The 134,809-nt window shown below is 37.9% G+C and overlaps 1 protein-coding gene across 5 annotated transcripts; it reads right to left on the minus strand.

The window, feature by feature from the left end:
- Window positions 1-20,298: 20,298 nt before the first annotated feature.
- LOC131032364 (uncharacterized) lies at window positions 20,299-109,202 on the minus strand. Of its 5 annotated transcripts, none has more exons than XM_057963308.2 (6): window positions 109,048-109,202; window positions 108,850-108,940; window positions 103,082-104,987; window positions 102,452-102,976; window positions 76,342-76,815; window positions 20,299-20,720 (listed from the first exon to the last, which is right to left on the minus strand). In XM_057963308.2, exons 3-6 carry the CDS (start codon window positions 104,828-104,830, stop codon window positions 20,679-20,681), a joined length of 2,790 nt encoding a protein of 929 aa, XP_057819291.2. In that variant the 5' UTR covers window positions 104,831-104,987; window positions 108,850-108,940; window positions 109,048-109,202; the 3' UTR covers window positions 20,299-20,678. The 5 variants fall into 5 exon arrangements, with proteins under 5 accessions (XP_057819291.2, XP_059066023.1, XP_057819292.2 ...); XM_059210040.1 differs by having other exon boundaries at window positions 103,082-105,003; XM_059210041.1 differs by lacking the exon at window positions 20,299-20,720 and adding an exon at window positions 42,532-42,608 and having other exon boundaries at window positions 103,082-105,003.
- Between the last annotated feature and the right edge of the window lie 25,607 nt (window positions 109,203-134,809).

Below are 134,809 nucleotides of genomic sequence, written 5' to 3' on the forward strand. Positions count from 1 at the left end.
CGTCCTAAAATTTCGACACTTGCAATTTCGACTGCATTTCGGTCTTCACAATGGCGACGCAACACGGAACCTGAATGGAGACCCTGAAACCTGATTATGACACCAAAAACTGCATTTTCTTGCACCCTGGCCTGAACCTCCTTTGCACCGTGTTGTCCCGGGAGGTGGGACCAGAGCGCCCAGCGCCCTGGTCCTTCAGGACCAGGGCGTCCAGCGCCCTGGTCCCCCAGGACCATGGCGCCCAGCGCCCTGGTCCCTGGGTCCTATTTTGGGCCCGATCTCTTTTGGACTTCGGGTCTTTATGTTTGCAAATTGGAAAATTATCTTTCCTGGTCGGCCTAAGGTCGGGAAAATCAGTCTATTAACCCTAATTGGCAAGTATATAAACTACATTTTCCTCTTTCATTCGATGATGGAAAAAAAGGCGTGGAAACTATACTCAAGCATTCAAGCATTCAAGCATTCTTTCAAGCAATTGATCATTCTAAGTCTCCATTCAAGGCTAGGTGTTGCATTCAAGACAAGGATTCAACCATTGAAGAGGAGATCACTTACTACATGCTACATACAACATACAACAATACAACAAACAACAACATCTATACCTTCGCACATAAGGATACAAACATCCTTACAACAAGGTATTAGTACTTGTTTTACATTACATACATTACATTTACAGCAATTTCTCATTTCTTGGTTAATTCCAAAACCGGGGTTTGACCTAAGGGCAAACCCCTAATCCCTAACCCCCCAATCGTCTTCGCTTTTCTGTGTGTAGGTTGCAGGTACGCGGCTGAAATTGAAGATCTGGAATCCTTGTGCAGAGACGAACAGATCCCCCTTCGTTTCGCGGATTTTTCGGAGGACCGTGGCGCCGGGCGCCATCGTCCTGACAACTTTTGCTCAAATTTGCAGGACAGCGCCGTATCGACATTTTACTGCTAATTCCAGGTCCGCAGCTTCATCCTATATCCCTATCTCAGTTTATAAGCGAATCTTTGTCACTTTCTATGCATTCCTAGCTTAATTCTTCTATCAACATTCTTTACAAAAGAGGGTAGCCTTGCTTTCTTAACCCTTGAAACACATATAGAATCCAATCTTACATTACGTGGGATTGGATCTTGTGGGTTTCAACCCCTCTTTTGAATGTAAAGTCTCTCCCTTAAGTGAAAACCATCAACCCTAGTGAATCTCCCTTCTCTCTCCTTGGAGTTGGAAGAGGGGAGAGCAACTAGGGTTCGATCGCGATTTTCCGCTTTACAGATGCTAACAAATATTTATAAATTGTGATTTCTATTTTAAACTTGTTACAAATATTAGATAAATATCTTGAAATCATTATCTATTAGTACTTTTTTATCCCCAATTTTATCGTTTAGTAAATTGGGGTGACCCCGCAAATTTTTAGTCTATTTGTGGTTTTATAGCTCTATGTATGCTTTTCGAGATGACTTTGTCATCTCGTGCATGGTCGTCGCTTGATTTTTTCCCATTTTCGCACCAACTTTGAATTCTGGTATCAATTTGGCCTATAAACCTGGTTTACACCAACAATGAATTCTAGGTGCAAATTGGGTTCATAGCCTCGATGTGCACCTCTTTTACATCACCTAATGTTAGCTTAATTAAATAATTATATGCACCTAATGTTAGCTTAAGTGTAAAAAGATAATTGGGAACTTAAAGAATTAAACAAATATTGTTTAATTAATCAAGTAAAGACCCAATTACTCTAACACCCCCCCTTAAGCTAGACTTAGGGAGAATCTAAAACCTAGAACAACTACTGAAAGCATGAAAGATGGGTCCTGACAACAAGGCCTGATCAGGTACCCAAATACAATGAAATCTCTATGAAACGGAGACAAAGGAGAAAACCCAGTGGGAAAAAACTCCTCTCCAAAAAGAGATAAAAGAACATGCTGAAAGAAGACGAAGGAAGGAAGGCCTCATAAAGACCCCCCAAGGACAACTTCCTTCACCCCAAGCATAGAGCGCAACTGAAGATAGCGCAGCGATGCAAAAGGTTTTGTGAAGATGTCTGCAACTTGCTCAGAAATGGGAATGTACTCCAGAATGAGAACACCATCCTAAATCAACTAACGGATGAAACGCATGTGAAGCTCAATGTGCTTCGTCCGCTGATGCTCTACCGGGTTGCGGGAAATATGAATAGCACTCTGATTGTCACACCAAAGAACAATGGGACTATCAGGAGGAAAACCAAACTCAGTCATCAACTGTCGAAGCCATAAGATCTCCTGACTAGCGAGCACAACAGCTCGGTACTCAGCCTCTGTAGATGATAATGCATGAGCAGTCTGCTTCTTGCAAGACCATGTGATAGGACCAGAGCCAAGACAGAAAACAAAGCCAGAAGTAGACTTCCGATCAGTGACATCACCAGCCCAATCTGAGTCAGTGTGGCCAACAATGTGAGGTTCCCCTGATGTGTAATGAATGCCATGAGAACTAGTGCCTTGAATGTACCTCAAAATGCGTTTGGTAGCTTGCCAATGACTCTCATGAGGATCATGGGAGAATCGAGAGACAAGACCAATCGCAAAGGAAATATCAAGACGGGTGTGAGTCAGGTACAACAAACTGCCAACCAACTGCCTGTAAAGTGTAGAATTGACTGAAGGAGTGGGACAAGCTGTAGTCAAAACAACCCCTGACTGAAATGGAGTGGGAGTGGGCTTGCAATCAAGCATGCCGAAGCGCTGAAGCATGTCAAGAGCATACTTCTGCTGGTAGAGAGAGATCCCATCAGAAGACTGAATCACCTGAAGACCAAGGAAATAGTGCAACAGACTGAGATCTGTCATCTCAAACTGATCCATCAAGTCACGTTGAATATGTTGAATCATAGATGATGAGCTACCCGTGATGAGAAGATCATCAACATATAGCACAATAATTAAGATGTCACCCTCAAGAAGATGAATGTAGACGGTGTGATCAGAATGACTACGGGAGAACCCAATGGAGAGCAAGAAAGAGTCCATCTTCTCATACCAAGCCCGAGGGACCTGTTTGAGACCATACAATGAACGTCGAAGTCTGCAAACCAAAGAACTATCCTGCACAAATCCCTGAGGTTGTTCCATGTAGATTTCCTCCTGTAGATCCCCGTGCAAGAAGGCACTCTTCACATCCATCTGAAAAATAGGCCAACGTCGAGAAGCTGCAAGAGATAGTACAAAGCGAATGGAATTCATCTTGGCAAGAGGGGTAAATGTCTCGGAGTAATCAATACCCTCAACCTATGAAAAACCCTTCACAACAAGACGTGCTTTGTACTTATCAATGGAACCATCAGCAGCATATTTAATGCGATACAACCAGCGACACCTAACCATCTTTCTGCCCTTAGGAAGAGGATAGAGATCCCGAGTATGATTCCTCATCAAAGAAGAATACTCCTCCTCCATAGCACAATCCCACTCAGGGTGACCTGTCGCCTCTGAAAACTTCTGAGGATCATCTGAAATAGCATTACTCAAAAGACTAGAACCCACAGTATGAGAACGAGTGTGACGAGTATCTGAAGGATCACCAGCCATAGGACCTGTCGTTGCAACAGTAAGGCGAGCCCACTTGGGCATTTAAGGTGGAGTAGGTGGAGGTGGGGATGGTGGGGGTGGGGATGGTGGATCATCAGCACCATCATCAGAATCATCCTCAAAAAGATCCTGAAGAGGTGCAGTGGTCGGAGTAGGCAGAGGAGTAGACACTAGAGTCAGGGTATCCACTGTGGGAAGACGCTCATCAAACTGAACATCCCGTCAAAATAGGACCTCTCTGGAATCAGGATCAAACAACCTGTACGCCTTAACATCCTCACAGTAGCCAACAAAAATGAGTGGTCGACTCTTCCGCTCCATGGCTTTCCTCTGAGCATCAGGAATAAAGGCCCATGCCTCACTGCCAAATACTCGAAAAAAGGAAACATCAGGCTTGTCATGAGACCAAGCCTCCTTAGGAGTCATATGTTGAATAGCCTTGTGAGGCATCTGATTCTGAATATAGTTGGCACAATTGATTGCCTCAGCCCAAAAAGATGAATCCATGGACCTAGACTGAATCATACAATTCGCCATCTCCCGTAAAGTTATGTTCTTGCGTTCAGCGACACCATTCTATTGAGGGGTGTAGGGAACAGTAAACTGATGCTGCAAACCATGCTCAGTGCAAAAATCTCTGAAAGTCTGATTCACATACTCCCCCCCATTATCTATACGTATCCGCCGAATAGAACAACCAGACTGCTTCTCTACATATGTCTTGAAGATTCAAAAGGAATCAAAGACATCAGACTTGTACTTAAGAAAGTACACCCATGTGCGTCTGGAGAAGTCATCAATAAAAGTGAGTACATACTTGGCCCTTGAAAAAGAAGGAGTGGGAAATGACATGAGGTCACTGTGAATCAACTCCAAGGGTGCCAAAGCACGAGAGGCTCTCCCCTTCAGAAAGGGATCTCTGTGATGCTTGCCAAGCACACAACCATGACAAACACCATCAGTGCAGGAAATCTGTGGGAGCCCAAAAACAAGTGCCTGTGTACTGATCTGCTGAAGATATCTGTAATTGACATGGCCCAATCACTCATGCCAAAGCTTACTCACTGAATCTGCATGTGCTATGAAAGATGAACCTATACCTGAAGAGGGCTCAAATTCGTCAAATCTGTAGAGACGAGATGCAGAATCCACACTACCAGAAGCCACAACCAAATCAGAGTCATGGAGGTCTCGAATAACCACATCATGTGGTGAGAACTCAACTGTCTTACCAGAGCCAGAGTGGCAAATCTAATAAATGGACAGGAGGTTCGTCAAGATGTCAGGGACAACCAGAACATCCTGTAGAGTACCCCCATCCAAAGAGACAGAACCTGAACCCAAAACGGAAAGCTAAACTGAGTCACCCGCTACAATCTGTGAAATACCACAAGAGGCAAGAAAAGTAACCACCTGTTGAGTGTGTGTCATATGGTGAGAAGCACCAGAATCTAGAATCCATGTGGACCCATAGGTCGAAGCTCTAGCAGTGAGAGCATGACCTTTCCCTGTGGAAGGAGAAGACGCCTGAGGTGAGGAAATGTGATGTTGTTGCATGGCTTCCTCTAAAGCCACTAATCGTTTCCAACACCTGGAAACTGGATGTCCGTCCTTGCCACAAAAACTGCAAGTTTTTGATGATTTCTTCTTAGTCTTGGAGGAAGACTCACGGGACTATGAAGATTTCCCTTGTTTGGGAGGAAATGGTTTTGAATCAGACTTAGGAGCAGGCTTGGAGGAATTCTCACTACCTGCAGAAGGCTTTTTCGGCTTCGATTTCTGCTTCTATTTCTCCTTCTCTTTAGAGGACTGAGCAACCAATGCTTTGTTCTTGGAGCCTGAGAGCGTATCTAGCTAAGAAAGATGAGACTTCTCACGAGACAATCGCTCACAAAAGACATCAAAGGTAGGCATGGTGAAATTAGTACCCAAGCCATCCATGGTAGAGTAGAAAGTAGAGGCAAAAAACTAAAAGTGACCCCGAAGCTTCAAAAGAATCAAATGAATGCAATTTGTATCAGTCTTTTTCTTTCCACATCCCTGAAGAATAGATCTAATAGTCTTGAATTTGTTCAAAAAATCCTCAATAGTGGGAAAGGAATCAGGTAACAAAGAAGTCAACTCTGCCTCAATCCGTAATGCCTGAATCTCATTGACCCTCCCGAAAAGAGAATCAAACTTCAACCACATATCCCGAGGAGTAAGCAACTCATCAAGGTGAAACAGAAGACTATCGGAGACATGCAAAGAGATCAAACCCATGGCCTCATCCAGCTTGTTCTGATACATAAGAATCTCATAAGGACGTTGTAGGTCTGGCTGAACCTCATCCAAAGAAGTCCACAATCCTTGTGACCTGAGAAGCCTCGTGATGCGGGGCTTCCAGGTGTGATAGTTGTGTGAAGTCAACAACTCAACTGAAGGATCTGCCATGAGAACAAAGAAAAACTCTACACCTGCACCTGCTTGTTGGTTGTTTTTATTATGTGATCTTTCATAATAGACAGAAGATGCAGAAGGGTTTGTTTGTTTTGAGAGTTTAGGTGTTCTTGATTTCTGATATAAATGACAAAAAGCAAGAAAAAAACACCCCCCCATAATAGAGAAACCCAAACCCTAGTACATAGTAATGAGAAGGAAGTAGTGCATAAGCAAAAAAACTTCAAACTGATATCTCATGTACCTGGTGAAAATTCTGAGAAAAAAGATCACAAATCTGAATAAAGCATGCTGAGAGCTTTCCAACGCCTATTCGTTTTCGAAAAACGGATTCCGTTTGCCCATTCTACGGCCCCGGAAGTGCAAAAAAGAAGCTTGACTTTGACTGGTAAAAAACATAGTCAAATAGCAGATTCAGGAAAAAAGGCCACCACCACGAGGTCCGTCTCGAAAGCACCTTTCCAACGCCTATTCGTTCGCCAAAATCCAACTCTGGATGCACAATCTAGGCTAAAAAAACCAACCCCCTCTCAAAAAGACTAGAGAGGAGGAGCTGGTGGGGGTCCGAGCGGAGGAGGGGCTCGAGCCGGGCGGAGGTGGTGAGGCCCGAGCTGAGAAGAGCGCTTGCCAAGCGGAGCGGAGCTCGGGCGAAGCAGGGACGGAGCAGAGCAGGGGCCGGGCGGAGGTGGCGCGGCCCGGCTGAGCGGAGCAGGGGCTGCCGGTGGGTGGAGGCCGGAGCGGCGGCTGCCTGAGCGGGGGGTTGCCGGAGCTGGTGGGGGGCCGGAGCCGGCGGGAGCTTCCATCGCCGAAGTTTGCAGCAACAAGGACAATCGGCAGGGCTGGGTGGGGCCGGCCTGACAGGTCCGCAGGGCCGTATGGCGCCGGACTGTCAGGTCCGATGCCCAACACAAACAAAAAAAAAAAAAAAAATTACAACTTTATTTCGCCCGGCTTGACCTTGCAAAAAAAAAAAAAATTAATAAAAATTTAAAAAATCCGGCCTGCATGTCGTAAAAAGGCAAAAAAAAAAAAATTGAAATTTTTTTCTCGATTTGTGTGCCAAGGCCGTATAGCCTGGCTAGGAGAAAAAAATATCACCCAAATGCTCAGGGGTCAAAAAAAAGACAAATTTTATATGACTATAGGGGTTTTTGGGCCTTCTGAGTACGATGGTGAGATCCGTTTAGGCCCAAAGTGCCAAGAAAAAAAAAAACCTTAACCCTAAGCACACAAAAAAATCCCTGAAACCCTAGATCTGCTTCAAATGCAAAATTCTCAAAAACAGGAACAGGTAGCTGCAGATCTGAGCTCTGATACCATATAGGAGTTGAGAAATACAACCTCACAGTAGCATGAAGATCTTCTGCAAGCCGAATAACCTGTTACAAGGAGAAGCAATGAAGCAAAATCTGAAGAACATACAAAACACAGGAAAAATATTCTCAAAATATGAGAGCTCCAATTCACCAAAAATGTATTGTGAAAGATAATACAATGAAAAGAAAAAATAACCTCTAATAGGTCAAGAAACCCTAAAAAGGGAAAACCCTAGGCTTGCACATAATAATTAATTAAAATAATTAATTATATGCACCTAATGTTAGCTTAAGTGTAAAAAGATAATTGGGAACTTAAAGAATTAAACAAATATTGTTTAATTAATCAAGTAAAGACCCAATTACTCTAACAGTTAGAGAATTTTTGCCTAACTCAACCTTCATCTAACCCAAGGGTCTCATCAAGCATTCATGGCTTTACCCTTGGTTATCCCTTTAACCCTTGCACAAGAGTTTACCCCTTGGGTAAAAGCTTTGTCCAATGGATAACCCTGACCTAACCTTAACCCTTACCTCCTAGGGTAACCATCATGTCTTCTCAAGCATTTAATGTTTCTTGCATCTTCTCTCTAGCAATCTCTTGTTGACAATTGTCACCATTTCATTGGTGAGAATTGTAAACATGGATTGATAACTTTCAATCCTGACCCTTGTTAAGATTATCCAATCTTGACCATCCATTGCCCTATTTTTCCTATAAATAGATCTCTCATTCCCTCATTTTCATATCCAAGTCTTTAGTATCAAACTTATAGACATTTTGCTAAGTATCTAAGTTTCATGCATCTAATATAAACATTTTTAAATCAAGCATTTAGCCTATCTTTGAATAGAAATCATCTTAATAAGCATTTTAAGAAGCATTTTCATTATCATAGCACTCTCATATTAGACTAGTATATCATGTTAGGATAGGTTTTACTAATCTTTTATCTTATCATCATTTCCATGCTAGTTTAATTCATACTAGATTTAATATCATGTATAACTAGGAATGCATTCATATTAAGTTGATCAATATCTCTCGTTCTCATAGTTGTCATTCCTAAGTCACTTTGATCAGTGATCTGAGAGCAAAGGCATTGACTTGAGGGATCCTATGAGATAGAGAACAATGGAACATCCCTTGGGAAGTTGAGCTATTCAACATAGCTCCATAACTTGCACCAAGAGTACCATTGGTGTGTGGACTTGTCAAGAAACCAGATTTTACGTTTCATCGCACCACTTTTCCCACACACAAATACAATGGTAAGATTTAGATCTCAAAAATCCCAAACACAACACAGGTGCTAAACTTTTGATATCGCGTTCTAGGAGACTGATTCAAACCATATAGAGATTTATTCAACTTACAAACAAGGTTCTCTTCACCTTTTCCAACAAAAAAGCTCTTCCTGTGACATAAACTTCCTCCTCCAAATCACCTTGAAGGAATGCAATCTTCACATACATCTACTTGACTTCCAAGTCATAAGTTGTTGCAAGTGATAATAGGTATCAAAAGGATGTCATCTTAGCTACAAGAGAGAATATTTCAACATAATCAATTCCCTCCAGTGAAAGGTACAAAATCCCATCTAACATTTTTCCTAAATGCAACTATCTCTTCATTTGTGGCTTCCACATGCATACCCATATCCTCTCTAATAGTCCTAGGCTTATTAATGCTAGCAAACAAAGAAAATATGCATTTGGAATCCAACAAGGAATATCCAAACCATTCTGGTGAATAACCAAATTTCGCAAGTTGGCACCTATCACGAGTAGACTTCCTCAACTGTCGAGGTTGAGGTTCTTTCTCTCCTTAAGAACTTTAAGAGTTGCTTGAGTTCTCCTCATTATCAGGTCCAATGGGAGAGCGTGATTCATTTTTCATCAAAGTAGGTGGTACATGAGCTACCCATTTTTATTTTTTTTTCTTCCTTTACTACTTGCAAATAAGCAATGGAAGGTTTCAACTCATAGAAGATCACACTTCTGCTATAGTGAACCTAATCTACAATTGGAACCCAAAGATTGTAACCTTTCACACCAACACCATAGCTAATGAAGATACACTTACCCATCTTATACTCCAATTTAGATGGTTTTCCACTCAGCACATGTTCATATGCATCACAACCAAAGACTCTGAGATGTCTCGTCAAGGGCTTCTTACCAGACCACACCTCCAAGGGTATCTTTTCAACTAATGTTGAAGAGATATGTTAATCAGATTACATGTAGTGACTACAACTTCAACTCTGAACTTTTGTTCAAAGCCAACCCCAATTAGCATACTCCTAGCCCTCTCCATCAACATTCTTTTCATCTGCTCTGCAACTCCATTTTGTTGTGGGGTCTATGGAGTTGTCTTCTTTCTCTCAATCCCATGGTCCTTATAGAACCTATCGAATTATGTCAAACAAAACTCACTGCCATCGCCAATCCTTAAACATTTAAACACTTAATTTTTCTGCCAAGCTTGTTTTCAACCAAGGATTTGAATTCCCTAAACCAACTAAAAACTTTAGATTTACTCTTGAGGAAATATACAAATGTCCTACTATAGTCATCTATGTTAGAGAGAAAATATATAAAACTAGATACCTAAGGAACATTAGCAGGACCAAACGCATCTGAATGAATATAATAAAAACCCCAAACGACTTATGAAAATTGGAATATAAAGAACCACATTGTTGTTTACTATAAACACAATGTTCACAAAAGTTGAACTCAAGATTACAATCATCAAGGCCTTCAACAAGGCACTTAATTTTAGGGATCTTAAGACATTTCTCACCAAATAGTTGATTCTCTTGTGCCATAACATTGTCTTCTCCGCTAGAAGCTTCATCTCGAAACAATTAGCACCCTTAGGTACCCAAAAATCATGACAATCAAATGTAGATACATCAATCTTCTTCTTTGCTTGATGTGATGGTGAGGATGAAGAATCCAAATCCCTTTTCTTGGACTTCATAGAAGCACTATTGCACTGAATTGTGCAGGCATCTATCTTATACAAGGTGCCAATCTAAACACCCTTAGCGAGCACCATGCATTCTCTTGTCATCTTGCATCCACCACTCGAGATAACAACCTACACACCCACATCACTCAGCTTGCTAACTGAAAGTAGGTTCCATGCCAATCTAGGGATATGTAGGACACCATCAATCCCCTTCACTCTACCATCAAGGAATCAAATCTTGATTCTTTAACGGCCAAAAAGCTTTAGTGAGATTCATCACCTAGATACACCTTCACACCATCAAAATATTTGTACTTTGAAAACCAACATCTATGAGAGGTCATGTGGAAAGAGGCACCTGAATGTATCAACCATACATCTTATGATGCATGTGTTGCCAAGGCTATGACAAAAGCATCTACTTCATCATGAGAGGATTTTTCAAAGTCAGAATCGAAGAAATTCTTTTTACCTTTCTTTTTTTTCTCCTCCTTGCACTCTTGACGAAAAATGAGTGGATTTGTCACAATTCCAACATTTTGCCTTCGACTTTTTACCAAGAGACTTAGATCTCCCCGAAGATTTTGATTTACCCTTGTCCTTTTTTCCTTTTTCCATCATTCTACCAGGGGCAACCAAGGCCTCCTTAGCCATCTCAAAAGATTTCCTTCGCATCTCTTCAGATAACAATGAAGTGACCACATCCTCCATCTTGAAAGTGGTTGTTGTGCTTCCAATTGCCAGCACAAGTTGATCCCATGAGTTCGACAAAGAACGTAATAGAAGCATGCATTTCTCTTATTCAATACTAACAAAACTCAATTGGGCAACAAGCATGTTAAATCCATTCATGTCATCTGCAACGGATCCTCCTTCCTCTATCCTCAGAGAATACAATTTTTTTCATAGGAATAATTTATTTACCAAGGATTTCAACTAATAGATATTGTCAAAGCTTCTTCCAAAGCTCAACTGCAATCTTCACTTCAAGGATATTTAGGAGCACAAAATCAGCCAAACAGAGTCTTATCAAACCCTTGGCTTTCCAATCCATTTTATTCCATACAACCTGCATTGTAATTTGGGGTTTTTATCGAAGAAACCACAACCCATAGATCTCTAACTACAAGCATATCCTCTATTTTGAGTTTCCACAACCGAAAATTGTTGCCATTAAACTTATCCATATCTATTTTGGTTGATGTGCTTGACATCTCTATTATGCTCGATGTGCTTGCAATGTCAAAACTGTGACAAGGTTATGAAATCTTTCTCTACAAAACTCCCACTAAAAACCCTTCTACCCAACAACAATATTAAAGTTGGTCAGGTTTTAATACAATTGAAATGAAGCACAGTGTGGAATAACGCTTCCAAATGCTAAATCTAATAAGAGAGTAAATGTAAAAATTTCTTACAAACCCTCTAACTGTTACAAATTAGATGCACATATAAAATTCAAATTTAAATAAATAAAAAACATAATTGTAGTGTCGTAAATTGTATCCTCATACAATCTCATACTCATTTAAGGTCAGTATGGTGTTTCTCCTTTGATGCACCTGATTCTAACTTATTGTGCTCATTTTAGTGCAAACATCTGGAGATTTGGCACATTTTCAGGCTCTCTTACCAAATTTCAGCCCAAGAGGTCTAGACTAAGTGCCTATTGCCCTGGTCCAACCAAAAGGGGCCCAAATTTGAACCCTTGAATATTTGGAAAATGTTGAGTAGAAAAGTGCTCCTTGATGTCAGTCTTTTTTAATTTTTCAACATGTTTTGTGAGGTTGAGTAAAAAAGCAAGTCTTACCCAATCATTTGAAACATCTCTTCATATGCAACTCAATTCCAATTGAGCAAGCAATTAGAAAATTCAAGGAAGTGAAGGAGAGATAAAACACTCAAGATGGCATCCATGATCGATTTTATGTGAAGGCATGCACGAACTCCCACCGAGCAATATCAACATGTCATGAGACTTCAAGGCAAGGACATTCATAGAAAAGGTATAACATTTCAATTTTGCATTTTCTTAAAGTTTTTAGCCTCTAACCTACAAGCTCCCTTTTTCACCATCATAATTCTATGAAGTGTAGATTGAGCAAAGAAATCCAAACTTTGAAGAAGGAAAAAACTCTAGGCGTTGTAACTTAGCTACAATGTCTAACACTTTTTCGACAAAATTTTAGGAAGATTATCTATAGGGCATCCTGATCTAGAATTTGATCACATAATTTGCATCAACAATGCCCATTTACACCATTTTACAATAACACCATATTTGCATGGGACAAACCCTTTCGAGGAAAATCCCACATTCCAACAACAAAAGTTACAATACAATGCACAGAGCCAATGCTCCTCACGTGTAATTACAATAACAGAGAACTCTGGAGAAATTCCCACATATAGCAACTTCTCAAAAAATATTCAACCTTATCATACAAAATACACTAAGAAGCTACATATGTATAAGAGATCAAAACATGAGTGGAAAGCACCCATAGTTTCTAAAACCAACTCATATGCTCAAGAGGTAACTGGTGTAGAAAACAACAAGTTGACATTTCCATGACACGTTGCACATAACAACTTTCCAAAGAACTAACTCATGACTCACTCATAACGATCATCTTGCCTCATGACTCACTCATAACTCATAGAAAGTGCCAAATCCATTTTAGGCATATTCCTTACCTCACACTACTTGTCAAAAGTGAACTCCACCATAAATACTAGCTGCCAAAAGATAACTCTTCATGACTCTTCCATCGAACTAGTAATGGTCATAGTAAATAAAAGAAACTATCATAGTCCCAACATAGCAACCTATGACACTAGTCCCTCAAATTTTAGGACTTCCAAAGTGGGTGCAACGAATAATAAAATAATCAACATGTTAGTACTCTAAGGTTGAGACACCTTAATCCCAAGAAGAGTTACTTCTATATTCATTAACATTGAAGGATCCTTAGGGGTAGCAGTGGAAACAGATCCTTAAAGATTGCCTAATGATAAATCAACTATTCTTTGGGCTTTAAACTTTTGGTAGGATAGGAATAGGACATCTTCATGAGCTTTCATTGGTTGAGGTTTTAGAGGCAAAAATTAATCAAGTGTTAAGTATCCACGATTAGCTAAGGGTTGAAAACAACTATAATATATGGTTCTAACTTGTCCTTCAAAAGGAAACTTCAAACAGTTGCAGAATGTGGAAGGAATTGCTTTCATGGATGTGAGCCAAGGATGACCCAACTTTACATGAAATTGTTTCGATGTAGGGATAATGGTAAAAGGAACATCTAAGGATTTAGAACCAACCCCAACAAAAAGAGTGATGGAACCTATGGCAAGACAAGTGAAGCCATCATGCACCTTAATCAAGATGTCAGATTTATCATAAGTATCCTGATATAATTCATGTGTTTAGAGATTTTCTTTTGTAATCACATTCACCATACAAACTGGATCAATAAGCACCCCATGTGAGAGTTTTTTATTGATTCTAGCACTAATGTATAATGGACCATCAAGTGCATCTTTCGAATATCACTTGAGGTAAAGGTGATATTTAGTTCACATTTACCCTTAAGTTTCTCTTTGTTCTTTCAAATTCACAACATTGAGAGCTTCATTGAATATGTTATGACTATCATCATTATGTTCAACGACACTGGTTGAATGGGAAGTCAAAGGATTGGTTAAGATGTGTAGGTTTTGATTAGGTGGTGATACAGATTTATTCCCTTTATCATTCACACCATCAACTACAATTAAATTAGAGTCAATGAGGTCTTAAATTTTATTTTTTATATGCATACATCGCTATGCGTCATGTCTGTGTTGATGATAATATTGACAAAAGGCCTTCAAGTTAAAAGGAGACAAAGGCTTTGAAGGATTTACAATGCAATTAATCAGTCTATGTACCATTGGCCCAATGTTGTTTTGAAAATGTTGCAAGAATTTATCGACCAATTATTGAGAAGTATCGACCGAATTACTAGGCAAGGAGCAAAACCATTCCAAAGTAGTTTCTTTTAAGGATATAGGAAAGAGTTTTGCAAGAAGTTTTTGTTCAAAGAAGTCATTGCATGAAGCAATAAATGTTTTCACATGACTATGTGGGTCACCTTTTCTATTGTATTTCTCAAAACGAGGTACCTCAATGTTTTGTGGGAGTTGGGTTTGAAGAATGGCAACAAAAAGTGGGCTACTTGCAATGCAATGAAGAGATAGTGGATTGGGATGGGGTTATGTGGCCAATTGTTATTGTAAGGATGAGACATTTTATAACAAATGGTTTATAGCATTGTCAATAGGTTAAATTGGTTGGTGAATAGTTAGGTTGTGATGGAGTGTTTGAAGAGATATTATTGTAGGTAGGTGGAACATTGTAGTAAGTAGGTAGAGGAGATGGTTGATGGATGTCTTGAGAAACAAAAAGAACATTGGTTGAAGATGGAACATAAGTATATTGATTGATATGATTAACCCGATTACTAACATGGATGGCATTACCATTTTGTTTAGTGGTAGTCATGATAGAAGATGTATATGTAGGAACATTGGGTATTGTTATAGGCGTAGGCATTGGTATCTCAACTTGGGTTTTAGGAGCAAAATATCCAAGAACTTTTGTGCAACTAGATTTCTTCGTATTGTTTTCATCCATTGTGTGAGTTATGTTATGTAGAACATCCACGCCATGTTCATCATCACCTCATATCAACTTCCTTAGATTCTCAATCAAAGGGATTGCCTCTTCGACCAAGTGTTTGACTTACAAGTTGTTGAAGACCTAATTCCTTGTCAATCCTCATCAATTGTTCGTTAGACACTTGTATTTAAAAGTCATCTTCATTTATGAGAAGCATGAGGGGAATGAGTTTTAGTAGTGTTAGATCAAGAGAAGATAATTCTCCCAAGCTCTTAGGTAGGTATAAGTTAACATTCAACTCAAGCTCAACACCATTAGCATTCAAACCACAAGAAGCCATAAGTGTATAACTTCTTCTCACATGAATATCAGATTCAAAACAACACTTTATGAAACTCATAAACATGTACAAGCTCCAACAACACACAATTGCTCCTAGGAAACAAAGAAGGAAAGTTAGAGGCAAAGGTACAGGAATTGGTTTATGCTTGCAATGCCTTTAATTAATTGACCCAATGCATTGCAAATGTAGAAAATGATAATGCAATTAGTTAAGCAATGATATGAAATGATAGCAATAACACAATTGATTAAGCAAGTGATTAAACTCTGTGATGTAGCAATGATATGATCAATTAACCACCTATTTAAGCAATATGAGCTAATAAAGTGATGATTAATGTCTCCAAAACTGAAAATTTATGTCTCCAAAACTGAAAATTTTATGAAATTAAAGTCAAATCTGAATAACCAAATCAGAAATAATGCCAAATATGTCAAGTTCACCAAAATGAAATGGATGGAAATGGATCCTTAGTCTAGAATTGCAAACTAGGTACTTCTTCATTCATTATTTCCAATTTGTGATATCATTTCATTAGGGAAACAATCAATTAGGTTCAGATTCAGTCCTCTAGAGAGTTGGGACACTGATGAATTGTTCCCTTTTCTTTGATTTGATACGATTGGATACGATTTTGATGATGAAGATGACAGAACTAGATAAAATGATGCAAAATTTACAAGAATCAGCATAAACAGATAGATACAAAACAAAAAACAAACACAAAAGAGCAGATCTAGAATTGAGATGCAAAAAAGAACCTGATACTAAAATCTAGAGTAGAAAGTGTCGAACAAGTGAGCTAAGCGTGCTTAGACCTAAAGGTGTCTCTATCAGTTGAGGCTTCGGATTTTGGATCAAGATGTTCTATAAATCTTTCCCTCCAAACTTCATCCTAAAAGTGTCAATCAAGTGCAAACTGACATACTCTTAGGGTATTCACCTATAAAAAAGTTAAGACCATCTTGGTCTACTCTGCACAATTTTGCAACTTTTGGATGTTGGATCTATAATTTGAACACATAAAAGGGAGGAAAATGTTGTGTTGTATAGGGGCTTGCCTAGATCAAACCCCATGTTGGTGTTTCCACCTTCACTACAACAATGTTGGATGAAAGGGAGCTTACCCTTGGTAGGGCAAAGGCTGAAAACCTTAAAGGAAATTGCTTGAACTGACAAATAATACATTGATGTAAAACTCCTTGTCTTGAAGCCTCACACAAATCTTGTTTCTTGATAAGTGTTAATGCATGCCTTCATTATGGAGGAACATATAACTTGATCATGATTACTAAACTTGAATGTGTGAATGCTTGTTTGCAAACTTCTTCTCAATTGCCTTGAAGATGTTTGATAGAATGCTCAATTGGAAGTGATAGGAATAATAATTTGAGAGCTGGGAGTTTAAAGGAGAGGTGTTGTATTTATAGACAAATTACACATTTTCGGGTTTAATTTCTAAAGGTCAACAATGGAGAGCATTTTCCTGCTACTTGCAAAGCCAATCATTTAAATTTCAAATTTGGAGCCAAAATGGCTGGACTAGGGCACTAGGAGAGGTCTATGGTGCTAGGCACCAAAAACTTGGCATTTTGGGCTGAAATAAATATCATTGAGCAGAGGATTGCACTTAGCTTCCAGAAATGGCCATGAGCTTAGCACAATTAGGCATGAATTAGGGGCATGAGGCACAACCACCAAAGTGAGCCCAAAATGAGAGTGAAATTATAGAAGAATACAATTTGTGACACTACAAAACCCATCATAGGACCCCCATTGGAAAGGCTTTGAAGAACTACCTCCTTCCCATTAGATTTGAAATTTAGCTCCAAGGTTTGGTTATTTTGTGTGTTCACCAAGTGAATGCAACCATTGCACTCCTAATACCAACTTCATCTCTCCAATGTCAATCACATAGAATTCATCTCATCTCTTGTGTCCTAGAGTCAACTCCAACTATCAAATCATTTGATTGCATGGAATAATATACCTGATCACATTAAACCCTTCAAAATCTTTTGTCCTCAAACCCATCTTAGGCACCAACCCTTTATTATTAAAGTTGAGGGTGGCCCCACTATTGATCAAAATTGTCATCCTTTGCCCCTGTAAGTCTCCTCTAACACAAAAAGTGATATCTAGGTGCTCCTAAGAGTGTTGCAAGTGTGTCACATAAATGTTCTCCTCCTTGGTCATCATGCTCAATCCCATCCACAATAATTTCAGGCTCAGGCTCATCTACCTTGGATTCCTCATCAAAAACCAATTGTAATGTACTTACCCCTTTCCCAAACACCTATGACCTGGTTGCCATGGTTGTCTACAAGTGAAGCATAATTTTTTTCCTTTGTATTTCGTTCTTGGACTCCTCAACCTCATTAGGTTTCCAAGGCAATTCCTTAGGTTGAGGAAAACTCTAAGGAGACTTCCTATACTAACGGCCTTATGCAAGCCTCTAGGATCAAATTGCCTTACCAAACCCTTGAATGGTTCAAATAGACCCTCTACAAAAAGAACTATGAGCCTCCTCTTTGTCACATCTAGAACCATCACTAATAGCCTCTAAAATTCTGCCACATAGTGCTCCATTGTGTCCTCTTACCTTAGCTATGCTAGCTCTCAAAAGTAAATCTCTAGATCCTTCCTATCAAATCTCTCCATCAATCTTTGGTTGAACTCTTCTAAGGTGGTGATCAAGTCATGTCATTGGGTCACCATGCCATGGTACCACCTCGTGGGCTACACCTTCGAGATGCAAGGTGGCAAAATTGATGGTTTCAACTTCAAACAAGGGGTTCAAAGATAAGTATGTATCCAATTTTTGAATCGATGCTCTAGCTGAGCAACTTCCCAATCCATCAAAAGTAGGCATTGTAATCTTCCCCAAACATTATCGTATGTCACTGTGGAGCTGCTCTTCATACCTTCTCCTCCTATGTCCATTTCTTGTCTTCATGTCATAATACTCTATGAATGCCATGTCCCAATGGATGGATGGACTTAGAGCACTATAATCAACATGATATGTTTTCATCTCCTTGTCGTTGTTAGGTGGTACATGTTGCTCTTCTTCAAGTGGGTCTTCTCCTTTTTGCCAGAATGTGGCTCTAAATCTCTTGGTTGGAGGGTTGACTGAAACTCTATTATTGGCACAGTGACTTCCTTCACCACAATTGGAATTAAATCTCCCAACACTCCGTTGTTGATTCATTCCTCTCAAGGTCCTCACAATATCAGCCATAGACTTCCTCGTGGACTGGAATTCTTTGGTCAGCTCTCTGCTTTCATTTCTAATGACCTCTCGGAGGTTGATTTCCTCATTCCTCTCACCGATGACTTCTTCCTTTCTCCTTTCCCCTACACTGGTACCTGATTTCACCATCATTGTTCTGCATAAATCTGCATCACACACCCACAAGTTGGAAAAAACAAAGGTTCTGATACCAATACAATGGCCCAATACAGTTGTTTGTTCCTATTCACTGACAAAAAACATAAAACATACTATAATATTTTTCCACTTTTGGCTTAAATATTTATACTCAAATATGGCCATGAATAACAGCAAATTTTATAGACAATATTATTGAAATAATAACAATCTTCAGCTTTAAACAATTGCTCAAATCATTCTAATAGAAGTTTATAGAGTTTATGGCAGGCAAATACAGAGTGATTGCAGATACAGATTATCTTACAAGTAAGGCGACTTAATCAGATACATATGATGAAACGCAGGTCTGATACTATTGTGACTGTTACTGATAATTGCCTTTCACCCTAAGATTGTTGATGATGTGATAGCTCCGGGAACTCCAATTGTCACGATTGAAAAAATTGGTGAATTTGTGCCTTGTGAGTGGGTAGTCCTTGCATAGCATTCTCTAGAACCCACTGACTACTATAAATCATGATCTCATCTGTAGTCGCTATCCTTTAAGGTATGCCTGGTCGAATGACAACAAAATTCTAGACCTGGTAACTCTGTTGCCTTCAATGTTCACTACTCCTTCCTATCTACCACTTCAGTGATCTTCGAAGAAGGCTCCCAAATAGTGTGGTCACAACTCGGTAGGTACTAGAATGCTGCTCTCAATAATTTTGTAGACTTGAAAGAGGAATCACTTGTAATTGGTGGCACTCACACACCTGAAATAGTATTCGCTCAAAATTACAGCAATAAGCAATATATACCTGTTTGAGTTTGAAACTAAGGTGGCCAACCACATGAAAAAGAGGTCTATTATTAGCACCGACCCAAATAAAGTTGCTATTATTATTTATTTATTTAATAAATTTAATACTATATTATTATTAATTACTGTTTATAAACACATTTATCAAATTAAATAATATCAACATGCTCATTGAATCAAGGGGACATGATATAATGCCAAAACCTGTCTATGTTGGTCATCCAAAAGAGACCAATCGAGTTTAAAATTTACAATGCAAAGGGGTAGTGTATTATAGGTTATACACCTTGGAGAAAAGGTGAGAGGGCAAAAGAAATCAAAGATGGAATCAGAAGATGATTGGGGAAGAAATAGTAATAATTAATTTGCAAGGGTTATCTGGTTTGGATAATTTACAGAACAAGATACCATATAGAGCAAGATTTGGTTGACCCTTACCAATCGGAGTACAATAGTATTCATATTGAAATTATAGGTAGGGTTGTTATCATACTAGTAACTAGACCACATGAAAATGTGACATTATATAATAATGAAAAAAAAATATATCATTTTTAGAATCTCAAGAGCAAGGCCCACAAAATTCAAGTAAAGCAGCACAATTATATGACACGGCTTATGATGTACAATTGGTCTACTGATTTCATTAGCTCTTCTCATGGTATTGTACAGTGAACCGATACATGTATGTATAATACACAGATCCCCTATGCATGGTGCAGACTTGTCACTTGTGCAACAATTGTTGAACCAGATATAAGACACCATTAAGGATTAGGCTCACAACATTGGTTTGTGATCCACTTATAAGTCATCATTAAGACATAAATTACAAAGTACATTGAGGAAGTCCAGCATTCTAGCAAGTTCCTAATAGCCCCTTGAATGTCTAGACATGTAATCTACAAAGTCACATTACAAATAAAAAGAATTTCTAAATAATAAATTAAAAGAAGCAATATGGTACCTAATGTATACAATAGTGCAGCTAAAATTTTTACAACTTTTCTGCTCAATGTTGAGAAGTCACAAGTAGTACTGTAAGAAAATTCATTGATGCTACGGAAATGTCTGTTGCTTGGACGGCAAGATCTACTCTTCTTCAATGCACATCAAGTGTTTCTTGACATTCAAATGGCTGAGTCAAATTTAATTCCTCAACTTCAAGTGGTTCAGATCTGCCTGACATTCTTTTGACTTTTGATATTTCTCCTCTAAAAATAAGACATACAGAATGAATCAATTTCAATAAAGAGCTCTCATTAGAATTTGAAATCCTCTCAAGAAGAAGAAACTTAATGGAATGTTTTCAAACGTTTGACATTTAAACCAAAGAAAAGAAGTTCTAAATTGATAACCATCTCAAAGCAGTAAACTTTGAATAGAGTGGAAATTGAAATCACCTATTATTATTTTTATTTTATACAAGGAAAACAAACAAGGCAACTTTGCGTTTCTTTACTCAAGTTATTGCATACCTTCCTATTAAATACACTGCCAATATGCAAAACAATCATGAAACAGCAACAGAATCTTAATAAATTTTCAATTTAATGTTTAGCACAACTCCCTTTTCAGTCTTCCTAACAGGCAAATATTAACTAGAGAAGGCATGTCATATTGTAATCCAGCATGGAATAAATTTTATGTAGTGATAATATCAATATAGATGGAATCAATTTTCATGTAGAATAACATAATCAATATAAAGGTAGACAAATTTTAAGACAGTAAAAGGTTGGAGACACTAAATGAAAAGATCTTAACAGACGATGAACAACTACTGTACTAACAAACTGCATTTCTGAAAATAAAAGAGAAACAGATGTCTGCAACTCCATATGCTGCAGTGTTTGCCATCCAAGATCTGCAGAATGAGCTTTAAGAGCTCGAAAGCTGCATGAATTGTTAGGCAGCATATATAAAAGCTGAAATAATAGATTTCGGGGATACATAAATTGAAATTATCTCTAAGCAGGCAACATGGCAATAAAAAACAGTAGTGAACAGTGTTTTCCAGGGACACATCACTGGGGCCTAGATACCCATCCTAGATGTACAGGACATTGGTAACCAGCCCCCTGTCCCCCTTGACAAAACCAATGCCTTCCCTTATTTTTTGCTAAAGTAATTCCAATTCAAGGGCATACCATAGCCATTAAGGGTATGGTGCGATGGCTAAAACTTGATAGTGTTCTGTACCTTGCACACACAAGCCCCATTTTGCTTAAGGCAACAAAAAGGGACCCCCCTTTCCTTGTGTCTTTTGCTTTGATTGATATTTTGGTTGATTTTGCTTTCTGTTTGTTGCTTTGAGTCTATTTTGAGGTCTTCTGCTTGTTTGTCAAACTCTCAAAGTTGGTCATCTTGGTATGATGTTAAAGGGAACTCTGAACCCCAATCTAAAGATTCTTTTCTTTTGTTTCTTTCTTGTGTTTATTTGCTTACTTCTGGTTGTGTTTAGCTTTGTTTTGGTTTTCAGTCTTCTTTTGCCTTTGTTTTTGGGATTTCAGACTTTCAAAGTTGGTTGGCCTAGCATGACTGTAAAGGAAACTCTGAAACTTTGATGCTTTGTAAGTCAGACTTGTTGGGAGGCTGCGAGTCACCCTTGTCGGACCTTCAAAGTTGGTCATCCAAGCATGACCATCAAATCATCTCTAAAACCATGAGACTTGGAATATGACGTCAACCTACCTCCCTTGCTCTGCATCAATGGCAATTTTCCTACACATGTTGTTTGCCTTTTGTTCCAAAGTCTACTTTACTTTTTCCACTTTGCACTATTTCCTTTTGTGTTTTCTCACTTCCTCGTGATTTTGAGCTCTACTGAGAGAAAGATGGCTGTAAAGAGTTTGCATGCTTGTGTGTTTGTTGTGTCACTTAGTGGTCACTTTTCATCTTGTCATCCACATTTTTTTCTCGTTGATTTATTAATGGCAGATGGAATTTGACTATTTAGTGTTTGGTTTTCTTTCTTTGTTGTTTGACCTGATTTGTTTGTCTTTCATGTGATTAAGGCATCGTGGGTTGTTTTCCTTTTTTCCTTTTTTTCATGTTTTTTTCTCATTTTGTTATTTGTTCTTGCATGCCCCAATCAATCAGTCTTGTTTCTCCTTTGTCAAATCCATTTGTTGAAGTTGTGGGTTGTTTTATGCCTAATGATGTCATGATGGTGTCATCCTTCCACAAAAACTTAATGTCTGCCATTGGGCTTGCGGGCTTGGCCTTGATATCCCATTTTCATAGTCAGTGTTTTAATTATGCTCTTCTTTATGGACTCTGTCTTTAGTTCCTTCCTATCCTTGATTATTTTTCACTAAGTCATCTTTTAGGATCACACTTTCAAAGTCCTCTTATTTGAGTATTGGTTAAGCAATCTCTCCAAAATCCAATCCCCAATATTTTACACTAAGTTATCTTTTGGGATCGCAGTTTCAAAGTGCTATTTTTTTAGTACTAGTTTAGTAGTTTCTCCAAAGTTAGATCGCTCATGCTTTTTCACTAAGTTACTTTTGGATTTCGCAATTTCGAAGTGCTCTTATTCATGTGCTAGCACAGTGTTTCCTCCAAAATCCAATCCTCAACACTTTACAATGATTTTCTCTTTTAGGATCGCAACTTAGGGCTTACCTCCATTGGCATACTTGTTGAGTACCCCTAATCCCCAAAATCCAACACTTTCTAAAGGCCTATTCATTTGGGTTTGAGGATTGATTTTTCTTTAATATAGCACCTTTTAGAGAATATTAAACGCCTTGAAAATACTTAATGACATGTTCCTATGGTGTCTTTGGGCATCAGACTTCCTAGATTGCCAATACCTAAAGCATGAATCATGTTGGGACCCTGAATTATGATTCTCCACCAAGTTTTCTGTAGTAGACAGTATGGTGCAACCTCGATGATTCCTTTTGTGCTTGTCTATTCACTATATTTGAATATAGTGAATAATTGAGGTTATATTGGTTTGATTTGGCTCACTAACCTATCTATGGAAATTGTATGATTGTAATATCTAATTGCCTTGTGTGCGCTTGGCAACACATATGCAAGAAGAGCAACAATAGTCAAAAGCAATGAAGTACCAATACAAAGTATATCTTCCTGCATCAAAGATGTTTTGACCCTGGACAGATATTGGAGATGCACATAGGGTTAAAGCTAAAGGATATAGAACACTCATGGCCCAATGCATGGATAAATCAACCTTGGTGCAGGCTATTGCTTTTCCTATTTCCCTCCAATCTTCAAAGTTGGTCTTAGCATGTACCAAGGCATGTGATCAAAAGGCAAGAAAACTATATTAAACATAAGTTCAGATGTCATCAAAAGAGTATTTGAGCTTCCAACTTATGCCAAACATGATAATGTGAACATGGAGGAGGCATTGAACTACTATGAGAGCAAAAAAGCTTCCAACTTCGTAAATAAAAATTTGTTGCAGCACAGAAGAAAGTCTGCGGTGAAGATGGCAACAATCATCCATAAGAGTGAGTTCCAAGAGGACCCTAACGATGCCATCACCCTTCTCAGCATGGTGTTTGGTTTGGCTAATGCCAAGGATTTCTATCCTTGGATGTGCTACTTCATCATTCAAATTTGTAATGAAAGGAGAATAGATTGGGCCACTCTCATTAGTAACACATTTCATCAACAATCATTTGAGGTCTTGTAATCCTCCAAATTGCACATTGCATCATATTTGATATAATTGTTGGCTTTTCAAGCCAGCTTTCAAGGTTTAAATCAAGTAGGCCTTGCAACTGTGAGAAACAAAGTTATATGAGCATTATCTCAGTTAAATTGAAACAAAGTTGGAAATATTATAATAGGGTGAATGATCCAATTGCTTATGCTATCATAAGGTATTTGGAGAATGATTATGCAAAGAGGTTGTCTTTGGAGGCAACTGAGGTTATGGCTGGCCTGGGAAACTAGTTCATCTAGTCTAAAACCTTATCTTACATCAAAGTGGTTAGCTTTCATAAAGCACCCTACAAACTCCCCAGGTAGCCTAGCAACAAGATCATTTTACTAGAGATTTGTGTCAGGTAGTACAGATAAAAAGACTGATCACCAGCAAACACAAGGATGGAAATTCCTTCCCACTCGAGGTAGGAAGTTATCAGTGCTCCAATGTGCAGAATATTAGGGAGCTGAGCAAGAGATGGCTCATTTGACAATGCATCTATATGGAGAAAGGGATAGATTGGACCCTTGATTGGATTATTTTTCAAACATGTGCCCGCAATAGAAGACTCTAGCTGATTGCCTAGATGAACATCAGGCACCAAAAATCAGCACATGCGATGTATGCATGCTCATGCACCTCCCTGTTCCACCCAGTTGCCTCTAATGATGGTTGTGCTCCAAACGTTTTCTAGGCACAAACAACTTATGTGGCATGAGTGTAGCCGTTGGTTTTGGCACTCTACTAGAAACAAATGAAGTGGTGGTGGTGGTGGTGGATCTGTTTCGGATACGTGGACCACGAAGAGAGTCCACTATGCCCTAAAGTGCATCTTCATTTGATTCAAGGTCTATTGGAGCACCTTGAGAAGTAGTTATAATGACCCCAACCCAGTTCAACGCAATTCTTGCACTTCCCAAACTGTTTTATTGTTCATGTATTTTGTCAAACAGTTGCTACCCTTGCTCACTTGTTCTACTCAATCACACTATTTTTGTAATTTGCATATATCTGAATTTTCTGTTTTAATGTTCCAGACCAGCATGTTTAATTGAAAATAATGGCTCTAACATTTGCAGATGAAAAGCTGGAAAAGAAAATAAACTCCACTATATTAATGAAATCAATCAATGATGGTTTATTAAACTCTGACCTTTTTCACAGCAGTATCGGGTATTCAGGAATAACAATAAAGTATAAACACATATAACTACAATTGTCAAGCCGAGGATATCTTATGTGGAGCAATGAGAAATCACATTCCCACAAAGGCCCTGTTGTGACGTTTTCACACATTGCCCAACTGCAAATGGGGACCCCCCATTTTTTTTCTTGTTAGCATTGATGTTTTTTCTTTGTTTAGTTAGCTTCACAATAATTTCAAAGTTTCTAGCCCCAAAGATAAGAAGAGGGTTTGATTTTGATGCTGATTAAGGATTGAAATTGTGAAAATAAGTCTTGTGTAGAGGTGAAAATTCAAGATTGCGTCGAATCAAACAAAACTTTAAATCGCATTACTTGCAAAAAATGCTTTCACATGTTTGTCGAAATTGTCAAATTGTCAAAAAGAAAAAATTGTCAAAAAACTGAAAAGTTGTCAAAATTGTCAATTTTTTGTCAAGGAAAAAGTTGAAAATGAGAGATTGTCAATGAAAATTCCTATGGAAAATGAATGAAAATTCCTCAACAAAATTTCAAAAATTAAAATATGAATTTTATCCGTGAGAAAACAGAGGGAAAAATGGTAAAAATTCCAAGACTTGAGGAGGGAAAATCAAAGAAAAAACATGAAAAATTTGCTTGGGAAAGGATTGGAAATCCAAGGAAATCAACACAAAATGAAGGAAAAATGATGAAGTCTCAAATTCTCTTGAAAAAAATTCAAAAAAAATCCACAATCAACCAAAATCCATGAAACTTTTTAAGGAGAAGAAAAAAATCCAAGACTAGGCAAAATCCACAAAAAAGTGAGGTTGTAATAATTTTTCCATAGAGGAGGAAAATCCACGAAAAAAGGTAAAGGGAGGGAATTTTTCCTTGTTACCATAAAATCCACGATAATTTGATGAGATGAAATTTTTCCTATGTTATTGCAAAATCCACAATTTTTCTATTAAGTGCAAATTTTTCCTTGGATAGCAAAAATCCATGAAATGCAAGAATCACTAAAAATTTCAAGGTATATGTATGTATCTTGAAACCCCGCTCGCTGACTTCACTTATTCGAAGTGGTGCTAGATGTTGTGATTAAGATAACATTTATTCAAAGTGGCACTAGATGCCCTTTTTTACTTCATCCTGAATGTATTTAATTACCGTAATTTCCTTGTGTTTTACTGACCTAGGATTTTTATTTACAATCATGATACAAGGAACTTCTTTCTTGTAGAGGTGATTACATGGAATGATGCAAAGAACATGAAACATGTTTCCAACAACACAAGAGGCTGAAGAAAAAAAGGACAAGCTCGAGGGTGGACAAGGTCTACGCATCAAGGCAACGTTGCTCTACATCAACATCATCACTATCATCAAGATTCAATCACATTTAGGCAAGTCAATATCATGAAGGACACACCAATGCATATTCAAGTTTCACATTCAAGGAGGCATGGTGTAGATCATCACAACATCAAGTCTACTAAGCCATGCAAAATGAACATCAAGATGGAGCAAATGCAACATGAGGATTTCACTATTTAAAGAAAAGGATCAAGATATTGCAATGATAATGAAGGAAATATTCTAATCATCTTGAAATTCCTTCAAAAATCCAAGATCAAGGTTAGTACAACAAGAGAAGGACATCATGCACAAAGTAACAAATGTGAATGGCGGACAACTACAACCACACATGAAGATCAAGCATTGACATCATGAGGGCAAGAAAGATGGAGGTGGAGTGCAAGTGTAAACAATGAAATTAGTGAATGCATCTCTTGAACAAATAGTTTTAGAAGAGTTAAGCAAAGCTAGATGATGATACAATTTGGGAATATGAACCATGATCATCAAACCGGGCTTGATAATGTTGAGTATCAAGAGATATTGCTCAAGGTGGGACACTTCTTTGTGATGATCTACAAGTTCATGCTGAGTTGGCATCCAATCATCATCAACCCAATCAAGTTATGCCACATCAACTCGTCCAAATTCACTGAACCTAACTCATTCCAAGATGACAACTATACATGTGAGAGGCACAAACTTCGATGTAACAACTCCTATTTTCTCATTGGACCACATTCAATGTAGGAAATGTATCCAAATTGTTGCAATGATCTCATTGGTCAAGAGGGAGTTAATTGTAACTAACCCTAATTAAAGTTTCATTGTTAAATCTTGGCCATTGATTTGAGAATCAATCAGAGCCATTCATTTGTAATGGAAGAGATATAAAAGGCCTAGCCTTCTCATTTGTAAAGGTTAATGGTTGATCAATAGATAATAGAAAATAGTTAATAGACAATTGATAGTTAGTAGTAGAAGTAGAGTAGGAGGAAAGAAGAAATTGTTGCCAAAACTATGTTGACATCAATACATAAGTTTCATTGAAGTTATGGTGGTTCTTTGTGTTGTGCTCTACATTTTGCATGGTTTCTTGTTACTTCTCAAAGTTAATTGAAGTTCACTGATCTTAATGTAGAAATGCAATGATATGTTCATACTTTTTGTGGTTTGTTGATTGTAAGCTACAGTGCAAAGTTAGCCTAAACCTCATTGTTGCAACAGTTCGATTGTCAATGTTCATTCAGATTGCGCCAGCATTGGGTATTTGAATGAAAGGTTCACAATATGAAAATCTTTCATTTCCTTTGGAGATCGCACCAGTATTGTGTAATTGTTGTCATCATGACGAAGCAAAGCTTGGTTTGAAGGAGTGTCTATCAAAGCATTATTCATTATCCAATTTGCAAAGTCAAGACCTGACTAAAGAAACCTTGGGGTTGTCTTATTTGAACACATTGTTTAGCATATAAGGTTTCCTTGTTCAAGAGAGGATAGGATACTTAATATTTTATTCTGTATTGCCAAGTGTCATAAATCAATGAGTAGCCTTCGCAACAATGGAAGGTTATTAATCGAAGGAGAAGAAGTCAAGCCAAGGGTGTATAAAAGAAAAATTGAAGGTGAAACAAGTGCACGGAAGGATGAAGCCGAGGGAAAAGTTGAGGATTCCTACATGGCCGAGAGTGCAAGAGAAGCATCAAAACGTCCAAATCAAAACTCCCTAGCAAGCAAATTCCAAGTGCTAGGTTAGCATCAAAATAAAATTATGGTAAGCCCTAATGGAGAAAAGAAAAAGTCGCCCAAGTTTACAAGCAATTGATCGAATTAGGCACTATAAGACTTGTGAGACAATCTGGACAGCAAATGAGCAAGATGATAAAGCAATTTGACTACGATCTTTTCCAGCCACCTTGCAAGGTGTAGCAACTAACTAGTATACAGAAATTGACCGAGGCTCTATATATACATGGGAGAGAATAGAGGAGGCCTTCGAAGAAGAGTTTAAATTGCTTGGTGATGATATTGAAATAGTAGCAGAAATTTACAATTAAAAACATGGTAAGCACAAAAACATTCCTTTGAAGAATTGTTGGTAAAATTGGAACAAAACTGACTGACAGTCTAAGTTTTCAAGAGAAGCATATGTTCAGGGAGAGCTATTCACTACCTTATTCATTTTGCCCCAAATACCCTAAGCCATTGATGTCAAAAGGGGCCAAGTAGAGTAAGGGGGAGAATTTCACTTAGGTGGAGTTGTATGACTCAAGCACATTCAGAAGATCATTTTTTTAGGGTTGCCATCAATGACAAAGGGGGAGATTGTTGGAATATTGTCATTGATGTCAAAAGACAGCAAAGTAGAGATAAAAGGACAACAGGACCAAATTGAAGAGATTATTATTTAGGACAGCAGGGCAGAGATTAAAGAACAGCATGGCAGACTTAAAAATGACAAATTTATGGCATCTTTTATAGAGTTTTTATTTGCAAAAAAATGAAATTTTATCTAGAAGTGCCGACCCATGTTTTACATCCTAGAGAAGAAAAATATTAAATAAACCACACACGTGTTAATATTAATATGTAAGCCAACCCCCTTTGCTATATATGCCCGTGACAAAACAAATGCCTATATCAATTTTTGTGAATGCCCTCAAAGAGTGGCAAAATAAAATTAAATAAGTAAGGCCAACTCCTTATGGGAGAAATAAATTCTATCATTACAGCCAACCTCCCTCCATATAATGGTGAGTTCAATAAGGTTTTAAATAAATAAAATATTGCATTTATTGTTGAGCCAACTTAATGATGATAGACGCTTATTTTGGGAGGCAAAAATCAAATTAAATAAAAAAATGTTTTTCCCTCTGTAGACACCTAAAAATGTCTCATCGATCATGTACTAATTATTCGTCTAATTGATTAAATAATTTTTTAATTATTTAATTAAGTTAATTAATCATATTCTTCTAATTTCATATTTCCTCATCATCTTACTAATTATTATATTTCTTGTTCTATCATCATTTAATCATTTAACCATTTTCTAATATTAATTAAATATTTATTATTTAATTAATTCTGATTAATTCTCCAATTTAAATAATCTTTATTATTTAAATAAATTCTATTTTCAATTGCTATCTCTAATCATCTAATCATTTAACCCTTTTCTAAATATTAATTAAATATTTATTATTTAATTAATTATGATTTTAATCCTTTAATTTAAATAATCTTTATTATTTAATTAAGATCCATTTCTAAATAATTAAATAGTTTCTTTAAATTATTTAATTAACTAATTATTTCTTCTAATTCTATTTCCAAATCCCTAAATTTTAATTTCATTTAATTTCATGAATTCTTCTATTTCTAAATAATTAAATAGTTTCTTTAAATTTTTAATTAACTAATTAATTCTTCTAGTTACATGTGCATGATTTCAAAAACCAAATTGAAAATCAAAGTCAAGTTTTAAATATATTCAAATGCTAAATTGAATTAAAATAAATTCAATTATTTGAATAAATCTCATGCAAAGATTAAATTGAAAATCTAAGTTAAAATGCAAGCACATGCTAAATTAATTAATTCAATTATCTCTCCAATCTCTATTTCCATCTTCTAGTTAGCTTTTTCTAAAATAAGCTTTCTTTGTCATCCTCTTTATTTCTTCCAATCATTCTTTTTTTTTCCTTCAGTCAGCTTTTTCTCAATCAGTTAACTCAATCAATCTATTCAATCTATTCTGTTTCACCTCTAAATCAACAGTTCAACTATCAATTAGCATGTGAGCTCACCTGAGTTCCACCTCTTGATCAATCTGTTCCACATTTCAATCAATCTTCTCCAAAAATCTATAAATTGAGCATTCAATCTCCATTCTCAACAAAATCACGAACTTTGAATCTTTGTGTCACTTGCAGGTTACCAACGCAATATCTGAGAGCCATCATACCACAGAGAAGAGCAGAGCAGTGGAAGTTATACGCAGTCACGGAATAGAAAGTTTTTAATTGATTTGATTTATAAACCCTGTTTTGATGTTATTGTGTTATTTCATTGTCTATTTGTTAGAATTCTTTGATTAGATAGGGATTCGTGATTTCCCTTTGATTCTAATTGATATTTTTAAAAGATGAATTTTACATGCACACACTTTCCTTGGCCAACTTGATTGAGGCATAACTCTTGGTGTCAAAGAGCACATTAAAGGGTATAAATATAGGTTGTTTTGACATCATTAACGTATCTATTCATTGAATATTTTTCTTATCAAGAGGAGAGCTTTTTGAGAAATATGAGCAGAATTCATTGAAGATTATTTCAGACCTCATAAGCAGAGACTATTAAAGAATATGAGCAGAGATTACTGGTGAATTCTTGCAGACCAAAACGAATAATTATTGCAGATTTGAGGGAAATTTTATTGCAGATTTCAAGATTGAGTTGTTGCAGGTTTTAAAAGACTTTTCATTGCAGATTTGAAAGACATTCTATGCAGATCTTAAGGGAGAATACTTGTAGAGATTCTTGAGTAGAATTGTGAAGGATTTCAGATCTGATTGGAGAAGAAGTTCAAACATCTATCATTTCATTCTTTTCGAGGCTGGTGCCTCATCTTCAAAGAGATTGGTGCCTCTTGCTGAGTTGGTGCTCAGTCGTGGGGATTGGTGTCTCTAGTGGGTTGGTGCCTACAAAATCATCTAAAGGGGATTGGTGTCTCTTGTGGGTTGGTGCCTACAAAATTTGTAAGAAATTTTCAATATAAAAGCAATAATTTGCCATAGTTTACTCCTGCAAGGGTTTCCACTAAATCTTGTGTTCTTTTGTATTCTTACTTGCTAGATCTTGCATGTGTGGTTGATTATGCTCTATGAAGTATTATTATTGCATCTAATCAAGTTTTCAAAAGTAAAAGTTTTCTGATATACTGATTCACCCCCCCCCCAACTCTCAATATATTCATGAGCTCTTTAGAGATATTCTGAAATAAATTTGCTGACCTCTAACTGCGACGATATAATGCACTCTTTCCAACAATCACTCCCTCGTGTCCTCCACGTTGACCTATGACTGTAAACCAAGTTTGCACTAGCAAATATGACCCTCCAAACTAACTAGGGCCTGGTAACAAGCTCACGTCTCCATGTTGGGATGAGTCGACCTACAGTAAACCCAAATGCCTCAAATATGCATCAAAAGTAAAACTATGCACAGGTGTACCTAATCAACCTAGCCTAAAAAAATAGGAAGACACCACCTTATGACTTAGTTTGTGTGCATTCAAACCCCTCGACCTGCCTTTAAATCTCCATGCCAGCCTAGCAAATAGAACCAGCAATGGATACAAATTTTATCACCCAATTTCAGCATATAAATATAACACCCAGCACTTGCAGCTCTCTAGATGTTTATCCTTGTGCATAGGGCTTCTTCATTGTGGCCTTTAAATACAAGCAAGCCTGAGATGTCATTCTTCACGAGCGATGGTGTTGGGAGCAAAGCTTGCTCCTCCTCAGACCCTGGTATCTAGGGTTCAATCCCCTTTTTGAAACATTCACAATAAAACCTATTTGAATCTAGCTCTTGAACCTTCCTTTACAGTTCTAGTTTGATGCTTTTTTGAAGCCATTGGAGATTCTCTGGGGGATTTTCTTGCAATCGATACAGACACTTTAAACTTTACGCACACTATTTTTGCCCGCATTCTTGTGGACATGGATACTTCTAGGGATCTTCTTGCCATTATCACCCTAGAGGTTGTTGATCGCAGCTAGTCTCAACCTCTAAACTACGAAGGGATCTCCTTCAAATGCAAAAGATGTTTTGAAACTTGTCATATAGCTCAAAATTGTTCCAGGCCTCAACTCAAAGCTAATCATCAAGATTCCTAGTGGGTTGATGCCCTCCCAAAATATTCCACTATGGATGCTCCTCTTAGGCACAATGAGCAAATGCTTGCCTCTAAGCACCCCTCAATTCAGACTTTGCCAGTTCATGCTTCGGTGGTGTTGGGGTGCATAATGGGAGAAAAAATGAGAGTTGTTCGCACCTAAACAATATAAATGCTACGGTCCACTTTCGAAGCTTCCAACACTTCTCGGATGCTTGATAATTCCAGGTTTAGGGCTCAGTCTGCAAATTCTTTTGAGCAATTGACCTCTTGTGTCAAAGCTGGTTTGGGGGATAATATGGACAACACCACAACCAAAGAGCAAAACTTTGTAGGCTTCCCTCAATCTGCCCACGCTTGGACATGTTAGTTTTTTTAGACCAGAAATGAAGATAAGCAGAAATACAAAATGATGAGCAACAAAACACAGCAAATACCATGGGAAAAGCCTCCTTGAGGGAACCAAAATATATCTCTTATATATTGAATGAAAAAGGAGCAGAAATCTGCTTACAACTTAGGCCAAACACAAGGCTGATCTGATACAAAGAAAGATAGCACCTCTGCTAGATGCAAATATTCAGTCAAATATGATTTCTCCTTGATATCGATCTGCTTGATACAATATGTGATCTACTGCAAATGTATGAACTCCTTTTGAAGTGCGAATTGATTGTATGAATGAATTGATGATCAAATGAATGATCATCACCTTGTATATATACAAAGCGAGGTGACCTTTTATTTGAGTCGGCCTCTTTTAGAGAATAAAAGAATAAAATTATTATTTATAACAAGGCCGACTTGCCTTAAATATTTATTCATTTACCATTTATTGTTTTAAATTTGAGAGAAATATATCTCCCACCGCTATAACATTAACACTCCCTCTTAGCTAGGGAGTGTATCTTTCTAGATATCCATGTCATGGAGTCTCTCAACATGACACCCACAATGACTACACTCATTTGTGGAAAAGAGTTCATTACGGAGTCTCTCAACGTGATATTGTCATGGAGTCACTCAACATGACGTCCACCATGGCTACTCCCATGTGTGGAAAGAAACATGTGTACAAGTGCCTATCACGGAGTCTCTCAACGTGATATCGTCATGGAGTCTCTCAACATGACGTCCACCATGGTTACTCCCATGTGTGGAAAGAATCACATCTTTGTCTCAAAGATGGACGAGGGCTTTCACCTCATATTTCTCCGTTTCAGAGAAATATGCATTATAGTAGAGCTCATTGATGTTGAGTCTCCTTCTCAGCAAGGGCGACATTCTCCACTACTCCAAGCTTGTCCTGGAAATGTGCAAACTTGTTGACGTGTATTTTGTACACTATCAAACACAGAATAAAATACCCAAGGGTACCTTATCCTCTCGAGTAAAGTCTCTGAATGCTAAAGATATCGCGAAAAGGATCAATCGGGATGACTTCAAGGTTCTTGTATGTAGGATCTCTACGTGTGGATAAGCTCTCTGTGGTATGATGTGATTTGCTGGAATCACAAGGGGACTTACACTTGATGACTGAACGTCTAATTTGCTTTGAATATTGCTGGAACACAGGTTTTTACTAGCTTTGATTTGAGAAAAAGGAAAAAAGATGAGGGCGAGGAAAGGATCTAATTCTAATACTAAGAATGTAGGAGCAATGAATGATCTTTGATGAAATCCTAACTAAGTCTTGCTTTGACATCCCAGGACCATCTCCACAAGGTTAGTGCGATCTTCGAAGGAAAGCTTTATGATGTTCAAATCATCACTGCAGGCATAGACACCATCAGGTTGATGCATATCAATGAAGAAGCGACAATTGAAGTTAAGCTTAAGCTGAATGATTTCAGTTGACTACACAAGGCAAGTCTGCAATCAACAAACTGCTAGTAGTATGGATATACGAATTTCACCATCAATCAAGCACATTTCTTCCACTCATCTAATAACATGAAATCAAATATGAGAAGTATAGAGACCATGCAAATTGTCAAATCGACCCATAAATTTCACCATTTCTTCAATGAAGTTTTACAAGTCTTTTACAACAACATCTTGGCAACAATCTTTGCCTTCTCTCTCTACTCTACTCTAATTGCTATACTATTAACTAACTAATCACCTTCTAAGTACTCTCTATTCACTAACTCTATTCTATTAGCCTTTACAAATGAAATGTCAGGGCTTATATAGTGCCCTCAATACAATTCGATGGCTTAGATCAATTCGAGATCAATGGCCAAGATTTTACAATGAAAACCCTAATTAGGGTTTATTACAAAAAATTTAATATTGACCAATGAAATAATTGTATTGCTTGGACACATGTCCTCTTTGGAAAATTCCACCAATGAATAGCTGGGGTAGTGTTGACGTGTATTTTATACACTGCCTAACACAGAATAAACTACCCAAGGGTACCTTATCCTCTCTTGAATAAAGCCTCTGATTGTTGAAGATGTCGCCAAAAAGGATCAATCAGGATGACTCCAAGGTTCTTTAATGTAGGGTCTCTACGTGTGGATAAGCAACAGTGGTCGTTGTGAATGCTGTTTCATCAAGGGGCCTTACGTATCCGAATTTGCAAGAACAGAATATCCTAATACTAATGAATTCCCAAAAAGATCAAAAGGTAGGGTTTGCAAGAGATAGATTCTAATCTAATCCTAAGAATGACTCAATGTAGGCTAGACTTGGTAGGATTCGACCAATTTCAGTATTGCCAAGGAATTACAACTCTACTGAGATTGATGCGATCTTCTAAGGTGATTATTGATTTTCAAATCATCAAGAATCATAGACACTACCATGAAGGTACATATCAATAATTCAATAATGATTGAAGGTTTAAGTAATCCAAATATCTCCAGTTGACCACACAAGGCGTCCTTACAATCAGCAAGAAGCTAGTGGTTTGGAACGTGAATCTCACCAAAGATCAAGCCCAACACTTAGTCCTTCAAATTTAAATACTACTTCGACCAAGAATGATTCAAGAAAGTAAGCAACCATGAAAGTAGCCACAAGAATTGCAATAAAACACCATAACTTCAATATTTTATTGATCTCAAAGCCAAAATAGACAACAATTGCTTGAAATTCTCTCTTCAAAACTCAATCTTGCTACAAAATAACTTTCTTCTCTCCAAAAGCTCTAATTCTAATTCTAATATCTCATTTCTAATTTTCTAATCTTCTAATGACAAAATGAAAATGAATGAGGGTATATATAGCATCCTCAATTACAATGAACGGCCCAGATCAAAAGAAGATCAACGGCTGAGATTTTGACACCTAAACCCTAATTAGGGTTTATTACAAAAAGTTCCCCTTTTATTGAACAATATTAAATGCATAGCCAAATATTTAATTTGCACAAAAATCTAGGAAACATAGACCAATGATAATTAAGGTGCCACATCATCTATAACAACCTCTCTTCTAGAACCTTGTTCCCTTTCCAATGCTCCTTCTTAGCATATGCAACGAATCTAGACACAATTCCTTCAATCTCAACAATAGGAATCTTTGGAAGATTCCTCATTCGTTCTTCCAAGTGGATGACCTGATCGAAGGCCTTGAGAAGAGCTATATCCCATCCAGGCTCGAGTTCTTTGATTTTCTCAATCAGGAGCATAGTAGCGAACATTTGATCCCTTTTCTCATCTGTGATAACATTCTCATCTTTGCAAAAGATGACCTTGACCTTCTCCTCCAACTCTTGAAGATTCACATCTGTCTCATCTTCAATCCTCCTGCCAAGAATAGAACATAACACCTCAAACACCTTGTCCTTAATTGGATGGATGACCTCCTCAACTTGATTGCATTTGGTACTAATGTCTTCGAAAAGAACTTCCTTGATCTGAAGTAGAGTTGACCACTGGAGTAAATTATGAGCTCCTCCATCCATTATCTTTTCTTGTGCTAAGATCTTCCTTGGTGTTTGCCTGATTACTTGCAGAATAGGAATGATAACATCTCTAGTGTGGGCAAAGGCGGCTACTGTTATCGTTAGGTTGTGAATGATCTCAAGGACCTGGATAGCTCGATGGGTGGTCTGCATCATTCTTGTTGCGAACTCAATGGCAACAGTATGAGATTTGTCAATCCAAGAGCTCATAAGCTGGACCAAGCTCTTAACTCTTTCTGCTTCACCAACTGATTCAAGGGGAAGTGCTTGCACAGGAGATACTGTTGGATCCTGACGTCCCAAAGGCTGATTGAGATGGCTAAAGTAGCCTCTCCAAGCACCGACCTCTCGCTCAAGCTTTCTATTCTTTTCCATTTCTTCTCTAAGCTTGTCTTTAAGTGCCTCAAATGAATCAGTTGCCTCATCTAGTGTCTGCTCAGCTGTGAGTGGACCAAGCTCAAATGTTTCTACATCATACTCTTCCGCAAGGATTTCACCTTCATACTTGTCCACTGCCGGTGTAGCTATCTGTAACTTCCTGGACCCTGTCTCATCTCTGATCATCTTGGACATCTTGGTGGCCTTCTTCCTTTCTGTTACTCCCTGAGAATTTCCTACAAGGCTCTCTAAGTCAATTACATTATCTTCATCTTCGATCACAATCACCCTTGTTAGCCTCTCCTTCAGCCAATCTGGAATGGCGGATCTTGTCTCTCTAACTTGTATCTCTTTAGGCAATGGTTCTTCTTCTCGGAGAGGAGATGTCACTTCATCATTATTCTTGTCTTCATGTAGCTCATTAACTTGAGGAGATTGACTTGATGAATGTTGAGACGCATGCCCTTCTTCGTGTGTATCATTTTGTACCATCGATTCCATTGATTCCTCAACTTCAGGTACCCTCTTCTCTTGTCCTACATTCTGACTTGTCCTTTTTTCATGTCGAGAAGATGTACCGGATGAACGATCTCGATTGGCCTCTTGTTTCTTCTTGGAGGGTTCTCTTTTTTTAGGTCTTTCTTTCCTCTTCGCACCTCTAGGATGGGGATTGCCTTCACTTACGCTTCGAAGATTACCTTCACTTGTGCTTCTAGGATGAGGATTGCCTTCACTTACGCTTGCTCCTCCTTCCCCTGGTCTTTCCTCCAAAGTAAAAGTCATAGGTATGTTTTGTTCTCTTAACTTTTGATGTTGAACATCAACCCATCTACGAGTACAAGACAAAACTGGAGCCATCAAAGCTTTTAAGTCAAAAACCTCAGGTTCATTCCAATCTATCTTCACTACTTTGTCTTCTCGGTCATAAGATGATTGGAGATGTCTGCCACTGTCCTGAGCTTGATCAGCCACTCTGTAAACTTTGCATTTCCTGATGAAATCCAAAGGTAACCTGGAATGCATCTTTCTTTTCACTTCTAAATCATCTGAGAGATTCATCAAAAAGTCCTCTATCTGAAATTCGTGCTTGTACTTTCTACCAACTGTTTCTTCTATATATCCATAAGGATCAAAATTCTCTCTCAAGGCAAAGAATGAAAATGAATATAAGGCCAACTCTTTCTCTGCATCATCCATGGCTAGAGCATTAGGACATACCTCAACTGAATTCCCTAGTATGATAGGCACAGGAATTCCATTTCCATGCCTGTGTCTGAAAGCCTTTGCATAAGCTGCCAACTGCCTAGTCACCTCAAGTAACACTATCCTGTCTGTCGGATATCTTGGCAACATATATGGAGGTGAAGGACACCCATGAACTCTAATATATGTAAACTTCTGGAATTGGATAAACCAAGCACCATACCTCTTCACAAGCTCCTGCGCATCTTGAGATAGCCGATTGTGAATCCCACCTTGCAATGTCCTGGTGATGTTCATCGTGAAGGTATCATTGACTAACTTGTAGTCACTTCCAGGTGGATGATGCAAATGGACATAAGAATCACAAACTCTGACTTCTTCGGGCCCTCTTCCGATCATTCCTCTGTGAGGTAATCCTGCATACTCAAAACTCCTGATCAAGGCATATATGATGTACGAGCTCATGTGGAAGGATTTGGTAGCCTTCAGTCTTCTTAACTGCACGTCCAAGCAATGGCTAATAATTCTAGCCCAATGAATTGTTCCTTTTCCTTGAACTATCACTTGGATGAAGTAGAACATCCACTTCTCAAAATAGAAGGCTTGAGGAGCCCCTGTAACTCGATTGAGTAAAGTTATCAAATCTCTGTACTCCTCCTGGAAGTCGATCCTATGTGGTGTGTTGGGAATCTTGCTCAGGCGAGGACGACTTTTGAGTAACCAATTCTTATTGATGATGCTCAAGCAAGTGTCTGGATCATCTTCGTACATGGACCTGGCTCCTTCCAAGCTTTTGTAGATCATATCTTTATGTTCTGGTAAATGGAGAGCTTCACTAATAGCCTCTTCTGAAAGGTAAGCCAAAGTGTTTCCTTCCTTGGACACGATTGATCTTGATTGTGGGTTATAATGGCGGGCGCACTCGATCATCAGCTCATGGCACTGGACTGCTGGAGGGAAACCGACCGCCTTGATAATGCCACTTTCAATTATTCTCCTTGCGACAGGTGATGGCTTTCCAATGTAAGGGACCTCTCGAAACTTCTTCACACTGAAGTTTCCCAAGTTGGTATCTCCAATGTTGCTCCATTTTGACACGATCTTGGTCTCCAATTCTTCATTCCTTTGATCTTCCTTCATGAGAGCCGGACGACTAGTGGATGCTCCTGCCTTTGGGGTCGCCATCTTGATACCTACATAACATTTCATAATGAGTAATCTACTTTGCAACGTAGAAATATAGACTAGATTTTAAGTTTTAAATCTAGGAAACTTCATGATAAATCTTTGAATTATCATTTCCTAAATATAACTATGCAATTTGAAATTCAAAATTCAAAATTTCAACATTAAACTAGGAAGATCTCACCATACCTCCACTTGAGAACTAAATCTAAGAAATGATGCAAAATTAGGCAAGTTCGCTAGGCAAAATGTGGGTCGAAGTCTTTTAGCAAAATGTGCCTCCTCTTTAGTCCTCACGTGCATCAACTCCACCACCTTTCGTCTTCAACGCCTTGAGGAAAATTCGCTCCACCTCTAGCCTCTAACAAAGTTCGCTCCAACTTAGACCAGATTTCGCACTCCTCCTTGCTTCTCCAAATCGCACTTGAATAAATGATTGAATGATTGATTAAAATGGTTCAACACACCCCCATTATATAGGCGCTCACCACCTCACTCCGTATAGGCCGACTTGGTGAAAATAGACCAAAAATAAACAAAAATTTAATAAAAGAAGAGGCCGACTTTATAAAAAGTATTAAAATGATACCCCAAGCGCTCTATCTTTTATTTTAAATTAATAATAATTAATTTCAAAAGGCCTTAATAATAATAAAAAACGATTTTCTAAGGCTTAAATTAATTATTAAATATCAACGCACCCTTATTAAATGCCAATTTAATTAAAATATTTCAAGGTTTTAGCGAATTTGGCATTTAATGCAAGTTGTTTGAAGTAAGTGCTCAAGCATGGGAAAATAATGGACATCAATAACATCGCTCTGGTCCCTTGGAGAGGGACAGGAGCGATCATGCACTTTAGACCTTGCATTTCTCGTTTTTACGTTCAAAACCTCACCTTTGGCGTCCAAAATGGCATTTTCGTTTGGAATTTTGAGTTTAATCCATGTGATCTTTGGAAGGAGCTTGCTTTAAAGCACTTTCACCCTGGTCCCTGGGAGAGGGACAGGAGCGATTTTTGTCTTTTGTCCTTGGTCTTTGTCTTTCAAAACGCCAATTCAAGTTTGGAGGCAAACAATGATCTTTTTTGTTCACTCTATGCATGTTCAACTCGCTTTCTCAAGACAAAATGAGCTCTTCCAAGGATTTTCGCCCTGGTCCTCCAGTGAAGGACAGGAGCGATTTTTACATTTGAGCCTAGGATCGTTGATTCTTGGGTCAATTCTTCGTCCATCATCTTTCGAAAGACATTTCTCATCTTGTATCACCTTGTCTTGCGTTGGCTTTGGAGGAAAATGGTTGATTTTATAGAAATCGCCCTGGTCCTCCAGTGAAGGACAGGAGCGATTTTTAGTCCATAGCACAAATTCTTAACCACATCAATATCTAATTACCTTCAAGGCGTAAAACATCATTCCTTATTCCATCTTGAGTCTAGGAAACGAAAGTAGCATCCCAAAATGTTAGGCTATCAGGCAAATTTGAAGATTTCGCTCTGGTCCCCTGGTGAGGGACAGGAGCGCCCAAGCCATTTTTCATCGAATTTCGTGGTCTTTGCAACTTCATTCTTCCTTGAAGCACTTTAAATATCATTCCAATCTTGTGCCTTGGCCTGGATTCGTCCAAATTTGGAGAGGAAGACTTGATAATGTGTTTTTCGCCCTGGTCCCTGGGTGAGGGACAGGAGCGCCTTGGCAATTATGAGCACACTTATGCTTTGCTAACTTTCAAAATTATCTTCAATGGATTGATTATGCCTTCCTTCATTCATCTTAAACTTAAAACTTTGCTTTTCCTTTGCCAGAAGTTTGTCTTGTGAGAAAATCGCTCTGGTCCCTTGGAGAGGGACAGGAGCACCTATTGCAACTTGGGTTGATTCTCTCCTTTGTAGGCCACTCAAGTTATATTCAACGAATAAAACATACTTCTCTTGACCTCTTCAAATCGCGAAATTACTTAAATCTTGCAAGGATAATGCAAATTTGGAATTCAAGCTCCGGTTCTTCAGTGAGGGACAGGAGTGCCTTTTGTCCTCAAGGCCAAATCTTTTCATTTTTCATCTCAAATTTCCTTTGCTGGGGAAGATATCATCTTTTACAAGCTACGAACAAGAGCCCAAATCCTGAAAAGGTCCAAAAAGGTGTATACAAAGAAAATCGCTCTGGTCCCTTGGTGAGGGACAGGAGCGAATTCATCTTGCTAGACAAAAAGTTCAACCTTTCATTGCTTTTGACTAAGTCTGGGTGTTCTATCATGTTGATTTCATCCATCATTGTATCCTTGGCGCTTCAATTTGATCAACCAAGGTCAAGAATGACCTAAGTAAACCATTTTGCCTTGGTCCTTCAGTAGAGGACAGGAGCGGATTCACCTTAAACCTTCAAAATTTATCATTTTCGAGTCTTCAAAATCTTCAAAATCTTCAATTTACGTCCAATTATATCCCCTGGCGACCCTGCACAAAACAATTAAAACAAGTCAGTGACCAAAATGCACCAAATATCATTTTCGCCTTGGTCCCTGGGAGAGGGACAGGAGCGATTTCATCTTTTTAAGTTAAAATATCCACAATTTAAATCTTCAAATCACTTCATCATGCAGGGTTAGGCCATCTTCAAGGCCAGGATCAGTTATCTTGCTTCTAAAATTTGGTCAAAATTTACCCAGACAAAATGTACAATTCCATCCCCAGGATGCTAGCACTTAGACAAAAGAATTCGAATTTACCCCAAACAGGATCCTGACTTAACCTAACCTGAGACATATGAACCCACCATCTCAATCCCAACCCTCGGGAGGATACATAATAACCTTCAAAAATTTGACTGGACTCGGCTTGAAAATACCCAAAAGAAACCCCTAAGGCTTAACCCTAGTCCAGACAACTCATTCACTTACTCAAAAAAAAACCCTAAAAGCAGAGAGAAGAACAGGCAAAACAAAGGCAAAAAGAGGGGGTCCCCATTTTAATGGGGCGATGTGTGAAATGGTCACAACAGGTAGGTACATCGAAGTTTGTGCCATCTCCCATGAGTTAGGTACATTGAATCTGGACATGCTGAGGTGGATCAATCCGACTGGAGGAGTGATGACTGGGATACCACCTCATTTGACACTTGGTTGATACTCAATTTGGTAATGTTGAGAAGTTAGCTTTAATTAACTCTTCTGGAATTATCTGCTTCTTCAACGAACCCTTTGCTCTGACTTCTTGTGTCCTTGATTTGCAGGATGATGATGTACCTCACCTTGGAATACTGGACTGGAAGAGGTCGCCCTTATCCTGATGATTTTCCAACTCCGGGATCTCCATTTGATGCCTACACAAAATATTAAAGTTAGCCTTTTGAGCATCAAACCTCAAAGCATGAAATTTAAGACCTTTCAAAGGTAAAACTTAAGATATTAACTTGAAAAAAGTCATGATAAATCAAGAATTATACATTTTCAAATTAATCATGAATGGGAATTGGATTTTCAAGACTTAGATTTTACAAAATTGCAATGGGATCACAATAAGTCTTGAATGAGATCTTCAAAAAGGTAATTCTTCATACCTTCCCTTGAGTACTTAAGTACAAAACCTTGAAAAATGAAAGAAGAAGGCCGGATTTTGTTGGGCAAGATTTATAGTCCTCCCTTGGATGAAGTACGCCCCCTTTAGCCTTCAAAAGAGCTTTAGCTTCCACTAGCTTCTCCAAAATCTAGAAATTTACCTTCAAACTTCTGGATTTCGCTCCTCAAATTGCTCCTCAATTTTGCACTTTAGAAGGGATGAATGAATGATTGGAACTTGAAACAATGCCCTCCTATTATATAGAGCGCTCACCTTCTTCAACCATGAGGCCAACCTAGCAAATAAGCCTTAAAATAAAATTAAAAAAACACTAAGAAGAAGGCCGACTTGATAAATAAAGACAAAATAATGCCTTGTGCGCTCAACTTGTAAATTTTTAATTTATTTAAATTAATTTTAATACCTCTAAGATGTTTATTTTGATTATTTCAAGGTACAAAATTAATTTATTAAATTAAAATGCCTTTAATTTAATGCGAATTTGATTTAGCCTTTCCAAAGGCTTCGAAGTGAGTGAATTTGGTGAATTTTTTAAGAATATCACGCTCAAATAATGTAAAAATGAAGGATATCACCAATTTCGCCCTAGACCCTTGGTGAGGGTCAGGAGCGATTTTTCAATCTAGTCCTTGCATACCTCCTTTTTTCGTCCAAAACTTCATCTAGGCACTTAAATGGCATTTTTAACTGGAGTTTTGAGTTTGATTTCATTTGATCTCTAGGAGGAGAGTGCTATTAGGACTTTTTCGCCCTAGACCCTCAGAGAGGGTCAGGAGCGATTTTTCAATTTTGCTCTTAATCCTTCATCTTTTAATTGTCAATTCTCCTTGTGGGGTAAGCAATGATCTCCTTCACTCGTTCTATGCATGCTTGATTTGCTTTTGCAATGCAAAATGGGGGCTTCAAAGATTTTCGCTCTGGGCCTCCAATGAGGGTCAGGAGCGACTTTTGCAATTTAGGCTAGGATCATCAAGTTTTGGAGGTAAATCCTTGTTCATCACATTTTGGAGGACCTTTCCACCTTAGCACAACCTTGCCTTAGCGCAATCTTGAAGGGAAGCTATTGGTTTTGCAAATTTCGCCCTGGGCCTTCAGTGAGGGTCAGGAGCGATTTTGAGTCTTTTTGGACAAATTCTTGATCACTTCAACTTCAAATTACCCTCAAGGCGTAGAATATCATTCTTCACTCCCTTTTGAGTCTTGGAAACAAAATACCATCTTGAAATACAAGGGAAGTGAGAACTCTTGGAAATTTCGCCTTGGACCCTTGGAGAGGGTCAAGAGCGATTTTCCCTATTGTCATCAAAATTTGCACTCTCAGCATCTCAATTCCACTTCAAGGCATTTCAAACACCGTTTCTAACTTGCGCCTAGGCTTAGCTTTGCTCAATTTTGGAGAAAAAGGTTGGATATTAGGTTTTTCGCCCTGGGCCCTTAGTAAGGGTCAGGAGCGATTTTGCAAATTCAAGCTTATCCATCTTTTGTTAGCCCTCCAAATTATCTTCAACGGACAAAACACACCCTTCCTCATTCATTTCAATCATAAAATCGCTTTGTCCTTGCAAGAAAATTGTGCCTTTGAAATTTTCGCTCTGGACCTTCAGTGAAGGCCAGGAACGATTTTGGTCATTTAGATCAAAATGCTTCACCCTTTTCTTTGAAACTTCTTTGCTAGGGAAGACTTCACCTTGTTTTGTGTTATGAATAGGTTTTCATGTCCAACAAAGGATAAAATAGTGTGTCCACAAGAAATTCACCCTGGGCCCTCAGAGAGGGTCAGGAGCGATTTTGATTTGTTGCCCAAAATTCATCATCTTTAATGCTTTCCAACCTTCAATTTGCATCAAGTGATGTCTAATCTTCTCTCTGGGAGACCCTGCACAAACCAAGTTAGCAAAAATTAGTGCTAAAATAAACTTAAATAAGATTTTCGCCCTGGACCCTCAACAAAGGTCAGGAGCGAAATTCCTAATCTTGGCCAAAATTCATCATTTTCTTTAAAGTTTCCAATCAATCTCAAAGTCCAAACAAAATGCTTTGCAAATCAAACTTTGGTCAAATAAGGCAAGGAATGAGTCCTAGATTGATTTTCGCCCTGGACCCTCAGGAAGGGTCAGGAGCGAGATTCGCTTTGGACCTCCTGAGAGGGTCAGGAGCGAAATTCGCTTTGGATCCTCAGCAAGGGTCAGGAGCGAAATTTGACTTTTTTGAACTCTCCGACAGGATAATTTTATGGAATATAACATTTAAGTATAAGTTATATTCCATATATACTTTCAGGATGTTTGAGAGTGGTTTCAGACCTCCAGGAGTTATATTGCAAAATCTAGTTTTTTGAGGTTTTTCAGTTTCCAGACTTAGTCAAATTCCAGGATCAGGACATTCCAGACTTAGCCAAATTTCAGGATCAGGACTTCATCACTCACCAACCTGACCTAAGTCAAGCAGAACCTGCTATCCAGGTGACCCCTTGGCGACACTCGAAAGCTAAAGGCTAACAGACAAAACCTTAAAAGACCTAGAAAACAAACCCTAAAAAGCAAAAAGCAGGGGTCCCCATTTGCAATGGGGTGATGTGTGAAAACGTCACAACAAAACTTCACTCTAGAAATAGGCTTGGTGAGAATATCAGCAGTCTAATCATCAATGCAAATGTACTTGAGTTGAATTGCTTTCCTTAGCGCCATATCTCTGATGTAATGATACTTGATCTCCACATGCTTTTTCCTATCATGAAACACTGGATTTACTAAGAGCTTCACATAGCTTTGATTATCACAATGAATCATAGTCAGCTCCAATGATTGCCCAAACAATCCCACAAGGAGCTTTCGAAGCCACGCTGCTTCTCGAGTTGCTACACAAGCTGCAATATATTCGGCCTCAGCGGTGCTAAGTGCCACAAAAGTCTACTTCCTGCTACACCACGAAATCATGGCAGATCCCAATCTGAAGCAGCATCTAAAGGTGCTCTTCCTATTAGTTACACTCCTGGCCCAATCAGAATCAAAATAGCCTTGTAACTTTAAATCTTCATAGGAAGTATATCTCAAGCCATATCCCACTATGCCACGCAAGTATCTCAAGATATGCTTTGCTACAACTGGATGTATTTGTCTTGGCTCACACATGAATTGGCTGAGAGCACTCACCGCATAACAAATGTTTGGTCTAGTACATCAACGATCCAATCAATTGTATGTACGTGGTGGGATCTAGCAAATCTGAATCAGCTGCAGATTCACTCAATTTCTTCAAATTTGTCTCCATAGGAGTAGACATAGACTTGCAATCCATCATCCCAAATTTTTTCAAGATGTCTTTAGTGTATTTTCCTTGGCTTAAAATAATTTCATTGGGTCTTTGCCACACTTCCAGTCCCAAGAAGTAATGCATAAAACCAAGATCCTTCATCTCAAACTCGGAGGCTAAATCTTTCTTGCATTTGACAATGAGATACTCTGCTCCAATGAGAAATAAATATCAACATAAAGAACCAATATCAAAACCTCACCATCAACTATCTTGAGATTGGAATCTGCATCATTCTTGGAGAATCCCAAGCTCAACAAATATCGATCAATCCTTTCATACCATGCACGAGGTGCTTGCTTAAGGCCGTACAATGCCATCTTCAATCTGCATACATGAGACTCCTTCCCATGAATCACAAAACCGTCTGGCTGCTCAATGTACACTTATTCAATCACACCATTAAGAAATACAGTCTTTACGTCCATTTGATGTAGCTTCCACCCTTTGGCGGATGCAATAGCAATAATAGTCATGATAGATGTATATCGAGCAATAGGAGCAAATGTCTCCTCATAATCTATTCCCTCCTTCTGAGAGACTCCTCTTGCCACAAATCTAGCCTTGTAATTCTCAATGCTACCATCAGCTGCATGCTTGCAGGTCTCAGAACAACATCCCAAACATCATTCTTGATGATGGACTAATATTCTTCTGTCATTGCATCTCTCCATACCTAATGATTGGAGGCTTCTTCAAAACTGGAAGGCTCAATATCAATGATGTGACTCATCAATGCCACATAACCTGAGAATTCTATTGTCTCTTGCTTTCCCTAAAGGTGCCTCAAGGAGCTGCATACTTTTCTGCCTCATGCATAGTTTGTCTAGCCCATAGAGGTCACTTTCCACCTATAGCAATGTCTCTTGGTCCATCAGTTGGTTCTATGGGATCAACTAGATCAATAGTCTCAACTGGCTCATTAGACTCCCTCTGCATCTCAGAAGTATAATTAGGAGATATGTCCATATCTTGAGTAGTCTCCTGCTCTTCACTGTCCATCTCCATGTAAGACCCCTTAGATCTTTTGAAGGCTACTTCCTCTTCGAAAGAGACATCCCTGCTGATCTCAATCTATTTCTGCCCTGGAATGTAGATCCTGAAGGCCTGTGAAGATTCACTGTAACCCACAAATATTCCTTTCTTGCCTAATGGTTCTAGTTTAGATCTTTTATCCTTAGGCACATGAATACAAATAGGACGACCAAAAATTCTTAAATGACTAACCTTAGGTTTCACACCTATGAAGGCCTCTTTAGGAGTCATGTTTCCTAATATTCGATGAGGGCTTCGGTTCTAAACATACACGGCGGTCTTGGAAGCTTTTGCCCAAAGGAAAGTCTATAAATCTTGATGATGAATCATAGCTTTAGCTGCCTCAACTATGGATCTATTCTTTCTTTCGGCAACTCCATTTTGTTGAGTGTTGTACAGAACGCACAACTCTCTCTTGATCCCTGCCTCAATGCAGAAATTACGAAATCCTCCAGATGTGTATTCTCCTCCATTGTTTGATTTCAGAACTTTAATTCTTTTCTCGGACATGTTTTCAACTTGAGCCTTGAGCCTTGAATTCTTTGAATCTATCAAGTACTTCTTCAGACTCCTTAGATTTCAAGAAGTAAATCCAAGTCTTCCAAGAATAATCATCAATGAAAATCACATGATACCAAAATCCACTCAAAGATGCCACAGACATTGGTCCACATAAATCAGAATGATCAAGATCTAAAATGCCATTTGATCTACTATCACTACTATGAAAGGGACTCTCGATGTTCTTACCAAGCGCACATCCTCTACAAATGCCACTGTGCTCCAGACTGAGCTTTGGTAGCCCGATAACCATCTTCTCCATGGATGGAAGAGCTTTGAAGTGTAAGTGAGCAAGTCTCATGTGCCATAGCTCACTCGAACTGATAGAGTTGTGCAATAATGCCTGAACTGGATGAATAGAAAGTTTGTATAGGCTCTCTTGACAAACACCAATCACACGAGTTGTTTTGATACTAGAGTTCTTAGGCCAAACAAGGACTTTCCCTTTAGAAAAAGCAGCTCAGTACCCTTTGCCCTCCAATGCTGAAATGGAAACAAGATTCCTTTTGATTCCTGGTACAAAAAAAACATCACTCAAATGAAGTGGGATGCCAGAATCTAGATGAAGAGAGGTGGTCCCATCTCCTCTTACGGAATAACAAGCATCATCTCCGATTATCACTTGCAAGTTGGTTTCTCTTTCTACCAAGTCCGAAAGATGCTCACGATATCATGTAATGTGACGTGAAGCACCACTATCAATCAACCAAGTGCCACTGTCAATTGGAATATTTGCTTGAAAGAGCGGAGATGAATAGAAATCTCATTGAGTTGTCTCTAGATTCCTTTTGAGGTGACACATCATCAACATCAACAGTAGAAGCATGTTGCTTTGGTTTTGATATGCAATCTTGAGCATAATGACCATACTTGTCACACCTAAACATTGAATGTGAGAGAGATCCTTCTTCTTCTTTGGTTTAGGAACAGAATCTGATTTTGTGTCTCTAATCCTCTTAAAATTGCCTTTTCTCCCTTCTCTTCCTTTCCTTCTGGAAGCTTGAGCAACAAGGAAATGATTTTCTTCATTATAAGAGCTTAGCCCATTTCCTCTTGCTGCCAATCTGGATTCTTCTTGAATGCAATCAGCTCGAAGACGATCAAACTTGGGCAACTTAGATCTTCCACTAATGCTTTGGATAAAGGACTCCCAAGATTGAGGAAGACCATTCAATGCCAACATAACCAGGTCTCTATCTTCAACTATATCTCCAATGGCACATAGCTGATCTCTCAACTCAGCAATCTTCATGAAGAAGGAGATGACTGAATCTCCTTTAGCCATTTTTATATGATGGAGTTGTTGTCTCAAGGCAAGAGCTCTGCTGGTATTGTTGATCTCATACAATCCTTGTAGAGTTTCAAACATATCTTTGGTTGTCTTCATCTTGGAGATAATCGGCACTAGATGATCTTTTACGGAGTCTATCAAGATCTTCCTAGCCTTTGTGCCATTTTTCTTCCATTGAGTTTTCTCAGCATCATTGAATGGCTCGGGCACATCATTTTCCACGAAATTTAGAAGATCATTTTCTTCTAAGGCAATAAGAACACTGAATTTCCAAGAGGTGAAATTTGATGCACCATCAAGCCTATCTTCAACCTTGACTCCGTTCACCATCTTCGATACTTAAATAAACTGCCCTAGATAAGGAGAAGAATTCATTGCTTAAAAAAATCTGATCTGATCTTGCTTAAACCCGCTTTGATACCATGTTAGTTATTTTAGACCAGAAATGAAGATAAGAAGAAATACCAAATGATGAGCAACAAAACACAGCAATTACCCTGGGAAAACCCTCCTTCTTGAGGGAGAAAAACCTAGCCAAAATATATCTCTTATATATTGAATGAAAAAGGAGCAGAAATCTGCTTACAACTTAGGTCAAACACAAGGCCGATCTAATACAATGAAAGATAGAACCTCTCCTAGATGCAAATATTCAGTCAAATATGATTTCTCATTGATATCGATCTACTTGATACAATATGGCTATCTGCCGCAAATGTACTGAAGAAGTTGAGAAATACAACTTCAGAAATCCCAAAGACACCTGCAAGCAACAATACCTGTCACAAGAGAAGAATGGAGGCAAAAAGCAATAATGGCTCTGAAGAAGAAGATTATCATTCAGAGAGGGAATCAAATAAAAAGTACAATACAATCCTTATAAGAGGATATTAGCAACCCTAAAGGGATAATGTGTATTTAATAATTAGAATAATTATTAAGTACCTACAATATTATTAAATGCCTAAGTTTAGCTTAAGCGTAGAGTATAATAGACTAATAATTAAATAAATAATTATTAGCTAATACAAGATAACTCTAACAGCCCCCCTTAAGATGAACTTAGGGAGTAGCTAAAAAACTAAATGCATGAAGCAAAAAATGCAACTACATGATGAAGGCAAAATTAGGTCCCGACAACAAGGCCTAATGAGGTACCCAAGTACAAAAGATCTCTGTAAAGCGGAGAAATAGAGAAAACCTCATGGGAAAAAACTCTACTCCAAAAAGAGATGAAATACAAGTGAAGGACTGAAGAAGCCTCCAAACAAGAATGTTCCAAAAGATAGGAACAAAAGAAGAGCAGAAGAATCACTGAAGCATGAAGAACCTGCAAACACTGCTGAAAAATAACTGTCGATTTGAAGAACCTCCACTGAAATAGAAGATGATCAGGTAGAGAAGACTGTAATCTGCATGAGTGCCCTCAAATAACACTAGAATCAAATGGCAAACAAAGGCAAACAACTAAACTCGAAGATACAGATGGCAAAAAACACCAAAGTTTGAAGAGCTGATCAATCAAAGATGGAAGGTTGCCTCCAAAAATAGGAATGAAAGAGTGTCCATATGGGAAATGATCCATCTCACCGAAATGCATAGGTAACCAACCACTGCATCCGCCTAGTACATAGGAACAAATACTAAATACATAGCTCACTCCAACGAACCAAGGAAGCATTAGAACCAACAACCAACAGGAGAAACCCCCCCTAATGTTGACAAGGGAGAGGTGACAGGTACATTGAAACTGAATGCCAAGAAAAACTACATGACAAAGAACCAAGAACAGCAAGAGTGCAGCAAAAAGTACAAACACATATAAAGGCAAGTGTCGTTGAAGGAACACTCACTTGACACACATCATGAGGCTAATGTCGTGGAAGGAACACTCACGTGACAAAGGTAGATGGCAAACAAGGCAAACATCAAACCCCCCCATGGCACTTTAATGGAGTGCGAGTACAATAAGGCACAAGATGTGCAAGATCCCAAGCATGCAAGGCATAGTGGCACTTTATCTCAATGCGTTTGCAAAAACAAAAATGCTTACAAAATGATGTATACAATGCTCAAAAAAGACAAAAGCCTGGAAATACATGAAGAACAGCCAACAACAAGTCATTCCACTCAAACGAGAAGTTTCCAGGAGCTCAAATGTCCAAGTAATTCACCAGAGTGTGAAAACACAAAAAAACTGAATAAAATTTACCTGGAGTAAAATCTAGAAAAAGTGCATGGATGGCTGTGAAGAGCTCTGAAACACCGTCCCAAAGCCGCTGGAATCGCAAAAAATAGAGAAACTAGCGAAAGGTTATGAGCTCGGGACTGAAAACAACACCTCTGACTTCAAATGGCTATAGAATGTACCAGCAAAAAAATCAAGTGATGAAACCCACAAATCTAGAAAGTAGACAAAACCAACTTTCCAACTATATCTCGTTTGCCCAAAAACGATATCGTATGCCCAAAAGAAAAAAAACCCTTTTAGGGTACAAAGAGGGTCTCAGGGGCCAGCAAAGAAAAAAATGTCCCTCCGTCGAAAAAAAAATTCGTTGCCTGAAAAGTGCCCTGCCAAAAAAATTTCGCTTGCCGGACAAAGATGTCGATTGCCAAAAAAAAATACTCGTAGGAAACAATATGCCGACATCCGGAAAAGCGACAGGGCCCGGGAGGCGGCAGTGGGCGACAGCGGTGGCCAAGAGGCGGGCAGAGGCCTGGGTGACGGCGGTGGCCGAGAGGCGGCCGATGGCTGGGAGGCGAGGACCGGCGGAGCAAGACGGCCGGGAGGTGGGCTGGAGCCAGTGGAGCAGGGCGGCCGAGAGGCGGCTTAGCAGGGCGGTGGCAACATGATGGTGGTCGGCGGCAGCAGGGCGGCCAGTAGCAACTAGCGGCGGCTGGCAGTCGCCGTGGATGGCAGGCGGGAGCACAGGCCGAAGAGCGGCGAGCGGCGGCTGGGAGGCGGCTAGAGGGCGAGCAATGGCTGGTGGTTTAAAGACCGTCGATGTTTGCAAACCCCAGCAGTAACCGCCAAGGACTCCCATGGCAGTCTTGGAGATCGCCAGTGGCTCCAAGGCCATCGCGATGACTGTGTCGGCCTAGGCAAGCCATTAAACTGCCCAAAATATTTTATTTTTTATTTTTTCTCGAAAAACATGCCCAATAAGGGCAAAAATCAAAAAAAAAAAAATTGTCAGAGCCAAAGTTGTCCAAATTGGACTTATTTTATATGAAAATGGGAGTTTTGGAGTAATCTGAGCTCAACGGTGAGGTCCATTTGAGCCCAGAATGCCTAGAAACAAAGAAGCACCCCAAATCCAAATAAAAAATCTCTAAAAATGCTTGAAACCCTCCTCCAAAAAATCTTCTAAAAAAGCTTGAAACCCTCCTCCAAAAAATCTTCAAAAAAATCAAGAACAAGTAGCAGCAGATGTAAGCTCTGATACCATGAAGAAATTGAGAAATACAACTTCAGAGATCTCAAGAACACCTGCAAGCAAAATACCTGTCACAAGAGAAGAATGGAAGCAAAAAGTAATAATGGCTCTGAAGAAGAAGATTATCATTCAAAGAGCGAATCAAATAAAAAGTACAACACAATCCTTATAAAAGGATATTACCAACCCTAAAGAAACCCTAAAGGGATAATGTGTATTTAATAATTATTAAATACCTACAATATTATTAAATGCCTAAGTTTAGCTTAAGCGTAGAGTATAATAGACTAATAATTAAATAAATAATTATTAGCTTATACAAGATAACTCTAACATGTACGAACTCCTTTTGAAGTGCGAATTGATTGTATGAATGATCATCACCTTGTATATATACAAAGCAACGTGACCTTTTATTTGAGTCGGCCTCTTTTAGAAAATAAAAGAATAAAATTATTATTTATAACAAGGCCAACTTGCCTTGATATTTATTCATTTACCATTTATTGTTTTAAATTTGAGAGAAATATATCTCCTGTCACTATAACATTAACAGGACAAATTTTAGAGGAAGAAAAATAAACCTTCCCATCAAATGATATTACGATCTTTCAAGAAAGGGAATAATTCTGAAACTTAAATAGCTTCATGTGTATTTGCAAGCATTTCCACTTGCCTCTAGCTTAGCTAAGATTTTGTTACTGTGAGTAGCAACAATAACCTTTGAATGCACCCCTATTAGAGGGCTGATGCGATTTTCGCTTTTAATAATCTTATATACGAGAGTGGACCCCATATCCACAATCTTCTTACAATCAAAAAACAATTGTCAATTCGGATAACTTATTAATTAATTATCTCCTTCCCACTCACTGAGGCCAAACTAGTGGACATTACAAGGATCACCCACCTACCAAAAGTTATTGCCAATGATGTTATCCAATCTAAAGTGCCCATTTTGGGTGAGTGCATTCGGGCCATGGATCTTCTTGGTGCTACAGTGCTGCAGATTAGGGCTTGATGCCTTGTCGCTGTTATAAAGAATATCGAGGTCATTTCTAGAGGAGATTGGTTGTCGTGTGTGTTGATTTGTTTTTATGCACTATGCAACACAGAATAAAATACCAAAGGCACTCTATCCTCTCTTGATCAAAATCTCCCAAAATGTTGAATTATGTGATCAAACGAGATGACTCCAAGGTTTCTATTGTCAAGTCTTGACTTTATGTTGGATATAGACTCAAAGATATGATGTGATTTTGCTGGAATCACAAGGGGGACTTACGTTGTACATGAACTTGATTGAATGCAGCTAGAATGTGAAGACTTACTTATCTTAGAAAACAAATAGCAAAAGGAATAGGGTTTAGAAAGATAATCTAATCCTAAGAATGTAGGAACTAATTGTTGATTAGGTGTGACCAAACCAAGCTTTGTTTCACCATCAAGTAACAACAACACAAAACTGGTGCAATCTCTTAAGGATAAACGAATGATTTTCATATCACTAATACAAATCAACCATACGAACAATGAGCATGTAGTAATAGAAGTTAAGCTTTCACACAATTTTAGTTGACTACGCATTGCAATTTGCAATCAACAAATTACTAGTATGAACATTAGGTACGCCATTCATCAACAATGATATCTTCCATCCAACTAACCAATTTTAAAGCAAATGAGAAATAAAGACCATGCAACATGTTGAGTTAACATATAGAATTCACCATAACTTCAATGAAAACAACATGTCTCTTACAATAAGATTTTGGTAACAATCTTTGCCTTCTCCTCCTATTCTAACTTCTACTTTAACTTCTAATTCCTAATTGTCAAGCTGTTATTGTTAATGTTTGTAGCTTCAGTCGAATGATCATTTAGAATACATATAATATATGTTGATTAATAATAATATATTATTGTGTTATATTATTATATTATTATTAATCATATAAAATTTGATATTCAATATTAATCTATTATATTATTCTAAATTAATAATTGATTGATGAAACATTATAATATTGATTAAATTATTATAATTAAAGGAGAGACATGTCCGTTGAAGGACATGCCTCTCCAAAGGAATATATATAGTATAATGTTATTCAATTTGACAACACATAGAATTCCAAGAATGCAAGTATCAGATTGAATCAGATATATACATTAAAATACACCCAATAAAACCTGGGAAAATCAACATGGTATCAGAGCTCAGGCCTGTGAAGTTTAATTTGGAGGTTGGAGAAGGTTGGAGAATTCAGTTTTTTTTAGAATTTTCAATCTGAAATATGCCATTGTACGGCCCTTGGTTGGCCTCAAAATGGGGACTATAATATATGGATGGAAAGATCTGTGTTTCTAATTTTCAAATATGTTTATCTCATCAAATTTGATTCACTTTTGTGCAAGATATGACGACTTTGGAGCAGGTCACTTGAAACCCTACCTAGGGTTAGCAGTTTTGGGAAAAATGTCATAACTTTTGTTTTAACCGTTGGATCTGGCTATAACTTGGAGGAAATGTTTGTAATTAGATTTTCTAACATCTCATCAAAGAGATTGGATAAATTTGGTAAATTGCAAAAGTTATTAACGACTGTGTGTGGCAGATCATAATGAAAGTGTTGATCAAAATTATGAAAATGTTCTACATCATTCAAAGGGAATTATGATGAGAGATGATTCATGCGTGATATTTCTTATATGGGCTCACCTTATGAAAGGAAATGTTTTAAACTTAAGATAAGTATTCCATGTTTTATTAAGGCACATGAATTATTGAGTTTGTAATTTATGCTATAATATTGGCTAGTAAAATCTTGTATGCTTCTATCATTGGTATTTTTGTTAAAGATAATTTAGTTTATGAGCTATTTGTAATCTCTCTCTGACATACCTTCAGGACGAAAGAGCAATAAAATTGAATTAAAGGGAGAAATAAATTGATGCTTATAAAAGAATTGATGATTGAGACCAGATGCAGAGGGAGTCTGACATTTCAAAAGAGGACAAGAGGTTGATACAAGAACTTGAGCTTCAGAGGGAGCAGATGGTTCAGTCAACTTGTGACAATTTCGATCATAGTGATTGAGAGGGATTTTCACTATTGAAGGTGAAACACTTATGAGGTAAAACTTGATTCAATTGATTATTATACTAATGAAATCATTTAATGCCTTATGGGCCCTATGTAAATCATAAGGAAGTGACGACTTCCAAATGATTTCCACTTGTATTTTTGGGGTTATTGGAAGGTGACGATCTTACAATAACTTGAGCTTGTGGATAGAATCGCCGACAGAGGCAATCCACATGAGAGCTCGTGGATAGAATCGCCGACTGAGGCAATCCACGTAAGAGCTTGTAGATAGAATCGCCGACTGAGGCAATCCATGTGAGAGCTCATGGATAGAATCGCCAATTGAAGCAATCCACACAAGAGCTTGTGGATAGAATCGCCGACTGAGGCAATCCACACGAGCTTGTGGATAGAATCGTCGACTGAGGCAATCCGCGTGAGAGCTCATGGATAGAATCGTCGACTGAGGCAATCCACGTAAGAGCTTGTGGATAGAATCGCCGACTGAGGCAATCCACGTGAGAGCTCATGGATAGAATCGCCGACTGAGGCAATCCACACAAGAGCTTATGAATAGAATCACCAACAGAGGCAATCCACGTAAAAGCTTGTGAATAGAATCGCCGACGGAGGCAAATTCACACCTTGAGACTATGGTCCCCTGTGATGAGCATCATATGGTTGATGCAAATACTCCCAATATCATGAGATGATATTTTTGAGTTATGGTGAATATCATGTGCCTTGATATTCTTGTTTATACCATACTTCCTGATATCATAGTGAGATAATATTTTCTCTATTCCATAATTAATCTAGACTTAATGCATTTGCATTGATTTTTTCTTCCCTAGCTAAGAGGGAGTGTTGATTATGTTTTGTGTAGCTATGGTGAGGGCCATAAGTGTTGACATGGGAGATCACTACACATTTTGTCTGATCATCCTCCCTAGCTAAGAGGGAGTGTTAATGTTTGTAGCTTCAGTCGAATGATCATTTAGAATACATATAATATATGTTGATTAATAATAATATATTATTATGTTATATTATTATATTATTATTAATCATATAAAATTTAATATTCAATATTAATCTATTATATTATTCTAGATTAATAATTGATTGATGAAACATTATAATATTGATTAAATTATTATAATTAAAGGAGACATGTCCGTTCAAGGACATGCTTCTCCAAAGGAATATATATAGTATAATGTTATTCAATTTGAGAACACATAGAATTCCAAGAATGCAAGTATCAGATTGAATCAGATATATACATTAAAATACATCCAATAAAACCTGGGAAAATCAACAGTTATCTATTCTCTATTAACCTTTACAAATGAGAGATTTGAGCCTTTTATAATGCTCTCAATACAATTCAATGGCTCAAATTGATCCTCCAACCAATGGCCAAGATTTACAAGGCAAAACCCTAATTAGGGTTTGTTACAACAAACACCATTCTAGCCAATGAAATAATTACATAGAATTGGACACATGTCCATCTTTGAATATGAACCAATTTAATATGAGGTTAGGTATCTCGAAGTTTGTGCCTCCATATGATGAGACAGGTACCTTGCCTCTGAACATCTTAACTTGGAATCCTCTGATTGGTGGAATGATGACTGGGATGCCACCTCAGCTTGCACTTGTAGACTTGATACGCCATCATGAAGAAGCATTGACACCTTGGGCAATATCTCTTGATACTCAACATCTCCAAGCTCGGTGTGACGTGGGTGAAGGCAAATTCCCAAATTGTGTCATACTGATCAAGCCAATCTTCTAGCTTTGATTAACTCTTTTAAAACTATCTCTGCTTGATCATGCTTGCGTAATTTCAACCATCTAACTTGGGAATTTTATCCTTGATGATGTTTGATGTAGACTTAGTGGTGTCAATGCTTGATGTAGAATGTTCATAGCGTACTTGACCTTGATCACCACCCCATATTGGCTTTGAATCTTGGATTTCCAAAGGAAATTCAAGATATTTGCAAAATTTTCTTCATTTCTACGCTTTGAATGACTTGAATCCCTTGGTGTTGATCTCCACACTTGCTTTATAGTGTCCTTCCTTGATGTGATTGTGCGATCTCTCCTTTACGCCTTGGGGTCTTGAACTCTACATGTTGCCATGATGCAATGAAAGTTTTTGAATATCTTGAAACCCTCCTTGTGTAGTGTTGTGACCATTTCACACATCGCCCCATCAAAATGGGGACCCCCTCTCTTTTTTGGGGGGGAAGTCTTGCTTTCTCTTTGCTTAGCTTCTCTCTGCTTGTTTGGTGTTTTGAGTGAGTTAGTGATGGCCTAGGTTAGGTAGGTTAAGGTTTTCCCCATAGAGCTTGCCTAGGGTTCCTTCTAGAGCCAAGTCTGGTCTAAAGCTTGGGGAAGTCATTATTCTCTGCCTGGAATCCTGATGTGAATTCTAACAAGATCTTGCCTTGGAAAGTTACAGAATGTATATTTTTGTAGAGGAAGTCTTGAGGAGTTTGAGTCTAGATGGGTCAAGGTTGTGAGTTGTTAGGCCAGAGTCTTGCCTTCTGTGGAGTCTAAGTTGATATGATGAAGCAAGTAATCAAAGTGTAGGCACGAAAGGCGAAGGCTAGCATGGGCAAGCTTGGAGGGATGTAATTATGAGGAATTGACTTGAGAATTTGAGAGAGTTGAGGATGTGAGTTCAAAGATGAATTTCGCTCCTGACCCTTCCAAAGGGTCTAGAGCGAATTCTCCTAATAACCTCCCTTGGTCCTAACTTGGGCTATAATTTTTGCTCTTGACCCTTCTAAAGGGTCCATAGCGAAATTCCTAGAGAGGTATGTCCTTCCAAAGGTACCTAGGCGAAATGGTTAAGATGTGCTTGTGATCCAGCATTTTGAGCTAGGTACTTCCTTAAAGTGGTTTGTTAGCATGTCTTGAGGTGAGAACAACATGAATGAGGGAGAAGTTTGAGTGTTTGGATGATACCTAAGACTAATTTCTCAAAATCGCTCCTGACCCTTCCAAAGGGTCCAAAGCAAATTTCCTTATATCTCCTTTCTTGGTCTTAATTTGCATCGCAAACCTTGCTCCCATGGCATCTTTGAAGAGGATAAATACACTTGGAACGTGAGGAAATAAAGAATTTGGGCAAAAACACCAAATTCTCTCCTGACCCTTCCAAAGGGACAGGAGCATTTTCTTAAAACACTTATTTGCTCCTTGTTTGGATCGAACCCTTAATTCCTATGGTGTGATAAAGCTAGATTAATGACTTAAAGTGATTTGGGACCTAGATGAATGCCCTTAACCCTTGAATGAGTTAGGAAGTTGACCAAGAGTGCAAATTTCGCTCCTAACCCTTCCAAAGGGTCCAGAGCGAAATCCTTGGAAAGACTTAATTCCTCACCAAATGCATTGAGTAGACATCACTTTAAGAGCAAGTTGGCTTGAGTATGATAAGATAAGGGTGGAAAGGACAAATACTAGGCAATTTAAGAGTGGATAGAGTCTAGAAATGCAAATTTCGCTCTTGACCCTTTGCTCTTGACCCTTCCAAAGGGTCCAGAGCAAAATTCCTAGAAAGACACTCTATTTTGCCTAATGCACTAAAAGAACCTTGTTTTTAGCTAAATTGATGGCAAATTGACTTGATCATGATTGGAGAAGGTTTGACAAGTCAAGATCAAGGCATAATGATGATGAATGGAAGATGAATGGTGTCAAAAGGTAATTTTCACTCCTGACCCTTCCAAAGGGTCCAGAGCGAAATATCCTAAACCTCTATTTTGCTCCTTTTTTGAGACCAAGATCTTAGTCCCTATGGCATAGTTGAAGAAAGATTGATGTATACTTGCCTTAAGAAGTGAATTGAAGTGAAGGCAATGATGGATTTAAGGGTAAAAGAGCAAAATCGCTCCTAACCCTTCCAAAGGGTCCATAGAGAATTTTCATAGAATTCTCATTTAAGGACAATTGTGGCTAAGGATGGAATTATCCTCGCCTATCTCTTAGAGGGATCTATAGGTAAAGCTTTTCATCTTCTAGAGCAGAGGGATATGATCTACAAGAGCCTAGAAGGAGCCAAGTCTATCTACGAAGATGATCCTGATACTTGTCTAAATTTCGTCAATAAGAATTAGTTGCTCAAGAGTAGGCCTTGCCTAAATAAGATACCCAATACACCTCACAGAATTGATTTCCAAGAAGAATTCAAAGACTTGATAACCATGCTTAATCGAATTGTAGTTGCCTCTCAAGCCTTCTTTTTCGACAGGTGGATGTTCTTCTTTATACAAGTGATCATTCAAGGGAAAGGGATGTTCAATTGGGCCAGGATTATCAGTAACAACCTAGATGTGCAGTTGAGGAGGTTAGTCCCTACTAAATCATTCCACATGAGCTCATATGTTATATATTCTCTAGCCAAATGTTTTGAGTATGCGGGACAACCACACAGAGGAGTTGTTGGGAGAGGGCCTGGAGAGATAAGAATATGTGATTCTTATGCCCAATTGCATCATCCACCTAAGAATTACTACAAGCTAGTCAACGATACTTTCACAATGCATATCACTAGGACACTACAAGGAGGGATTCACCTGTTGTTCATCAAAAATGATTAACCCAAGTACACCTGCAATCCTTCTATGAAATGGCCAATTTCAGTCTACGAAAAACATCAGGGCTTGGACAACATGACAAGGATATGAATCCTTCTACTCTTCAGACTCTGCAAAACCTAGGCAGGTGTACCTGTGATGCTTAAAATGAAACCCATTACACACCTATGACAGCATCAACAAAAGCAGATAGATCTCACCAGGGCTCAACAACAAGTGGGTTACTGCAGATGGGCTAGATCTACACATACAACTCAGCTATGCTTGAGCATGAGATAGATGAAACAATTCAACAGATCATAAAATAAAGATATTCTGATTGGATTTTAAATGGTTTGAGAATCCCTTCAATTGCAGGATCAGTGCCTTATCCAAGGGCAACATAGTCACAAATCAAACTACAGATGAAAACTTATACTACAGATCCGTCTTCAGTCTTAAGTATTCCTGCATTTAATGCCTTGCATAAATGCATTACTCAGCTCATCCACAAAAAATATCAGATCCAGAAACATAAACCCTATTTTATTAATGTTTGCTCACAGAGTTTAAAATCTTCCTTGAAGATTACCTACAAACCAACACTACACTCACAGACATAGCTACTCATGACCAACTTGATCCTCCTTAAGAATCAAATTTGAATAAAAATGAGAATACATTTTAGAGACAAATTCTATGCGAATTTGTGCATGCCTTACATACACAAGAACCTGCAACTAAGAAAACCTATAGCAAAGAATTAAACTCCATTACTCAAAGAAAAGCCATGCCCTGTACAATCTTCAAGAATACTTAGAATTGGAAACCATGAAAATATGGAGCCTTTCTCCAAATTTTTGGAACCCTTACAATGAGAAGAAAATGAGAATAAGGAGGAGAGGGAAAAACATTAGGTCTGCAACCGAAATTGCCAAGTGTCTCTTTTTCCAACTGAATTCACTTTCTTCTTCTTTCCCGTGGAAAATGCTCTCGAAATATCTCACATTTGTTGAAACTAACTCCATAACTGCATTCCTCATCCTGAGAACTTTCCGATGATATATGATACTTGGTATTTTGGGCAAAAATGGACCTCTGGGCGAATTAAATCCTTCATATGCCTCCATCATTTAAATTTTTGATTTTCCATATAGTTTGCACTATACATTTAAATTTGATTTTTCAATCCATTTTTGCCCTGATGTCCTGCCACGTGGCAGTCTCCGATTGGCTGATGGGATCCACTGGGATGACACCTCACTGATTAGCCACCTGGATTGCCTCGTCACTGCCACCTATGCGCCACTGGATTGCTATCTGTACGCCACGTCATCGCCACCTCAGCGCCACTGGACGGGACCCGCGAGCTGGACCTCCACTTGGACCTGCCACCTGTCTTTCACCATTTCACAATGGCTAACGGACGTGCACCTTCGGGCTCCGAAATCACGCGCGCCGTCGAATCATCTTGAACCTACAGGGTCTTTAACCTTTGTTTTCGCACATGCATTTCACTATTTCGCGAAGGGTATTATTCGAGCATCTTCCCTTTGCAAATCCACGTGCACCGTAGATCTTTGGCAACTTGCTCGATCTTTAACTCACCTTTTCTCTGCAAAACTCGCCTGCCTCGGGATCTGTGCATGTGTGGGGTCCACCTGGTCACCACTTGTCAGCCTCCTCGATCGCCTCGGGAAACGCGCTCGCGCACATGGGGTCCGCTTTGGCACCCAACCGGCACCATTCGTCAAAAGCCTCTAAGCTTTGACATTATAGATGAGTGGAGCTTTACTTTTAAATATTAAAATTTCCCTCCGCCCACGCGCGCGTGGGGTCCGCTTGGGCACCCAACCGGCACCATTCGTCAAAAGCCTCTAAGCTTTGACATTATAGATGAGTGGAGCTTTACTTTTAAATATTAAAATTTCCCTCCGCCCAGCCAATATGGGATATATGCATTTGCACATTCTGAAGTTTTTCAATGGCGCTACAACAGCCAATACATTTGCTTGGAAATTTCCTTGATGCTCTTCTACACTATGCCACGCAGGAGGAGTTTGAAAGCCCCTTCATAACCACGCCAGACTCACACCACGCAGGGGGGATTTGGTTTAATGTCTGCCATTTGCATTGGCCTGAAGTCTTAATGGCCTCCTCTGAAAACACCACGCTGCCTGCAAACTGCAATTTGCTTTGAAATATTTGCAAAATTAACTTTGCCCTTTTCACGCCATGGCAGGGAGGACTGGGCAAAGGTTGTGGAATTACATTTAATACCTGCTAATATACCTTCAGCTGAAAGTTCCAATGCCTTTTCACCCAACGCAGGGGCTGCTACTTGGAAAATTTAAACGCCCTTTTCACAGCAGGGGGGAATTGGAATGAAACCTGCCAATAGCATTTACTTGAGAGTTTTTTTTTTTAAAAACAGCCTTTGCCCATCTCAAGCCACACAGGATGAGAGAATGCTGGCAAAGTCTTTGGAGTGTGGTTTACACCACAAATTGCATTTGATTGAATTGTTTCAATTCCTTTTCAACAACCACGCAGCCCATTTCATTTTTATTTTTTTAGCTCAAATGGTAAGTGTTAATGCATTAGTAGCTTCTGCAAGATAAGACTTCTCTAGCCCGTTAATCTCCTTTATTTTGTTATGGTTTATTCATCTATGCTATTAGATTATCTGATTTATGCTTTCCGAACTGAATATGTTTATCAGATTGTAACATTGATCATGGTTATGATATTGGCATTGGATAAAGATGGATTAGATCGACGACTTGCTTAACATAGTTAAGCGTCGATCTAAATGCTATCGGGCTAATAACCCGATAGCATATTAATGTCGATTCATTTATGTATCGGCATTAATATGCTATCGGGGTATTAACCCGATAGCATATGTAATGCTATTTGTTATCGGGTTTAGTTCATACCGATAAACATTTATAATCGGGCCATTAACAAAGCATCATAACTAACACCGTTTCAACCGAGTGTTTAAGTATTAAATGTTAGTTACCAAACATAACCGAAATCGGGATGTGCAATATGGAAAGACACCGATCAATAGGTGCCTTGATCGGTCATGTCTAAAAGACATGACCAATCAAGACATCTATTGACCGGTCTTCTAAAACATATAAAGCCCAACGTGAATCATTTGGAGAAGACATATAAAAATATTAATGATCTCTCTCCTTCAGCCTGCAACAAAACAATCAGATTATCAGACAATATAATCATATAAAATTCTCACATATATAATTTGTTCTTTTATTGCAATTGAATAAAACTTTACATGGTATCAGAGCGAGGCTAATCGAATCTGAGGCTATTCAATTTCTGAATAATTCAAGAACAAAATTATATATTACATCACATTTCCAAAATGGCCAGCGCTATTAGATTCAAAGATAGACTCGGAGGTAGCGATGATTTCTCAACTTGGAAGTTTAGAATCAAAATGATTTTGACAGAAAACAAAGTTGATTCATATGTTCAAAGTGAAAGTGCAGCACCCGAGAATGAACCCGACAAAACAGCATGGATTGAGGGTAATGAAAAGGCTATTAAAATAATAGTTGATGGGGTAAGTAACAACATAATGCCCATCATAAAGAAACAAGAGACGGCTTACAAAATGTCACTTGAAAGGACATTTGAGATATCAAATGCAAGTCGTACTCTGGCATTGAAACGAGAGATAAATCATATCACGATGAACAAAGGGGAAACAATCAACTCCTACTTCATGCGAATATCAACCCTAAGAGATGAACTTGCAACCCTTGATTATGAGATCCAGAGTAAAGAATTAACACTCATTGCTCTAGATGGATTGCCCAGTGGATGGAATACATTTGTCCAAGGCATTAGTGCAAGGTCCAAATATCCTAAGTTTGAAAGGTTAAGAGATGATTGTCTCCAAGAAGAGTCGAGATTGAACAAAATTGGAATAAAACAAAAGAACATAGACGAAGACCTTCAAGTCCTAAATACTAACGCAAATAAGAAAAGTAAGAAGAAGCAATTTAGGAAAAGAAAAAGTCATCAAGGCAAGAACACTCCAAAGAAAGACCTATCACATATTCAATGTTATAGGTGTGACAAATTCGGACACTATGTTGCGAAATGTCCGAAGAGAGCCAAACAAGCCACATATGTCAAAGTAGGAAAATCCACAAGGGAAGATGACTTCGAGAACTATGTCCTCTACTCAGCACTCACAAGCCATACAACAAACAAGTCTAACTCATGGGTGATCGACAATGGTTCATCCAGACACATTACCGGTTTTAGAGAAGTGCTAGACTCCATGATAGAGGAGAATGATGAGGAAGTGACCATCGGAGATGATTCCTCACATCCAGTCAGAGGAATTGGAACTTGCATCATCAAATTAAAGACAGGCATGTCATTGCAACTTGAAGGAGTACTATATGTCCCCGGCATCAAAAGAAATCTAGTCTCCATATCAGCACTAGAGGATAATGGATACAGAGTGACCTTCATGGAAAACAAGGTGTTGGCTTGGCCGAGAAATTCTACCATCAAGAAAGCTAAAGTCATTGGACAAAGACAAGGCTATTTGTATGAGCTATGCACAGAGCCCAACTTAACCTTAATTCATGAAGCCACAAATGCAAATGAGGTGTGGCATAGAAGACTAGGCCACCTGAATTATAGGGCTTTATCATCTATGGGAAATCTTGTCACAGGTCTACCTAAGTTGAAGCAATATCATTCAGAGGCGTGCAAGGGATGTGCCCTAGGTAAAAATACCAAGGGTGCCTTCCAAAATAGTACTAGGAAGACAAGCAAAATATTAGAATTAGTTCATTCTGATGTATGTGGACCTATGTCCGAACCCTCTCTAGGGGGATTTTTGTATTATGTAATATTTGTTGATGACTACTCTAGGAAAACTTGGATCTACTTTCTGAAATGTAAAGAATCAGAAGAGATCCTCAAGAGGTTTAAAGAATTCAAATCACTAACGGAGAACTACTTAGGAAATAAAATTAAAACCCTAAGAACTGACAATGGGGGGGGAATATACTTCAGAATTATTTAAAGATTTTTGTAAAAATTCAAGGATTAAGAGGGAGTTAACAATACCTTATAATCCTCAACAAAATGGGGTAGCTGAGAGGAAAAATAGGACTATTATAGAAGCTGCCAAAGCCATGATCCTTGATCAAAATCTAAATATCAAACTTTGGGCAGAAGCAACTAGCACTGGGGTATATATACAAAACAGATGTCCTCACTCTCACCTTGAAGATAAAACTCCTGAGGAAGTCTTCACCAAAATAAAGCCAGATATCAGCCACCTTAGGATATTTGGGTGTCCTGTCTATATACATGTACTTAAAGAGAAAAGACTAAAACTAGAACCTTCTAGAAAAAGGGGAATACTTGTAGGATATAGTGAAACATCCGAGGCCTATAGAATTTATATACAAGGTCAAAGAAATATTGAACTTAGTAGGGATGTAATCTTTGAAGAAGACTTAGCCTTCAAAAGAGCCCAAAGTACAATAGAACCTAGAATCTATATCCCTACTCCTAACATAGAAGAAGATCCTACTCCTGAGCTTCAGAGGGAGAATCCTGAGGAGACTATAGGTGAAACTCAAAACCCACCAAGAGAAAGACCACTATGGGCCACCAAGACTGTAACAGAAGCTCAGAACTTTGCTGCTCCTTTAGGAACCTTCAAGGAAAGTAAAAGGCCTAATAAATTCACTAGCTATGTTGCCCTTATGAATGATCTCTCTAAAGTTGAACCAAACAATGTATCAGATGCACTTGAACATCAAGTATGGAAGGATGCCATGTCTGAAGAGTACCAATCCATTATGAAGAATGATGTTTGGGAGATTGTTCCTAGGCCAACTAAGAAATCTGTTGTTTCATCTAAATGGCTTTTCAAGATCAAACATGTTGCAGATGGCAGTATTGAAAAATACAAGGCCAGATATCTGTTATGTTGTTAATGCTCTAAGTCAATTTATGTGTGAACCTAACGAGATACACCTGATGGCAGTAAAACATATTATGAGATACTTACAAGGTACCCTAGACCTTGGTCTTAAATATGAGAAAGTTGATATAGATCTACACGGATTTACAGATTCAGATTGGGTTGGCAACGTGACTGACAGAAAAAGCACTTCAAGGTGTTGTTTCAATTTAGGTTCAGCCATGATATCTTGGATCAGCAGAAAGCAGTCTTTTGTAGCTCAAAGTTCCACCGAGGCCGAATATATTGCAGCTTCTATGGCTGCCCGAGAGGCAGTATGGCTTAGGAAGTTGCTTGTGGGATTGTTTGGAGAACCTATGAAACCTACTATTATTCATTGTGACAATCAGAGTTGCATAAAACTTTCAGTAAATCCAGTATTCCATGGCAGGTCCAAACATATTGAGATCCCATACCACTATGTACGAGATATGGTTGACAGGAATGTAATTCAATTAGAATATGTTTGTACAAGAGATCAAACTGCAGACATTCTGACCAAACCTCTTTCCAGAGTGAAGATTGATCACTTCAGAAAAGGTTTAGGTATGATAGAAAGGTAATCTGCTTTGTAAATAAGATGTTTAATGTGTAAATTTCTTTTGTCATGTTGGGACATTTTGGGTTTCACCCCCTATGTTCATATCTAAGAGGTGACGATCTCTCAGATTATGAACACTTGTATGCAGACATCATAAGGTGACGATCTTATGATTCTCTAAACTAGTTATCATGTTGGATCTCTGGTATGTCATGGATGTGCCATGATGGTGTTGTGGTAAAACATTTGTATAAAATGTTTGTGCACATATCACAACCTGGATAAGATGAGAATTTAACCATCCTCATATGTTTATCCGTGGTATTGTGTGTTTAGGCAATACCGATATCACGTGTTCAGGTGATATCTTGTCATAATGAAATGATGAATCTTCTATATCACATGGTTAGCTGATACTCTATGTCACATACTTAGAGTGATGTTTTAAATTTGTATCTTGTGTCCTGATGGTACTTCATATCATATGTATAGATGATATATATTCTTGGAGATTGACATTATTCTGGTTATGAAAGAGAAATGTGATGCAGGTTACTTTATCTATCTTCCAAAGCTAAGAGGGAGTGTTAATGCATTAGTAGCTTCTGCAAGATAAGACTTCTCTAACCCGTTAATCTCCTTTATTATGTTATGGTTTATTCATCTATGCTATTAGATTATCTGATTTATGCTTTCTGAACTGAATATGTTTATCAGATTGTAACATTGATCATGATTATGATATTGGCATTGGATAAAGATGGATTAGACCGACCACTTGCTTAACATAGTTAAGCGTCGATCTAAATGCTATCGGGCTAATCACCCGATAGCATATTTATGTCGATTCATTTATGAATCGGCATTAATATGCTATCGGGGTATTAACCCGATAGCATATGTAATGCTATTTGTTATCGGGTTTAGTTCATACCGATAAACATTTATAATCGGGCCATTAACAAAGCATCATAACTAACATCGTTTCAACCGAGTGTTTAAGTATTAAATGTTAGTTACCAAACATAACCGAAATCGGGATGTGCAATATGGAAAGACACCGATCAATAGGTGCCTTGATCGGTCATGTCTTTCAAGACATCTATTGACCGGTCTTCTAAAACATATAAAGCCCGACATGAATCATTTGGAGAAGACATATAAAAATATTAATGATCTCTCTCCTTCAGCCTGCAACAAAACAATCAGATTATCAGACAATATAATCATATAAAATTCTCACATACATAATTTGTTCTTTTATTGCAATTGAATAAAACTTTACAGTAAGCATGCAGGGAGGGCTGCCATTGTATTTGTTTTAAAAGACACAGAATTACAGAATTTAAACTCTTATTCTCTTTCAATTATCACACCATCTGCCACTGGGAGGATTGGTGCAATACACATATCAATTTGCATTTGCCTGAGGGTTTCTGAATGCATTATTAACAAATTCATATTGTAAACTTGCTAAAAGTTTTCTTTAAACCATCACCCTCCATTTCACGGCTGGGGAACTGGCAAAGGTTGTGGAATTAAATTTACACCAATGAGATTTTCTGTTAGAGTTCCATTCGGCATATACTCGTATACTAACATTTGTTCTCACTGCTCGGTGCAAAAAACCAATGAGCCCTACTGAGCTCTTATCCCAAATCCACAAATCACTGCTTTCCAATGATATAAATGCCATTCCTTCATACTTAAATCATATAAACATATGATTGCAAAAAATAACAATTAAACTTTGCCTGAAAAAATGCATGAAGTGGCAAGCCGGGTCGGGCCCCAAAGTTGGTCCGGCTAAAAAAAATTTCGTTTTCATGCAACTGACCTCTGAAATGCCTCACGAACCTTAAACATACCTCTGGCATCAATCGGCACCATTTTCGGATCATTAAACTGAGTTTTGCAACTTTTAGGTGCCTGCGCCACATTTTCACATTTAATCGCTAAGACGTAATTTTCAAACCAGTCAAAACACCTTTCTGGACCTTGCCATCTGACAGGCGTGTACTCTGATATACAAGCATGAACTCTACCAAACGGTTTTTCAAGAACAATCCCGAGTAAAGAGATATTAATTGTCAAAAATGACCAACTGGCTTTGTCGGCACTACGGACCTGATGAAGTCAATGCGCAAGCAACACATGATGCCTTTCTTTAAAATATCAAACGATCTCCGTAGACCCTCAAATCTGAGACATAGGTACCTTGAAGTACATATCAAAACTTAGAATTCTCAGTTCGACCAAAAGTTTGACTGGGTGCAAATGGTGCGCTCATGAAAACGGCTACTTTAACTGATACAACAATGAAAGTACGGATAACTGAAACAGATGGCTCAAGAAACCCTCTGAAGAGAGCAAGTATGGTCCCATTTGGGAGATCATTGATAGGAGATGGCATCATCAGCTTCATAGGCCCATCCATGCGGCAGCCTATTATCTGAATCTGGCATTCTGTTTTATGCCTTCTTTCAAGGCTGATGTGGAGGTCCTTAATGGGCTATATGCAATCATGGAGAAGATGGGACCTGCCAGTACTTCTCAGATAGACCTTTTTCGAGAGCTACAGTTGTTCTCAGATGCACAAGGGGAGACCTTCTCTCGTCCTGTCGCCAAAGACGGTAGGACAACTATGATGCCAGGTAAAAATAAATTGTAAGGCTTAATTTTAGTTTTATTCAATACTATATTGTAACTTGTTAAATGAGTTCATGAGTGAGACTGATTTTATTTATTTTTCTCATTTCAAACTCAGATCATTGGTGGAACTTTTTTGGCCCAAAGACACCAAATATTCAGAAGTTGGCCATTCGCATCTTGAGCCAACCATGCAACGCATCAAGTTGTGAGCGCAATTGGAGTATGTTTGAACACATACACTCCAAGAGGCGCAATAGATTATCTATGGAGAAGATGAATGATCTCGTCTTTGTTCACTACTACCTCCGCCTGAGAATGAGAAAGAATGCAATAGTTGGCATGTCTCCTATCATTCTAGATGAGGTTGATCTTGAAGCAAAGTGGGCCAATAAGAATCAGACAGCTCCTGGGACTCCTACAGCTGTATTTAGTGATGATGACATTGATTGGATCGACCAAGTAGATATAGAGGCTGAGGCTGTAGCCATGGCAGAGGAGGAGCAGAAGAGAGCACGAGCAGAGACAGGAAATACTGAGACATAGAGTGACACAGCTGTTCCTGATGTTGGTGAGCATGACACGGTTGTTCCTGATGTTGGTGAGCATGGCATGCTGTCACGGGGAGCGACTATGGCTGTTGAATCATCCAGGACCTACTTTAAACGCCTTCGCAGGGGGCCAGGGTGAGAGGCTGCACGACCCTCTGAGCCATAGGCTTGTACATTTGTAGTTGTATTTAGTATTTACTATTTACCTTTGGTATTTGTATGAAACATTTGATGATCATCATATGATGACATGGATTTTTTATTCCATGAGTTTTGTAATATTGTATACATTTGACAATATTTATATATCTATGTTTGTTATTTTCTTCAGCTACAATTTGCGTTTATGCTTATGTGATTGATGTATACTTGTGTATGTAATCAAATGAGCCGAGTTTAATGATGTTTTTGTGTCTTAAAGGTGTATTCAATAAAGGGTGTCTGAAACAAGTTTTAAATCTTTAAAAATCTCTATATTTCTTGAGTTTTTCACTTTCCCGAGTCCAGCCGAGTCTGACACCGAGTCCCGAGTCCGAGTCCGAGTCGGCCTTGCCGAGTCCGAGTCCCGTTTCTTTAGGATAGAGATTGAAACAGATGTGGATATCCAAGAGTTGGAAGACAAGATAGCATCATTACAGAAGAGCAGCGAGATCAGATGTATACTACTATGTTCTTGATTGAGAAAACAAAAGAGCTGGAGCACGGATGGGAGATGACTCTTCTTGCGGCCTTTGATGAGGTCCTTCACTTAGAGGAACGAATGAAGAACCTGCCTGAGATTCCCATTGCAGAGATTGAAGGGATTACGTCCAGATTCATTGAATATGCCAGAAAGGAACAAGGAAAAGGGAACAAAATTCTAGATGAAAAGTTGTTATGAAATGATGTGGCAATTCAATCCCTATTGGAGGATGCTTCCTCATTATTCGTGCCAATTTCTATTGGCTATGTTATGAAAATGCTTATCTAAATAGGGTTATTTTTGTAACAAACCCTAATTAGGGCTTAGGTGTCAAAATCTCAGCCCTTGATCTTCTTTAAATCTGGGCCATTCATTGTATTTGAGAATGCTATATAAGCTCTCACTCAATTCATTTGTAGAGGTTAAGAAGAATAAGTTTTTTAGCAGCAGAGAAGAAGAGTAGTTATTCACAAAGAATACAAATTTGGTGAAGAGAGAAAGTTGAACAATTGTTGTTATATTTTGCTATGAGATCAATGAAATATTAGTTATGGTGTTTTATTGCAATCTTTGTGGCTTCTTACATGGTTGTTTATCTTCTTGAATCACTCTTATTGAAGATAGTATTTGGATGTTAGAGTTAGATTGAGTGATACATGATGTGCTTGATCTTTTAGTGAAGCTCATAGTCCAAACCACTAGCCTCTTACTGATTGTAAGTGTGCCCTATGTGGTCAACTGGAGATATTGAAATTGTTTAGGGTTCAATCATTACTTGAATACTGATATGTATCCTATTGATAGTATCTATGTTCATTAATGATTCGAATTCCCTTAGAAGATTGCATCGATTCCAGTAGAGTTGTTGTTCTATGGCAATACTGAGATTGGTAGAGTTTCACTAAGATCGCCCTCCATTTAGTCATTCGTAGGCTTACTTTAATATAGCCCTCTCTAATCCCTTATCTTTTATCCTTTTTGAAACATCGGTTAGTAGTAGGAAAACCCAGTTCCTCATTGGTTAAGTAGTTGCAAGAACCAGCTTTCATAGAAAGTACGTAAGGCCCCTTGATGAAACAGCAAACACAAAGAACATTGGTGCTTATCCACACGTAGAGAACCTACATATTAGAACCTTGGAGTTGCCTCGATTGATCCTTAGGCGAAATCTTCAGCATTCGGGGAAGCTTTGTTCAAGAGAGGATAAGGTACCTTTGGGTATTTTATTATGTGTTTGATCGTGTATAAAAGACACATCAACATGTAGTCACCTTCCTTGGTATCCTTGTACTCGTTGATGAAGTCCTCCTCTTGAAGTTGCATGACGATGTGAGTCTTGCAATCTTCCCTCTTTGCTCCCTTGAGATGTCATTTGCAATCTGCTCCTTTCACTTTCTCCCTTAATCATCTACAAGATAACAAGGAAAGGATCAAATATACAAGATATAATATTTACTAATTTTACAGCTCCTTTCATCCATATGTGCTCTGATTTATGTCTGATCAAACAATGTCTTAGAAGTTAGATCTGATTAAGGTCTGATCTTAGTCTGATCACACATTCTCCATTCTGATATGATCTTTGATTGGTCTGATTTTATGTTTCCGGGTCTGATCCTCATGTGTGCCAATCTGATTCTGGCTGATTTCCTCATGATCGCTGGGCACAGTGTGCATGTATGCTTGCACAAAATCACATCTCTTTCTCCTAGACTTGGGCCCATTTTCTACATTGGATTGCACAAGTGATGGCGCGATTTTTATGTTTGTTTGCACAATCTCTTTAAAGAGGAAGACGAATTTTCACCATGCATTTGCAAAACCTTGAGATTCAATTGCACAAGTTTTGGTGCAAATCTCACCTTCAATTGCACAAGTTTCTTGCTTGAGTGGATTTTATAGGGTTGTTTGCACAAAGTTGCTCCATCTATTCGATCTCATTTTTGCCGTTGACTTGTATAAGTTTAGTCTTATTTTCCCCTTTGCCTAGACAAATCAATTATTAAGATGTTCATTTTGATGTTGCATTCTTTCAAATCATCCCATGCTTAGGCACATTTCAAGGGTTAATTTGCACAAATACCACTTGATGAGCAAGCCAATGCCAAGACCATGCCTTGAGCAAAATTTTGCCTTAGCCAAATTTTTCAATTTCAAATTTCCATAAGTTCATTGCCTTAGAATTTTGCTTTCTCCCAAAGACGAAAATTGAAATGCACAAGAGAGGGACTCCATTATACAAGGAAGATTTTATTTGCCTCAAAATCATTATTTTTCCAAAATCAAAGCCTAGAAGGGAATTTCCCAGTTCGCTTACCTTGACTTCTTCCCGACAACCTTGGCAATTCTTGCAACATATTGGCATTATTGACAACTTCTTACAACCTCTAGCAATTTTGCAACGTGACCTTTCTTACTCACTAGCAAAGGTTAACCACTAAGAGACTGACACTAAGCCAAGACAACAACACAAGAGCAAAGCGAAAAGTGGGGGTCCCCATTTGCAATGGGGTGATGTGTGAAAACATCACAATAGTGTGGTTGTAGACACCTATGTGGCTGCAAAGACTTTCTAGGGCACATACTTTGCCAATCCAAACCACTTTGAGTGGGATTTTGCGTTCTTCAAGGACATACATGAATATTTTATGTGGCACGTGTATATGAATGCCTCCATGTACTTTGCTTGGTTAGAGTTTCTCTACCACACTTGCCCGTATGATTGTAAGATGAAATTGGTGAATGTATCAACATTCTAAATATGACAAGCTTTGTAATGGCCTTTTGTGTGTCTCAAATGGATTTCTGCAGGGTATTTATGGATGATTAAGTATGTTCTATACATTGATGGCATTATTCAGATGCATTTGAAATTATGAATGCATAGTTGTTGTCTCTATCTTTCCAATTTGTTATTTGTGATTCTATACCCAATGAATAGGCATCTCTCTAGAATCATATAACAATAGCACATCATCAAACAAAACATAAATTAGTAGTCTAGGAGTAGTAGTTTTGTGCATCCGTGAATTAGTAATATAACTAAAGATTATATTCAAGAGAGCTGCTAAAAGAACCTATCTCATGTGGGTTATGCTTGCACAATCACATCAACTATGTAGGGGTTTTGAGATAGCTAGTTGTACTTGGTTTAGTGACACTTTGGGACCAAACCAACAGGTTGGATTTGGCTATCGATTGGTTTATTACGATATACACCAGGAAACATCCTCTTGAGTTGAAGCTCAACTCAAAAAAAGAAGATGGAACCAACTCTTGTAGAGTTGGCCCAACACTCCATGATTTGTGAATGAGCTGATTTCACTCGCATGACGACAACCCTGGCCTTGTGAGTGACATTTAGTTCTAGGAAGTGGAGCAGCAGTTTTGGGACCTGTTGCCATTTTATGACACCCTCGGTCCATCAGTGAGAACCGATCAGAGATATGTTCCATGGACCAGCGCTGCCCAATTGATCAAGGAGAAAAGCAGTGAAATCATGGTTTGAAGTGTTGTCTTGTCGGAAGTTCCTTGGCCCTCTCTTTCTCTAGCCTGGAACTTCGGAACCCCGAGGTTCCGAGATTCTTTGCCTTAGCTTCTTTCTTTCCTGCTCCGGAACTCCAAGTTTCCGAAGTTCCCTTCCTTCCCTTAGCAAGTTCCTAAGTCTTCAACCCCGGAACTCCTTGTCCAACTACGGAGACCCCGATCCCCAAAGTTCCCCAACTACGAAGACCCCGGTCTCCGAAGTTCCGAAGTTCCTAAGTCTTCTACCCCGGAACTCTGGAACCCCCAGGTTCTGAAGTTCCTTAGTCTTCTCCCCCGGAACTCCGGAACCCCCAGGTTCCAAAGTTCCTTAGTCTTCTACCCCGGAACTCCGAAACCCGTTCCTTAGTCTTCTGCCTCGGAATTCCGGAACCCCCAGGTTCCGAAGTTCCTTGTCCAACTACGGAGACCCCGGTCCCCAAAGTTCCCCAACTACGGAGACCCCGATCTCCGAAGTTCCCCAAACTTGCTTCTGGCTTGCAACACTTCCGGATGGCGTGATCGACACTCAAGGCTTTAAATGCTCCGACAGTTTTGGTGACTTATGCACTTTTTTTGTGGAGCCACAAGGGTGCATTTAATGTTTTTGGCAGGATTTCCATCAAGGGAGGTACGGGCCATGCTTGGTGACTTATGTCATGCCTGACTTTGGAAGGTCAGTCAATCTATCCTCCTAAGAATTGCCTTTGGAGGTATGGCTAGGTTGCTTGCATGTACAAGTCAGGTGCATGCACTTCCCTGCACTTCCAGAGTGACATGCAGGGGTCATGATCACCATTGTAACCCATTTTTTCTATATAAAGGTTGTCAAGCCTCATTGTAAAGGGTTCTCTCCCTACTGCCTTGAGCTTTCTTATGCTCTTCTCTTCTCTTGAAGACTTGTAATTTTTGCATTTCTGCAACTGTAAGACTAGCATTTGGCCTTACGATTAATTGAAGAACACTATTCTTGCCTTCTTTCAACCTATTTATGTTGTGTATGCTTTCTTACCTTCATCATAGGTTCATGTTGTGGCTCTTTCTCTTCATATATGCTGTGTTAACTCATTTTCTGAGTGTGAATTGTGGGAATCCTTCTCCCCTCTTGGCATTCAGTGGATTCTAACCTTCATCTATGCATTGGGGTTACTCATATAACTGAAAGTTGTGCATCTTCAGGGTGTTTCAGTTAATTACTTGTGTCATTTGGGTAGGGAGAACTATCTCTTCTTGGTGCATCACCTCCCTTGTTTCAAGCAATTTCTCTCTTCTTTTTTCCTCTACAAGTTGTTAGGGTAGGCTTAGGAGTTAGTTTTAAAGTGTTGACTTGGTTCAACACCTGCACCTGGATAGAGAAGGAAGTCGGCCTTCTCCAGAGATTCAACCCCCTTGCACAAGGTCCCACACTTCGGGGTTGTTTCCATGTTTCACAAGGTTGCTGAGTTGATAGCTCAGCAAGGGTACAAGCTTTTGTGATAACAGGACCCAACACCACATCTTTGTGTTTCTGTTTGAATTGTTGGTATTGTTGCAGTCTCAAAGAAAGAAAATCAGTCACTTGATTTTCATTTCCATGGTATTTAAAACATAGTGTATTTATGAAGCAGAAAGAGAATTCTATAGGAGATTTCTGTCATTAACTGAAAGGTAGGAATGATAATAAGGACAGAATATGATGAGGAACCTTACATGCAAATATTTTTTCTTTAGTGTAAATTCAAATCAGATCATAAGGAATAATTGAGCTGTGCAGAATTCATGTAAATACTGAAAAAAGGCAAACCCTTGCTAAATGCTGAGTGCAAATGCAAGGAAAAAAATCCCCCATTTCTTATCCATGCAACTAGAGTAGCAGAGACAAAAATTACAAAAATTTCTTAACTCCAACAAAATAACTTGGAAAAAATCTATTTCATTAAATTCTAGGGTTGTTTTCTAATTTAGAGTATTTAAAAATAATGAAACTCAAATTCTCGATTTGCCCACACTACAGAAGCAGTTGCTTAAAAATTAAGCTATTCTATGGAAAACGAAAGATATCATTAGCAAACCCACAAAAACATAAAATAGATAGTTTTCTTCTGTTAATATGTTTCCAACATAATGAATGAAAACAAATCTAAGAATTAAAATTTCTTTTGTGCATTTAAGTCCACAGTCCAGGAAACATATAGATACCTTCTTTTGCCTAACTGATACATAGCCACTTGTATCAGCTTCCTTGCTGCTCACAATCTTCTCAATATCACTAGCCTTAACACGAAACTTCATACTTCCCAGCTGCACCAATAAACTGCCATCATCTTTTGAAGGGGTTTCTGCAACAGTGGCTAATTTACTACCTAATCTTTTAACAACAACTTGATCTCCAATCTTGGGAATAGGCAAATTAGTCTGAACAGTATTTGTCTGGGAATTCAACACCTCTTTAGCAGTTGAACAGTATTTTCCCACTATAGAAGCTATATCTGCTTGAGTTTTTCTCATGAATTCTGATATATCTGTGTTTTCTCCATATATTTTCTTCTCAAACTTTGCAATGGCTTCATCAATCTGATACTTTGCTTCAGTTATCTCTTTGTTCACAGCATCCACTTCCATCAGCTTCAAGTCCACTTCGCGTTCATTGAGATCTTCTGTCTCACCAAGAAGCTACAGCATTCCCAATAGCAATAATGAGAAAATTTAAAAAGGAATTACATCTCACATCTCGGTTAACTCTAGGAGCATTAGGACTTCTATTGCTATGCATCTTTTGCACTCTAATTTTATGGTCCTAAGACAATAACATGGTCTAAAAGACTCTGAAGAAATATTCCAAACACCTGTTACCAAAACATCCAAATAATCATAATATAATTATTCATCACAATTTAGGAACATCTCATTTTTCCTCAATTTCTATTATAAAAAGATTCAAAAATGTTTTCTTCTTGAAAAGATGACCGATGTTTTTTATTTTCCAGTTTACTGTTTTTCTTATTTAATCTTTTATTTCGAGATTTTTAGCAATCAATTACTGTTTGCAATTCTGGCAACCTTGCCCCAAACATCCTTTTCTCTGCCTCTCTTTTCTTCCGTCGAGGTATTTAGCCATTTGATTTTTTCAGATTTTATCTTTTTGAGTGAGCATATGCAAACATAAATAAAGTATCAATTTATTCCTACCAATGGAAAAGGCAAAGCAAGCTTACTGAAAACCTAAAGATTGCATTGGTAAAGGAAGAGAAACATTGTAAATTTTATAGTTCAAAAGAGCATCCAGGGTTAGACATATATAAAAGCAAGAAATAATTGTGCTGATAAAACATGAGTGGGGAACAAAATTAAATCTTGAATTTCAGCAAATTCGCATACATTATTACTTTAATCATGAATTATAAAGAATAAAATACACCAACGGCTAAAACAGATATTAGAAATATGCTATAAATTGCTTTACTAGTTTCATATTTACAAAGGATTAACAACACTCATTCTTCTCCTTACTGCAAGAGGACAAGCACACAATACTATCCAGAGATATATATATCAGCTCCACAAATTAAAATTTGAAATCTAGTACTTTTACACCATTTCAACCTAGAGGCAAGAACTATGAACAAAATGTTTGACCTTATATAGCAGCCAGTACAATCAACTTATGAAATTGACTGTCTCCTTATTTTCTGTGTTAATCTTCCAATCATGACATCTGTGTTGCCAAGTTAATGATAGCATGAAAACTGCAGATATGTACTGTATTCTTTTTGACAGAGACATGACCGTCACTGCAAAGCCTTGATGTTGTTTGTAACTAGGGTTATGCATGGGTTCGGATTGCCTTAAGGCAACATCCGAACCCCTTTAGGGCCGGGCCCTATCCTAGGGTAACGTGACCCTATCATATGCACAACTCAAATATCCACGCTATGTTAAATTCACGCCATTTAATATATTGGCGCCAAACCCAAAGGAGGCCGACTTGCATCCAAGGAGTAAAAGATGTGTATAAATAAGTAGCATTTTGCAAGTCAATACACACTCATCTATTCTACAAGCAAATGCGAAAACTGCTCTGCTAATAAGGTGCGAATTAATAAGGAAGAAGGCAAATTCATCCAGATTGGTGCGAATTTGTGCAAGATTACATAGGTGGTGTTGTACAACTTGGAGAACTTAAAAGGAGCAGATCTGCTACACAAATAGATCAGATCTGACAGAGAAGCTAAGTATTGTATTTGTGCATTTAAGAGGAGAATATATAATCTGACCTGTGGGTCTTTCATGCTGGGTTTTTCCTCCTTGGAGGTTTTCCCAGGGTATGTGTGTTTGTCTACTGATCACTTACTTCCTGATTTTTACTGAATGTTAACTTATTTATGACAAATCTAATTACAATCTAGGGCATAAATAAAAGATATAAGTCTGATTAACAAACCTAGGGTATAAAATTACACTTGAGACATTCCAATTGCATCAGAAATAATAATTATCAAAAGGGAGCAGTGGTGGATATCAGACAATGAACGATCCTAGATTACCTTCGATTTAGCTACACTACATAACAGTTATGAGCAAAAAATATTGTGCCATCCTGCCATCATTTCTTCAGATTGTAACTTTGTAAAATATTCTCCAATATTTTACTCCTGGTATTAAATTAGCATAGATATCTTAAAGACATCTATCTAAAAGATACCAAGAGATATCACTCTTGAGGTGATGTATAAGCTAAATGAAAACAAAACAGATTAAGTTCACCTGTTAAGTACATGGCTATTATCTTAAATAAGAGATTTAATAATAAAATGTCTTGGACATCATTTGCAATTATTGACACATCTTCATACCAGCTCTTCATTAGGGACAATGTTGTGCTGATCTTAGAACTCACTACCTTTGGTCATTGAGGTGTCCTCTTGTTCAACACCTTGTGACTGATTTTTCTTCCCGCTCTACTATCTTAGCTTCTTTCTTGACCTTCTCTTGTGATTCTAGCTCTGGCATGTTCTTCACTATTTCAGGTTCCATTGTCTTGAACTCTCCCTCTTTCAAGAATGATTCTTTTGGCTCCTGCTTCTTGATCTCCTCAGTGGATTTTGAATCTTCCTATTCTTTTCTCCCTCTTCTTATGCAGTCACAAAAGCTTTTTTTATTTGGATTCCTCATCTTGTCATCTCTATCACATTGATCCATTCTAAAATCCTCTCTATGGGACTGCTTTTCATATCTTCTTCTCCTTTGCCCATTTCTTTGAAACTCAAAATACTCAATAAAAGTCATGTCTCGACAAATGGCTGGACCCAGGTCCACATATTCAGCGTGATATCTCGCTAGTTATTTATTAAGATCTTTTGGTATAATGTCCCTTGCTGCAATTTTATATCAGATCTGAAAATAAAACTTCTATTCAACCCAGATTTGCAAAATACACAAAAATTGTGAAATTGGGTATACCGAAAAATTTATCCTCTCTTGATCAAAATCAGATGTATGCTAAGATTGCAGGAAGATCATACATTGACTCCAAGGCTCCAATTGAGTACTAGCGACTTTAATATGGATATAGAATAGTTCAGTTGATGTTGATGGTAATCCAAGGGGACTTACGCACACTTGAAGAAGACTTAGACAAACTTATATCTTCAAGGAGATTCTCGCGAATGATTTGGCAGTATATAGCTCTCTTTTTAGGATTTTTCGATAAGATGATGCAGAAAATAAAATGGGAAAGGGTTTAGGAAAGCTACTCTAAATATAAGAACTCAATAGATAACAATGATTCAGATGAGATCTACCACACTTTACATCACCACTAGTAGACAACTACATAAAGAGGGTGCAATCTTCAGAGGTTGTGTTTGTAGGTTTTTAAACCATTGATGAACACCATCAGAGAACAATGTTCATCCAACAATTTAGATTAAGCACACACATATAAGAGCTCAGTCTAACCTTAAACTGTGGATAGAAATCATCTATCAACAAAAGGTATGAGCAAGCGATCTCACCATAAAACACTACAATCAACTTTGTTCATCTAAATGCTTGAAAGAAATCTAAACTAAGTGAGGAAGGTGAAACCATACAAGTATTGAAACAACATAAATGAACACCAAAGCCAATGTTTCACTATTATCATTTCAGAAACTTATTGCAACAATTTCATGCAAATCTCCCTCCCCTTACAAATGAAGGGGTGAACCCCTTTTATAGGCCTCCAAGAGGAAAATGGATGGCCGAGATTATAAACCAATCAATGGCTAAGATTGAACATGCAAAACCCTAATAAGGGTTTGACTAAAGATTCCCAATCATGACGCCAAGTAGTGGGAATAAACATTAATGAGGAATCACATCCACTAACAATTAATTGCTCCTTACTCTAAAAATGGCGTCCATAATGCATTAAATGCACTATCACATGAAACATCGCTTACATGCATTAAATGCAACACTATCTCCTTGAATATGTCAATCGCCACCATGCCATCAATGTTGAGTTCAAAAATGAAAATTTCTATAATTTCTTGTGTCATAAATGTGGAATATTCTCTTTGCATGTCACCAACTCATTAATTGCGATAATCTTTCCATTTTGGTTGCACAAAGATATTTTGAAAGATTTTCCTTCCTTGGAAGAAATTTAACAATTTTGTCCACTTGGAAAGGAATCTTGTACGTCTGGAATTCCAGGAGAGAGAAAACCTTTGTAGAGAGATTTTTAATTTGAAGGAGTTTTTTTATGTTCCTGTGCACATCTTGTCCTGAAAGGAGATTATTCAATCATTCAACCATTTTTTCCATGTCTGGGAAATTTTATCTTTTCCGAAATTCTAGAGAGAGAAAATTCTCTCAGCCAATTTTTTCCTCGTGCCTTGGAATTCTTCATCCTTAAGCGTAATTTTCACCTTGGTGAGGAATTTTCTTGAATTTTGAATTTTTTCATTAGCCATGAATTCCTCTCTCTACTTTGTCCTTGGGTGTATTTTCATCTTGGAAGGATGAATTTTGAAAATTTTGGAATTTCCTCTTCTTCATGTTTCTAGTGTTCCATTCCTCTCTTGAGCGCAATTTCTTCATGGAGGAATTTTGGATGTGGCAGGAAATTCCTCCTCAACCTCTTTCTAGCTCTCCTTTCATGCCTTGGGCACATTTGACCCTTGAAGGAGGATTTTGCATTTTGGAAGAAATTCCTCCTCTTGACCATTCTGGGGCTCTAGCTCAACCTTGGGCAGAATTTCACTGTAGAGAAGGAAATTTGAACTTGGAGGAAAATTCCTTTCTTACCCCATTTTGGCACTCATCTCCTTGCTTGGGCGCATTTTGCTTGTAGAGGAATTTTTGCCTTGACAGAATTTTCCCCCCTGACTCCATTTTAGCGCTCATCTCCTTGCTTGGGCGTTATTTCACCATGTAGGAGGAAATTTGGAAATTTTGACTTTTCGTCCACTTCATCATTTTGGTGCCCACTTCATGTCTTGGGCAGATTTTGGCAAGGATGAAGGAATTTTATGAAGTTTGGATTTTCCTCCTTGATTATGGTGCTTATCTCCTTGCTTGGGCGTTATTTCACCATGTAGGAGGAAATTTGGAAATTTTGACTTTTCATCCACTTCATCATTTTGGTGCCCACTTCATGTCTTGGGCAGATTTTGGCAAGGATGAAGGAATTTTATGAAGTTTGGATTTTCCTCCTTGATTATGATTTGGCACCCTCTTCTTTTGGAGATCACTTTGGTCATGGAGTAGGAATTTTTGAAAATTAACAATTCTTTCTTGACTTTTCATCTTTCCAAATTTGAATGCCATTTTAGGAACGAGGAAGGTTTCTCTTGCCTTAAAAGGATATTTCAAGCTTTTTCCTTAGGAAAGAATTCCCATACTTAGCCATTTTTAGATCATCTGCCTGCTTTTTCAACTTTTCGGATTTGGACTTGGATTTTCAGGAATGCTTTGCTATCAATGTCCTGACCATTGCCTAAGATGGACCTGCCAAAAATAGAAAATATTAAGTACTTGCAAACATCAAATTAGAGCAAACCGGGATAGGGTGACACTTACTAAAAATTGAAACTGTTAAAAATAGTAAGTTTGTTTAAAGGCAAAATTAGGCCAATCGGGGACACAGTGAAACTAAAAATAGAAATATCTAAAAATAGTAAGTACTCCAAAATTCGTTCAAATTTCACTAGAAGCTTCCTTGAAGGTTTTTGACTTCATTGCAACATTCAGATTTTTGAAAACCCTAAGCAAATGACTTCAAATCTAATTCTGAAGGGCAAAAACCCTAAAATAGACAAAACAAGCTCCAGACTTAGTCAAATTCACTCAAAACACTTGCAGACTTGATCAAAATTTGTCAAAACATTTGCAGACCTAGGAGACCGCTGCAAAAAGACCCAAAGAACCACCACCAAAAGACAAAGAGGACCTAAACTGTAGGGGGTCCTGTTGTGACCTAGTCACACATCACCCCATCCCAAATAGGGACCCACTACCTTCTAGGCCCTTTTGGTTGTTTGGTTTTGTTTTTTTGTGGGTTTTGATAGCAATCTCATCAGTCTCTCTGCTTTGCAAGTGTTCGGGGGTCAAATTGATTAAGTCTGCTTTTCGTTTGAGTGATTTTGGTGAAGTCTAGGGCCTTTTTCATCAATTTTAGGGTTTTTGCCTTTAGTCCTAGATTTGAGGGGTTTTTGTTAGGGTTTTGGAAAAACTAAACATACAAATGGAATCGGGACCCTTCAAGGAACCTCCCAATAAAATTTGGGCCAAAACGAAGCAACTTTCTATTTTTAGAAAGTTCCTATTTTTTAGGGATTTTACAGAGTCCCAGAATGTCGTCATTTTGCCAAAAAAACAAACTTACTATTTTTAGTAAGTTTCTATTTATAGTAAGTCATTCTGTGTCCTGTTCTAGGGATCTAGCATTGACGCTCTAAAGGTTTCTATTTTTGGAAGTTCATTTTTGGCAGGACCATTCAGGCGAAGTGATGAAGGCCAAGCATTCACGACTACATCTAATTCCGGAAAGTCAGAAAGCAGACAGAGAGAGTCAAAAGGCGGCTAAGTGTTGAGAACCCATTCCTGAAGTAGAAAGCTTGAGAAATTTGTCTAAGTCCGAGAAATCACATCAAGTCCTCATCCGGAAGAAGCTCAGAAATTCATCTAAGTCCATGAGGAATCCAGGACAAGTGAAATTCCTTCACCCATGCCAAATCACGCCCATGAAGAATCCAAGGCGCCAAACTCAAGTGTCATGGAAGGAGGAAAAAAATTGTGAATTCCTTCTAAGTAAAATAGCGCTCAAACACTATGGAGGGCACCAAACTGAGGAGTTATTGGAATGCGCAAAGAGTTAATGAATCCTTGACCAAGTTAAAATGCCACCTAGAAGTGAAGGAGGGCGCCAAATTGAGGAGTTCTTGGAAGGAAGGAAAAATGTTGAATTCCTCCATGGTCAAAATCCGCCCCACCACTCAAGGGTGTGCCAAAATGAAGTAGGCAAGGAAGGATAGACCAAATCATAGATTCCTCCTTCATGGCCAGAATCCGCCCAAAGCCAGAGAGGGGCGCCAAAATGGAGCCTTCATGGAAAATGGATAAAAATCATAGATTCCTCCTTCATGGCCAGAATCCGCCCAAAGCCAGGTGAGAGCGCTAAAATGGAGTCTCCTTGGAATGCATACAAATCTAATGAATTCCTTCCTCAAGCCAAAATCCGCCCAAGCACTCAAGAGAGTGCCAAAAATGAAGTGTCCTAGAAGGAAGGAAAAATAGTGAATTCCTCCTCACCATCAAAAATCCGCCCAACACTCAGGGAGGGCGCTTAAGAGGGGTAGTGAAGGAAAATCCTCTAAATCATGAATTCCTCCCCTATGAAGAAATTTTGCCATGAGACAAGGAAGGGCGCCAAAAGGAGATGTGCATGGAGAGATGGATAAAGGAGTGAGTTCCATGGCAAGTACAAAATTGCACCCTGGAAGGAAGAAAGTCACTAGGAAGGGGGGGTCATGGAAGAAGCAAATAACAATGAATTACTTCCCTTAGGTGAAATAGCACCCTAGCATGATGGTAGGCACCAAAGTGGAGTCTTCAAGGAGAATCAAGGAAGTGGTGAATTCCATGTCTTAAGCTTGAAAACTGAAGAAAATGTTTCTAGTATAATGAAGAAGACACAAGAAATCATGATGGAATGGGAAAGCTTATTTTCCAAGAGCAAGGAAGAAATTGCCTTGATGGAATTCGATATTGAAAATGTGCCAAGTGTCTCCATCGAAGAGTTGGAAGCCGTCATCAGCAAATTCATTGCATATGCCATAAATGAACGGGATAATGGTCGTCCATTCTTGGACGAGAATCTTTTGGCTGAATAGTGGCGGCATATTTACAGTTGGAATATTTTAGACTTAGTGGTGGTCCGGTCAATGCATGTTGAATGCATGAGGAATCTTCTTGCATGCAACCGCCTTATTAATGATTCTATGACAGATTCTCTACGCATGTTGTCGTCGCATGGGGAATGATGGGCATTTATTTCTTGCATGGGAATGTTTATTGTATTTTGGGCATGTTTGGTGTAATGGGGTGCATTTAATGCACTAATGTGCGCCATTTTTGGGCTTTATGGGGTATTTATTGCTGATTCCTACCTTGTTGCATCTTGAGTGGGGAATCTTCTAGGGTGAAACCCTAATTAGGGTTGTTGCATATAATCAATGCCAGGAGCCTATATAAAGGGGTGACCCCCCCCCCTCATTTGAAAAGGAGGAGAGATTATTGTCTCAGATTGTTGCTAAGGATTGTTGAAGTAGCCAACTTAATACATTGTTCGACTTTGCTGGTGTATTCTTGTTCTATTTTAGCAATCTGCATGGTCTTGCTCTCTTCATAGATTAGATTTGCTTTCATGTTGCTAGAAGAACTGGATTTGATAGGATTACTTGTTGCAAAGTCCAAGCTCATACTTTTGGTGTGCAGCTGATTGTTGCATACCGTGCAAAGTTAGCCTAAGCCTCTGTTATGTGTGTATACTTAACTTCGATTACCAGTGAAGATTGTTCGATTCGATGGTCCACATTGGAGATCTGAAAAACCTCTACACACCCTTTGAAGATTGCACCGCCTTCGCGTAGTTGTACTCTGCTAGCGAAGCGAAGCGTGGTTTGATTTTGCATGAGTGATCCCGTCTCTTGTTCTTAGGATTAGATTAGACTCGACATAGTTCTCTCTACCCTATTCTCATTTACTTTCAGCATATTTCGAAAATCCAAAAAAATAGGGCTTTCATTGCAAATCATTCACATAGAAATCCTTAAACTTGCATGAGTTTGTTATCCTCTTCAAGTGAATACGTAAGGCCTTGTTGTGACCTTTTCACACATCGCCCCATTGCTAACGGGGACCCCCTCTTTGTCCGCTTTCTGCGTTGTTAGGTTAGGGTTTTGGCTACTTAGTGGGCAATTTTGCATTTCCTGTTCCCGAGTCTCGGAGTTTTGATCATGCCTAGTGTCGTCTAGGGTTTTTGAAGTTATAGCATCAAGTTGCAAAAGTTGATATTTTAATGATCCTAAGTTTTGTATAAATGTAGACCTATTGAGCGTTAACGTGTTTTTAAACACGTGCATCAGTGATTTTCAAGTGCCAAGATATTCACAGACCTTTTGGAGTTGTTTTCTCGCTCCTAAGGTATTATTTAAGTTGATTTCACACTTTATTCCAATATTTTCCTAGCGTTTCGCTCATATTTTTTGGAAAATTAGCCTAAGTCCAATTTAAATTTAATGTTTCTAAGTGATTTTGAGTGGTTAAAATGATAAAATCCTAAGGGAAATTCATATTCCAAGGGTTAAAGGGTCAAAAATTCAAAATCCATGTAAGAGGTGCTCTTCCCCTCATATTCCAGACTACCCAACCCATTCCCCCACTCAAAATCCACACTACACATGGGTTTCCCCTGGAATCCATACTGGCTACTATTTTCCCCCACTATTTATCCATACCTGGGTCGAATTTCCCCTAGAAGTGCTAAAATTTGGCTAAGTGTCAGGATTTATCCAGACTGCCATCGATTTTCCACCAGGAGTGCGGACTGAAGTGTGGACAATGTTGAGGATGATTCCATTCTTGGGTCGATTTTCCACTAGGATTTTTGTGACAACTAAGTGAGGATTTTTATTCAGACAGAGGTCGATTTTCCCCTGAGAGCATTTGTAAGGATTTTTGTCCGGATTTTCATCCAGACAAGGATCGATTTTCCACTGGGAATATTTTGAAGAGTTTTGAGTCCGGATTTTCATCCAGATTGAGGTCAAAATTTCACCAGGGAGGTTTTTTTCAAGTTAAGTGAGTTTGGAGTGTGGATTTTTTCAATCCAGACTGCCATCGAATTTCCCCTGGGGGTGATTTTTTGCAAATAGAGTGGATTTTTGTCTGGATTTTTGTCCAAGCTCATATCGATTTTCCCCTGGGAGGTTTTTGTGTGCATTTTGATGAAGTTATGCATGGATTTTTGTCCAAGCTAGGGTCGAATTTCCCTTATGGGGCAAATTTTGACACTTAAATGATTTTTTAAAGGATTTTTCAATCCCAACCCATATCGATTTTCCACTAAGAATATTTTGAAGAGTTTTGAGTCTGGATTTTCATCTAGACTGAGGTCGAAATTCCACCAGGGAGGTTTTTTTCAAGTTAAGTGAGTTTGGAGTGTGGATTTTTCAATCTAGACTACCATCGAATTTCCCCTGGGGGTGATTTTTTGCAAATAGAGTGGATTTTTGTCTGGATTTTTGTCCAAGCTCATATCGATTTTCCCCTAGGAGGTTTTTGTGTGCATTTTGATGAAGTTATGCATGGATTTTTGTCCAAGCTAGGGTCGAATTTCCCTTATGGGGCAAATTTTGACAAAAATGATTTTTGAAGGGATTTTTCAATCCCAACCCATATCGATTTTCCCCTAGAGCTTATTTTGGATTTAATTTGCAATATTTTAATAAAAAGCCCCATTTTTAATTGCTTTTAAATAATGATTAACGATTATTTAATATTTTAAAAACAAAATTTAATAACTTGCAATAATCATTTAATATTTGAACCTTCTAGAAGCAAGTTAGGTTTTCACCAAGCAAGTATTTATACAAGTGTTTTATCCCACATTGCTTGTGTGGTGAAAGTGGGAGGTGAAAACAAGTATATGAGAGGAGACTTAGCATTATTTTATTATTATTTCTGCCAGGTGTCTCCATGAAAGCGATTTTTTCTCCAAGTTGGGCGAATTTTTAGCAAGGCGTTTTTGTTGAGTGTGGGATTGAGAATTTATTTTCCTCCATTTTTTCCAGCTTGCTGATCTATTACTCTTGGCTGCCATTAAAGACCAGTTTCAGAATTTTGATTTTGCCAAGTTCAGTGATTTTTTCAAACTTTAGCATTTTTTGGTGAAAATTGGCAATTTCATGTTTGGAGACTTGGGTGATTTATCCTCCACCATTTTGCTTGTTGTTCAGACCTTCATTGTTGCAGATCAAGGCTACCATTGATATCATTTTTCAGAATTTCACATTGGCGCCATAGCTGAAAAAAATCGATTTTTGCTAAGTAAGGCAATTTTTTGTGTTTGGGGTATCCAATCCCAACTTGGGCGATTTTCCAGATTGCTGCCATCCTTGCCACTGCAGATCCAAACTGCCATTGACAACATTTTCAGATTTTCAGTTTGGTGCCATAGTTGGAAAATTTCGATTTTGCTTGGGAGGTGATTTGGTGCCATATTTTGGTGATTTTTATTCATACTTGATGGCTGCCATCATTTCCAGCCTACTGATTCGCTTCAAATCTGAGGTTTGCTTCAGATTTTGACCTCTATTAATGGCTGCCATTAATTTTCAGACTTCAGTTTTTATTGCCCAACCAATTCCAACTTAGGCATTTTGCATTCGGAGGTGTTTTATGGAGTTTTCTGTGCATTTTTTAGACCATTTATCACTGTTGCAGGTCTGAAAACTCCATTGTTAGGCAGTTGTCTTCAGAAATTTTCATTTCCAGCCACCTAACCATTTTTGGTGATTTTGCTTGGGGATGTTTCCTTGGCCATTTTTTATCATTTTCAGGGATTTAAAACACTTTGCAAGGTGCTGGTAAGTCTGAAGTATTCAATTTTCAGACTTGTCCTCAGAAATAATTTTTTTACCAGCCATACTTACATTCCTGAATATGATTGTTTTGATCATCAAAACTGATTTTTATCAAGCTTATGCACATTTTGAAGATTACAACATGTTTTAAAAGTTTGATTTTCAAGTTGTCTTCAAAATTGTTGACCTCCATTGTTGACTGCAGAAGGTGTCTTCAGACATTCATTGTGTGAAAACACAAACCTTTCACACCTTTCCTTAGTCATCATTTATCCGGTATACTCCTTTGCATTTTAGCTTGCATATTTTCTAAGCATAAGGAGGTATTCATGAATTTTATGGAAAGCTTCTATGCCTTAGTGTTGTCTCACTATGAACTTAATTGCTAAAATTTACCAAGTGTATAGATTATTTTCCTGACTCCATGCTCTGAATTAGCTAAATCTTTAGAAAGTCAGGAATTTTATTACGAACATTATTTATTTTCCTAAGTCTAACTTCGAGCTTCGTACAGCTGCGATGTCAAAGTCGGGATATAAGGAAGGGAAAGAACTATTGAAGATGTTGGAGACTGGATTTTATCCAGAGCTTAAGATTTCATCCAGATGGAAGGAGATTGCTGATACAAACATGCATTTCCTAGACTTCGACCAGATGCAGTGTCGAATGTTCGGAATCAGAGATCAGGTTCCTTCCCCAGCATATACAAATATTATGAAGAGTGGCATTTTCCATGCCGTTGGATTTCCACAGTCCATACAATGCAATGAGCTTATCCTGGAGTGTGCACAATGTTACGATCCGCTCACAAGAATGATTAAGACTCCTAAGGGCATTGTCATCACCTACCTTGTTGAGGATGCTATTGCAGAGGTGTTCGGAATTCCACGCGGAACAGACATGAAGGATGTGACCAAAAAGGATTATGCAGAAAGATACACGAAGAAGATGGGTGTATGCAAGAATTTAATTAACAAAGAGTGGATGATTGAGCCTAGGTCTCATCATTCCAAGGCTCCCAAGACACTCATGTGCATAGATTTTAAGGAGGAATATAGTGATTTGATATTCCTACTCAATAGAGTGATGAGGATGCCGCAGGGAGCAATATTTGATGGGTGGATGTTCTACTTCATTCAGGATTGTCTTAGAGGAACACTAGTGAATTGGTCCAAGATTATAAGTGACAATCTAGATTTTCAGCTGAGAAATGTAGAGCGGTCCAAGTCATTCGCCATGACTTCTTACCTGGTGTACCTGCTTGCACGGTTTGTTTCATACAAAGGATTAATATGCAAAGGTGAAGTCGGGAATGGGCAAGGACAATTCAAAAGTTATGAATGCTACCCCCAGCTGAGCATGCATAGAATTGAAGACTATAAGAGAGTGAATGATGCATTCACTATGTACATCACACGGATACTGCAAAGCAGAATCCACAGAAGATTGTCCAAGGAGGCAACAGAGTTAATAAAAAAATATGGATCGTGGTATATACAGTTTCCCACTTTCACATACCTCAGGATTCATGGGTTTCAATCCGAACCCTGCAGACTTCCTAGGTATCCAACCGACAGAATGATATTGTTGGAAGTGGTGAGACAGCTTCTAGAGTTCAATGTTATCCAGAGAGAGAAGCACAGGATAGGAATGGCGTTCCCTATTTCAGTTGGGAAGACATCAGAGGTTTGCCAATCCGCCATAGCCGCCAGCACTGCGAGTGAGGAGCTTGCATTCTATCGATTTGCTACATACAAGAAGAGAGAAAGATTTGATCTAGACAAGAAGGTCGGAAGGATCAGAGGAGAGAAGTTCACTCATAAGATTGACATAGAAGATTATTGGGCTACCCTGATGGACGAGCAAGCAGTGAAGAGAAGAATGTGGTCTAGAATGTCAGTGGATTTCATGAGGAAGTGTGGACTTTTCCTCATTCCTGATCAGGTATTAGATGATAGAGATCATACACATCCACAGTATGAGAGTGAAATGAAGAAGGCAATCTTATTGCCTAATTGGTCAGAGTCAGAAGAGATTGACCTGAATATATTGATGAGAGAGGTCTTGAATTTCTCCCGCCTATGAGTGGATATACAAATGAATAAGTTAGTTGACATGGGTGTTCCCTTCACTTATGAAAAGATGAAGCCGGAAGAGTCTACTTCCGAGGATGATCAGAGGACTGTTAGTGATGTCAGGATTCATGCAGACGAAGAGAGTCAAGCTCCCAAGAGAAGGAAGAACACGTCAGGAGAAGTCAAGGCTAGAGGGAAGAAGATTGAGGAGGTGAAGAAGAAACAGAAAACTATCATTCCTCCACTTATCATTCCTTCACCCCCTCCTAGTGTCTCATCAATCGGAGTGATTGGAGTAACAGAACAGAACAAGGAGACTCAGCAATGTTCCAACACAGTGATACTACCGGAGAATATTCAGGAGTTCCATGCCACAGCGACATCTGCACCTCTTGATGAGAATAATGATCAGCCAGACTCCCCTACTGTCCTTTTGGAAGTTAGCTTGGGAAATGAGGTATATGATTGGACCAGGGATAATCCTAATGACAATGAGGATGTTATCTCGGCATTGAAAGGACTTGATCGAGAAATATGTCTCGATGATGGTATGGAGATGGCCGCTATTCCTAAATGGCTGATGAGAAGTATGGAAAAAAGTAAACAAATGATAGAGGTGCAGCCTATTGATGATATTGATGACTACCTAGCTAGGAGTGCTAAGGAGAAGGAGCCCAAGAGAGCGGAGATTTTATCGCACATAGCTAGAGATGAGACAGGAATGCAGATTGCGCAGATTGTTGTTCCTATTGCAGGCGTGACAGCGGACATTGCTACTCCTATGGATTTTCAGATCACTTCAGTTGCACTTGGTCGTACATCCAAAAAACAGGAATTCCAGGAGATTGGTGAAAACCTCTAGGCAATCAATGCAAGGTTAGACAGAGCGATTGCAGAGAATGAAAGGTACAGAAAAGAAAATATTAGACTCAGAAGATATATTGCAGGGACCAGGCGTGGAGATCCCACCCTTATTTTCCCTATTGTAGTTGACCATGGAATACATTCACACTGCGAGATAGCGAGAGGCACACACTCAAAGGTGGAAAAATGGATTGAAAGCACAAGAAAGCAGGCAGATGATTTCCATACTCAGTTTGTTCATGCATATGATAGGACAACAGGACTTGTATTCAAAATTCAGTATTTGGAGGGAGTTTGGGAAGAATTCCGGCCTATTCAAGACAAGACTATTCCACGCCTCCAGGCATGGAAAAAGATTCCTAATTCCACCTTGGTCAGCGAGAACATTGTGCACAATGGAGACAGATATGATTTCCATGGCTGGTATTGTTCACTAGCCGTGAAGAAATCAACTTATGAGAACGCCCAGTTGAGTTGTATGGAGATGGAAGGATTAATTCAGGACATTCAGATGAAGATCCTTGCCTTGATTGAGGAATTATTGGGTGTTGATGTTAGTGATGCTAGTGGTTTACACTTAGCCGAATTAAGAGACAAGATGAAATTTATGTATTTTTGCTAGTTGGACTCTTTGAAGAAGAGTCAGATAGATGACTTGGTCTCTTTGTTGATTCATGTTCATAGTTCACAGAAGCTCATGCCAGAATGGGAGAACACTTTGAATGCTTGCTCGGATTCACTGGACGTGATTGATTTATAACAGGATACCTTGCCTAGCATTTCCATGGAGGAGTTAGATTCAGTATTGGCCAGATTCTTGGAGTATGCTAGGAGAGAGAGAGATGCAGGGAGGAATCTTCTAGAAGATTCCCTATTTGATGACTAGGTATCTTTTCATTGGGCCATATGTTGGTGGCACCATTTTTTATGTAACCCTAATTAGGGCAATTTTAGGGTTTTGTTGGCATGATCTCGGTCGTTGATCTTAGATCAATCTTGGCCATCCATTTTGTAAGAGACTCTATATATGCCCCCTTGTCTCTCATTTGTAAGGGAGAGTTTTTGTAGAGTTGTTGGTATATGCTGCAGCTATTTGAATCATAATCATTGTTCAATTGTTGGTGATTTTACTCTTCAAGTGTTGTATTTGCATTCATGGTTCTCAATTCCTCCAAGTTAGATTAGATTTTAGATTAGACTTTATTTTCATGTATGTTAGATTGAGTGGAAGATTTGTTGAATTCATTTGTGTGGAATCCTTAATCCATACCACTAGGCTCTTGCCGCTGGTAAGTGCGCCTTGTGTGGTCAACTGGAATTTGAGTAAACATAACTTCAACTATTACGCGTCCGTTGACAAGCATCGACTTGGATGGTGTCTACGTTTGATGGTGATAGCCTGAAAATCTTTAAGTATACCTTAGACGATTGCACTAAGCTTGTGTCAATACCTGATTGTGAGGCCTTGCTTGGTTTGATTCCACTAGATCCATTCATCATTTCCTACATTCCTAGGTTTAGAATAGATTTCCTGAACCCTATTCTTTTTCCCCCTTTTTAGTAAGAAGTAAATCCAGAGCCATATTGATAAATCTTAAGTTGTCAGCACACCTATTCCGCATCATTCATGATAATCCAAACATTTGCGTAAGTCCCCAAGTGAAACACAGCAATTCACATCAACCACTGAACTTACCCACTCATCAAGACCTGACATGTAGAAACCTTGGAATCATTTTAGTTGATCTCATTCTTAGCATCTGAGGTGATTTTGTTCAAGAGAGGGTAAATTACCTTGGTACTTTATTCTTAAATGTTTTGTCCATAAAAAACACATCAACAGGCCCCTTGGGTTAACAGCAAACCCATCAATCAATTGAGTCATGTCCACGCATTGAAGGAACCTTGGAGTTAGCCGTTTGAACTTTTTGTGCAATCTTAGCATACAGACTAATTTTGATCAAGAGAGAGTAAGGTGACCGTTGGTAACTTTATTCTGTGTTTGACGCTGTCATAAAAAACACGTCAACAGGTCCCCATTTGGAATGGGGTGATGTGTGATTAGGTCACAACACTACCCAAGAGGCCCTTCCAAAAGAATTCAATGTTTCCCAAGACATCATCAGCCAAGCCCAAGCAAATAGATGTATCTAAAAACGAACTGCAAAGCTTTCAAATGTGAGTTTGGTTTGATAGAAATTTTGTATTTGGAGTTCAAAATTGGTGCACAAGGTGAGGAAAAAATCAAAGCTATTCAAGAATGGCCTAGACTAAGCAATTTAACTTAAATAAGAGGATTTATTGGGTTGTGCAGCTACTATAGAAGGTTTGTAAGGGGATTCTCACAACTTGTTGCCCTCTTAACAAATCTAACGAAGAAGGGAGCATTCTCATGGAATCCAACAGCACAACAAGCTTTTGACAAACTCAAGGAGGCAATGAGTTCATGCCCGGTCTTGGCAATTCCAGATTTTTCACTCCATTTTGTTTTGGAATGTGATGATTTAGGTGAAGGAATAGGGGTTGTTTTAATGCAAAATAAACATCCTATTGCATATGAGAGCAAGAAACTCAAGGAGAGTGTAATTTCTCAATTTATGACAAAGAAATGTTGGCCATAATGCATGCCTTAACCCAGTTTAGGCAATACTTGGCTTGTGGTAAGTTTGCAGTCAAAATTAATCATAACAACTTAAAATACTTCCTTAACCAAAGAGATTTGAATGATAGGCAGCAAAAATGGGTAAGTAAGATCCAGGCCTATGATTTTGACATTGAGTATGTAAAAGGGAATAACAATGCGGTGGCTTGATGCACTCGCTAGAAAACCACATCTACATTCTATTACTGATATCTCTACTGATTGGAGGTAATTGATTATAGCTGAGTATGTTAAGAATTCATTTGCTAGTCTTGGAAGAAAAAGTGCAAGATGACAGGTTCAAGGTAGTGAACGAGCTTATTCTCTACAAGGATCATGTGTACATCACACCTAATCCAAGATGAAGGAAAAGATTTTGAAAGCTTGCCATGATACACCACTTGCTAGCCATCCAAGTTTCTACAAAATATACAAGCAAGTGAGAGAGCATTTTTCATGGAAAGGGATGAAAAAGGATGTAATGCAACATGTAAGGGAATGTAAGGAGTGTAAACAAAATAAGGTGGAACATGTTTTTCCAACAGGGTTATTGCAGTCTTTACCCATTACAAAACAGAAATGGGAAAGCATACCGATGGATTTTATCACAGGGTTGTCAAGGGTTCAAGGTAAGAACTCTTTATATGTGGTGGTTGATAGACTTACAAAGTACGCCCATTTTCATGATATATCTTCAGAATTCAGGGTACCACAAGTGGCAAATTTGTTTTTAAAGAAATTTTCAAACTTCATGGCTTGCCAAAAACAATTGTAAGTGACAAGGACAGCAGGTTTCTTAGTATGTTTTGGCAAGAACTTTTTTGTTTAACAGGTATAGAGTTAACACCAAACACTAGCAATCATCCATAAATGGACGGGCAAACTAAAATAATGAATAGGTGGATTGAAGGCATTTGAGAAATTATGTTACAAGTCAGCAAACAGCATGGATTAAATGGTTATATTTGGGGGAGTATTGCTACAACACAACTCATCACATGTAAATTGGTATGTCTCCCTTTAAGGCACTTTATAGCTATGATGCTACTTCATTTGTGAATTGGGTTCTTATTAATAGTAGAGTGCCTAGTGCCAAACATGTGGTTCAGCAAAGCAAGGACATTATGTTGTCTCTCAAGGAAAACTTGCAACAAGTTCAAAATCAACAAAAATTGTATGCTAATAGACACCGAACTGAAAGAACATTTGAGGCGTGAGACATGGTGTTCTTAAGGTTGCAACCTTTCTGACAGTCCTCAATTAAAGGAAGTGGAGGTGAAAGCACGTTTTTAGGACCTTAGAAGGTTGTAAGGAAGATTTGGCAAGTAGCTTATGAGCTGGAATTACCACCTAATAGCAGAATTCACAATACCATCCATGTTTCGATCCTTAAGAAGATCCTTGGTCAGCAGATTACCCCTTCAATGGAATTACCCCACTTGACTACGAAGGAAAACTAATCCTTGAACCTGAGACAGTGCCAAACGTGAGGGAGAAGAGGCTAAGGAACAAGGTGATTCTAGAACACTTGGTGAAATGGAAAGGGCTACCACCAGAAGATGCGACATGGGAAGGGATGGAGATCTTTGAGCATCCCAATCTGAAATTGCTTGAGGTCAAGCAATTAGAGGATGGGAAGACAATGATGAGCCTGATTTGATGGGGCTAGTTGGCTAGCCATGCGGTGGTAACTAAAACTCGCTTCTTTTGTGTTTTCCTTTAATATCAATAAGTTTGAAATTTCAAATATATGAAATTATTATAAATTTCAATATAGTTCAAGAGTTCAAAAAATCACATGAACAAAAACTTAGACCTTATAGGTAGGAACCTTTGAGATATTCTGAGAAACCCCCTTCATAATTTTTTACTTCAAAACATGCTCAACTTGCCGACTTCAATAGTTCAAGATCAGAAAATCACCAACACCTCGACTTTAAAGGGTTAGAAAATGCCTGACTTGCCCACTTCAATGGTTCAAAAGTTCAAAAAATCCCCGACTTCCCAACATGCCCGACTTGTCGACTTCCCAACATGCCCGACTTGCCGACTTCCTAAATCATTGGTAATGGTTCGAAAATTCAGAAAATGTCCAACTTCCCAACTTCAGGAAATCCCTGACTTCCCGACTTCAATGGTTCGCGAGTTCAGAAAATGGATCCAGAAAAAGTTGCAAATTACATGAATTTGAAGGCAACCCACTTGAGATTTTGGCCTCGAACGCATCCAGTTTCAATTTTGCGGTCATACGAGCTCATATGATATGTTATTTTAATATTCTCTCTGTGGAGCGATATGGCTGGCAAGGCCAGTTTACAAAGGAAGTACTCCAATTTTGTGAACTTCTCAAAAATGGATGATAAACACATGTTTTATTTCAATTATCATAACCTCTCACAAATTTTCATGGCCCCAAGATGCCCGGTTAATCCATAGTGAAATTACTCTAATATAGCTGCTAGAGAAATTAAAAAATTTCAATTTCTCTATAGTTTATGTGCAATAATTTAAAATGTTTTAAAAAAATTTATATCATTTTCAGAGCAGCAATTTCACATGAAAGTGAAAGGCTATTTATTTTTAAGTTTTTAAAAAGAAGCAATTACAGAAACTAAAAAGGCTCATTGGAGAGTTTTTAAATATGTAAGAGTTTTTAAATATGTAATTAATAGATTATAGAAGGGTCCAGATTTTTTATCCCCATTGTACTTGGAGACATGAGTAGGACTCGATCAAAGTAATTTTTGGAAGGAGTTTTCTTATTCAATTTTCTGTGGATAGGGGAGATAGCAATGTATTTCTTTTGGAGACATGATCTTTTTGTGCAGAAATGTAGAGCCTTTGAACTCTCTAATTTTGTCAAGGAGATAAAGGAGATCTTTTGAAGCTTTGTATTCATTTGATTTCTCTTTTGATTGTCATTTATTTTGTGATTTGCAATCAAACCTGGACATTGTCACCTGACTCATACCAGATCATAGGTGTGTTTATAATAGGAACTTTGAGTCTTGAATTATTCATATCATCTAAAAGGAATTGGTGCTTATTTTCCTAATCTTCTTTTGTGGATGTTGAGTTGGTAAACTTTGTGTCATTTATCTCTGCTTCCCTTTGATTCTAAATTCATAATCACATCTGCAGCATAGTGATGCCCAGATGTTAGTTGTTGTTCCTACTTTTTGGTTAAAAGCATACCCCCAAAATCCAAACTACATCATAAGAGGGAGTTGTACCCAGAGAAACGAGACTCGCCCGAAATCACCCAAACTCGGCGAGTCCGAGTCCGAGTCCGAGTCAGGCCAAACGAGTCCCAGGGGCTCGGACTCAGACTCGCCGAGTTGGCGATTTTGGCCCAAAATCGCCAAACTCGGCGAGTCCCGAGCCCTGGACTCGGCCGGCGTTGGCACAACTAAAAAGTCAAAAAAAAAATAGTTTGGAAAGTTTTTTTAAATCCGTTTTTTTATGTTAATTGTCTTCTAGCCCTAAAAGTGACTTTCATTTCATTCACTTGCAAAAAAAGGAAGTGTAAAGTGAGTTGGGAAGAAAAACAAGGGTGCATAGAAGAAAAACCAGCAAGGAGGAAGCTCAAGTTTTCTTCAATTTGTCACATTGGAGCTGCATTGTGTTTCGATTTGGTGCATCAAGAGTTGGATAGGAAGAGTTTGCAGCTCATTTCAAGCTTGTTGTAAGAGGTAAGATTGTTTTTTTTAACATTATTTTGTTTCTTATATGCAAAAATTCCATTTTCTATTCATTTATTTTGAAAGTTTTACATTTTCTTGTATGCAAGATCTTTTGTATGTTTGTAATTTGTATGTAGCATGTAGTATGTAGTTGTACTATGTAGGGTTGTATGTAGGGTTTGTAAATTTTTTTTTTTTTAAATTGTAGGGTTTGACAAACCCTACAATTTAAAAAAAAAAAAATTACAAACCCTACTTTAGTTTTTTTGAATGTATGTATTAATTTTATTTTGTATTTGTAATGTTTTATTGCAGCAAACTTCACTTTATTATTTGCCTCAACTTCAACTTTCACAAAACTATCCTAAAATGTCTACTTCAGCTTCTAGACCCCCCATGAGAAAGGACCCTGCTTGGAAATATCATGAGGATTTTCCAGGGCAAGGAAAGGGGCAAACAAAATGTATGTTTTGCAAAACAATATTCCATGGAGGTATATATAGGCTGAAATACCATATTGCTGGTGTGTGTGGACATGATGCCGAACCATGCCTAAAAGCAGTCTCTGAGGCCATACGTGATTGTTATGTAATGGTTGAGGAGATTGAAAGAAAAAAGAAACAAAAGGAGGATCGAGCGGCTATTGGGAGAGAGACAGTTTTAGGAAGAGGGACACAGTTAGGTTGTGTTGGAGGCCCTTCTTCCTTACCTCCATATCGTCCCACTCAGTTTGCTACTGTTGGTGCTTCCGTTTCTGCTTGTGCTTCTATAAGTGGCAGTGCCACCGCCACTTCTCATGCTCCTACCACTAGTAGTTGTAGTGGGAATGTTACCATTGGACCTAGGATTCGTAAATCTAGGTTGGATTCCTTCTTTGTGCCTCGCACTATTCCTGGGTCCCAACCGTCGCTTGAGGGCATGGGTTGGAACAAGGAGGTCCATGATGCTGCTAAAATGGCAATTGGCAGGTTTTGGAGCTACAGCTGTATTCCATTCTTTGTAGCCAGGTGAATGTTTTACTAACTTTTATGTTTGATAACTTTGATTGTTTTAATTTTTATACTTAACTTATCTCATTGAATTTTTATACTTAACTTATCTCATTGAGTTTCTTTGCAACAGGTCTCCTTATTGGCAACAAATGGTTGATGCCATTACCATAAGCGGGGCGGGGTTCAAAGCCCCTAGTGAGGGTGATTTGAGGGGACCCATTTTGTCTCAAATGGTGGATGATGTGAAAAAGGATTTAGATGAACAACGCCACATATGGAGCACTAAAGGTTGCACCATCATGACTGATGGTTGGACGGATAGGAGAAATAGAACTCTCCTTAATTTTCTTGTTTCTTCTGTAGGTGATTGATTAATTTTAGTTTCATATAGTCTTTAATTTTTTATTTTTTATCTAATGGTTTATTGAATGATCATTGACCTAGCTTTATTTTTTTATTTCAGGGGGCACCGTTTTCATCAAGTCCATTGATGCCTCCGCCCATTGCAAGAATGCCACCTACCTATGTGAGCAGATAGAGGAGGTGATTGAAGATGTGGGTGAGGAGAACGTGGTACAGGTGGTGACCGACAATGCAGCAAATTATGTTGCTGCGGGTAAACTTTTGATTACAAACTAATTTTGTTTGCAAATTAATTACTATCTTGTAGTTTGTACCTCCATTAATTACAATTTACAATGCAACAAATTATGTTGCTGCAGGTAGACTATTGATGGAGAGGCACCCATCTATAGTTTGGACTCCATGTGCTGCTCATTGCATTGACCTCATGTTGGAGGATATTGGAAAAATCCCATGGGTCAAGAGATGTGTAGAAAGGGCAAGAAATGTCTGCAAATTTGTATATAATCATTCATGGGTGTTGGCTCTTATGAGACAATACACAGAGCAGAAGGAGTTGCATCGTCCAGGAATCACAAGATTTGCCACAAACTTCCTCACATTGCAGTCCATGCTTAGGTCTAAGCCTGCCTTGAGACGTATGATTGTTGGTGAGGAGTGGTCTTCCTCATCCTATGCTACCACCCCTGCAGGGATAGAGATGGCAGACTGCATTTTTGATGAGCAAGGCTTTTGGGTCCCTTGTGATGAGATAGTGAAGGTAATTTTTTTATAAATTCTACAATTTAGCTTCATGTTTTATAACTTATTATATGTATTCTCTTATTTGCTCATTTTTCTAAATTACACAATATTTTCAATTTTGCAGTTTGTTAAGCCCTTGGTGGTTTTGTTGCGAGTTGCGGATGGAGATAAGCCCGCAATGGGCTATATATATGAGGGCATGGATAGGGCGAAGGAGGCCATCAAATTCGTCTATGGAGCAGATGAGAGCAAGTATGGTCCCATTTGGGAGATCATTGATAGGAGATGGCATCATCAGCTACATAGGCCCATCCATGCGGCAGCCTATTATCTGAATCCGGCATTCTGTTTTATCCCTTCTTTCAAGGCTGATGCGGAGGTCCTTAATGGGCTATATGCAATCATGGGGAAGATGGGACCTGCTGGTACTTCTCAGATAGACCTTTTTCGAGAGCTACAGATGTTCTCAGATGCACAAGGGGAGACTTTCTCTCGTCCTGTCGCCAAAGACGGTAGGACAACTATGATGCCAGGTAAAAATAAATTGTTAGGCTTAATTTTAGTTTTATTCAATACTATATTGTAACTTGTTAAATGAGTTCATGAGTGAGACTGATTTTATTTATTATTCTCATTTCAAACTCAGATCATTGGTGGAACTTTTTTGGCCCAGAGACACCAAATGTTCAAAAGTTGGCCATTCGTATCTTGAGCCAACCATGCAGCGCATCAAGTTGTGAGCGCAATTGGAGTATGTTTGAGCACATACACTCCAAGAGGCGCACTAGATTATCTGTGGAGAAGATGAATGATCTCGTCTTTGTTCACTATAACCTCCGCCTGAGAATGAGAAAGAATGCAACAGTTGACATGTCTCCTATCATTCTAGATGAGGTTGATCTTGAAGCAGAGTGGGCCAATGAGAATCAGACAGCTCCTGGGACTCCTACAGTTGTATTTAGTGATGATGACATTGATTGGATCGACCAGGTAGATATAGAGGCTGAGGCTGTAGCCATGGCAGAGGAGGAGCAGAGAGCACGAGCAGAGACAGGAAATACTGAGACTCAGAGTGACACACCTGTTCCTGATGTTGGTGAGCATGACACAGTCGTTCCTGATGTTGGTGAGCATGGCATGGTGTCACGGGGAGCGACTATGGCTGCTGAATCATCCAGGACCTACTTTAAACGCCTTCGCAGGGGGCCAGGGCGAGAGGGTGCACAGCCCTCTCAGCCATAGGCTTGTACACTTGTAGTTGTATTTAGTATTTACTATTTACCTTTGGTATTTGTATGAAACATTTGATGATGATCATATGATGACATGGATTTTTTATTCCATGAGTTTTGTAATATTGTATACATTTGACAATATTTATATATCTATGTTTCTTATTTTCTTCAGCTACAATTTGCGTTTATGCTTATGTGATTGATGTATACTTGTGTATGTAATCAAATGAGCCGAGTTTAATGATGTTTTTGTGTCTTTAAGGTGTATTCAATAAAGGGTGTCTGAAACAAGTTTTAAATCTTTAAAAATCTCTAAATTTCTTGAGTTTTTCACTTTCCCGAGTCCAACCGAGTCTGGAGCCGAGTCTGACGCCGAGTCCCGAGTCCGAGTCCGAGCCGAGTCCGAGTCTCGTTTCTTTGGTTGTACCTCTAAAATTCAAATGAATATCATTAATACCATGGTGATCTCTCCAACTGTTAGTTTCAAATTTGTCTTTGATTTTGGGCATAGTGAGTCATTTTCAGAGTTATTTTCGAAGGACAAATCTGTTTACTAACAGGGTGCAAGTACTAATAAAGCCATTTTCAAAATACAAACATGCAAGTGTACATGGATACATCGGCCCCCCTCTGTGTGTGTGTGAGAATCTACTTCTAAAAGTTTTATTTTGCTTCTGTTTAGTTTTGCAAGCTGTATGGTCATTTATTTACTTAATTCTCTAGACCTTGCAAAATATTTATAACAAGCAAATGCTAGATTAGAGGTGTCCACAATGAGTTTAAACAGTCACACCATTATAGGCTAGAGCATGAGGCACTTCAAATAGCCACATTTCCTACTTATGTTCAACTTTTATTCTTTCTTTTTTTCAAGCAGGTACCTACAGGAGACATTGAGGAGACAATAAATAACCCTTAAGTGTCTCCATAGTACATACCCATACTCTACGCTAAAGATGCATGCTCAAACAACATACACATACTGTGGATCAGAAGATGCGTCTCTTTGTAAACCAAGTGATCTTTAGAGATGAGCCATAAACATAGAAGCAATCTGAATGTTTCACTACAAGAGTTTTCCTTTTCTATGTCAGTACAAGATATAAAATACAAAGTTAAACCCTAAATTTACAAGATGGACAGGGGTTACTACATCTTCCATGTCAGTTTTTGAGATGGGGCAGAATTTTTAAAATTTCAAAATGATGACCTATAATGGTTTTCAAGAGGAAGAGGTTGAACTCTCAAACGATCAACTTCCGCACAATTGATGTATTTAGCCACTCTAGAAGAAGAAACTATTATCATACTGCCTTATTTGTTCCATTAATCATTTAATAGTTGAAAAACTTCTTGTCTGAAAGGCAACAACAACCCTTATATTTCCTTGTGATGATTTAATAAGAGCAGAGAAGCTTTTGATCCCTAAATAACAAAAACTTACCAGATGTACATAGATAAATAACTGTGTAGCACAATGTGTATTCATAGACAAGAATTTCAATTAACAGATCACTTAATTAGATTTTTAAACGACTGAAAATAAATACAAGCAAACAAGTTAGCTAATATCCAAATACCTCATGATATAGTTCTGTAGCGTCAGAGAGAATGGCAGCAACTGTTCTTGCTTGATCCTGAAGTTCATATCTCTGTTTTGAGAGAGATTCAAAAAGTCCACCTTGACGTTCCTGTTGCCTGTCTGGCAGCAGTTTCTTCACCCATTCTCGTGCACGACTCAAAATATTGGGATCAAATTCAAGTGACTGGGCAATATCTAAGGCATTGGACTGACCAGTAGTACCCCAAAGTATGTGATAGGTTGGAAGTAAAGCCAAAATATCAAATTCCATAGCAGCATTTTCAAATCTATCATCCTCATCCTTGAGGCGAGTCAAGTCTTCATAATGTGTAGTTACAACTGTCAGATTCACGTGACAGGCAAGATGCTGTAATATGCTTGCTGAAAGTGCCATTCCTTCAGAAGGATCAGTACCACTTCCAATTTCATCAATTAAAACAAGTGATTTTCGGGTGCCAAGTTCCATAATTTTACACAGACGCTTGATGTGTGCACTATATGTGGACAAACTTTGCTCCAAAGACTTCACAAAAACAAAAAAGTTATAGCATTAAACAGAAATAAAATAAAATATTCACATATAAAGAGCTCAACTATCAACTTGAATATAGGAGTACTAAGAAAATACCTGATTATCCCCAATGTCTGCCATTATATGGTCAAACCACGGTAACCTTGGTTGACCCTTGGCTGCCAAGAATATGCCAGCTTTTGCCATGATAGCAGCAAGTCCTAGCGTCTTCATTGTTGCTGTTTTTCCTCCAGCATTAGGACCAGAAATGATCACTACCCTTTTTTGAGGCCCTATTTTAATATCTATTGGCACAGGTAATTTCACTTTATTGTCATCAGAGCTCTGGACTGTCTCAACATTTCTGGAACCACCATAAGAAGCATCATGTTTCTGGGTGGATGAATGCCTTAGAGAACTGAATTTGGAAGATGGTTTCTGAAGTGCGTGCTCTAAGAGTATAGGATGTTGAATACCTTCAATGTCAACAAATGAACACTGAGTTTCATTGATTTCAGTATTCATCTCCGTTCCTAAAATACTGCTTCCTGTAATGTGTTCTTTCTGGGTAAAAAAAGGACGCACAGCTCCTTGCCAACGAGCATGATCAGCTCTAGCACAAGCAAGATCTATAACTATGACCCTTTCTAAAACATTTATGATCTTGGTACTTTCACTTGCTATCCTGGAGACCAGCCTGCCCAAGATAGCACATTCCTCAGATCGCTCTGCAGCAGCCAGTTGCACTTCCATGTTATTCAGGTACAATGCATCCTTAGGTTCCATAAAATATGTTGCACCCGAACTGCTGACATCCAAAACTATACCACCAGGAAGTAAAGACTTCTTGGCAGCTCTAATTCCAACACACAATCGTGACCTTCTTTTTGTAACCAATGGACTGTCAATCCCCCCAACTTCTGCAATCCTTTTAGCAGTCTCTTTAATCAATGTTTCAATAGCCTCCATATTGCTCCCTCTGTTCGACCTTACAGATGCCAAGGCAGGGCTTGCTCTATCCAGAACTGACAAAAAAGCACAGTCAAGGCAATGATCCAATTCATTTTCTAAGTTGGTACAAAAATCTGCTCCTTCAAAGATTTTGAAAAGAGGATCAAGTTCCTTCATATCTTGTGACTTAATTCTTGTTGAATTTCCATTAACAGAAACATTCATTTCTGATGCATAACTGCAGAGCTTATCATAAATGATTCTTGCTGACTGAAGTGTCCTCTTTACAGCACAAAGCTCATTAACAGTACACGCTTCCCCCAAAACAGCAGATTTTATTATTTTCCTAATATCTTGAATTCCAGAAAAATCCAGAGCATCAGGAAGCGAGAGTGCAGCAGCTGTTTGATCCAGCAATTCCTCACTATCATGCAGATCACTACCAATGGGAAAACATCCTTCTTTAGCCAACAAATAGCACATGCTGGTAGATGTATATTGCGCTACCTGAGTGCAGAGAGATTGCCATTCTAAACAAATAAAGGTATCTTCCTCAACATTTCCTGAGTCAACCATCTTTCCACCTTCTGTGCTCAAAGCATCCCTCGTAATTTCACTCAACTCAGAATCCATTTTAGCATCTTCTTTCATGGAATGTTTATCTAAATAGCTCTTCTCCCAAATGAAAGGTAACGAAGATGATTGTTTGGATTGGCAATATCTTTTAGTTTTATCATTAGAAAATTTTATTAATTTGCCCTTGTAGCAACTCTGAGGACATTTGATTTTCCTGTTTTTGTGCCTTGATAAGCCTTCGTCGAAGATACACAAAAGTCTATGTGCATCCCTGTTATGTTTCTTTTTAATAACAGCAGCGTGCTTTGAACTATGGAAAAAACTAGTGCTATAGGCCATTTCACTGCCCCAGGACAACCCAATAAAAAAATAAAAGCACTCTGATATTTAAATTGATTTGTAATAAAACCATATGCCATGCTAAACATGCTCCATCTCAGAGAGGAACCACGTATTGTAACAACCAAAACTTTGGCACTTGCAAATGCCAGCTTTCCTGTTTCAGATTGTATCTGTGAAATCAAAAATGCATAACTACACAAAGTAAAACTTAAAAATATGTTTCATATAATCTAAATTCCGCAGTCATTTTAATAGAGCAGTGAAAATGGTAGCTCATACCACCTGTCAAACTATCACCTATATTGTCTTCTATCAGAAACTAATAGTAAAGAAGAATTTTGTAAGTATGCTAAGCAAAAACATTTGATTTACAACAATCAAAGAAAAGATAAATTATATCAACCAAGTCCACACATGATCAAAAGCAGCTAATGTTATTATCATCAAATGATATCATATGCAATATATTGTTCCCAACTACTTGCATAAGGGACCTCCAAATTAACAACAAAATCCATGAACTGCAACTGATTATTCAAGTTAATGGACAGTTTGTACGCACAATCAAAATGCAAAGTCCAAAACCAAATGATATAAACGAACATATAACATTCCTTGAAGAATAAAAGGACAAAAGATGAATTTCCTTGAAGTACTTTTCCCATGTGAATTTTCATTTTACCACAAGAAACAGAATTGGGGATCATGTAAGCAAAAGAATGGGATATGTAACATTGGGCTGTTAATTAGTTGGGTGCTGGCTGCCCTTCCATAACACTTGAAAATTTATATCTTCCATCTCGCCATATCATGCTTGGGTTCAAGGATCCACTAAAGCCACATCCACCTAGCCACATTGATATGGAGAACAGTTAACTTGGGAGACAGACCTGTTGGGTTTTGAAGCTGGATAGCATTGTAATGAGTTGGCCCATCTACTGCTAGGACACAGTGCAAACAAGATGCTATTAAGTAATGTTATTATGAGAAGATTCATTTGGAAAACTTCTTCTAACCAGGGGGTGTTCACGAGGATGAAACCCCTTTATTTTCTTAGCTCTAAACTATAGGTTCACAGTTTTCAGTCCCACCATTTGAAATTATCTGCCATAATAACTGCAGCAGTTGATAGTATCATAATATCTTATGAATGTGCTTAAAGTCTATTAATCCAGACACATGAAGGATTGGATATAGTGATGCTCAGCAAGAGTGTGTGGCAGGAAATTGATCGCTTATATTATAAATTTGTCATATTGCCTATAAACAATTTGCTAATCATGACCACAGTATACAAGTACAACTCTAAGTTGCCAGTTTGGGTTCGGGCACCACTTTGGGTTCGAAGAACCGGTACACCAGTACGGCAAAATTTTGAAAAGGGGTTTGAGTTCGTTTGGGTTTGTTAGTACAAAAACATATATATATATATATATATATAAGCATGAATTAAGATTAGCATGTCACATAGCATCATATAAACAACAAAACCAACATAAACTTGTAATCATGGCATCATGATCATACCATAACAGCATCATTTACATCAAGTTTAATATCAAAATGACAAAATATTCAAGTATCATTGTTTCAACTTTCAACAATTTAAAGTTTAATCATCAAATGGATTCTCTAATTCATCATCCTCATTCTCCTCCTCATCACTGACATTGACATTAGATGAACCAATGCCAATGCCAATGCCACTTACACTTGCACTTGCACTATAAGTTTGCTCGCTATCCGAGTCATCAAATGCAACAAGCTGAGAAGTGAAAGCATCCAAATCAGTATGCTCTGGCTCTATATCCCACATCTTCGTTTCCCCTTGCTTGTAGTCACATTGCTTGTGTGAAATGAGCCAAGTTAATGTTTTAAAACTCACTTTTAGGGTTATATTTTAATTTTTTTATATGGTGGATTTCAAAAAAAACACCATTTTTGGGCCATCAGACCCTCGGGTTCGACCTGGTACAAACCAGGCCAGTGAATCACGGACCCTGTCCGGACCAGTACGAGGGGTCTAGGGGGGCGAACCCGGTAACCTAGGTACAACTCAATCACAAAACAAAGAAATAAAAATCCCACTCAACCTTTCTTAGCTTCTAATCAAAGAATTTGTAAAAGCACATATTGTCATGGGAACCAGGTTAGAAACCGTGCTATGTTTTAGTAGTAAAATGGAGAACTTGTTGCAAAAATGGACCAAGTGCAAAACCTGGCAGGTGTGCCTCCTATGCTAGTGCAGCTCGGTGGGTGTTAGGGAGATGGGTTTCAGTGAACCCTTGATCACACAGCAGGATGACGAGATGGCTGGATGTCGGCTAAAGTGAAATAAAGTACTCAGACAATAGCTAAAGTGCAATGAGGACAGCCCATTCACAGATGCTGAACATGCCAATTTAGCTAAAAATACAGGAGGGCCCTAGTCAGCGAGGCTTTTCACATATGAATAGACATAAATCATGGCTTTGGGAAAGTAGTTATGTCAGATTCATCATCCAAACCATTTAGTTATGGTGGTTACAATACGTGTTCCCCTCTGAAATGGAGCATGTTTGGCATGGCATATGGTTTTATTGCAAATCAATTTAAATATCAGTGTTTTTTTTTTATTGGTTTGTCCTGATGCAGTGAAATGGCTTATAGCATTAGAAAATTTATGTTTTGTTCATTCTATTTTACTTTGAAACTATTCTAGTTGTCATATACTATAGACAAAAATCTTTATGTGCTGTTTATTTTGGAATATTATGTTGATTATTAAATATTAATAATTTTGACATATAATGGTTCTCAAATTTAACATGAAAGGTAAGAATTTTTGTTAACAAATTTACACCATTATGCTCCACCTCTTACTGCCAATGTTGAATACCTCTTTGACATTAATAAATATTAAAAGATGAAAACTTCTTTGTCAAAACCCGCAGACATTTGAACTCCAGAGCTTAGAGTACTTTATAATTTATAACTATAGCAACAACAAAAAAATGTGGGATATTTCTTGTATATTGGCTGCCTAATAACAAAGTTTTCAAAGCTTAAATTTGTCATGAACTCCAACAACCATGAGTCACGTTTTCATGTTAAAGTTAAATGACTATAAACCAACACAATTTTTGTAGGCTCCTTTTCTTCAACTGGTTAATTGCCCCCAAAATTTATGAAACAAAATGATTCACTAATTACTGATATTGATAAACATATTCACCAACTTATAATATTAAATGTACAGAAAGCTAATAGACTTGTTAAAATTTGGACCAGTGGGTGTGGCTGAGTGGTAAGGCAGAACCAAAAGCATAATGTACAACAAATTGGGTTCAAATCGCACCAAAGGACCTATAGGTTCAAAATTGCAAGCGAGCGTCTAGGTTCAAATCACATCAAAATGATCAAGGACTCAAATCACAGGGTCAAGATCCCTCAGGTGATGCAGCTACAAAGAAGTAAGCCAAAATGCACTTATGCTAACCTAAATATTTATATATGGTAATAAATCTTCAATGCGTAGTGAATCCTGTATGTTTCTTCTCAAATTAACATAATAATACATAACTTGTAACTTGAAAAAAAAGGATCCTCCCGTTGTTGTGTGATACTAAACAGTTTCCATCCCTTTGAATTTTTACCGCACATAAAACAAATAAGCAATAATATACGCTAAATTCTTGGAAATCAACCTTTAAGTTAAGTATATTTTAGTCTTTTTTGCTGAAGAGAATCCAACACATACAGACATTTCGTATGTTCAAAATTAACCAACAATAAACTTGTTTTGAGTATTTTTTTAATCAGTTTCAACTGAAAAAGTTCCATTCAGATTCTAAGTGTGCAAAAAAATCCATGCCCTAGAGTTTTCGCTCATTCATAATTAACTTATCATAGAAACGCCTTTTGAAAATTCGAAATCCTCCATACATTAATTTAACATGAGAGCAAAAAGACTAGAAAACTTTCAATATAATTCTAGCAAATAAAAGAACGAAAACTCGTGCATAATTTTGACTTGCCTCTAGAAGCATTAGAAATCCAGTTTGGGATTTGGTAACGAGAATTTTACAGAAATCGCCAAGAGAATTGAATTCTATCATTTTTTCTAATCTGAAAAGAGAAACAAAATTAATACCACGCAATTCAATTTACATTTCCTTTTCTAAATTTCAAAAAAATATATATATAACCCAGAGAATTCGCCTGTTCAACCATACCTTCATTACTGCTGACCTGAACTAAAACCGCTTGTTTTCAAGGCGGTTTCCCAGAAACCGCCTTGAGCGCTACACAGAGATAGAATTAAAAAGCAAAACAATGTAACGGCAATCATAACGATAAGGTGACAAGTGATTTTCTTTTAAATCGTTTATACGAGTTAATAAAATATGGTCACACATTTGATCTTACTGATTTGACGTGAGTTTGGCACTGCCCGTCACTAGACGTAAATTTTACCGTCTTGAGCCCCCTTGAGGTTTGGAATGTCAATTTAAAAAAATTTGGTCTATTTGGTAATGTAAATGATGTCAGTATCACAAATATCTTTTTGGAGATGTGTAAGCTTGAAATCAATTATGCATCTACTTGGAGGGATCCAACCATGATTGAAAAAACCTCTGAATCAAGAAGATAATTAGGCTCCATAACCAATAGATTCATTTTATGTTTACAATGGGGAGAGGAGGAGGAGGGTAAAGAGATGGAGATGGAGAAGATGAGGTATATGGAATGGAGAGGGAGAGATAAAGTGAGAGAGGAGACAAGGATATGTAGATATAGAAGAGATAAATATGTAGAGAGGGAGAGAAGGAGAGAGGGGGAGATAGAAAGATAAAGATAAGTGATATAGAGAGAGGTAGAGAGATGGAGAGTTATAATCTCGAAAGGGAAAACAAGGGGACAAACAACAAGAAAATAATAAGGAAGTTGTTTGGTAGTGGAATTTAGGGTTTCACCAATTAGGCTAGTAAAATTACTAATTTCACCAAATCAACCAAACATTTAAAAGGGGGATTAAATCCAATAGATTTAGCCACAATTCAATTAGGTAAAAGGATTGAGATATTGATTAGATTTACTTGTTTGTTTGCTTCCCCTTTTTATTTAGAGTCAAAAATAGATTTGAATTTGTAAAGTTCTAGGGTAAGGTCCAATAAAGAATCGGAGTAAAATACTAATAACATAGTGTTTTAGATTTTGGACAAAGCCACAAATAGATATTTGAGAAGAGGAAGTGAGTCAAAACCTGTAGTTAAAAATTTGGGCCAAATTATTGAGACTAGGGTGGTAGGTCACTTTGGTCCTGTAACTTCTGGACAGGTGAGTGGGATGTTTTTGGTATCAGGGAAATGCAGAGGATCTGATGAGCCAAAATAATGGCTCCATTTTGTCAGATTTTGTCATAAAAACTCTTGCTTTGGTCATATGTCTGGACAATGTTTAGGTCATAGAACTCCCCTGGTTGATGTCTTTTTGGTATTATTAGATCTGATTTATCCTAGACCTAAGGTTGTAATCTGATGATCTTTATACAGTCAAACTATGCAAATTATCTAAATTAATCTTAAAATATGGTTTAATTTATGTTATGTTAGCATCAATGGATACACATGCTTTTGTGCACATTAATGCCATGATGCAAGAATAGCCAAGATGAGAGAATGACAAAGTTGGCGATTAAAGAGACACATCGTCATGTTGATGGATGCAAACACAATCAAAGTGGAGCAACGTTGAAGGAGTCCATAACCAATTGATCGGTGGAGCATTCATGATTGTTCTTGGTGAAGAATAAATCTAGGAAAGGAGGTTGCGCTATATTTTCTAAGCAGTAGGACAGATGTTTGTTCTACATTTATGCATTGACTTCTTCTTTTGATGTAATAAATCATGCTCGCCTATTCGTTTGGGACGTGGGCTGATCAGTTGGAAGTTTGTTATTAGTTTTTATTATAAATAAAGGTCTTTACCTCCTCGCAGGAGTAGACAGCGCAACCATAGAGTTAGTAGTATTCTAGTTTTCAAACTTATGTATACTGAAATCAACTTGAAATGAATAAGATGATGGTATTTTGAGCTTATCAATTGTTATCTAAGTTTTGGGTATACTCACTCAAGGGGGCCCACTTGGTGAGTAGTTCATGTGCATTTGTTAGTTAATTTATATTTTGTTATAGTTGTTGTTTTGGTATTCGATTGTTCCTATAGCCACTAGAAACAGTTCCTATGTTTGTTCCTGCAGCCAAAGTAGACATAGTAGTTCCTGTCCGCTAACCAAAGCATTGTTATACGTAGCAGTTGCTTTCAATTGTGAGTTTTGACAAATTGTTAAGTCATTATGTTTTTGCATATTTCTTTCAAAAACTTTCATTTTTTTGCAATAGGATAGAATGGCTTCAACTTGAGCTTAGTGCACATACAGTGCCGACCCATTTCAAGTTCACTACCTTGGTCGATAAAGTAAATGAATCTTTGTCATAGGAGAGGTAGCTACTCAATAAGGATGTCCAATCTCTGAGCTGAGGTTTCAGAACCCAATTACTATTCTAATTGCGAGGACCAACATTTTTGGCACCGTTGTGAAGGAATGGTGCCAAACTAAGAACCTGTTGTAGCTGTCAGTTTTACGTCTTTCAGTTTGTTTTAGGTTTAAAATTAGTTGTTAGAGTGAGTTCATGAAATCTGCATGCATAGAAGAAGAAAAGATGCATTAGGAAGATTTCTTCCCTCACAGTCTACTTGTGAAGTAAGTCCAGACCAGGCCCCAGATATAAATCCTTTTGCTTAAGTTTTTGTGGAAGCTAGAAACCAAGGTGTATTTGATTTATCAGAAGGAGACCTTGATTTCTTAAACGAACCCCTTGAATATAATATTTTACCTCTGATTCTCTATCAACCGCAAGTGGCATCTCCTGGTGGTGGAGGTCCACCTCCTAATCCCACCTTATAATAAAATCTTATAACAAACTTCCAACTGATCAGCCCACGTCCCAAACAAATAGGTGAGTAGGGTTTATTACATCAAAATAAGAAGTTAGCACATAAATGTAGAACAAACAACTGTCCTAATGCTGAGAAAATATAGCGCAACCTCCTTTCCCAGATTTATGCTTTGTTGAGAACAATCATTAATGCTCCACTAATCGCTCTGCTAAAGAAGCAGTCAATTGGTTATGGACTCCTTCAACGCTACTTCCATTTTGATTGTGTTTGCATCCATCGGCATGATGATGTGTCTCTTTAACCGCCAGCTTAGTCATTCTCTCATCTTGGCTATTCCTGCATCATGGCGTTAATGTGCACAAAAACATATGTATCCATTGATGCTAACATAACATAAATTAAACCATATTTTAAGATTAATCTAGATAATTTTCATAGTTTGACTATATAAAGATCCTCAAATAACAACCTTGGGTCTAGGATAAATCAGATCTAATAATACCGAAAAGGCATCAACCGTTGGAGATCTATGACCTAAACATTATCCAAACATGTGACCAAAGCAAGAGTTTTTATGACAAAATCTGACAAAATGGAGCCATTATTTTGGCTCATCATCGCCCCCCAACCTAGCTTCTTGTTGGTCAACCAACAACAGGAAAGTTCCTAATTCTAGCATTAACTTTGAAATCCTCGAGGGTAACCTATCCATTGCCTCTTGTAGCCAAGATCCAATAGAATCCTATCATCTTTTCCAATCGTGTCCACTTAGAGCACTCTATTGCTTCATCATAAGGTGGATCATTGTCCCTGAATCACATAAATGACCATAGAAGAATGGGTGGCTGAAAGCTAAGGGGCAACCAGTGTCTTCCTTTTGTTTTGCCCAAGTGTATATATTTAGGTGCCCGTCTTAATGCTGCATGAAAATTTGGTAAGGAATGTGGCTCAGACTGTTTCATTTCATAAGGTAGACTATTCAAGCGCTACACTAAATGCCCAATTGCCACCTAACCCTCAACCATAACCATCTACTCATAATATTTGAATGCTTCTTCTCTCAAGGGCAAAATGTTAGCTTCATAATCCGATTGATACAGAATTTTTTGCCAATCATAATAAAGCCTCCTTGGATTCCTGGATTCAGCTCTCAATGCAGGTGGGAGGTCAAGTTCGTCCTTCCTGTGTACCCTAGATTGCTCTCCCCTAGTAATTTTGTTTTGAATCCATGAGATGAGAGCCCTTAGTTGAATATCTCCAATATAGAGTAGGGGATTTTAGTCAGTATCATTAGGGACATCATAATTATGTAGATAGAACTCACAAAGCAGATTCCTAATGGTTGCAAGAGACGTTTGATAAACATGGTAAAACTCTTGAGGTGTTTCTAAAGGACTTAAGTCCCTAACAATTCTCATCAATTGGAAACAAATATGTTTCTCTTTCAAATACATGGAGTAGACTCGAGGTGGTGACTAGCATGATAATGCAAATTTGAAGAAAATCGGCCTCCTCTCTTCCAAAGTTCCATGGCTTGATCACATAAGATCCAGATACTTTTCTGTTTGAATTTGATATTCTCTACAGAAGCTATGATTATACTACTGATCCCCATAAACTCGAGCTATTCCCTACTACTATAAAAGAAGCTGCTCTTAGGTGGTTTATGAGTTTAGGAAGAGATGCAGTAACTACCTGGGATGAAATGAAGGAAAAATTATTGGAGAAGTATAAAGATTTCCGTAGAGGAATTGATCGACATGGTGATGATATCTTCTGCATGACACAAAAAGAAGATGAAAGTCTAGAAGACTATCTTGAGAGGTTTTTGTTCAGTGTCAGGAAGTCTAAGCATAACACGTTGAGTGAAGAATCCTTGAAATTGATTTTTCTAAAGGGAATCAATGACAACTGTATTGAATCACTAGACCTCATGGGAGGAGGAGACATTATTCAAGCTCAATGGGATGACATCAGGAAGACCTGTCAAAAATATTCCAGGGCTTTTGCTAAGAAAGACAAATACTATAGGCCTGGACCTTCAGCAGCAAAGGCATCTTCAATAGTTTCAAGGATGGAGATATCTCTCCTGCTAAAGGATTTTAAGGAGGACATTATTAATAACATGTCTACTTAGTTGGATACACTTCAAGCAAAGAAGAAGCATGAAGAAGCAGAGACAATGCTTGCTGAATTTTGTCCTCATTGTAGGCAGAAGAAAATGGACTACAAATGTAATCTTCTTGCTAAAATTGATAGTCATCAAGCTCCTCCAGATTTCAAGCCAATTTATGGAGATGATGAGCAACTCTTCTACGTTGCATAGTGAAGGCCATTGCCCCAAAGACAAGGTATGCCACAATATCCATTGTCCTTTTTTGGTTCTTATAGGAATTCTTATGCACCAAATAATCAGTGGCAACCCCCAAATTACCAAAACTTTGGGAGAGCTATATACCTCAGTCTTGGAATAATTCCCAAAATCCTTGGCCGAGTTATCAAAATCCTTCCTTTTAGTGGCAGCAACCACAAGGGAATCGGTCATAACCTTAGGGTCCATGGCAGCCATCCTAGAGTAACTGGCAGCAATCACCTCAATGGAGGGGAGGCCACCAATGGCCAAATCAATCCTCTGGTTTCCTGCAGCCACCACAATAGTCCCAATAGCTAGACTTAATGCCACCAGCTGCTAATGCTACTCCACCTAAGTCCACTCAATGGCCAAATCAACCTATGCCAAATCCTAATAATAAACCTCTGCAACAACAACAAGTTTATTCAGCTGGTCCTAATCAATACCCTGCATACTCTCTTAGTGTAAGTGGCATTCACTTGCGGTCAGGAACAACTTAACCTACCTCATCTCCTCTAGTTATAACAAAATTACCATCAGAGGAAATTGCACAAGATACTATACCTAACCAACCTACAGATCCTAAACAGGTACCTCAATTTGAAACTTCAGGCTTACCTGTTAGAATATCTCCATTTCCTCAACGATTGCAGGTAGAAGTGACTGGGCAGCAAGACGACATAGCTTTTGATCTTAATGATTAGTTAAAACATATATGTGTAAATATTTCATTGTTCCGAGCTATTAAGGATATTCCCATATATGGTAAAGCTATTAAGGAGGCATGTTTAAAGAAACCTAGATGAAAGAAAAAAGGATCCACAAACAGTCCATGTAATGGGGCAATTGGTTGATATTATGCTAGATAAAATTACCGTCCCTAAGTATTCTGACCCTAGCAGTCCTGTTGTGAAAGTGGTCATCAATGGAACTCGAATTAAGAATGCCCTAATAGATTTAGGAGCAACTATAAATGTTATGACCAAGGATGTCATGCAACAACTTAGTATTACTAGTCTTAGGTGGAACCCCAACAATCCTACAACTTGTAGATAGTTCCACTGTCTGACCTGATGGGATGGTTGAGGATATTGTGGTCACTTTAGATTCTTGGGAATATCTAGCTAACTTTATGATACTCTCTCCTAAAGCAACATTGGGGGGATATCCAATTATTCTGGGAAGCCCTTGTCTTGCTACAACTGATGCATGCATATGGTGTAGATTAGGGGATATTACCATTTTAGATGGCATCACCACTAAAACACTTGCACTTTATTCGCCTACACAACCTCAACTTGATCAAGAGCAAATAGTGTGGCCAGATGTAGGAGAAGAAGCAAAGGAACTTAATTTTGTTCAGCAACTTATAATGTTGGCCAAGGAACCGATCATAGAACTCCAGGAAGATGATAAGATACTCTTTAACATCATAGAAAATCATTATGGTACAACCCATCAATTACTTGGTCTACCAGTGTGTCATTTGCATACTCTTCTTCCATCTACCAGTCTTTTGAGTTCTCCTGCAACCATAGATATATTTCATACCTTGCTTCTGCAGGAAATCCAAACCTCTTGTTTAACTGAAGTGTTTAAGATTCAGTCAATTACTCAAGTGGAGGTTGCCCCAGGAAGATACCTAAATATCAATAGTCATCTTACGACAAATCAAAGATTGTCTTTGACAGGACTACTCAAGACCCATAAACAAGCTTTTGCATGGGATTATCGTGATATGAAAGTATTAGATCCTAAATTGTCATAGGATTTATATCAAAGAAGATTGTAAGCCAGTTATACAACCTCAACGAAGGATCAATCCTGCATTAAAGGAAATAGTCAAGGAAGAATTGCAAAAGTTACTCAATGAAGGGTTTATTTATCCTATTTCAGACAGTTTATGGGCATCTCCTCTGGTCATAGTTCCTAAGAAAGGAGGTAAATGGAGAGTTTGTGTATACTATAGGGAGCTCAACACTGCTACTAAAAAGGATCATTTCCCACTTCCTTTCATTGATCAGGTACTGGATTCTTTAGCAGGAAAACAATTCTTCTCATTTTTGGATGGGTTTAGTGGTTATAATTAGATTAGAATTGCTCTAAAAGACCAAGAAAAGACAACCTTCACCTCCCCTTGGGGAATGTATGCCTATGCAGTTCTTCCATTTGGTTTGTGTAATGCTCCTGCAACCTTTTAGAGGGTGGTCCTCAATATATTCTCAAATATTGCTCATGATTGCATGGAAATCTATATGGACGACTTCACTGTGTATGGAATTACTTTTGAGGAAGCATTGCACAATCTTGGCAAGGTGTTGCAGCGGTGTGAGGATCATGGTTTGTCCCTAAATAGTGAAAAATGCTTCATGATGATGCAGGAAGGAATAGTATTGGGGCATCATATTTCTCAAGCAGGTATTCAAGTTGACCCTGCTAAGATTGAGGTAATAATCAACCTCCCCATCCCTATAAAACAAAAGGATGTCAAGAGTTTCTTAGGCCATGCAGGGTACTGTAGAATATTTATAAAATATTTTAGTAAGATGGCAAGACCTTTGTGTTCTCTTTTGACAAAGTATGTTGAGTTTGAATGGACACTAGCATGTGAAGAGGCATTTCCCAAGCTCAAGGGGGCTTTTGTTAGGTCCCAGAGGCAACTGAGAGGGGGGGTGAATCAGTTGTCTATTAATTTCAAACCAAAACTAACTTAACCCAACTTAGTGCATAATACCGGTAAACCAAACTTTAATGCCGGTAGATAGTTTAGCAATTAATAACGGTACCAGTAAAGTTTAATGCATGAAACAGAAAGACAAATAACATACACAACACATAACATAGTTATTTGTATGTGGAAACCCTATAAGGGGAAAAACCACAGTGGGAAACCTTACCCACAATCAGATGATACTACTACAGATAGTATGTGTGCACAAATGGGGTCTGCACATGCAGAAAGGCTAACTGCCTAGAGCTCACTGCTCAATCACAAAATGGGAGTCGCATTGACTATAATTGGATGGTTAAATCCAATGATAATATACTGCTCAAAATAACATCTTCATATGTTGGATTCAGTATCGGTTAAGCTTTGACTGACTTCTTCAAAAGCCTCCTTGAATCTTCAAATGATGTCTGCATGTATAGCTCTGCTTATATTCGTATATACCTTATTACAATCCCTTTTCCACACTCACCTCTTCTTCTTAATAATCTCACAAATGAGATCTTACATATATACCAAAACCTAAGACCAAATGTGTAGGTCGGCTCACTAAGATATTACAATTAAATCAATTACAAATGAATCAACATGCGATGCATGATGTCGGCTTAATGCATTTACAACAATAACAAATCATCTCCATAACGTGTCGTGCTGATCTAGAATAGATAATGCTTGTCGGTCCATAACCTAGACCTATTTGTCGGTATCAACAAATATGCAAACTCGATTGTACCAATAATCAAATCACCAAAACCAAGTGTCCAAACGATGTCTTCAACAAAACCAAGTAATCTCTAGATGATAACATATCATCCTTAGTGTCGGTGGACAATATAACCTGCCGGTGAACCAGATACCGGTGATTGTGCATAAGTCACTGAACATGTCGGTGAACATAACCAAATATCTCCAAGTGTTCTCAAGTGTTGACAAATGTTGGCATCAATGAAAAAACCAATGCAACACATCCATAATACCAACAACTTTAACCCAAGCTCCGATGCTCAAAGGACCCGATTGGTCTCTCCCTTTCCGCATTCACACTGATGCATCAGATTTTGAAATTAGAGCAGTCTTGGGACATAAACAAGGAGTTCTAGATAATGCAATTTATTATGTCAGCAAAAATTTGTAGGGACCTGAGCTAAATTATATTGTTACAGAGAAGGAAATGTTAGTTGTTATCTATGCTCTCAACAAGTTCTGACACTACATCATTGGCTATAAGATATTTGTGCACACTAATCATGTAGTCATCAAGTACCTTATGAATAAAATTTCCATTTCTGGCAGATTAGCACGTGGTTGTTGCTTATGCAGGAGTTTGATATCACTATCATAGACAAGACAAGTAAAGCAAATGTAGTGGCAAACTTTCTGCCCAGACTACAGACAAAAGATAATCCTATAGCCATTGATGATTCCTTTCCATATGAACATTTGTTTTCAATCGATGTACACACTCCATAATATGCTGACATAGCTAACTACCTAGCAGCTAACAAACTTCCTCCTCATTTCTCACCTAAAGAAAGAAGGTTACTTGTAGAGAAGAGTTTCAATTTTTCATGGATAGTAGATTGCTTATTCTATAAAGGGCCAGATCAAGTTATGAGACGGTGTGTTCGAAAAGATGAAACTTATGACATTATTCGTGTTTGTCATGATGAACCTTGCGGAGGACACTTTGCTGCCAAGAGAACAACTATAAAGATACTGAACACGGGTTATTATTGGTCAACTTTGCATAAAGATGCAGTCAAGTACACCAAAAAATGTGATAGATGTTAGAGGATGGGCAAACCTACTAGATCAGATGAGATGCCTTTGCATCCACAAGTGGTTGTTACACCATTTGACAAATGGGGGTTAGATTTTGTAGGACCTATTGATCCACCCTCAAATGGTAGATCATATATCCTTGTGTGTACTAACTATGTCATAAAATGGGTTGAAGTGAAAGCATTCAAACATGCTAGAGATAATAAGGTAGCAAAACTTTTGTATGAGGAAATCTTTACAAGATATGGGGTTCTGCAGGAGGTTTTGACTGATCAAGGGGCACAATTTACTTCCACTTTGATTAAAACTTTGGTCAATGAGTATAATATAAGGCATAGGAAGTCAAGTCCCTACCATCCTTAGGAAAATGGACAATCTGAAATCACTAATAGAGAGATTGAGTCTATATTGACCAATACGGTAACTCTCCATTGAAAGGATTGGTCTAGCAGGTTATCAGAAACAGTTTGGGCATATAGGACTACATGGAAGACAACTACAGGCTTGACACCCTTTGAGATGGTGTATGGGAAATTAGCTATGATGCCTATGGAGTTTGAGCATAAGACACCTCACACAACCATATAATTAGATATGATTCTCTTTTTAGCTCAGCAGGATAGACTCCTGAAGCTTAATGTCTTAGATGAGATTAGGAAGTCCGTCGTGCAGCACACAGAAATAATTTAGAATTAATTCATGAAATGGCATGATAAATATATTAAAGACAAAGCATTCAAACCAGGAGACTGGGCACTTCTGTATGACTCTAGCTATAAGGATAATTTGGGGAAACTGTAGATGCGGTGGTTAGGGCCCTATGAAGTGATTGAAGCATTCCCAAATGGTGTAGTACAATTGGCTACTATTGATCCTATAAAATTCAAATTGTTGGTAAATGGTCATCGATTGCACCTCTATCATAATCCTCTTTCCAAAGAAGAGTTTCTACAACAATTCATAACTCCAGAAGTTGTTGAGATTCCTACAACAACGTAGGGGGACCTATAGTCCCACCTTCTTCCTAATATCTCAATGCATTCACTCATAATAAATACTTTCATATCCCATGAAAGTACCCTTCTTCGCTAATAAATATTCTATTTTCCTACTCACCCATCACTCTTCCATATCATTCCACTTTCGCCATTCATTTCTCCACCTCACTTGTCGTACATAGCGGTTCTACTTTGTTCATGATAGATTTCTCCAACTGTTGTCATTAAGGCACAATAACATGTGAACTCATATGTATTTATTTTTGTTGCGTGCATTTATTAAACCATACTTCGTATCATAATGATATTTGCATAGTTGATCTTTTAGTCACCCTCCACATGTGTGGACACATGTTTAGCCTTAGGTTGGGGGGGGGAAGTACAATAGTGAATTATTCCTATGGAATTATTCTTATGTCATCTCAAATAAAAGTTTAAATTTAAAATCATTGCATCTTGGTGTGATATTTTGTGCTTTGCTATACCTCTTGGCACCGTCATTTTCTTGCTTGCCTTGAGTTATTTTTAAAAAAATTGGAGTTGTAGCAGGGTTGTTTGCAAATAGGGTATATTTTCTTTTGAGAATTTGCAGAGTTTTAAGCGAAATTGACCATATTTCTACAGTGGTGTGGTAATGGGTGGTCCGCCGGTTCACCATGAATCTACAGTGCATGATGTCCTTCTGCAAGATCAGGTCTGCAAACCTGAATTCCGCAATAGTGGCTGGTTAGATTATTTTCTTAAGTTGACTGAGTACAATGAGGATGTTGCAAGAGAATTCACTCATACATTTTCTGATGGGGAAGCTCAAGTGAAAGGGCTGAGAGTTATCGCAACAAAGGAGTGGATTGCAGAGGTAACGGGGTTGTCAGCCGACAGAGAGAAATACCCAAAAATAAAAGACGCATGAAGTGCGAGGGCAAAATTCATGCACCCAGGAGATCAACCTTTGGTAACAGATAAGCAGGGGACCAGACAAGAATCTCTTCCTCCCAAATGTAAAGAAGTAGCATTGTATATCATGAAGTATTTGACTTGTGAAGGGAGATACTCATGCATGCATTCCCACCAATTTTATTTCCTGAGTCATCTGCGCCATGGAAGGAGAATGAATGTTTCAAATATGTTGTATAATCTTCTTTACATCAGTGCAGCGGAGACACAAAAAGGTAGGCCTCACTCCGTTACTCAACATTGTTTGATTAAATTTTTGGTAGAAAGATCTTTGAGATATGTTTCCCAGATGACTTGGGATGAATTTGCAAGGGTTAGAAGGTTTAGATTGAATGATGCGGGCCCAAAAGAGCAACCCCCATCTCAATGGGAGGAAAATTTGGGAGGACTTGGCCCTACCGATGAGCCCTCATCCTTTAGAATGCCACTAGTTCAAGATCCTCCTACAACAGGGGAATCCCCACCAAAAGAAACCTTGGCAGAGTCAGCAGAAGCCTCGACATAGATCCCATCGCAAACCCCAATAAGAACTAGGGCCGCTACAGGAAGGGAGAAGGGTAAGGATAAACAAAGTGACATAGAGAAGTAGAAGGAGAAGGGAAAAAGTATTGATCCAACCTCTCCTGTCACAAAGACAAGAAAAAATGCTGAAGAAAGTTCTCCTGCAGCCACTACAGGAGCTGCAGAAAACCCTCTTGGAGCCACTGAAGAAATGCCTTTGAGAAGAAGCCACAGGATCCGAGGGAAGCCTAAAAATAAAAAGCAATTAGAGAAGCCAAGTGCCAACATTCCTGTTGACTCCCTACAATGAGAACCAAGTAGTCCTAGTCGGGATGCTATTCCACCTTCCTCACCTATAAGGCCATAAGAAGTTGTGAGCTTGGGTGGGCTTGGACAACTTGGCCTCTGTCGCAGAACAAATTGTTAATTCAAAAGCTGGAGCTGAAAAGTTGAAACCTAGAGCAAGAGTTCATAGTCCACCCTCTTTTCTTACTAGTAATGCTGCTACTCTTGCCTTCTGCGAGGAATGAGAGTTAGAGAAAGCATAGATGCAAAAAATTATTGATCAACAGAAGAAAGTGGTTGAAGAAAAAGACGAGGAAATTTCCCAACTAAAGAACAAAGTGGATACGGTAGTCACTATGATACCACAACTAATGCAGTGCAGGGCATCACCTCTAGTCTACTCCCTGTATTTGAAAGAGAAGCATATTTGTTTCCAATTGATGAAAATTGTTAGGGACTTAAGTCCTTCTTTAGAAATGCCTCGGGAGTTTTACCATGTTTATCAAACGTCTCCTGCAGCCATCCGAAATCTGCTTTATGAGTTTTATCTACATAATTATGTTGTCCCTAATGATACTGACTGGAATCCCCTACTCTATATTGGAGATATTCAACTAAGGGCTCTCAGGTCATGGATTCAAAAATAAATTACTAGGGAAGAGAAATCTAGGGTACACAGGAAGGAGGAACTTGACCTCCCACTTGCTATGAGAGTTGAATTCAGGAATCCAAGGAAGCTTTATTATGACTGGCAATTTTTTTTGTATCAATCAGATTATGGAACTAACATGCTGCCCTTGAGAGAAGAAGCATTCAGAGATTATGAGCAGATGGCTACGATTGAGGGTCAAGTGGCAATTGGACATTTAGTGCAGCGCTGGAATAGTCTATTTGATGAATTGAAATAGTCTGAGCCACATTCCTTACCAAACTATCATACAATACTAAAACGGGCACCCACATATATACACATGGGTAAAATAAAAGAAAGACACTGGTTGCCCCTTAGCTTTCAGCCACCCATTCTTCTATGGCCATTGATGGAATGCAGGGACAATGATCCACCTTATGATGAAGCAACATAGCGCTTCAGGTGGATACAGTTGGAAAAGATGAAAGGATTCTATTAGAGCTTGGCTATAGGAGGCAATGGACAGGTTACCCCTGGGGATTTAAGAGTTAATGCTAGAATTAGGAACTTTCATGTTGTTGGAGGACCAACAAGAAGCTAGGTTGGGGGGCGATGATGAGCCAAAATAATGGCTCCATTTTTTATCAGATTCTGTCATAAAAACTCTTGATTTGGTCATATGTTTGGATAATGTTTAGGTCATAGAACTCCCCTGGTTGATGTCTTTTTGGTATTATTAGATATGATTTATCCTAGACCTAAGGTTGTTATCTAATGATCTTTATATAGTCAATCTATGCAAATTATCTAAATTAATCTTAAAATATAGTTTAATTTATGGTATGTTAGCATCAATGGATACACATGCTTTTGTGCACATTAACGCCATGATGCAGGAACAACAAAGATAAGAGAATGACTAAGATGGTGGTTAAAGAGACACATCATCATGCCGATGGATGCAAACCCAGTCAAAGTGGAGCAGCATTGAAGGATTTCATAACTAATTGATCGCTTCTTCAGCAAAGCGATTAGTGGAGCATTCATGATTGTTCCTGATGAAGCATAAATCTAGGAAAGGAGGTTGCACTATATTTTTTCAGCAGTAGGACAATTGTTTGTTCTACATTTATGCGCTGACTTCTTTTGATGTAATAAATCCTGCTCACCTATTCCTTTGGGACGTGGGCTGATCAGTTGGAAGTTTGTTATAATTTTTTATTATAAATAAAGGTCTCTGCCTCCTCGTGGGAGTAGATAGTGCGACCATAGAGTTAGCAGTATTCTAGTTTTCAAACTTATGTATACTGAAATCAACTTAAAATGAATAAGATAATGGTATTTTGATCTTATCAATTGTTATCTGGGTTTTGGATATACTCACTCAAGGGGCCCACTTGGCGAGTATTTCATGTGCATTTGTTAGTTAATTTCTATTTTGTTATAGTTGTTGTTTTGATATTTGACTATTCCTGCAACCACTAGAAACAGTTCGTGTGTTTGTTCCTGCAGCCAAAGTAGACATAGTAGTTCCTTTCCGCTAACCAAAGCATTGTTATTAGTAGTAGTTGCTTAAATTGCTTTCATTTGTGAGTTTTGATAAAATTTCAAGTCATTATGTTTCTGCATTTTCTTTTAGAAACTTTTCTTTTCTTGCAGTAGGATAGAATGGCTTCAACTTGAGCTTAGTGCACATACAGTGCCGATCCATTTCAAGTTCACGACCCTAGTCAATAAAGTAAATGAATCTTTGTTATGGGAGAGGTAGCTACTCGGTAAGGATGTCCAATCCCTGAGCTGAGGTTTTAGAATCCAGTTACTATTCCAATTGCGAGGACCAACAAGATCCACAGCTAGAAGATCAAGCAAAATTCTCGGGACCAAGGTGTTAGGTCACGCTGGTCCTCGAATTTTCTCTCCTATAAAATTTGAACCTGTTCGTCATTGTCTATTTTATCAGAATCTTTGATCACAAAACTTTAATCAATTTATTGGAGAGAGAGAGAGAGAGAGAGAGAGAGAGAGAGAGAGAGAGAGAGAGAGAGAGAGAGAGAGAGAGAGAGAGAGAGAGAGAGAGAGAGAGAGAGAGAGAGAGAGAGAGAGAGAGAGAGAGAGAGAGTTTTGAGGGAAAGGCTAGATCTAAAATTGAATGCTTGCAATTGAAGTTCATACCTTGATGAAGCTTGCTTAAATCCTCACACAAGGATTTAGGATATCATTTAGAATGTCTTTATGGAAGATTGGGCATGGATGCCATCTTAAATGCTTGAATTTGAGTTGACCTCTCCTTCAATGCTTGACAAATGCTTGAATTGTTTGCTCGATTTAATGGAATTTACTTTAGTGTAATTGAGAGATAAATCCAACTTAGGCTTCATAGTAGTAGTAGTAGACTTCAAATGAGAGGGGTAGGCCTCCACTTATACTTAACCATCCAAAAATTATTTGAATTTTTTTAGTAGGACGACATGGGACCTATATTCCCGCCCACTTGAAGTGATTATTGATAGGACCAAATTTGGGTCTTGATTGGGAGAACTAGGGTGCCCAGTCCTGTTAATCAAGACTCATATTTGAACAAGAGACAAAAGGGGAGTTGAAATGTAGGTTTCAGGAAGGTGTGAGTAGAATCAAAGCAGTCATTTGACACTGAGAGATGAAATACCAAGGTGAGGTATAGGTGAGGATGAAATTATGTGTGGATACAATTTACAATGCTACATTTATCCCCCACTTTAGCAGGAGTATGATACTTCACCCATACTCATGATAAAGTAAAAAGTTGCATTGAAAAACTTTCATTAAGATACCAAAAAGACAAGAAATGCCACCTCCTAAGGACTTTAGGATCTTACAACTCTAATATTGAGGTAAAAGAGACAACACGTGAAAGGGAAAGAAGCATGACTAAATTGGCCTAGTAAGATTTGCGCTTACTATGAGTCATGAATTTTTTTTTTTTGAAATATCAAATTACAAAGCAAAAGGCTCAGTTTGCAAAGTAACTTGAATATTGAATTGAAAACACGTCATTGGTGTGAGCACAGAGTGTGACATTAAGCAGAGTGTATGCCCCCATGTTAAAGTGATTGTGTATGTCTTATTTAGAGCAATAGCTTTAAGGTAGCATCCATCCAAAAGACAAGCACGTTACCACAATGAGATGCCCTTAAGAAGGGACAAACCAAAGGATAATGGTCACAAAACATTTAGGAAAAAGCACACAAGGGATCCACTAACTCTAGGGTCACTAATGCACTTGTGATAAATAATGTATATCAAGAATAAATGTATTGAATTGACCTCATCCCCCAAAGGTAGTGGAACTACGAACGCAATGGAAGAAGAGCACAAAAGATAACAAACAATTTTTTTTTTGAGTCAAAATGGAAGAGACCAAAAAGAAGATCTAAATGCTTTACATCATCCCCAAATAGACAACACAAGACCACATTTACGAACAATAGCACATGTATGACATAATATAGATACAACATATAAAATAATTGAGATATAAATGGAGGAATGCCACAACATATTCATCCTCTTTATTACCTTGCACTAATGAAGTAACAAGGGTAATCCACGGAGAACCTAGCATAACACAAAATAAAATCAAGCAACATATCATGGGGAAAACACATTACAAACAGGCAAATACACAAAATAAAATCTAAGAAATGAATGAAGTTGGTCAAGAAAATCATCTGCCTCCCAATATTTCTTAACATTGTTTAGAAATGGTGGACAAGATGCAAGAGGAGACACATCTAGCACAATAGATGGAGCTATTGTAAGTTCCAAACAAGGACCATGCTCTAATGATGAATCACTTTGTTTGTCACTCGGAGCTAGGGTCAATTCTATTGAAAAATGTGAAGATAGCTCATGATTAATCTCAACAAGCTCAAACATATCATCGAGATCTTTAGGATCATCAGTGTTAGCATGAACAACATTATTATCATCATCTAAATTAATCACAATAGGATATCTAACACAAAGAAGTTAAACCATTGTTTTCTTGAGCATTTTTAACTTAGGTGATTTGAGTTGAACTTCCTCCCTAGAGTTAGGCAAAGGTTGGACAAATGGGACCAAGTCAACATTTGGTGTCTTTGAGAAGGAAAGGGTTTGGGAAGCAATCTTGCAAGCCTTAGCATGACGTCTTTGTCAACGTTCTCTCACACAACTATTCCTTTTAGTTTTAGTCATGACTTATGAAGGTTGAGGATCAATTGACATAGGCTTCTTTTCTTCCCTCGTAGGGGGAATGAAATAAACCCCAATAGGTTGAGATATACATGATGTCAAGCACTTTCCTTTATAGGACATAGAAGGTGGGACTATGGCATATATAGGAGGAACAAGAGTAGGAAGAAGACCAAGTCCAAGATGAGGAAGAGGAATATCCATGGGTGTAGGGTCTCTAGGTTTATTCAAGGCCATTGTCATCTCTTTTTTCCTTTTTGGTAAGATAAGAAAACGATGTCATTTTGAGGCTTTAAGGACTTAGGTTGTTTAGGCCAAAAGTAATCAAGAGTGAAATTTCCACGCCTCATTGTGGGTTGGTAAAGGCTATGACTAATCGGTATAATAGTATCATTGTGAGAGAATTTCAAATATTTGTGAATTTTAGAAGGGATAAATTTTATGGAAGATATCCAAGGATGTCCCAACTTCACAATTAGATCTAATCATACAATTGAAAAATTATGCAACCCACAAGTCAATTTTAGAAGAATAAATTAGGGTTTTTATGAATTTAACCTTGAAATTTATGTAATTCAAGAGTAAATATGAATGTTTAAGTGCATACAAATCAAATCTAAGAATGAAAATGAGAAATAATCATGAGGCATGTCGGGTTCACCAAAATGTTTGGTAGTGGAAATTAGGGTTTCACCAATTAGACTAGTAAAATAATATTTTTACTAAGTAAACCAAACATTTAAAAGGGGGGTAAAGCCAATATATCTAGCCACAATTCAATTAGGGAAAAGGGCCAAGATACTGATTAGAATTACTTGTTTGTTTGCTTCACCCTTTTACAGTCAAAATTGGATTTGAATTTGTAAATTTTTAAAGTAAGAGAATAGAGAATTTGAGTAAAATATTAATAACAAAGTGTTCCAAATTTTAGACAGAGCCACAAAAAAAGATTTGAGAAGAGGAAGTGATTTAGAACTTGTAGTTCAAAATCTGGGTTGAATTGTTGGGACCAGGGTGGTAGGTAGCCTCGGTCCCATAAATTATGGACGGGCAAGTGGGATGCTTTTTGGATCGAGGAGATGCACAAGATCTTCTGTTGGAAGATCGAGCAAAATTCTTAAGACCAAAGTGGTAGGTCACCCTGGTCCTTTTCTTTTCACTCCTATAAAAGTTGAACCTATTCATCATCATCTATTCTATCACAATCTTCAATCACAACACCTGAACCAATTTCCTACAAAGAGAGAGAGAGAGAGTTGAAGATTAGGGTTTGCCTTGGGTCAAACATTGGTTTAGAAATTAACCTTGAAATTGAAATGATAATTGAAAAGGAAATAAAATTGAATTGCAGCAAGATGCTTTCCTTTCAAGGGAAAGACTAGATCTGAAATTCAATTCTCGCAATTGAAGTTGATACCTTGAATAATCTTGCTTGAATTCTCACTTAAGGGTTTAGGATGTCATGTAAAATGTCTTCATGAAAGACTGATTATGGATGCCATCTTAAATGCTTTAATTTGACTTGATCTATCCTTCAATGCTTGACAAATGCTTGAATTGCTTTCTCACTTGAATGGAATTTACTAGAGTGTAATTGAGAGAGAGCTAAGTTAGGCTTCATAGTAGTAGTAGACTTTAAATGAGAGGGGTAGGCCTCCTTTTATACATAATCATCCAAACAAAATTTAAATTTATGGAGTAGGTCGACATGGGACCTAAATTCCTACCCACTTGAAGTGACCATTGATGGGACCAAATTTGGGTCCCGATTAAAAGGAACAGAGTGGTGGGCTACCCTAGTTTTGTTAATCATAACTTATATTTGAACACAAGACAAAAGGGGAGTTGAAAATGTAGGTTTAAGGAAGGTGTGAGTAGAAACAAAGTTGTCATTTAGTATTGAGAGACAGAAGACCAAGGTGAGGACGAAATTATATGCAGATACAATTTACGACACTATGAAAGTAAATGTAGTAGGTGATATGTTACAATATTCTTTAATTCTTTCTTTAGATAATATTACTGATTCTTGGGTGTTAGATTTGAGGGCTTCATTTCATGCCACACCCCATAAGAAATAACTCCTAGATTATGTTCAAGGTGACTTTAGAAAGGTTTATTTGGGTGATGATGAACCATGCAAGATTGTTGGAAAGGGAAATATACATGTAAAATTAGCAAATGGAATCAATGGCTTCTGAAAGAGGTGAGACGTGTTCCTAGTTTGAGAAGAAATTTAATATCAATAGGATAACTGGGAAGTGAAGGTTGCACAGTTACATTTAAAGACAATCAGTAATAATAGAAAAAAGGGGAAAAGGTAGTTGTATTTATGTACAGGTAATTCTAATTATTCTATTTACTTAGCTTCCATAGGAATATATACAACTTTTTGGCATGATTAGCTTGGGTACATGAGTGAGAAGGGGATGAAGATTCTCCATTCCAGAAATTTATTGCTCGGTTTGAAATAAGTTGATTTAGATTTTGGTGAAAATTGTGTTTACGGAAAACAAAAGAGAGTCAGATTTCTCATGGTTGGGAAAGGAAATAACAGTGAAAAGTTAGAGCTTGTGTATTTAGATGTACGGGGACTGACTCAAGTATCATATCTTGGTGGTTTTATTATTATGTGACTTTTATTGATGATACAACTAGAAAAAAATGGGTTTATTTCATTCCCAAAAAAATTGATGTATCTGATACTTTTAAGAAATGGAAAGATTTGGTTAAGAATGAGACAAGAAATAAGTTGAAGTGTCTCAGATCAAATAATGGAGGTGAGTATTGTAGCAAAGAGTTTGATAGTTATTGTTCATACCATGGGATTTGTAGACTGAAAATGGTTCTAGGAACAATGCAAGAAAATGGCATGTTTGAAAGGATGAATAGAACAATCATGGAGTGTGCAAGAAGTATGAGATTGCATGCAGGATTGCCATTGCAGTTTTGGGCAGATGTGGATATTGTTGTTTACTTAATAAACAAAGGGTGTTCAAATTCATTAGATGGTGGTATTCTAAAGGATGCATGGATAGGTAAAAAGATAAACTACTCATTTTTGAAATTTTTTGGTTGCGAAGCATTTGTCCATATTGACATAGAAAATAGAACAAATCTCGAGGCAAAATCCAAGAAGTGTACTTTTATTGGATACGGAGTTAATGATTTTGGTTATTGTTTATGTGACTATGAAAACACAAGATCATTATGAGTAGAGAAATATTATTCAATGAGAAGGTCATGTATAAATATCAATTGCGGGGAAAGAAACAAGATAAGGAAAACACAAAATACATGGTGCTTGATGAGATACCAAAAAATATACTAAACCATTGATGCCCAAAAATATTGAGCAACCATAACAAAAATAGGTACCTCAAACTCCTGCAAGAAGATCTACCAGGATAAGTAGACCCCCTGAATGATACTCTCCTTCATTATATTATGCATCATTGACTGATTCTAGTGAACTAAAAAGTTATGTAGAAGCAATGTAGGTTGAAATAAAAAAGAAGTGGGAGCAAAGACTAAAATGAGATGGACTCTTTGATACAAAACTAGACTTTGGACTTGATTGAATCACTTGAAGGTAAAAGAGCAGTGCCAAACAAATGGTTTTACAGGCTAAAGGAAGAACATGGAGGCAAGAAAAGACATAAGACCAAACTCATGGTAAAAGGTTTTGAATAGAAAAAAGGTATTGATTTTGCTGAATTATTTTTTCATGTTGTTAAGATGGCTTGAATTTGAACTATTCCAAGTCTTGTGGCTATAAAAGACTTGCATCTTGAACAATTAGATGTAAAAACAACTTTTTTCTGCACGGAGACCTGGATGAAGAGATTTATATGCAACAACCATAAGGATATGAGGTCAAAGGTAAGGAGGACTCGATGTGCAAATAAAAGAAGAGCTTGTATGGCCTAAACCAAGCACCTCGACAATGGTATTTGAAATGTAATAGTTTTATGGTTGAACAAGGTTACAACAAATGTCATTGTGACCATTGTGTTTATTTTAATAAATTGGATAATGGTAGCTATATCATTTTGTTATTATATCTTGATGATGTGCTTGTTGTCAGATCTAATATGCATCTTATAAACGAGCTTAAGTAGATTTTAGCAAAGTCATTTACTATGAAGGATTTGTGTGTAGCAAAACAAATCCTTGTTATGAGAATAACTAGAGACAAGAAAAATCACACATTAACATTGTCTCAAAGTGATTGCATAGAAAAGGCATTGAAAAGATTTCAGACATAGGATGCAAAACCAGTTTGTACACCTTTGCCCAATCATTTTAAATTAACTAAGGAGATGTGTCCCAAGACACAATAGGATATGGACTGCATGTCCAAGGTTCCATACTCTTCAACAACTGGTAGCTTGATGTATGCCATGGTGTATACAAGGCCATACATTGCACATGCAGTGGGAGTTGTGATCAAGTGTATGAACAATCCTATAAAAGAGCATTGAAATGCAATAAAGTGGATTCTCGAGTATTTGAGAGGTACTGCTAATTAGTCTTTATGTTTTGGAGGTTCTAATTCCATTCTCAAAGGATATGTTGACTCATATCTAGCAGGAGATATTGATATTAAGAGGAGCATAATAGGGTATGTGTTTACTATAGGTGGAACAACAATTAGTTGGATTTCATGGTTGCAAAAGGTTGTTGCACCCCACCACCGAGGCAGAGTGTGTTATAGCTATCGAGGCTAGTAAGGAGATGATTTGGTTACAAAGAATTCTAAAGGAATTGGGCAAGCAATAGGAGAATAGTAGGTTGTATAGTGATAGTTAGAGTACCTTTCATCTTGCAAAGAGCTCAACCCTTCACTCTAAGACAAAACACATACAACTCTGATACCATTTTGTATGCTCAATTGTATAGGATAGACAATTGAAGCTAGAGAAGATGCACATACAAGAATATTTCAAATATGCTGACCAAGGCAATCACTTGAGAGAAATTGATTTCTTTCTCAGTTTTCATTGGCCTTCAAGCTTGATAATAGTGGAAATGAGAGACACATCAATTAGTCTAGGTGAATCAATCCAATGGGAGCTATAGGTACAAGGGTGTTTATCTAGGTTTAGTCTCCAAGTGGGAGATTGTTTGGTGTGGAGCCTGATCAGTCTCAAGTGGGAGATTGTTAGTATGTGGTGACTAATCATGTTGCTAGGCTTATTTATGGTGACTTTTTTTAGCTGTGTTTTCCTTTATATTAGTTAGTGTTGATATGTGAATGCATAGGGTTGCAAGGTGGGGTACCCCATTTTGGGCTCCACAAATTATTTTATTTATGATTTATCATTGTAAATCTTGACAGCTTATCATTAGGCCATAGATCTAATGGTGGATGTTTTGTGTGCTTTTGTCTGCCTTGGAAGACAACCCTATTTTATGAGGGTATTGTAAATCCTAACTATTTATCATTAGGTCATAGATCTAACAGTGAATATTTTGTGCACTTTTCTTTGCCCTAGAAGGCAACCCTATTTTATAAGGGTATTGTATTACACTGGATATCATATTGTGATTTTCTCTTTGCTAGATAATAAAAAGGAAGTGGACAATTGTTTCTTTGGTGGATGTAGCTCGCATTGGGTGAATCACATTAAATCTGTGTTATTGTGATTTGTTGTTTTTCCTCTCTTATTCTGTATTAGATTTAATATTGTTTATTGCTCCAATCTACCTTAAAACCCTAATGGGAAGAGGATAAATTTTCATTTCTACATAGGTACATTCTTTATATTTATCCATCTTGGAGCAAAACAAAATAGAATCTCATTTTGTGAGACATATGGAGACCATGAAATGCCCTTGAATATGGATTTACCCACATTCTAGAACCCTTTATTGCGTGCTTTTTAAGAATGATCACAAAAAGCCCTTGTTGAATCATATGACAAATCGAGACATAAATTCCCAATTTTTTTCCTCAAACAATATTAATCCAACTATCAAAATAATTTCTAGCAAGGAGAGAATTGCTATTTGGACAAGCAAAGAATGTTGTCACATTCTTGAATACGTTTCCCTCTTTTTTTTTAAAGAAAAAATCATTTCTTCATTGGGATCAAGCCTTAAAACCATAGGAAACAGAGGATTCTTATATCCTTCAGTTTGGACGTTGTTGCCTCCTCTTTGACCTTCAATGAGCCCAACATCATTTCCTTTGATTCTCACATTAAAAGTTGTTGTTTCTAGTATATTATTTGGTTCTTCTTCTTGTGGTGCTTAAAGTTTTTCTCCCCCTTAACACTTTCATCTTGATCCCTTTGTTCTAGGCTCTTGGGATTAGTGGCCTTGTTTCCTTCACTTGCAAGCCCACTCTTCATACAATTTACTCAATAAATCAATACATTTTTGCGAACTTTTAGTCACCTAGGGTAATAGGGTATAAGGGGTATCCAATCAACAATTCAAAAAATAATAAAAATAAAAGTAAAGCACAAAGAAAACACAATTGATGACACAAAATCATGAAATCACACGAATCCCAAGGTAAATGTAGGTACTTACAACGAAGGTTGTCTCCAAAAATCCTCAAGAACAATGATGGTTTCTTGCAGTTGCAGAGCTAACCTCACACCCTCATTCTCATCTTGTTAAATATTCAACTCATATGTGTGTGTGCGTGTAACATACATATACATACATATGTATGCATGTATGTACATGTATATGCACGCACACACGTGCACGCACACACACACGCACAACAAATAAAAGAAAAGGGATGAAAAACAAGAAGAGTTTAACAAACCAAGACTGTTAACCTATTACTCAAAATAAGAGAAAGTAGAGGTATATGAATTTCTTTATATGTATACATATATTCAAAGAGGACTCTTAACCTACAATTGTAATGAAGAACAAACTAGAACCAATACATGATGTGTAACATTTGCGAATTGCATTCACATACATAGTGAACACATATACACACACAATAAATTAGGAACATTGACATTGCACATACAAACAAAAAATGTTTGCAAATTAAGATGTCAAGAAGATCTACATCTGACTTGGAAATTGTAGTATGGTAGAATTTGGGTAACTATGAAATGGAATAAACTAAGAATATGCGTAAACATATATATACAAATAGATATCTACTTACACATTCAATAAAGCAATGTTCAATATTTGTGCACAATGCAATGGACATAAGGGGAAGGGATGTGGAATTAATGCCATTGCAAGGAAGAGTGTAGGATGATGACGAACGATAAATGACTTCAATTTGGATTAAGGTATGACAAGGTGGTGAAATGCCAAGAGGCCACAAAGTTCACTTATAGAAATCAAGATAGATAACAATTTATAAAAAAATATAATAGAAATGAAGACAAATAACAACTTAGGCTATAATAGTATACCAAATTAGGCTATAAGTAATAGTTCTTTCAGAGACAAAATTGGATAAGTATGACACACAAATATATTACATATTAGTAAAATTAAGAGACAAATTAGGCCAAGTATGCCACCAAACAAACCATTGTAATTACTGTCAATAATATTCATAATAGTCTTATGAGGGGCTTGAAAATTTGAATGCTATGTATGACATAGATATATAACACATATGCCAGAAAAAGTAAAAGACAATTTAGGTCAAAAAAATCACCAAACAAACCATCAAAATACTTGCAAATGAGACTATGAGACCGAGCAAAAAATTTAGTTGACATAATTTAGGTAATGATGAGATTGAAGTCTCTACTAAATTGTCAAGTTAGGCTTTCGACTAACTTCAAATGAAGGAACCCTAACAAAATCACCAAAAAATACATCATAATACTTGTGAATGAAATGACGAGATTGAACAAAAAATTTAATTGACATTATTTGGGTAATGATGAGACTGAAGTCACTACAAAATTGTCAACTTATGCTTTTGACTATCTTCAAACGAAGAAACCCTATTAAAGGTGACAAATTTTTATAACCCTTCTTTTTTTTGGTGATTATGTAAACCCTTACAACCATAACATAAATTTTTATAACCCTTCTTTTTTTTTGGTGATGCTGTAAACCTTTACAACCATAACATAAAAAACCCATTTCATTTTTACAACACTCTAGAAACTAGAATATATTAACCAAAGAATGGTAAAACATATTAACCAAATAACATATTAACAATGATTTTTAATGGAAAAATTCATTACAAACACACCAAAAAAATGACAAAATATTGATTTGATGCTTGAATACAAAATTTCATTATTAACAGTGTTATCATCAGAAAAAAAACACTTCTATATTCGCAATAAATTTTTTTTACACATTACATTATACAATTACAAAATACCAATGATGCTTGAACAAAAGATTGCATTTCCCTTAAGAAATCCGTGTGTTTATGCACATAGATTTTAGTGTTCATAAACACCCAATGGAGAAGTTAAGCTCCCATGATAACCACACCAACAACTTTATAGAACAAACACCCACAACTTTATAGAACAAGTACCCATAACTTTACAAAACATCATAGTTATAGATTAAAGGGAACAAATTACAAATTTTAAAACAATAAAACAAAATAAAAATGGAT

Source organism: Cryptomeria japonica, chromosome 8 (genome assembly GCF_030272615.1).
Source record: "Cryptomeria japonica chromosome 8, Sugi_1.0, whole genome shotgun sequence".
NCBI lineage: Eukaryota > Viridiplantae > Streptophyta > Pinopsida > Cupressales > Cupressaceae > Cryptomeria > Cryptomeria japonica.

Bases quoted from the DNA above. Each gene is read 5' to 3' on its own strand.
- LOC131032364 (XM_057963308.2), bottom strand. From the start codon at position 104,830: ATGGCCTATAGCACTAGTTTTTTCCATAGTTCAAAGCACGCTGCTGTT. The intron at 102,977-103,081 runs GTATTTTCTTAG...GTTTTTGTGAAG, and splicing joins CAGACATTGGGGATAATCAG to TCTTTGGAGCAAAGTTTGTC. The intron at 76,816-102,451 runs GTATTTGGATAT...GGAATGCTGTAG, and splicing joins CTACAGAACTATATCATGAG to CTTCTTGGTGAGACAGAAGA.